The 141,098-nt window shown below is 45.6% G+C and overlaps 8 protein-coding genes across 12 annotated transcripts in view; all 8 read right to left on the minus strand.

Moving 5' to 3' along the window:
- The window catches only part of LOC138846340 (leucine-rich repeat-containing protein 37A3-like), a 3,649-nt gene extending 1,244 nt beyond the window's left edge, over positions 1-2,405 (minus strand). The window contains exon 1 of the mRNA XM_070061767.1: positions 1-2,405. This exon is cut by the window's left edge and continues 1,244 nt beyond it. Coding sequence (XP_069917868.1) covers positions 1-1,459 — 1,459 coding nt within the window. The 5' untranslated portion in view covers positions 1,460-2,405.
- Positions 2,406-9,839: 7,434 nt separating this feature from the next.
- On the minus strand, positions 9,840-16,316 carry LOC138846344 (leucine-rich repeat-containing protein 37A2-like). 2 transcript variants are annotated; one of them, XR_011383830.1, is made up of 3 exons: positions 10,387-11,246; positions 10,170-10,306; positions 9,840-10,080 (listed from the first exon to the last, which is right to left on the minus strand). XR_011383830.1 is itself a non-coding variant. In XM_070061772.1 (3 exons), exon 1 carries the CDS (start codon positions 16,302-16,304, stop codon positions 14,643-14,645), a length of 1,662 nt encoding a protein of 553 aa, XP_069917873.1. In that variant the 5' UTR covers positions 16,305-16,316; the 3' UTR covers positions 9,840-10,080; positions 10,170-10,306; positions 11,699-14,642. The 2 variants fall into 2 exon arrangements, 1 of the variants encoding a protein (XP_069917873.1); XM_070061772.1 differs by lacking the exon at positions 10,387-11,246 and adding an exon at positions 11,699-16,316.
- Positions 16,317-43,791: 27,475 nt separating this feature from the next.
- On the minus strand, positions 43,792-47,304 carry LOC138846341 (leucine-rich repeat-containing protein 37A3-like). Its single transcript, XM_070061768.1, has one exon. The coding sequence runs from the start codon at positions 46,356-46,358 to the stop codon at positions 43,869-43,871; it is 2,490 nt and encodes an 829-aa protein (XP_069917869.1). The 5' UTR covers positions 46,359-47,304; the 3' UTR covers positions 43,792-43,868.
- A 148-nt stretch (positions 47,305-47,452) lies between these two features.
- Positions 47,453-61,215, minus strand: LOC138846343 (leucine-rich repeat-containing protein 37A2-like). Of its 3 annotated transcripts, none has more exons than XR_011383828.1 (3): positions 56,598-61,215; positions 55,069-55,205; positions 54,739-54,979 (listed from the first exon to the last, which is right to left on the minus strand). XR_011383828.1 is itself a non-coding variant. In XM_070061770.1 (2 exons), exons 1-2 carry the CDS (start codon positions 61,201-61,203, stop codon positions 48,736-48,738), a joined length of 1,662 nt encoding a protein of 553 aa, XP_069917871.1. In that variant the 5' UTR covers positions 61,204-61,215; the 3' UTR covers positions 47,453-48,735. The 3 variants fall into 3 exon arrangements, 1 of the variants encoding a protein (XP_069917871.1); XR_011383829.1 differs by lacking the exon at positions 56,598-61,215 and adding an exon at positions 55,286-56,145; XM_070061770.1 differs by lacking the exons at positions 54,739-54,979; positions 55,069-55,205 and adding an exon at positions 47,453-48,951 and having other exon boundaries at positions 59,758-61,215.
- Positions 61,216-88,692: 27,477 nt separating this feature from the next.
- LOC138845943 (leucine-rich repeat-containing protein 37A3-like) lies at positions 88,693-90,633 on the minus strand. The gene has a single exon (XM_070059992.1). The coding sequence runs from the start codon at positions 90,631-90,633 to the stop codon at positions 88,768-88,770; it is 1,866 nt and encodes a 621-aa protein (XP_069916093.1). The 3' UTR covers positions 88,693-88,767.
- On the minus strand, positions 90,469-93,147 carry LOC138846342 (leucine-rich repeat-containing protein 37A3-like). Its single transcript, XM_070061769.1, has one exon. The coding sequence runs from the start codon at positions 92,984-92,986 to the stop codon at positions 91,295-91,297; it is 1,692 nt and encodes a 563-aa protein (XP_069917870.1). The 5' UTR covers positions 92,987-93,147; the 3' UTR covers positions 90,469-91,294.
- A 29,651-nt stretch (positions 93,148-122,798) lies between these two features.
- LOC138845944 (leucine-rich repeat-containing protein 37A-like) lies at positions 122,799-135,254 on the minus strand. Its single transcript, XM_070059993.1, has 7 exons — positions 135,115-135,254; positions 134,256-134,304; positions 134,039-134,175; positions 133,860-133,949; positions 126,834-127,313; positions 126,025-126,401; positions 122,799-125,345 (listed from the first exon to the last, which is right to left on the minus strand). Exons 1-7 carry the CDS (start codon positions 135,252-135,254, stop codon positions 122,851-122,853), a joined length of 3,768 nt encoding a protein of 1,255 aa, XP_069916094.1. The 3' UTR covers positions 122,799-122,850.
- Positions 133,709-141,083, minus strand: LOC138846346 (leucine-rich repeat-containing protein 37A2-like). 2 transcript variants are annotated; one of them, XM_070061775.1, is made up of 3 exons: positions 134,256-141,083; positions 134,039-134,175; positions 133,709-133,949 (listed from the first exon to the last, which is right to left on the minus strand). In XM_070061775.1, exon 1 carries the CDS (start codon positions 140,313-140,315, stop codon positions 138,552-138,554), a length of 1,764 nt encoding a protein of 587 aa, XP_069917876.1. In that variant the 5' UTR covers positions 140,316-141,083; the 3' UTR covers positions 133,709-133,949; positions 134,039-134,175; positions 134,256-138,551. The 2 variants fall into 2 exon arrangements, with proteins under 2 accessions (XP_069917876.1, XP_069917875.1); XM_070061774.1 differs by having other exon boundaries at positions 134,039-141,083.
- Between the last annotated feature and the right edge of the window lie 15 nt (positions 141,084-141,098).

Raw genomic sequence — 141,098 nt, forward strand, 5'->3', positions numbered from 1 at the left:
GAACTGTGATGTGAGGCAATGTTGGATATTGAGCTTGATTATGACCCAGTGTTGGAACTGTCACCTCTTGATGTATTGGAGATTGGGTTACACCCTCCATGGGAGGTTGACTGGAGGTCTCCTGCATGTCTGTAGAGGGTTCAGTCACCATACTGCTGGTTTCTGGAGTTATGGTAAGTCCCAGGTCCAGATGTTGAGTTGTGACTGGAGTCAGGTTTGGAGATGGAGCTGTAGTCTTGCTCAGGTCTGCAGGATGCTCAGCCTCTGTAGTAGGTTCTGTAGTAATGGTAAGTGCCAGGTCTAAAGGTTGATTTGTGACACTGGGTGATAGTGGAGGTTGATTTTGACCCTCATGATGCACTGGTGGCTGAGCTACAGATTCTTTAGGTGGAGTCTCCTGCACATTTGTGGCAAGTTCAGCCTCTGTAATGGGCTGTGGAGTTATTGTAAGTGCCAGATCAAAAGGTTGAAATGTGATGCGGGGTGATTTTGGAAACGGAGCTTGATCCTGAGCTGGTGTTGGAACTGTCACCCCCTGATATCCTGGGGGTTGAGCTATACCTTCCTTAGATGGCCCTGGAAGCTGAACTGGGGCCTCCTGCATGATTGGAGAAAGTCCGCCTTCCATTCCAGGTTGTGTAGTTATGGTGAGTTCCACATCCAAAGGTTGACCTGTGACTTTGGTCAGGTTTGGTTGCTGAGTTTGAAGCTCCTGCTGGGTTACAGATGATTGAGTGTCAGGGAAGTCTTGTGGCTTGGCTGGGGCTACATTTTGCACTGGAGCTTGTTTTGCATTCTTGAGGGGCTCTAGAGGCTCAGCTGGAGAAAGTTCCATCTTTTCAGGCAGTGCTGGAGGCTTGGCAAGAGGAGGCCCAAGCTGGGTTGGAGAAAATTCAACTTGCTTGGTGGGAACTGTAGGCTGGGCAGGTCCTTCCTGCTGACTCCAGTAAGGATAAACTTCTGGAGTGGGCTTTAGGGTTCTGGTAAGGTCAATATCCACATGTTTTGGTTTGGTTTTAGACATCCTTAAATGCTGAGTTCTGAGTATTTCTTCTGGAATATGAGGTGAAAATGTCATATTCATTGGAATAGCATCACTCATCTCTGGGAAGATATCTGAAGGCTGGTTTGTGTTTCCCTGTTGGAGTGGTAATTGGTAAGCACTCACGGGGCGCTCTAGAGGTGGAACGGAAATCCCCTGCTGGCTTGGTGAAGGTTCCTTCAGTTGTTCAGGCTGAGCTGGGACCCCTGGAAGTGGGGAGTGCTCATCCTCTTCTGGGGGCTTTGGCTGCTGAGCTGTGTCTGCCTCCTGGTCTTTCAAAGGCTCATGCTCCGTAGGGAACACTGAGGCGTGAGCTTGGGCTTCCTGATGGATTGGAGAAGGTGCAGCCTCTTCGGGGGCCTGTAAAATTTCAGCTGTTTCCTCCTGCTGGGTCATAGAGGGTTTCTCATCCTGCATAACTTCTGGAGATTGAATTGGCAGTGGTTCAACCTCTTCAAGAGGCGTTGGAGGCAGAGCTGGGACTGAGGCCTGAGTTGTTGTGACCTCGTGGCTGACTGGAAATGTTTCCACTTCTGCAGGGTTTTTTTTTTTTTTTTTTTTTTGACAGGCAGAGTGGACAGTGAGAGAGAGAGACAGAGAGAAAGGTCTTCCTTTGCCGTTGGTTCACCCTCCAATGGCCGCCGCGGCCGGCGCGCTGCGGCCGGCGCACCACACTGATCCGATGGCAGGAGCCAGGAGCCAGGTGCTTTTCCTGGTCTCCCATGGGGTGCAGGGCCCAAGCACCTGGGCCATCCTCCACTGCACTCCCTGGCCACAGCAGAGAGCTGGCCTGGAAGAGGGGCAACCGGGACAGAATCCGGTGCCCCAACCGGGACTAGAACCCGGTGTGCCGGTGCTGCAAGGCGGAGGATTAGCCTAGTGAGCCGCGGTGCCGGCCGTGCTGCAGGTTTTGGTGTTAGGGTCAGCTGCAAGTCTGGAGGTTTAGTAGTCACATTGGGCAAGTCGTACTGCTGAACTTGATGGTGACCTGGAGGTAAAATGGTCACTGTGTGAGGACTTGGAAGCTGGGCTGGGACTTCTGTCTTCTTTCCAGAAGATTCAACCCCCTCAGAAGACTCAGAGGGCCGCATTGGTTGCTCCTGCTCACTGATATAGGGTTCTGTCTCCACAGGAGGGCCCGGAGTCTGAGCAGAGCCCTCCTGCTGCGCTGGAGAAGAGTCCCGCTCCATGGTAGGCTCCGGAGTTATGGTCAGCGCCACATCTGCAGGCTTGATGGTCACGTTGGGCAGGTTATAACGGTGAACTTGATTCTGATCTGGAGACCAGTCCGTCCCCTTCTGAATCTGTGGAGTCTGAGCTATGATAGTCTCTTCAGGAGATTCTAGTGCTTGAGCTCGGGGATCTTGCTGTACTGGAGATTTGACTTCCACAGGGAGTGCCGAAGGCTTCTCCGGGGCTTCCAGTTGGCTTCTAGAAGGTTCGATCTCAGGAGACTCAGAAGGCTGAGCAGGCTGCTCCTGATTGCTGGAGGAATATTCAGTGTTCACAGGCAGGCCTGGAGGCTGAGCTGGGGCCCCCTGCTGGGCTACAGATGGGCTGACTTCCTCAGCATACTCTGAGGGCTGAGCTGTGGCATCGTTTTGGGTAGAGAAAGGTCCAGTCTCCTCAGGGAGATCTGAGGTCTGAGCTAGACCCTCTTGAGTCCAAGATTCCACCCTCCCAGGGAAGTCCGGAGTCTGCACTGGGGCCTCTTGTTGGGCTGAGGGGAGTCCCACTCCCTCAGGATGCCCCAGAGGCTGAGCTGGAGCCTGCTCCGTGCTTGGAGTAGACTGAACTTCCTCACCTGCCCCTGAGGCTTCTGTCAGCTCCGTGTCTGCAGGTTTCAGTGTGACGCTGGGGAAGTTTGCTTGGAGAGCTACAATCTGAGGTGAGGATGGAGTGTTAGGATCATGATACACTGATGCCTGACCTACTACTTCTGCAGTAGCAAATGGATTCTGAGCGGGGGCCTCCTGCTGCAACGGAGATGCTTCTTCCTCGGGCTGCTGCAGGTCTGCACCTGGGCCCTCTTGCTGGGGTGAAGAAAGTTCATCTGGTTCAACGGGCTGTGGAGGCGGAGCTTGTTCTTCTTGCTGTGCAGAGGAGGATTGGATGGGCTCCTGAGTCTCTGGATTTTGAGTCTGGCCTTCCATCAGGAATTGAGATGGTTCAGCCTGCTCAGAGGGCTGTGCAGGTTCTCCTGGGTTCTCCTGGGATTCTGTAGGAAAACCACCAGGATAGACCCCATAGTCAGCCAGCAAAACTTGATTTTGACCCTGAAGCTTGGCCGCTTTGTCTGGAGTTCCAACAACAACCTTAGGAAGCCGTTGACGCCGAGCTAGATCTTTCTTGGGGGTCAGGGGTGAAACAATCAACTTGTTTCCTTGTGAAGACTGTCTAGAGGCGGAACGAGTGCTTCCAATGACTGGTGAGCATTTCCTTCCAGTCGAGGAGGCAGAGCCGGAGGCTGATCCTGATCCCCGTCTAGCACGGGAATCGCCTCTGGTAGCCTCTGTTGTCGAGTCAGCCTATTGAAATACTGCTTTGGAACAGCAAGCTGTTCTGGCTCTGGGGGCAGTTCCAGAAAAAGGAAGCAAACTCACAGTGGACTCTTGAGGCGAGGTCAGCACCCGGGAGGGAGCAGAAGACCCCAGGTCATCAAAGCCGCCAGGGTCTGCCATGGGTGTGAGCGAGTCAGGCGATTCAGGTGGGACATTCAAGGAGTGGGAAGACCAGGGCTCAGAGAGCCAAGGGATCTGGACTGGGAGCCCCTGGTCTTCCCGCGTGGGGTCTCCTAAGTGATGGGAAAGTGCAGGTCTCCTGTCCTCACCTTACTCGACTCCTGCTCTTTCTGTCCACTCGGGGCTTCTGTACTCTCATTGATATAGGTCTCGGTCCTCCACTGCTCTGCGTCCCATTCTTCCTTGGCTATCTTTTCTTCCTGCTGCTCACTGAGGAGCTTCATCAGGATGCCTGTTTTGGAGGTGAGCTTGGCACAGGGCAGTTGCACCTGGGCCTCAGAGCAGTCCATTTTCAGAGTGCGGATGACGTGAGAAATGAGCTTTTTCATGTCCGTGTTGGGGATGAGGGACTGTAGCTGCTGATTCAGCTGAATTTCAAACTGTTGCCCCTGGGACAGCATCACGGGGTAGGTGAAGCCTGCGGGCGTGGTGGGGGCTTCAGTGCCCTCGCTGGGGTATTCCCACTGTGTTTCCTTGGTTTGGTCCACAGTCGGCATTAGGTCGAACTCGGTCCCAGCAGAATCTGTAGCTGAAGGATCTGTGTGCATTTTGTCGCCAGGGAGCGTTTCTTCATGTGCAGTGGTGTTTTCTGGCAAAACGTTTTCTTCAAAAACACGACCTCCGGAATGGTTTTCCTCCCTAGTGTCTTCTATAGAAGGTTCTCTCAGAGGAGGACTCCCCTGAGAATGCAGGCCTCCAGGGGATGAGAAAGCCTCTCCGGAGGGGGAGTTTATGAGACTCCGCAGTGCAGGGAACGGAGGCCTCTTCCCAGCTGTCAGCCTGTTGAGGGAATTTTTCCTTCTGAACTTCCGACTCAGTTTGGCCTTGGGGGTTCGGAGGACCAGGTGAGAGCGAGTTTTGTGAAAGCGGTAATTTTGTCTGGAATGCCAGATTGGTTTCCCTGCCGCCTTATTTTTAGCTCTAGCATTGGCATCTTCTAAGACAAAAATGGTGTAGGTTAAGTCTTTTCCTTTGTTGTTGATCTCAGAGAGAGATTTTGCAGGGGAGGTAGAAGGCCTGCCCAGGATGTGTTTCTTCAGGAAAGAGGAGGCTGCAGCCTCACGTTCCTTTGTGAGCAAGGGCTCCGTGTGCAAGGAGTTTCCGGCCACCTGCCTGGGCCTCTGAGCCACTTGAAGCTCCTTCAGCTCCCTGGAGCCTGCTCTCCCAAGCCTTCTTCCCCCAATGCTCTCCGCAAAGGGCCAGGTGCCCCGTCTCCTCCCGAGGCTCTTCCTCATCTCCTGGAGGTGCCTTTCCCGTAAGCCCTTTGGCCCCTTGATGACTTTTTTCACTCTCTGCAGCCTGTACCCCACACTTGGCATGGTTGCCAGGCTGTTCTCCTGTGACGGGGCAGTTTCTGATTTCTTTTGGAGGATTTGAGGGTTAAATTGAGGACCTAACAGGATAGGCTGCATAAGCATGGCCTTTTCTTCCTTCTTAACCTCATCGATTTTTTCTTGAATTTCTTCATCTAACAAATTCTGTAGAAAATAGAGCTTTCTCAACTTATTTCTGTAAGGATGAGAGGGCCTCCTTATGTGGGTTTTCACGTAGCTCAGGGACTTATCTCTATCTTGCACATTTGAAAAAAGCAGTGTAATGAATGGTAATAATGTTGATTCTACATTTTGTAGAATTTCCTCTGAGAAATAAGGCAATATGTAATTCAGTGCACTAATAATGTCACTTTCATTGTTGAAGTCCCGCTGTTCACTCATATGGCCTGGGAAGTCCACACTGTTTCTCTCTGATACTGGGTTCCCTGGCTCAATAGTCAGCTGCTTGCTGGTGTTGTTCTTCCGGGCTTGCAATATCTTCATGAATGCCCCCTTTGGGTTCCCTATAGATGCTTCTTCAACTGTCAAAAAAAGAAGAGACTGCTTTTTGGTACGGAAGACTGATGGGACAGCTTTATGTCAGTCCACAGCCCTACACTCTGATCAATTAAATTAGGAGTCAAATCCAATATTTGGGGTACCATTGAGACTTTAGAGAGAAAAGTAAAACCAAACTCAAACCTATGAAATGGCAACAATAAAGGAGAAAAAGATATTTTTGAGAGTGGCATTCAGAAGAGTTCGCAGTGTTAAAAAGCAGTAACTATGATCAGTATTATTTCATTGGTTTCCAATGACCAACCACTCCAGGCTTAGAATAAGGCTGGAGGACAAATGGCCCCACCCAGCTGCCCCTTCTGTGGCTCTGCCCCTGCTTCTCAGCCACATCATTCCACAGTCCTGCCTCATGCTGAGGGAGCCCAAGGCTTCCTCCCTCCCTCCCTCCCTCCCTCCCTGTGGCCCTATGTTCTTGCTGCCATCACAGGTGTCCATGGCAAAAGATAGGCATGTAAGGGGAGCGAGGGCAGAGATGGTCAAGCCAAGGGGCCTTGCTCCTCACCTCAGTGTGTTCTTTCCCACCCTTGTAAAGGGAGATTAACAATGCTTGTCCTTCTCACCTCTTGAGACGAAGGGAATAATATAATTGGTAGGAAACTGGTCTGGAAGGTGAGCAACACTGTGTAGATGGGTATACAGTTATCACTGTGCTAATGCCTCAGATCCCTGACTGAGATCCGAATTCAAGCTGTCTAAGGAAGAAAGCGGTCACATTTTGGAAGTCACGACATCAGTGGTAATAACCCTCATCTACAGAAGGATACTTAAAATTACCCGAGTGTTCTGTGGATAGAAAAGCGTGAGACTCAGAGCAGGTTCAGAGTTGGACAGTCTACAAGTGCATGGAGGAGCCTTCCGACTCCATCAGAGGAGCCAGGCAGCCATTTCTGGTTATGGAACCAGAAACTCCCCGGCTCCAAATAAAACAGCATCACTTGTACTCTTTTATACAAGTGCAAAAACAAACAACCGCGGTGAGCAGTGTAGACCTGTTCTATAAGACAGAGGGCCCTTGAGGCCCAACACGTAGAAAACCAGTTTATAGACTGTGTGCAAATGAGTTATCATTGAAAAGCAAAGCACCCAAGAGCACAGAACACCACGTGTGTGGTTCCCAACATTGCTTCCTTCCCCTTCCACCTCTTTTCCATGATCCTTTGTGCATATGTAAATTACATAGCGGTAACTATGTTATTAAATTACATAGCGGTGATTGCGAACCTGACTTTCAGCAAGGGAGCAGTGTAGCAATTTAGGGAGTTTAAATCTGAATGAATGAATAAAAATTCAGCAATTAATTACATTGTTACTTTAAACTTGACCCTAAAATTTTAAAATAAGAAATTTAAAACAAATAAATATTAAAAAAAGATCCTCAGGAAGTTCCGACTCACGGCAATGTGTCGTATTTGGCAGGCATTCATTGTCACAGTGAAGCTTGACGGTGTTGCAGACAACCTCGATAGTATGTTTAAATTGGCAGAGGCAGCAGGCCATATGGCTGGGTAAGATCCTATGAATAGAGACAGAGAATTAAGTTACCTGTAAAGGGGTTCCTTGGGTGGGTCAAACAGGTGAGCCAAGGTGCCAGCAAAGGCGTTCTTGAGGTATGTGTGTGGCCAGGGCATTTGGGTAGGAGCCTGGTGGCCAATTGTTGGTCTTGAATATGAGAATAAAGGAAGGAGGGAGAGGTGGCCCAAGGAGGCATAGGCATGGAAGTGGGTGTGGTGTATCCAAAATAAAGTCAACAGGGTGAGCATTGGGCACCATGGATCTGTCGTTTGACTCAGGGGTGTCTCCTTCCAGTTCACAAGTCTCATTGTGGGTTGGGAGTGCACAGGAGGACTTCCCCCAACCTCTGGAGTACTCTTCTCCATCCCTGTTGGAAGTGTTCACTATTAGAAACTACTCTGGTCCCAGAAAAATGACTGACTGCAGTAATTGTTGGAAAAGATGTGGAGAAAAAGGAACACTTGCTCACTGATGGGTGAGTGAAAGTAATTTGACCAGGCAGGTGTTTAGCCCAGCCATGAAGATGCTGCTTGGGACAAGCACATCCCCTTCTGGAGTGCCTGGCTCCATTTCTGATCCCTGTTTCCTGCCAGGGAGTGCCCTGGGATGTGTCAGGTGGTGCTTCCCTAAATACCCAGAAATGGAAAGGCTGCAACTTATGGTAGGTGTGTGTTTTTAAGAAACTGTCAGTCTATTTTCATTATATTTTTTTTTTCAAATTTATCATTTCGAAAGTTTCTGTGGAAGGAAGAGAGAGAAACACACACAAACACATCTTTTCTTTTTTTTTTTCTTTTTGACAGGCAGAGTGGACAGTGAGAGACAGAAACAGAGAGAAAGGTCTTCCTTTTGCCATTGGTTCACCCTCCAATGGCCGCCGTGGCCGGCGCATCGCGCTGATCCAAAGCCAGAAGCCAGGTGCTTTTCCTGGTCTCCCATGCGGGTGCAGGGCCCAAGGACTTGGGCCATCCTCCACTGCACTCCCGGGCCATACCAGAGAGCTGGCCTGGAAGAGGGGCAACCGGGACAGAATCTGGCGCCCCGACCGGGACTAGAACCCAGTGTGCCAGCGCCGCAAGGTGGAAGATTAGCCTATTGAGCCACGGTGCCGACCACATGTTTTCATTAGGTAGTTTACTCCCCAAATGTCTGCGACATGCAGGGCTGGGCCAGGCCAAAGCCAGGAGCTCAGAAACTAGTTTGGTTTTCCATGTGAGGAGCAAGAACTCAAGTCCTTGGGGCATCACCCACTGCCTTCCAGGGTACATGTTAGCAGGAAGCTAGGGTGGAGCAGAGCCGGGACTTGGATCCAGGCATTCTGATGTGGGATTGGAGTATCCCAGGTAGTGGCTTAACGGCTGCACCAAATACCTGCCATCATAAACAGTTTAATTTTTATTTGTTTTATTTTTTAAAGCTTTTATGTAATGAATGCCAATTTCATAGGTACAACTTTAGGAATATAGTGTTTTTTCCTCCATACCTGCCCTCCCACCCCCACTCCCGTCCTACCTCCTACTCCCTCTCCCATCCCATTCTTCATTAAGATTCACTTTTGATTGACTTTATATACAAAAGAGCAACTCTATACTAAGTAAAGATTTCAACACTTTGCACCAACCCCCCACCCCACAACATAAAAAGTACTGTTTGAGAACAAGTTTTGCAGTTAATTCTCATAGTACAGCTCATTAAGGACAGAGTTCCTACAGGGGGGGTAAGTGCAAACAGCTTCATTTCTAATACCCCCAAATTGGAACAACCTAAGTGTTCACAAATAGGTGAATAGATAAACTATGGTAGGTTACACGTAGTGGGCCAGGCTCTTTCTAACCAATAGAATAACCAATGGTTGAGTTGTTACAGATGACTAATGTTACTTCTTTGGGTCCAGGGAAAGCTTCATATAGAAAGAAAAAAAAAAGAAATTATCAACTCCCAACTTGACTCTCACTGGGATTAAACATGACAATAGGTCTGATCTGATTTCATCATCATTTAAAAAAATCATCTATTATTTTTCACTTTATGTTTCTGTGTGGGAGCAAACTGCTGAAATCCTTACTTAATGTATACTAAGCTACTACTGCTTTCCCAGGCCATAGCAGAGAGCTGGATCAGAAGTGGAGCAGCTGGGACTTGAACCAGCTCCCATATGGGAGGCCGGCACTGCAGGTGCCAGCTTGACCCACTACGCCACAGCGCTGGCCTCTGCTCATTGTTATTAGTACCATTTCATCTTATATTTTAGACTCAGGAATACTGGTAGCTTGCTGAAGTGCTTCTCACTCCCAGTGACAAACTTTGGACAGTGACTTGGGAGGTATTAAGATCCAAATATTCTGACCACCCCAAGGCCCTCCGAGACCGACCAGAGGAAGCGGGTCCTCTGTGAGCTGGAAGTCTAATCCCCCTCTGTTGATTGGTTCTCAGTGATCCAGGGGAAAGAAAGCACCAGAACACCCGGTATTTGATTTAAAAGTCTACACCTTGGGGATGTGTTTTCAGGTTCTTGGAGACTGACTTAATGGAAGAAGAGAGGTGAGAGTTCTTGCTGGTGCTGTGCCCCTGGGGAGGGCTTGACTCCCTCGGAGGCTTCTAGAAGCAGTCCTGCTTTTCTTGCCTGTGGCCCCTGTTACTGCATACAATAAATATTTGACAACATTTTAATTTCTCGCCACCTGGCTAGAATTGCTTACGAATATCACACCCATGAATGTAAGCAATTAAGTATTTTATAAGCACCGCTGAGATGCCAATATCAGAAAACAGGACTTGCAGGTGACAGAGGCGGGACGGTCACTCCGTGTTTTCCTCGGGGGCTTCGCTCTCTTCACCTTCTGCCGAGGACTCTGGAGGGGGCGTTTTCTTGGCGGGGGCCTCGCTGAGCTCCCTGTGGGAAGAGAGCAGAGCAAGGCTTCCACTCCTGCCACTCTCCCCGCCTCCCCAAACTCAGTACGGTGAAGTGGCCCTGTCACGTACCCTGCGTCCTTGTCAGGAAACTCTTCCTTTACGGAAGGCTCCTTGTCTGGGGGCAAGTCCTTGGCTTTCTTGCGTGTGCCACCGAAAGGGCTGAGCAGACGCCTCAGCCAGAGTGGCCACCTCAGCCGGAAGAAGCCCTAGGAAAGACAAAAAGACATGTGAATTGAGCATTTTCCCTGCTGTCTCCAGCCACACGCTGCAGCCTCCTCCCATTTACCTGAGTCTCATCTTCCGAACACTTTCTAGGCACTGATTGGTGAAAGCTCCTTGGGGAAAAACACACACAAGACCATTAGAGACGAGTGCCATTGTTCACTTCTCACAGTGTGCATCTCCGGTCTTCCTGGGACGACACATGCACCTCAGCCATCACTGCAGTGAGTGCTCACTACAAGCCTGGGGTCTCAGATGCAGTACCCAGGGCGCTGGGCTTCCAGGAGCCCTCTGTCCCTACAGACCTGCAGTGTCTCTGGGGAGACTTTTGTCTGTTGTCAGTCCCAGTGCCTTTCTCAGCCAAGTGTGCTTGCGCAGTGGGACACACTGCACCACCACACGGGGCAGAAGTATTTTCTCTCTCCAGAGGCATTTGACACCTGCCCCTTTAGGATTTAGCCTCACAAGCATCATTCACTGGGGTGTAGGGAGAAAATGCTTGTGTTTCCATAGCTGCTCTAGTCCCCTATAAATTGAATCCTATGAAGCAATGTCCGAGTCCAATAGCAACGTTACCCAGCTCAAAGATTTTTCTCACTGCAGGGTGTCTGTCACTGATGGAAGATTGAGTTGTGAAACCAGTTTAAAGGGCAAAACCAGTGTGGAAATACAAGGTACCCTTTTTGAATATGATTAAAACAGAAAAAGAGTGCATTGTTTCAGCAACTGCTTGTGTCTACAGAGCGTGTGGGTATTGATTTGCAATAGAAATTGTAGCACACAGCCCAAGCTCACTATGACCAAGGGAGAAGTCCCTGGCTGGGGAGGAACCTTCCTCTCTGTAATACTCACTGGCAGTGTGACTATGGGACCAGTATTGTCCCTTTCTCCTTGTATCCTTACCATAACAGGGAGAGACAAATGGTCTGAGAAGGTGTGATAAAAGGCATAGGCAGCGGGGGTCTGGAAACCAGTAAGTTTTCCAGCCACCTCATACGTTTTACTCTCCAGCAGCCTTGAGGGCGACTGTCCCCCTTCCCCCAGTGTCATGTGTCTTTCCATAGCCCTTCTCCGAGCCTCTGGAAAGGCCTCTGAACTGGCCAGATGCCACCAGCAGCAGGAACAGCACAAACAAAGCCCCTCCCTAGCTGCTGTGTCTCGGAAGGACCACTGACAGCACATGTGTCCGTGCTGGTGCCGTCTCCCCAGCCATGGCTGGGGACCAGATTTGCTGGAATCAGGCAAAACACTCAGATGGATAGTCTTCTGCCTCTGGCAATGTCCTCATTCTAAAATGAGCAGGTTTAAATAGATGAGTTCTCAGTACTCCTCTACTTCTAAAATTCTAATGTAACAATTGTCAGACTGATACTTACGTTGAAGATTTTTCTATGTCTTCTCTTCCTCTTCCTCTATGAGAGTAAATCTTTTTTGTAAGGAAAAGCAATCATTATTCACCATAATGATTCTATCTCCAAATCATTTACCTTCCCTTTCTTTCTCTAAAAGCCTTGCCTGCCCAATAAGATAACTTTTTTGAGGACAGGAATTCTGTCTTGTTAATAGTTCTCACTCTTCCACAGTCCTTGGTCTTGAATGCCTCTGGGACTTAATACATTCTATTGACAGCCAGTCATCAGTGAGTCCTCTTAAAAGTGGAATGGGAGTGCAGCGTCATGCATTTAATCTATACTAATTTGGGAACATGGAAGTTGTAGTCCTTAAACAAAATTTAAAAAATCTGGAAGAAAAAAAAGTGGAGTAGTAGGAAACACCCTTAACCTGCTGAAAGTATGGACCAGAAACCTAAACAATGGTGTTTTAAAGGCAAGAACAGGAGTAGGATACTTATTAGACTGCTACTAGTCATCATTGTTGAAAAGGCTGAAATTAGTGCAATAAGAAAAATAAATGGGGTATAATTACTGCAAAGGAAGAGACAAAACTGTCATCATTTGCATAGGAGATGGTGGACAACCTAAAAAAAAAAGCCCAAGATAATCAGCTGACATTTTGTTGGACGTAACGTGTGGGTCCGGGGAGGTGACTAGGTGCTGAGTCAGGAGAGTAGTACAGTGAATCTCCTGTTTGTTGTGCACCACCAGTGACTAGAGGGAAAATGGAGTACAGAGCCCTTCTTTAATAGCAATAGAAAGGAATAAACTATCTTGGAATAAACTCAACGAAAGTTGTGTAAGATTTATGTGATTAGGATGCTCTTCTGAAGTCCATAAAATGTCATGTTTCTAGGGTATCATAAAGACGTCAGTTCTCAAATTAATCTACAAATTCAAGGCAACTTAACTCAAACCCCAAGAAAACTTTTTACAAAATCTGACCAGCTGCCATCTTTTAGGAAAAAATAGATGATAAAAACTACTAAATTTATGAAGCAGGAGCTGCCCTACACTGAAACTGTGTAGTGTTAGGGTGGGCACTGCCCATGCTGGTCTCTTTCTCATCTCTATGCTGTGATCACTTACTTCTTGTGGCTAGACATGTCTTTTAAAAAACTTTCATTGAAGATAGACAGATTTCATGTATACAGATTCAGGAACATAGTGATACTTTCCACCTTACCCTCCCTCCTGCCCACACTCCCATCCCTTATTCTTCCCCCCTCTCCTATTTCCATTCTTATTTTTTATGAAGATCTATTTTCAGTTAACATTATACTCATAAGATTAACCCTACACTAAGTAAAATGTTCAACAACTAGTATGAAGAAAAAAATTCACTGTTCTTCAACAGTTCACACAAGGGCTATTTAAAATCATCACATCTCAGGGATTTTTCAAGATGGTGGCATAGGGAGGCAGCTTGCTGCTCTAGTCTGGGGGTGGATAGTTTAAAAAAAGTGGAAGGAGTGCAATCTCAGGGAAGGTTTAGGGAGAAAATGGTAGAGGAAACTCCATGCAAATTGGATGGACGCTGTGGACCTATGTGGAGGGTGTGGACTTGCACAGTTTGAGACCCCAGCAGCTGAGAGCCTCAGCACCAGCTTTGGAATGAGGCAAGACCATACTGCAACAGCTCAAGCCACTGGCAATAAAGCTGTGGGAAAAGCCTGGCATGGGTCTGGCTTGGAGCTCTGTGGGGGATGATGTACCTGCCAACCTAGAGCAAAAAAAAGTGGGGGAGTTCACGTTTCTCTCTGCCCGACCTCAGGCACTGGCATGCTGTAACTAGCCAAGAGAGGGCAGGCACCATTTTGGAGATATGTAACAGCTGCTCCAGCTAGTGACCGTGAACCCAGAAACCAACCTAGAGGAGATGCCAGACTCTGGGAGAATTGACAGGGGGCTGGGTGCTTGTGGCTGTGGGAGCCTTGTGTGGTGGGACTGTGAAAACACTGGGCTGTGTGGGAGGGTGCAGGCAAGCTCCAGGGAGGGAACACATCTTAGAGCAGCTTGATGCAGGAATCAGCTGCAGTGCATCAGCTGAACTCATTTAGACAAAGTCTTAGACATTGGAGCAGTGGGATGCTACGTAGATCTAATGACTCTGTAAGACAATACTTTTGTCTTTCGGCTGCATCCTTTCTCCCAAGGGCAGAGACAGTTCCTCGAGGGTGGAGAGTATATAATCTCATCGTTTCAGCAATGAGGAAAGAAATCAGTGGTAGAAGAGAGTACATCAAATCCCTGACACAATTTTGGAGAACTTCTGCCACTTTACTCTGGCCTTCTTACACTTAACCTCTCCAAATGTCCAGTCCCTTGTTATCTCGGTTCCAGTTGCACAGAGATTTCCCACAAGTGGGGTTCCTTTAAAAATCTGTGGAATGTGCTTTTCAAGGGAAAGAGTAAAGCGCATCTCGGTCTTGGTGACTAAAGAGGAAGGTCAGCTCATGGTACGTGGAAAGTGGCATTGATGTACAGTCTGTGGATTCCGAATCTATTACAAAGGAAGGATGCACTCTGGCAACCTGAATGAGTCGTCCCTACCTCAATGAGACAGAAGATGATAACCAGCATTGTGACCACTGCCGTCACAGATATTGCCACGATGAGCTTGTTGTGATAGCCGTGTTCTTGAGCTCCTTTTGCGAGCTAAGAAAGAGCACAGTTTAAAAAGACAGAATAAAGAGCTGGAAAATATGGATGCTAAATATTCAGAACCCCGTTCTTCAGGTGAGTGGCGTAAAAGATCTTAAAAGACCATACAAAATCTGCTGTATTATATATAATCTTGGTATTACTCATTTTCTCTACAGTGTGTTAGGTCTGCCTCCTAACAAAGTGTCACCGTCTTGGCAAAAGTTACATTACCGAGACAAGATCTGGACTGGGAGCCCCTGGTCTTCCCGCGTGGGGTCTCCTAAGTGATGGGAAAGTGCAGATCTCCTGTCCTCACCTTACTCGACTCCTGCTCTTTCTGTCCACTCGGGGCTTCTGTACTCTCATTGATATAGGTCTCAGTCCTCCACTGCTCTGCGTCCCATTCTTCCTTGGCTATCTTTTCTTCCTGCTGCTCACTGAGGAGCTTCATCAGGATGCCTGTTTTGGAGATGAGCTTGGCACAGGGCAGTTGCACCTGGGCCTCAGAGCAGTCCATTTTCAGAGTGCGGATGACGTGAGAAATGAGCCTTCTCACGTCCGTGTTGGGGATGAGGGACTGTAGCTGCTGGTTCAGCTGAATTTCAAACTGTTGCCCCTGGGACAGCATCACGGGGTAGGTGAAGCCTGCGGGCATGGTGGGGGCTTCAGTGCCCTCGCTGGTGTATTCCCACTGTGTTTCCTTGGTTTGGTCCACAGTCGGCATTAGGTCGAACTCGGTCCCAGCAGAATCTGTAGCTGAAGGATCTGTGTGCATTTTGTCGCCAGGGAGCGTTTCTTCATGTGCAGTGGTGTTTTCTGTCAAAATATTTTCTTCGAAAACACGCCCTCCGGAATGGTTTTCCTCCCTAGTGTCTTCTATAGAAGGTTCTCTCAGAGGAGGACTCCCCTGAGAATGCAGGCCTCCAGGGGATGAGAAAGCCTCTCCGGAGGGGGAGTTTATGAGACTCCGCAGTGCAGGGAACGGAGGCCTCTTCCCAGCCGTCAGCCTGTTGAGGGAATTTTTCCTTCTGAACTTCCGACTCAGTTTGGCCTTGGGGGTTCGGAGGACCAGGTGAGAGCGAGTTTTGTGAAAGCGGTAATTTTGTCTGGAATGCCAGATTGGTTTCCCTGCCGCCTTATTTTTAGCTCTAGCATTGGCATCTTCTAAGACAAAAATGGTGTAGGTTAAGTCTTTTCCTTTGTTGTTGATCTCAGAGAGAGATTTTGCAGGGGAGGTAGAAGGCCTGCCCAGGATGTGTTTCTTCAGGAAAGAGGAGGCTGCAGCCTCACGTTCCTTTGTGAGCAAGGGCTCCATGTGCAAGGAGTTTCCGGCCACCTGCCTGGGCCTCTGAGCCACTTGAAGCTCCTTCAGCTCCCTGGAGCCTGCTCTCCCAAGCCTTCTTCCCCCAATGCTCTCCGCAAAGGGCCAGGTGCCCCGTCTCCTCCCGAGGCTCTTCCTCATCTCCTGGAGGTGCCTTTTCCGTAAGCCCTTTGGCCCCTTGATGACTTTTTTCACTCTCTGCAGCCTGTACCCCACACTTGGCATGGTTGCCAGGCTGTTCTCCTGTGACGGGGCAGTTTCTGATTTCTTTTGGAGGGTTTGAGGGTTAAATTGAGGACCTAACAGGATAGGCTGCATAAGCATGGCCTTTTCTTCCTTCTTAACCTCATCGATTTTTTCTTGAATTTCTTCATCTAACAAATTCTGTAGAAAATAGAGCTTTCTCAACTTATTTCTGTAAGGATGAGAGGGCCTCCTTATGTGGGTTTTCACGTAGCTCAGGGACTTATCTCTATCTTGCACATTTGAAAAAAGCAGTGTAATGAATGGTAATAATGTTGATTCTACATTTTGTAGATTTTCCTCTGAGAAATAAGGCAATATGTAATTCAGTGCACTAATAATGTCACTTTCATTGTTGAAGTCCCGCTGTTCACTCATACGGCCTGGGAAGTCCACACTGTTTCTCTCTGATACTGGGTTCCCTGGCTCAATAGTCAGCTGCTTGCTGGTGTTGTTCTTCCGGGCTTGCAATATCTTCATGAATGCCCCCTTTGGGTTCCCTATAGATGCTTCTTCAACTGTCAAAAAAAGAAGAGACTGCTTTTTGGTACGGAAGACTGATGGGACAGCTTTATGTCAGTCCACAGCCCTACACTCTGATCAATTAAATTAGGAGTCAAATCCAATATTTGGGGTACCATTGAGACTTTAGAGAGAAAAGTAAAACCAAACTCAAACCTATGAAATGGCAACAATAAAGGAGAAAAAGATATTTTTGAGAGTGGCATTCAGAAGAGTTCGCAGTGTTAAAAAGCAGTAACTATGATCAGTATTATTTCATTGGTTTCCAATGACCAACCACTCCAGGCTTAGAATAAGGCTGGAGGACAAATGGCCCCACCCAGCTGCCCCTTCTGTGGCTCTGCCCCTGCTTCTCAGCCACATCATTCCACAGTCCTGCCTCATGCTGAGGGAGCCCAAGGCTTCCTCCCTCCCTCCCTCCCTCCCTCCCTGTGGCCCTATGTTCTTGCTGCCATCACAGGTGTCCATGGCAAAAGATAGGCATGTAAGGGGAGCGAGGGCAGAGATGGTCAAGCCAAGGGGCCTTGCTCCTCACCTCAGTGTGTTCTTTCCCACCCTTGTAAAGGGAGATTAACAATGCTTGTCCTTCTCACCTCTTGAGACGAAGGGAATAATATAATTGGTAGGAAACTGGTCTGGAAGGTGAGCAACACTGTGTAGATGGGTATACAGTTATCACTGTGCTAATGCCTCAGATCCCTGACTGAGATCCGAATTCAAGCTGTCTAAGGAAGAAAGCGGTCACATTTTGGAAGTCACGACATCAGTGGTAATAACCCTCATCTACAGAAGGATACTTAAAATTACCCGAGTGTTCTGTGGATAGAAAAGCGTGAGACTCAGAGCAGGTTCAGAGTTGGACAGTCTACAAGTGCATGGAGGAGCCTTCCGACTCCATCAGAGGAGCCAGGCAGCCATTTCTGGTTATGGAACCAGAAACTCCCCGGCTCCAAATAAAACAGCATCACTTGTACTCTTTTATACAAGTGCAAAAACAAACAACCGCGGTGAGCAGTGTAGACCTGTTCTATAAGACAGAGGGCCCTTGAGGCCCAACACGTAGAAAACCAGTTTATAGACTGTGTGCAAATGAGTTATCATTGAAAAGCAAAGCACCCAAGAGCACAGAACACCACGTGTGTGGTTCCCAACATTGCTTCCTTCCCCTTCCACCTCTTTTCCATGATCCTTTGTGCATATGTAAATTACATAGCGGTAACTATGTTATTAAATTACATAGCGGTGATTGCGAACCTGACTTTCAGCAAGGGAGCAGTGTAGCAATTTAGGGAGTTTAAATCTGAATGAATGAATAAAAATTCAGCAATTAATTACATTGTTACTTTAAACTTGACCCTAAAATTTTAAAATAAGAAATTTAAAACAAATAAATATTAAAAAAAGATCCTCAGGAAGTTCCGACTCACGGCAATGTGTCGTATTTGGCAGGCATTCATTGTCACAGTGAAGCTTGACGGTGTTGCAGACAACCTCGATAGTATGTTTAAATTGGCAGAGGCAGCAGGCCATATGGCTGGGTAAGATCCTATGAATAGAGACAGAGAATTAAGTTACCTGTAAAGGGGTTCCTTGGGTGGGTCAAACAGGTGAGCCAAGGTGCCAGCAAAGGCGTTCTTGAGGTATGTGTGTGGCCAGGGCATTTGGGTAGGAGCCTGGTGGCCAATTGTTGGTCTTGAATATGAGAATAAAGGAAGGAGGGAGAGGTGGCCCAAGGAGGCATAGGCATGGAAGTGGGTGTGGTGTATCCAAAATAAAGTCAACAGGGTGAGCATTGGGCACCATGGATCTGTCGTTTGACTCAGGGGTGTCTCCTTCCAGTTCACAAGTCTCATTGTGGGTTGGGAGTGCACAGGAGGACTTCCCCCAACCTCTGGAGTACTCTTCTCCATCCCTGTTGGAAGTGTTCACTATTAGAAACTACTCTGGTCCCAGAAAAATGACTGACTGCAGTAATTGTTGGAAAAGATGTGGAGAAAAAGGAACACTTGCTCACTGATGGGTGAGTGAAAGTAATTTGACCAGGCAGGTGTTTAGCCCAGCCATGAAGATGCTGCTTGGGACAAGCACATCCCCTTCTGGAGTGCCTGGCTCCATTTCTGATCCCTGTTTCCTGCCAGGGAGTGCCCTGGGATGTGTCAGGTGGTGCTTCCCTAAATACCCAGAAATGGAAAGGCTGCAACTTATGGTAGGTGTGTGTTTTTAAGAAACTGTCAGTCTATTTTCATTATATTTTTTTTTTCAAATTTATCATTTCGAAAGTTTCTGTGGAAGGAAGAGAGAGAAACACACACAAACACATCTTTTCTTTTTTTTTTCTTTTTGACAGGCAGAGTGGACAGTGAGAGACAGAAACAGAGAGAAAGGTCTTCCTTTTGCCATTGGTTCACCCTCCAATGGCCGCCGTGGCCGGCGCATCGCGCTGATCCAAAGCCAGAAGCCAGGTGCTTTTCCTGGTCTCCCATGCGGGTGCAGGGCCCAAGGACTTGGGCCATCCTCCACTGCACTCCCGGGCCATACCAGAGAGCTGGCCTGGAAGAGGGGCAACCGGGACAGAATCTGGCGCCCCGACCGGGACTAGAACCCAGTGTGCCAGCGCCGCAAGGCGGAAGATTAGCCTATTGAGCCACGGTGCCGACCACATGTTTTCATTAGGTAGTTTACTCCCCAAATGTCTGCGACATGCAGGGCTGGGCCAGGCCAAAGCCAGGAGCTCAGAAACTAGTTTGGTTTTCCATGTGAGGAGCAAGAACTCAAGTCCTTGGGGCATCACCCACTGCCTTCCAGGGTACATGTTAGCAGGAAGCTAGGGTGGAGCAGAGCCGGGACTTGGATCCAGGCATTCTGATGTGGGATTGGAGTATCCCAGGTAGTGGCTTAACGGCTGCACCAAATACCTGCCATCATAAACAGTTTAATTTTTATTTGTTTTATTTTTTAAAGCTTTTATGTAATGAATGCCAATTTCATAGGTACAACTTTAGGAATATAGTGTTTTTTCCTCCATACCTGCCCTCCCACCCCCACTCCCGTCCTACCTCCTACTCCCTCTCCCATCCCATTCTTCATTAAGATTCACTTTTGATTGACTTTATATACAAAAGAGCAACTCTATACTAAGTAAAGATTTCAACACTTTGCACCAACCCCCCACCCCACAACATAAAAAGTACTGTTTGAGAACAAGTTTTGCAGTTAATTCTCATAGTACAGCTCATTAAGGACAGAGTTCCTACAGGGGGGGTAAGTGCAAACAGCTTCATTTCTAATACCCCCAAATTGGAACAACCTAAGTGTTCACAAATAGGTGAATAGATAAACTATGGTAGGTTACACGTAGTGGGCCAGGCTCTTTCTAACCAATAGAATAACCAATGGTTGAGTTGTTACAGATGACTAATGTTACTTCTTTGGGTCCAGGGAAAGCTTCATATAGAAAGAAAAAAAAAAGAAATTATCAACTCCCAACTTGACTCTCACTGGGATTAAACATGACAATAGGTCTGATCTGATTTCATCATCATTTAAAAAAATCATCTATTATTTTTCACTTTATGTTTCTGTGTGGGAGCAAACTGCTGAAATCCTTACTTAATGTATACTAAGCTGATCTTCTGTATATTAAGATATTCGAAAATGAATCTTGATGTGAATGGAAGGGGAGAGGGAGTGGGAAAGGGGAGGGTTGTGGGTGGGAGGGACGGTATGGGGGGGAAGCCATTGTAATCCATAAATCGTACTTTGGAAATTTATATTCATTAAATAAAAGTTAAAAACAAAACAAAACAAAACAAAAAAAAAAGAAAGAATGCACTCAGAATGCTAAGCTAGTGTTTTACTAGACTTCAATTCTAACAGGAAATTTTCGTTAAGTCCTTTCTACCCCTAACTTCGTATTTTGAAAATTTTCAAGCCTACAAAAATATCCGAAAGATTGGTGTCATGAGTTTACATGTTCTCTCACTTAGATTCAACTGTTGCTAACATTTTGCCACATTCACTTTCCACGTGTGTGTCTCTATGCACTTCTTGGACAAACCATTTGAGAATGAGCTGTAGATATGATGACCTTTTCTTGCTAAACCTGAAGTCTGCGTCTCCTAAGAACAAAGGCATTCTCCTGCATATCCACAACACTATTATCACCCAGTCAGCTTTAACATTAACATCACCGTCTATTGTGGTCCACATGCAGGTGCTCTCAGTTGTCCCAAACATGTCTTGGCTACTTTTAAATCAGGCATTGCATTTTATTTTCATGGCTCTTTAATTTTCTTCAGTTTAGAACTGTTCCTTTTTTGCAGTGTTTCATGGCATTGGGATTTTTGAGGCATTCAAATCAGTTGTTTTACAGCATGCACCTCAATTTATCCTTCTAAGACCAATACTGAATATAATCACCAGGGAACATTTATTTTTTTGAGTGGCTAAGATTTTTTTTAAAAAGTTTTATTTATTTGAAAGGCAGAGTGATGGTTGGGTGCAGGAGAGAGAGAGAATGAGTGGAGGGAGAGGGAGAGGGAGGGAGAGAGAGAGAAAGAATGAACGTGAATAAATCTTCCAGCCACTGGTTCATGCCCCAAATGGCCACCGCAGCTGGGGTTGGGCTGGGTTGAAGTCAGGAGCCAGGAGCCAGGAGCCAGGAACTATATTCAGGTCTCTCCTGGGTGGCAGGGGGTCAAGCACTTTGGTCATCCTGTGCTGCTTTCCCAGGTTCATTAGCAAGGAGCTGGATGGGAAGTGGAGCAGCTGGGACTTGAACTGGCACTCCCATATGGGATGCCAGCATCACAGACAACTTCACCTTATGCCACAACACCAGCCCCGCTAGGGACCATTTCTGGCAGGAACACTGCATCTTGCATAGAGAATGTTGTAGTTTTGCTGCTTACTAAAATGGATGCACTAGGGATGATGTCAGTGATAAAATATTTATTTTTTAGAAGATTTTTATTTATTTGAGAGGTAGAGTTACAAACACAGAAAGGGAGAGACAGAGACAAAGATCTTCCATCTTAAGCTGGTTCACGTCCCAAATGGCCTCAATGGCCAGAGCTGGGCCAATCTGAAGCCAGGAGCCAGGAGCTTCTTCCGGGTCTCCCATGCAGGTGCAGAAGCTCAAGCACTTAGGTCATCTACTGCTTTCCCAGGCCATAGCAGAGAGATGGATCAGAAAAGGAGAAGCCAGGACTGGATCTGGTGCCCATATGGGATGCTGGCACCGCAGGTGGAGACAGCCCACTATACCACAGCGCTGGGCCCCAAATCATTATTTTCAAAAATATTGGCAAATCTGGGGCCGGCACCATGGTGCAGTAGGTTAATCCTTCACCTGCAGCACCGGCATCTCATATGGGCGCTGGTTCTAGTGCCAGCTGCTCTGCTTTTGATCCAGCTCTCTGCTATGGCCTGGGAAAGCAGTGGAAGATGGCCCAAGTCCTTGGGCCCTGCACCCGCATGGGAGACTGGAAAGAAGCACCTGGCTCCTGGCTTCGATCAGTGCAGCTCCAGCCATTTGGGGAGTGAACCATCGGAAGGCTTTTTTCTCTGTGTCTCTCTCTCACTGTCTATAACTCTTATCTGTCAAATAAATAAATAAAATTTTAAAAAATATTGGAAAATCTTTTGAAATTGCTAATGACCTGAGGTATAACTTATTCTTACTAGATAATATTTAAGTATTAAAGACCATTGCACATTAATATGCAATAAAGGGGCCAGCGCTGTGCTGTAGCAGGTTAAGCCTTCACCTGCAGTGTCAGCATCCCTTATAGGCACTGGTTCAAGTCCCAGCTGCTCCGCTTCTGGTCCAGCTCCCTGCTAATGCACTTGGGAAAGCAGCAGAGGATGGTCCAAGTGCTTGGGCTCCTGCTCCCACATGATTCAGAATAAGCTCCGACTCCTGACTTTGGCCTGGCCAAGCCCTGGCTGTTGTGGTCTTTTGAGCTAGGAACCAGCAGATGGAAGATCTTTCTCTCTCTCTGTATTTCTGCATTTCTTTTTTCTTCTTTTTTTTAACTTTTATTTAATGAATATAAATTTCCAAAGTACAGCTTATGGATTACAATGGCTCCCCCCCCCATAACTTCCCTCCCACCCGCAACCCTCCCCTTTCCCTCTCCCTCCCCCTTCCATTCACATCAAGATTCATTTTCAATTCTCTTTATATACAGAAGATCAGTTTAGCATATATTAAGTAAAGATTTCAACAGTTTGCACCCACATAGAAACATACCAGGGGATTCTAATTCAATCCCATCAAGGTGGCATGTACCAATGCCATCTCACTAGTTCCGGTGATCAATTTCTGTTCAAATTGATCATAATGATAGGACTAAGAGCCAAAGGGAGCACATAAACAAGACTAGTGTCTGCAAATACTAGCTGATAGAATAAAAAAGGGAGAGAACGATCCAGCATGGGAAGTGAGATACACAGCAGACCCATAGAATGGCAGATGTCCTAAACAGCACTCTGGCCTCAGAATCAGCCCTTAAGGCACACGGATCTAGCTGAAAAGCCCATGAGAGTATTACAGGCATGGAAAGCCAAAACACTCTGGCAAAAAAAAAAAAAAAAACCCTACATGTATTTCTGCCTTTCGAATAAATAAGTAAGTCTTTAAGAATGCATTAAGGACCATCGCTTATGAGTCACGACACAAGTGAGCTGGCCTGCTTTGTCTAAACTCCTGAGGACTTCCAATAATGAACTCCAGTGTAACAATTGCTTTCAGGTTTTTATAGCCTTGGTTGCACATGGCTCCAGAAAATGCTAGCACTTTTCCTGTCCACTGATGGTCAAGTATGAAAAAAAGCAGCTAGAACACCACAGCCTTGGCTAACTGAGAAAGCTTGTTGATGATGAGAGCTTTGACTCTTTGGAGAGGAAGGCCTCTCACTGACCTGGGAGGATCCACTGTGGCAGATGCTGCCCAAGGTTGAGGAAGAGGAGGCTAGAGCAGAAACCAGTGGACTTGATGATGTGGGAACGTTAGTCAAGGAGGTGATCTGACAGAAGTGATTAGGGCAGGGTATGCTGTGAGAGGCCTTTCCCCATTCTTATCTTGTGGAGTCCGCTCAACTAGCCTTATCATAGTTTCTGTTTAGCTTGTCCAATTGGCAGGGGGGAGGTCACAATGGAAGTTGCAGTGAGTTTATGGTAAAATGTCAGAATAGGGCTCTAAGGAAATCCTTTTTAAAACTTCAAAACTTGAGATACTTCAAACTCTGCATGAAAATTAACTAGAAAGGATCATGGACCTAAATGTAACTCTACAGTTTCTACAAGAAAACAGGAGAAAATCTCTGTAACTTTAGATTAGACAATGGGTTATTTGAAAGATTTTTTTCAGGAAAGGCACAATAAAAGGACAAACCATACAAGATAAAAGTTGCTATAGGCTCATCAACATTAAAAAAAATTAACTTCTACTCTTCAGAAGGTACACTTAGTAGAGTGAAATGATAACTCACAACCAGAGAGAAGATATTTACTAAACATACATCTGAGAGAAAGTACTCATACCCAGAGCATATAAAACACTCTTAAAACTCCCTAAGATTACCATCAAATTACTACATGGGAACAGATTTGAATAGACACTTGGTAAAGATATTTGCACAACAGTATCGTCAGTTATTAGAGAAGTCTAAGTTTAAACTGCAGTGAGTGTACCCAAGGTGCCAGCGTTAGGATGACTGAGTCCCGCATTTGAGCACTTGCATTTGATTCTTCTCTCTGGTTCCTGATTCCAGCTTCCTGCTAATATAGTTCTTCTGCCTTTCTTTGGTTGAGTAACTGGGGTTCCTGCCACCTACATGGGAGATCTGGGTTGAATTCCCAGCTGTCAATTCCAGCTTCAGCCCAATGCTGGTCTTGGTGGCATTTGGTGAGAGAACTGATTGACTCTCTAGTAACTATTTTTAAATACTAAAAAAACATATAGAGATTCCACTATTTATCTACTGGCAGAAGAGCTACATTAAAAAAAGTTTTATTTTTTAACTTATTTGAAAGAACGAGAGAGAGAGAGAGAGAGAGAGAGAGAAAGAAAGAGATTGATTGATTGACCTTCCATCTGCTGGTTCACTTCCCCAAATGCTGATAACAGCCAGGGTTGGGCCAGGACTATGCCAAGGACATAGGTCTCAATGTGTGGGTCTCCTACATGGGTGGCAGAGACCAGAATACTTGAGTTACCATCGGCTACCTCCCAGGGTGCACATTAGCTGGAAGCAGAGTAGCTGGGACTCAAACTTGGCACTCTGATACGGGATGTAGGCATCCCAAGTGGTATCTTATTTATTTATTTATTTATTTATTTATTTATTTATTTGACATGTAGAGTTAGACAGTGAGAGGGAGAGACATAGAGAAAGGTCTTCCTTCCATTGGTTCACCTCCCAATCACCCCCCAAATGGCCGCTACCGCCGGAGCTGCGCCGAACTGAAGCCAGGAGCCAGGTGCTTCCTCCTGGTCTCCCATGCGGGTGCAGGGTCCAAGCACTTGGGCCATCCTCCACTGCCTTCCCGGGCCACAGCAGAGAGCTAGATTGGAAGAGCAGCAGCTGGGACTAGAACCTGGTGCCCATATGGGATGCCGGTGCCACAGGTGGAGGATTAGCCAAGTAAGCCATGGTGCTGGCCCCCCAAGTGGTATCTTAATGCTGTGCCACAATGTCCAGTTTCTAAATGTTTGTTAAAAAAGTTGAAATCTGAGGACTGGGACAACACATGTTGCAAGTGCCACTCTCGAACATTGTTGGTGAGAGTGCAGACTGCAGCAGCTACTTGGCAAACAGTTTAGCTGTGTGTTAAACAGTTCAATATACACTTAGTAGGTAATGAACTGTCCTACCCCTAGATCTTTACACCAAAGAAATGAAGACACATATCCACTCACAGACCTCCATGTGAGTGCTGTTAGTGGCTTTATTTATAATTGCAAAAAGTTGGAAAACACAGTTCTATAAGCTGATGAAATGGATAAACTGGTGTAACTACACAATTGGAATATTACTTAGCAATAGGTAGAGGCAGCAACATGAATAGTAGTTTAATCTCTAAAGGATTATGCTGAGTAAAGGAGCCAGACACAAGAGGCTACACTTACTACATGATTTTGCTTATAAGACACTGTGGAAGGAAAAACTACAAGAATAGAAACAGGATGAGTGGTTTGCAGGGCCTGGGTCTGGGGATGGGAGGAGACGATTGATTGGAAAGGACCATGAGGGACATTTTTGGGTTGATAGAAATGTTCTACATCAGGAATTTGGTGGTGGTTACATAACCACGTGTTTGCCAAAACTCAGCAAACTTTACAGTGTGAATTGAAATACATAAAAATTATACCTCCATAAGCCTGACTTAAGAAAACAAGTCTACAGACTTACATGGAAATAAACCTAAGAAAAAGATAACTTACAGGTTTTCCAATTGAAGAGTCATCATGAGGATGTTCTCAACTGTGGTAAGTGGTACTTGTGTTGTTCCCAAGTCTCTGAAGGAGAAAGCCCAAACATTCATGGTATGGACCTCAATAAAAAGATCTGTCTTTAAAAAGGTTGTTTCAGGAAGATGTGGTTACATCAGTTTTGGCTTCTCTATAAAGCAAGACAGCTCAAGAGTTTGTCATGGAGACAGTTCCAGAAAGCCCTGGTTGAAATGACTTTACTATTTGCATCATCAGATTAATGACCTTGGCATTGAAGAGTGGAACCTACACCTTTTTCTGCCATTGTCTTATTTTTCATTTTATACTACATTGACCTCTTTTAATTCTTATTTTTTTCTTTAAAAAATTTACATCTATACCTCTTTGCTTGGGATAGATGGTATTCCTAACATGTATTTGCATGTAACACTGTCTCCCTCTGCCAGCTGTCTTTCCCATGATAAATTCTTTCTCAGTTCTTGCCTCAGTCAATAACTTTTTTTCAGTAACCTATTTTTTTTTTCAGTAACCTAATTTAAAATCATGACTTTTTAGCCTCAATCTCAAATATTTAATGTTTGATGAAAATAAAAAAGGATTAGTTTAATACTTACAGATATTTTAATGCTGGCAGTTTAAAAAGATACGAATCTTCAACGTTTTTCAGAGGATTACGATTGAGATTTCTGAAAAATGCAATGGAATTAAAGTTATTGGCCTTTCAATAAGCACAAGATTGTATGAGAAATTATATTCTTTTTTGTGTAGACATTTTAGGCTTAAAATTACTTTCTGTGTACTTATAAATCACCCTTAGAATTCAAAAAACACTTGTTCTTTGGGAACTACCTATGTCTCTTAGAGGATGAATGGAGAAGAGAAAGAGAAAAGATACAAAAAAATGCATAATAAACAAAAAGTATGCAAAAGAACTTTTTAGGTGAAAAGCCCTAATTAGAAGTGGAGCCAGTGTTTTGCCTAGCAATTAACACCCAGATTGGGATACCTACGTCTCAAATCAGATGCCTGGGTTTGATTCCCAGTTCCAGCTTCTAATTGCAACTTCCTGTTAATGCAGACCCTGGGAGGCAGTGGTGATGGCTCAATTGGTTGATTCTTTGCTGCCTACTTGGAGACGTGGACTGGTTTCTGGTTTCCAGCTTCAGCCTGGGCCTGGCCTAGCCTCGCCCGAGCCATTGCAGGTATTTGGGAAGTGAACTAGTGGACGGGAGCTGTCTGTGTCTTAAAAAAGAAAGATGTATAGAAGTGACCACACTGATAGGGAAGCCCTTTTTTGTGTAGGAAACACTAATCCTGTGTTCTCCATAATTCAAGGTGCTTGCCTTTCATCTTTAGAAATTTTAAACAAGCCATGACTTAATTCATTTAGTTGATGGAAAAAGAACCCACGTCAAAGCCATACTCTTGTCACGTTCTTCCACTGGTGTTCTCATTTCGCATCACACATCATCACATCACATCACATCACACCACATCATCACGTCACATCACATCACATCACATCACATCACATCACATCACATCATCACGTCACATCACATCACACTGATCATCACATCACATCACGTCACATTGCATCACATCACATCACAGTCTTTGTTACGTTGCTTGTTGGCCTGTCAGTCTCCTGGCCTGTTAGCCCCTTGAGGGCAGGGAACATATGTTATTGTCTTTGTTATGCCTGTGTGTGGCATAGTGCCTGAAATTTACTGCATGGTTAATAAATATTTGTTGAGTAAAGAAATCACATTTTGTTTCCATACCAATACAATGAATAAATTCGTGTTGTGGGAAATTTCATTCCTAAATGCTGTAATAGATTTTTAAAGTTTTTAAAGCAAGCAAACAAAAACAAAAACAGGTAAAAAAAACTGCCTTTAGTTTAACTCTACTCAAAAACGTACTGTACTGTTACAGACTGTGAAAATAATAATTCTTACAGATGATATTGATTGGGCTGCCAAGCATCTGTGTTCAGCATTCAACACTGGATGTTCCCAGTAACCTCTGTGATAGGTATTGTACCCCAGTAGCCTATTGTGATATATATTGTGCTGAGTCACAGAGGCTGTGTAACTTGTTGTAGGTCACTGCACTTGTAAGAAGCAAAGCTGGAGCTGGAGCTCAGTCCTGCCCCAGACTGTGTCTAATATGTGTGCAGAAAAGGGTCCAAATATTTGTCACTTTAATCTGAAGCTTGAGATGACTAAATATAGAAGTACTTTGAAAATTTCATCAACCTTCTCAGGATAGCGCTCATGAAAATTAGTTTCTCTTTTTATTCCTTTTCCCTAATCTTATCCCACGATTAGATATTTAGCTCAGAGTCATTGAGACTAGAGATTTAAAAGCATGTTGTAGGTGACATCAGTGGAAACCTATGTAAACAGTGGAGTGAGAACATTTGAAAATTTATCCCTTCATAAAGGGAACAACAAAATGGTAAAAGTGGTCAGAATCAAGTTTTTGATAATTCTGGAAATTTAACCAAAGGCTTGCAGCCACCTGTGGGGCATTTACTCAAGAAAATTGGCTGACTTTCTCTAAGAATAGTGAGATTTGTGTGGGTTTTGTGTATTTAACTTGCCCTAGACAGTTCCTCCCTGGCAAGCTCAGTGGTAGCCTTAAAAATAGGCTTGGCAGCTTATGACAAGAGCCTCGGGTGATAACTGACGTCATAAATAAGAGTGTCAATTGTTAAATCAACAACAGGAGTCACTGTGCACTTACTCCCCATGTAGGATCTCTGTCCTTAATGTGTGGTACTATGTGAATTAATGGTATAACTAGTACTCAAACAATACTTTATACTTTGTGTTTCTGTGTGGGTGCGAACTGCTGAAATCTTTACTTAGTATATACTAAGTTGATCTTCTGTATATAAAGAGAATTGAGAATGAATCTTGATGAAGAATGGGATGAGAAAGGGAATGGGAGATGGGATGACTGCAGGTGGGAGGGAGGTTATGGGGGGAAAAAGCCACTATAATCCAGAAGTTGTACATTGGAAATGTATATTTATTAAATAAAAGTTAAAAAAAAGAAACATCTGCTTTAGGAATAGACTGATGTCTTAGCAATATTTGGGTTTAGGTTTTTGGATTGTGGATTAATTTTATTTTTGATTTGTTGCTTCTCAAAATTTTTTAAAATTATGAGATGTATTACTTGCATACTCAAAGTCATATGTAACCATGTGAATGTTGGATAATGTTTGAACTTTGTCTAAGTTATTTTGTCTACATTTGAACCAAATCAGGAATTATAATAAGAAAAGAGAAGTATGTGTAAAATGAGCAACAACAACAAAAAAACCTCAAACTCTCCAAAAAAAAATAGCCTGTATGCCCAGTATCAGAGAGAGTGAGGGAGAGGGATAGAGGGATAGAGGGACAGAGGGACAGAGGGAGGGAAGGAGGGAGGGAGGGGGAGAGAGAGAGAGAGAGAGAGAGAGAGAGAGAGAGAGAATGAAAATGAATGGAGATGAGGGCCGGCGCCGTGGCTCACTAGGCTAATCCTCCGCCTAGCGGCGCCGGCACACCGGGTTCTAGTCCCGGTCAGGGCGCCAGATTCTGTCCAGGTTGCCCCTCTTCCAGGCCAGCTCTCTGCTGTGGCCAGGGAGTGCAGTGGAGGATGGCCCAGGTGCTTGGGCCCTGCACCCCATGAGAGACCAGGAAAAGCACCTGGCTCCTGGCTCCTGCCACCGGATCAGCGCGGTGCGCCGGCCGCAGTGCGCTGGCCGCGGCGGCCATTGGAGGGTGAACCAATGGCAAAGGAAGACCTTTCTCTCTGTCTCTCTCTCTCACTGTCCACTCTGCCTGTAAAAAAAAAAAAAGAAAGAAAAAAAAAGAAAATGAATGGAGATGAGCATGCAGAATGAAGCTGAGCCTCTCCAAAGTGCATCCCAGTGAGCTGTCAGAATCTTGGGCCATCTTCCACTGCTTTCCCAGGCCATAGCAGAGAGCTGGATTGGAAGTGGAGCATCCAGGTCTCAAACCGGCACCTATATGGGATGCTGGCGCTTCAGGCCAGGGCTTTAATCTGCTGTGCCACAGCACCAGCCGTGTCTCTGACTTTCAAATAAATGAATAAATCTTAAAGAAAAAAGTAAAAGAACAAAAAAACCCTAAAGCCAATGAAGAGAATACTTTAAGAGAAGCATACGGTGCAGAGGAAGAATTACCTTAAGAGAAAAGAAGACCTCTTGCCACACAGATGAGAATATGGTGCAGATGAAAAGATTATGAGAAGAAAAGTGTAATAGTTGCAGGAAGTGACAATGTGAAAACTTGTGAACCCTTACAAAACACCCCCAAAGGGCAGACCTGAGTTGTTCTCTTCATCTGTAAGGTTTATGCCTCTCTCTGAGTTTGGGGAGATGCTGTTTGGATTCCAGGACACACCACAGAGGGAGGACTGTGCCAGCAGTGTGCAAATGCAGGTGTATCCACAGCTTGCCTGAAGGAGGCTATGCCCATGGCTGACCTTCAGTGTACGACCACACCCAGCTCACCTACAGTGTCAACAGTGGGGCGAATATCTGAGGAGGGAGAAAGCCTGGACTCTCCTCCTAGTCACCCACAGTGCTTGTGAGTAACAGACGAGTGAGCATGTGGATGTGCTCTGTCTGGATAAGGGAGCCCCTCTCTACACTCTAGAGTCCTTCCACTACTAAACTATGAAACTTGTTTTGTGAGGACCAATGAAGTGACTAAAACAATTTTTAGAAAGAAGCCAATGAGTTAAGACTTAATGTACATGTGTGGGGAGCAACTCGGACTAGACTAAGTTACTGGAATTAAGACTTATTCTATGCATCTGCTCTCCCACAATATGGCGCTGGGAGAGGAGCAAACAGCTTCTACCCAGCTGCCTTTCACCAACTTGACAAGCTGCAGGAGCTGCTCCTGATTGGAGGAGAGCAGCGTACTCGGCGTGTGGGTAGCAGAGTTGGGATTGGTGGAAGAGGACTATAAAGGAGGAGAGAGACAACATGCACCAGGAACATCTATCTGAAGGAACACCTGTGCAGCCCCCGAGAGAGCCGGCCGGCGGTGTGCCGCTCCCCCGCAGAAGTGGGGAAAGCGGCAGGGGGAACCGCCCTTCCACGGAGGTGGAAGGGACGGTAGCCAACCCGGGAAGAACCAGCAGCAAACCTGGGGAGGGCCGAGCAGACGAAAGAACAATGCAGGGTCCTGTGTCGTTCCTCCACGAAGAGGGGGAGCGACATAATGGTGCCGTGACTCGGATAGGAAACCTAGGAGGGAAGAAGAGGGAAGAAACGGGAAGAAGTGGGAAAATACCGGAGAGAGAGACTAGCAAAGAACCTAGGGAAAAGCCGGATGGAAAAGGTGCCGGAAGAAGCTATTGAAAGCCTAGGCATAGACTCGGATACGGACTGTGGGAAAGAAGTTAGGATTTAAAGTGAAAGCAAGAAGAAACTTAGACTCAGATACGGACTGCAGGTTGAAAGCGAAAGTGAAACCTAGAAGAAACTTAGACTCGGATACGGACTGTGGGGAAAAGCCAGGAGAAATGAGAGGGGATTGTTGTTGGAAGAAAAGTTAGGAAACATACCGGGTAGAGAAAAATGTTAGGGAGGATGAAGCCGCGGGGGGGCAGGCTGAAGCGGAGACGTAAGCTAGCTTGGAATTCTTCAAGTCAGCCCGGGGAGCAAAAGGCGAAAATCTGGAACCAGAGGCAGAGACGTGGGCCGCCAGGTTGGAATCCGTCAGATTAGCCCGGGGAGCAAAAGACGGGAAGCCAAACTGGGGGGCGCAGACGTGAGCTAGGTTGAATTCACCAGGTTAGCCCGGGGAACTTGGACTGAATGCCGGTGGCGGAAACGTGAGCTGGGCTGTGTGACTCGCGGAAGCCGCCACGCGCAGAGAGAGCGCGCGGGGCACAAACGGGGAGAGCGCACGGGGTGCGAATAGAAGCCGGTAAGCTGCGCAGAGCCGGGAAGCCACCGCAGGGCGGGCCCCGGGAAGCCGCGCAGAGCCGGGAAGCCGCCGCGGGGGAGGCGCCGAGAAGCAGCCTCGGGGCGGGTGCCGGGAAACCGCGGGGATAAGAGAAACAAGTTTAGAAGTAAAATGAGAGAAATAGGAATGCTGGCAGATAGAAGTAAAATAGGAGAAATAGGAATGCCCGGAGGTAGAGAAATAGAGAAAAATAAGGCCTCCCCACAACACGGCAATGAGAGAGCTTGGATTCGGTCTGCCTGATTAGTAAGACGATAAGCACCTGCAGGCAGCTAGCAGCTTATGCGCTGCAGGTCACCGAAGACAGGCACGAATTAACATCAATAAGTCTCCCCACAATACAGCAATGAGAAGGCTTGGATTCGGTTTGCCTGATTGGTAGGGCTTGTAAGCACCTGCAGGCAGTTCTAGCAGAGCAGAGCATGCGCTGCAGGGCACCGAACACAGGCACGCATCAGCGCCTAAAAACCTCCTCACAACATGGCGAAGAGAGGACCCGGATTCAGTTTGCCTGATTGGTAGGGCTTGTAAGCACCTGTGGGCAACTCTAGCAAGCAGAGCAGTGTGTGTGCTGCGGGGCACCAAAGACAGGCGCGTATCAACGCCAAAAATAAAAAGAAAGGGGGATCTGTGGGGAGCAACTGGGAGCAACTCGGACTAGACTAAGTTACTGGAATTAAGACTTATTCTATGCATCTGCTCTCCCACAATATGGCGCTGGGAGAGGAGCAAACAGCTTCTACTCAGCTGCCTTTCACCAACTTGACAAGCTGCAGGAGCTGCTCCTGATTGGAGGAGAGCAGCGTACTCGGCGTGTGGGTAGCAGAGTTGGGATTGGTGGAAGAGGACTATAAAGGAGGAGAGAGACAACATGCACCAGGAACATCTATCTGAAGGAACACCTGTGCAGCCCCCGAGAGAGCCAGCCGGCGGTGTGCCGCTCCCCCGCAGAAGTGGGGAAAGCGGCAGGGGGAACCGCCCTTCCACGGAGGTGGAAGGGACGGTAGCCAACCTGGGAAGAACCAGCAGCAAACCTGGGGAGGGCCGAGCAGACGAAAGAACAACGCAGGGTCCTGTGTCGTTCCTCCACGAAGAGGGGGAGCGACATAAATGAATGAAGCAGAAGAAATAAAGTATACTTAATGTTTAGAATTATCAATTACTGCTGATTTTCCATAATGTATTTCATTTCTGATTTCACTGAAAGATTTGATGAGTATTACTATTCAAAGAATGTTATGTCACTGGTAAGCTCTTGGCATGTCTTTGAGGTAGATTTCATATTCACAATAGATTGATCCTACCACACTGCTGTTTTACACAGAGACTTCATTCAGAAGAATGTTTACTGGGCTGCATGTAGTACATGCAAAGTAAGGGTGAATGCAGATTTTGCTGAGCATGAGCCTAACCTAATTTGGGGAATCCCTTATAATGAAACATGCAGAATTATGAATATAAAAATTGCTCCAGCCCCTCCCAGGACCTTGGAAGGGGCACGTGCAAGCGTAAAGCCTTGAAGCTTAGGCTCCAGTTCATGATGAATCCAGCTCAGCTGGCACTCTTTTCTGGACTCTGTAATGCAGTGAACAGCATTGTTTTCACTTTAAAAACCCTCATCTTTGGTCATAAGATCACTGGTGTCTTCCTGGGGCAACGGGGATAGCAAAAGTTTCCTTGAAGCAGATTTGTCTAATAAAAGAATATGTCCCCAAATAAAGGAGACCCGCTCCCAACACACACTTGGTGTATTACAGCCATTGTGCCAATTTTTGAAGCAACCATGAGTTAGATATGTTCAGATCGCATGATAAGAGGATTAGTTTCCAATACCAGCTAGCTCTGGTTTTTGCATCACCATGAAGCAAATGCTTTTTTTCTTTGGCTTAAGATGGACACAGAAACTTGAGATAAATGAACTGGTGCCTCATGCACTGTACGCCATCCCTAGCTCTGCTCCTACTTTTTCAGCTCAACTCTCTGGCCTTGCTGCACAGATGCTAGCATGGCTGTCACTCATTTTCCCATCAATGTCCAACTTCCCCCTGCTGGCATGAAAGTCTCTGGAGACAAAGCTTCTGTCCTGTTCCAGTTTGTACCCCCAGCACTTAATACAGCACCTGGCACTCGGTGGGCCTGGCACTCAGTGAATGTTCTTAAATGAATTCATTACTTTTCATCCACTGTGATTCCACAGATTTTCTCCCTGTGTTGTCTACAGAAAGCTGTACTGGAACTCGGCCCCTTAGGAGGGAATCTAATGGAATGATATATGTTGAGGCCATTTTTACTGATGCTACCAAAACCACTTGGTGTTGGGGCTCCAGGAACCAGCTCCCGGTGTGTGGGTGAAGTAAAAACAGACTCTCAGTGTTCTTCCTCAAGATCTGCAGGCACTGTTGGTCCATCCCCAACACATCCTAAAACCTTCCCTCATAACCAGAATGAATTGTGTTTGGCTGGGATTCTGAACCACAGAACAGGTGGATAGTCTTTCAACATCAGGTTTAGTGGAGAATCTGTATCTTGAATCTAATATTCCCTTGGGCCATTGAACATCACAGAATTGTTGAGTTGAAAGTGAATAAAACTCACTTTCTGTTGCAGTTTAGTCAGGACAAAATATGTGGGATTAGGCTAGAGCAGTGTATTTTCTTATTTTTTTAACACTACAGTTTAACATATATGCCACTTCTTCCTATTTCAAAAGTTATTAGTATCCACAGATAATTTATAAATTGAGAGCTAAATACATTTTGGAAAAAGCTTATGATCTGGGTGGGTGATGGGGAGAGATGTGCCCTTTGGCTGGGTCCCAGGAATTATTTTTGCATTAGGATTTAAAAGCAGGTAACCCTGAGAAAGCACCAGAACCTTTTTCTCCCAGAGTACTTTGTGTTAGATTTTTGGAAAAAAAAATGGAAATGAAGACCTTCTTTGCAGAGTTTATATACAGGGCTTAATACCCAGATAAGCATAACTATATACCATTTTTATACACAAATGGTTTTTAAATATGTATTCATCATCTATTGCACTTACACATTGTGCAAAAACTGCATTCCATGCCACGCCTGAAATGTCCCAAAGCTCAGTTCTGTCAGTAAATTGCAACCAAGATTTCTACAAAAAAAGACACGAGTGAAAGAGAATGAAGAAGAAAAAAAGAAATATTTTCAGAATACTCTTCTTTCAGGAGTGATTCTAATTTTTATAGATGAAACAATACTTCCACATTTTATCTACACACTAAAGAATTTACTGGTACTGGAAGATTTGGTTTCTGAATTATACTTGCACATTTACATTAAATTTCATCATATTATTTTCATATTACATGACATACTTGTACTGTGTGATCTTTACTTCTCTGGAACAGAGTTTCACAACTTGAATGCTATTGACATTTTGGACTCGATAATGCTTTTCTTGTGGAGGTTTGTCCTGTACATAGTAAGTGGCTTAACAGCAGGCTGGGCTTAGCTCACGCAGTGTCAGCAGCACGTGCAGGGCTGCAAGCTGTTACCTGAATGCAAAATCATGTTGGCTGAGAAGCCCTGCTCTGTGGGATTCACTCTGACTTTTGTACCTGATAGTATTTTTGCTAGAGAGGAAAAGGACCTGTTACAGAATTTTAGCAACCTTCTACTACAAATGTAAAGTAGAATCTTAACCCTATTTCAAGGTGAACAGTGAAGATTTATTAAAATTCCAAATGTGATGAAATTGTAACTTACATAGACTGCAAAAAAGGGAGTGACTCAAATGCACGTCTTTCGATAAACTCTATTTTATTGCAGGATAAATCTCTAGGAAAAGGAAAACATTGCCTTGGTTAGCTATTACCTATATAGTCAGTGGGGATAATAAAATTTGCATTTGATAATGTTGGATATGCAGTTTTTACCTAAACTGTAAAGCTTTGGACTTGTATTTGACCCTCTGGAGATACTACCCCTTCTTACAACCTCTCCTAATAGTCTCACTGTTAGAACCTTCATCAATGACATACACAACTATAGATCTTGATAGATTGTGGTGGTAAACTTTCCTGAGTGCAGAATTGATTAGATGAACTTTCATAGTCTTCATCCATTTGAAACAAGGAGCAAAGCTGTCATCTCCATTTTTAATGTCTAATATTCCAAAGAATTCTCACATTTTCACATCTTTCCTGGTTTAGTCCTAGTTTTCTAACTTCATTCAATACCAGAAAAAAAGATGCCCTTTTGAATCATTTGAAATGAAATTGGTTCTCTAATTAATTCATTATTTTGAACTGATTCAGAATTACACTTTCTGTCATACTAAAGGAAATTTATTTGTTGCTTGTTGCTTGATAGTCCATGAAAGCCATGATAGAACCGTCAGAAAACAGCATGACACTGGATTCCCACTTGAAAACACTCTTGGTGGTAGAGGACTCTTACTTCCACTGATTACAATTTGACCCTCACTTTTCACCTGCAACTCATCTGTTGGTGGCTCCATCTCTAGAATCTCCTTCTCTCACCTGTCCCACGCGCAGTCACCAGTGGGACTTGCCCTAAGTGACTCTCCGAGGCCAATATCACTAGCTGCTTACAGAAGAGGCAGATTCTCAGCCCTGTTCTAGACCGACTCAGGCAGTTACTGTGGGGGTAGGGTTCAGAGCCCCAGGTAACTGTGGTGCAAGCTCAAGTCTGTTTTAGAGCACTGCTGTGACAGCATGGTTCCCCGTGGTGACTCTTGCTCAGCATTCAAAGGCCTGGAAGACCTGGCTTCACCCTCCAGCTTTCCCTGCATCTCTGTGCCTCAGAAGCTTCCATGTTTTCCCTTTCTCCCACGATATTCTCTCCAAGACGTCTGATGATGCCCACTGCCCCCTTGGAAGTCCTGTTCAACTGGCATTGCTCCCTGGTTCCATCATCCCTGACCCAGCCCAAAGTCTTCTCCCTCGTCTGGACTCTATATCCATTTCTTTTGATATCGTTACTTGTGCCTTCCATTTCCCCAGAGCATAAACTTCTTGAAAGCATGGATTCGGCCTTGCTCATCTACATTGCCCACTATGTTTAAAACTGACTCATGGAAATAGACTCAGGTGTTTATTAAATGAAGGAATGGTTGAGTAGGTAGAAGAAGGAAAAGTGAATTTTTAAAAAGCAGTGTGGTTTTATTATTCCCTGGTCCCTCTGCAGCACTCTGTCAGCTACATAGTGCTTATTGGGTATTGGTTTGAGCTTGTGTATTTGTTTCCCCTGCAAGATTGTGAGCTCTTGGGAAGGTGGGATCCTGTCTTACTCATTTATGTGTCTCCAGTACTAGGCAAAGTGTTTGGCTTTCTCTTTCAGCTTTAGACAATTGATTGGCATTTTGAAAATGAAGTGAATACATATGCTAGCATAAACTAATTAGGCTACAAAGGATTTTCCAGCAGAAACAATGAAGGGCCTATTCTACCAGCAGTAGTCTCATTTGTTTTTCTCCAAACCATGTTTGCAAGGTTCCGGAGCCCAGATGGGAAAGGTGCTCAAGAGGAACCATGCAGATGTGGTTGTCCCCGTATGGCCTAGAAGTTCTGATCATCATTCAAAGGAGTGTTGTGAGTATCACATGCTATGTTCCTTAAGCCTTGTACTTTTGAGACAAGAATCTATTTGCTGAAGAGGCCCAGTAATTAGCCTAATAAGGATTAATGATGTACACTTCCCAATACTATGTAGCTATTGTTTTAATTATCTATTTCCAACATGGGTATAATAGTTCCTTAATGGAAATCATTAATGCCAAATCTGTTCTCTTGGTAGCTTAGTATTCTTGATAATATTGTTTATATAATTTACCTGTTTAGCAAGTCACTTAATGGCTAAAGGTTAACTTATTCAAGATTAGATCATCTAACAACTTTCAGTTGATGGCATTCAAATTAATGTTGTTGGTTTATGTTTTCTTCCCTTTGTTGTATTAAACCAACTTGTTCAAACCTTGTTTGTAAAGGCCAGATGATAAATGTTTGAGACTTGGTCGGCCACATATTGTCTCTGTTGTATTTTCTTGTTTCTTTGTTTCTCTTTACAGTCCTTTATAAATATAAAACTCATTCTTAACTTAGGACCTGTATGAAGACAGACCTTGGATCCAATTTCATCCATTGCTTGTAAATTAAATACAAATATAATCCGCGGCTCACTAGGCTAATCCTCCGCCTTGCGGCGCCGGCACACCGGGTTCTAGTCCTGGCCTGGGCGCCGGATTCTGTCCTGGTTGCCCCTCCTCCAGGCCATCTCTGCTGTGGCCAGGGAGTGCAGTGGAGGATGGCCCAGCTACTTGAGCCCTGCACCCCATGGGAGACCAGGAGAAGCACCTGGCTCCTGCCATCGGATCAGCGCGGTGCTCCGGCCGCAGCGCACTGGCCGCGGCGGCCATTGGAGGGTGAACCAATGGCAAAGGAAGACCTTGCTCTCTGTCTCTCTCTCTCTCTCTCACTGTCCACTCTGCCTGTCAAAAAAAAAAAAAAAACCACAAAGCACATAGTAGGTATTCCATGTTAGAGATATGAGACCCTACAGTGTAGACTTCCAGAAGAAACCTTGGAGATTATCCAGCTGGGACCCATATTTGTTTTCTAGATAATGTAACTAAAATCTCATAAATAAGTATGATTAACTGACTTACAAGTGTTGGAGGGACAGCAGGCCTTCAAATGAGTCCTTATGTAATTCAGTCAAGTCATTTTCACTGAGGATTCTGGAAAATGAAAGAGGTACTTCTGAATCAAAATGACAACTGCAGCTGTTTGCTTCATAGGACTAACTCTGTATGTAGAGGAAACTTTGGTAATGGTGCTGTTTAAATACCCAGATTCTAATTTACTTCTAGGGTGGCAATGTCTGTTGTATTTTAATTTAAACCATTTTTCCCACTCTCCCTTTTTTGTCCATCTCTATACACCTATCCGTCCTTCCCACCAAATCATAAATGTAATGTCTGCTCTGTAGGTCACAATGTCCCTGTTAGAACCTAACACTGGGAGGCACCAAGATTGGCAGAACTGCCATTTCCTTCTGTTTTTTCCCCAAGCCCTACTACCGAAGCCCCATGTTTGAGGTATGCCGGGGCTACAAGTTAAGGTTGACCAGGGAGGCAGTAATGATGGCTGAGTATTTAAATCCCTGCCATCTATGTAGGAGAACAAGACTGAGTTTGAGGTTCCTGAGTTTGACTGACCCAGTCTCACCACTACAGGCATCTGGGGAGTGAACAGTGTATGATAGCATGCTGCCTTTGCCTCTCAAATAAGAAAAATTAAATTTTCTTCCCCTTCCCTTTATCCCTTAGCCTTTCCAACTCCCGTCTTCACTCTTCAGAGGAAACTAGTGTTATTTACTTTTGTGTCAGATGACTCTGATTTTTCCTTTTTCCAAAGATTTATTTATTTATTTGAAAGTCAGAGTTACACACAGAGAGAAGGAGAGGGGAGAAGGGAGAGGGGAGAGGGGAGAGGAAGGTCTTCCATCCGCTGGTTCACTCCCCAATTGGCCACAAAGGCTGGAGCTGTGCTAATGAGGAGCCAGGAGCTTCCTCCAGGTCTTCCCATGTGGGTGCAGGGGCCCAAGGACTTGGGCCATCTTCCACTGCTTTCCCAGGCCATAGCAAAGAGCTGGATCGGAAGTGGAGCAGCTGAGACTCGAACCGGCACCCATATGGGATGCTGGCACTGTGGGTGGTGGCTTTACCTGCTATGCCACAGTGCCAGCCCTGACTTTGATTTTTCTTACAAGTTTGGGACATCTTTAAATGAAGCATAACCAAAATATATACAAACTGTGTGTATTGCATTTAAGAAACATCATAAATTAAAAGTCACAACTGCCTGATTCTAGCATTTTCCCATCAGAAATGAGATAGTAGGCTAAGGGGAAACTTTTATCTTTTTTAAAAAAGATTTTATTTATTTGTTTCAGAGTTATAATTACAGATGGAGAGAAGGAGAGACAGAAAGGTCTTCTCTCCACTGGTTCACTCCCCAAATGGCTGCAATGGCTGTAGCTGGGCCAATTGGAAGCCAGGAGCCAGGATCCATGAGCCTCTTTGGGGTCTCCTACATGGGTGCACAGACCTAAGTGCTTGGGCCATCCTCTACTGCATTCTCAGGCCATAGCAGAGAGTTGGATTTAAAGTGGAGCAGCTGGGACTAGAACTGGTGCCCGTACAGGATACCAGCGCCGCAAGTAGCAGCTTAGCCCACTGCACTACTGCAGCACTGCACAGGCCCTGGGAAAATTTATCTTAAAGTGATCATAACCCTTCTCCTTTGTCTGTTATATGTCTTGTTTGTATTCAGAAATAATTTATGATGTCTGTACAAGTTGTCCCAGTGATATAACACGCAAACTGTCGTGAAAAATGTCAATTAATTCCTTTTTTTTATTATGTTACACTCAGCACTTCAAAATTTCTAGTTCACTGGCCTAGGTGACATGATAGATTTTTATTTTTAGTTAATTACTTTGAATGTTAAGTATTTTCCCCCAAAATTGGGAGTCTAAACTGATTCCTTTCAAAAATCAGTAAGGAAAAGATAATTCAACAAATGGACAGTGGACAAAACCTCAACGAAACATAGATGTTCAATAAGTATATAAAGACATTTAAATTTATGAGTAATCAGAGAAATCCAGATTCAGCTGGGAACCCTTTTATTTGCCAGTCACATTAGCAAAAAGACAAAGAGCATCCCGAGGTGAAAAGGTGAAGGGAAGAGTCAGTGTTGGGGCATAGCAGGCTAAGCCGTCACTTGAGAAGCGTAAATTCCATATTGGAGAGCCTGGTTAAAGTCTTGGGCCCTCTGCTTCTGAGCCAGATGCCTGCTAGTGCACCTAGGAGGCAGCAGATGATGGCCCAAGTGCTTGATTCCTCGTCATCCCTGTGGGAGACCCAGAATCAAGTATTAGATCTTAGCTTTGGCCTGGCCCAGCCATGGCTGTTTTGGGCATTTGGGGAATAAAGCAGTGGATGGAAGATTCTCTCTTTCTCTCACTCTCTCATTTGCTCTCGCTCCATCTCCCCCTCCCCCCACTCCCATAGTTCAAGTAAACAAATACATCTTTTTAAAAAGGATGAAGGGAAATGAATGTTCTTATATTCTGTTAGCTGGAGTGTAAGTAAGTGTGCACAGCTTTTCTGAGGGCAATTAAAATTTCCTATTTCCGTAGTCTTCATCCATTTTCATTCTTTTTTTTTTTTTGAGATTTATTTATTTATTTGAAAGTCAAGTTACACACAGAGAGAAGGAGAGGCAGAGAGAGAGAGAGAGAGGCAGAGAGAGAGAGAGAGGTCTTCAATCCACTGGCTCACTCCCCAGTTGGCCACAATGGCCAGAGCTGTGCTGATCCGAAGCCAGGAGCCAGGAGCCAGGAGCTTCTTCAAGGTCTCCCACATGGGTGCGGGGTCCCAAGCACTTGGGCCATCTTCCACTGCTTTCCCAGGCCATATCAGAGATCTGGATCAGAAGTGGAGCAGCCAGGACTCAAACCAGCGCCCATATGGGATGCTGGCATGGCTGGTGGAGGCTTTTCCCACTATGCCACAATGCTAGCTGCCCCATTTTCTTTCTAGACTTCTATTTTGCAAAATGCTTGTCCATGTTCACAAGTGTGCACAAGGATTTTCCTTGCAGCAATACATGAGAAGTGGACATAATCGAAAATCCATCAATAGAGGGATTATTAAGTAAACTGTGAAATGGCCATCCATACTATAGAATATCATGCAGGAGTTAAATGAATAGGGTAACTGACTGAGTACTAGGAGGGAAAGAAATCCAGAAGAAACCATGAAGTGAAAGAACCAAGTTGCAGGATGTTACTATTTAGGTTAAAAAAAGAAAGAAACCACACAACACAACTATTATGCTCTATGTAAATATGTTTGTAGGTAATTTTTTGGAAGGATATATGCCAAACTCAGAGCAGTAATTATTACCTCATAGGTAGGGAGTTAGGACACAATGAAGGTCTTCACTATCCCTATCACTTTTTATCTACTAAGAATGTAATGGTATTACTGATAAAATGCAAATAAATAGAAGTAGTTTCTTATTTCAAATTCTGTGCCTTGTTAAAACAACCATAGAATTATAATCAACAGATGTTGATTGTGACATGGAGAGGGAATACTTTTTCTGACATACTGACCTCAAAATAGTAGAACAAGAAAGCTCTTACAATGCAGTTAGTTTTGTGTATTCATGTTTGGGAGCGTGTACTCACAGTGTCTCAGCCCAGCGGTATGCTTTCCATACATTTTCATCAATGAAAGAAATCGAGTTTCCTTGGAAATTTCTGTAAAGGAACACAGTTCACATCCTTGAATGGGTTGGAAAAGAATGAACAGAATGAGGAAAAAAATCATGGCACCCTCATGGGGGAGTATTGAAATACAGAAATATTATCAGCTTTCTAATAAATACCAGTGCTTTTATGTTCCGTAGCTCTCTGCTTCCCAGTTTGCTCACTCAATAAATAATGAGGGGCCACTGACATAAACAATGAAGCATCCTCTCAGAAGCTTAACTTCGTCTCTGTCCAGTCTCTTTGACAGTAAAGACAGTCAATCACTTTGAATATTAAGTATTTTCACCAAAATAACTCAGGTGTCTACACTGACTTCTATAAATCAGTGAGAAAAGGATAAATTATTCAAGAAAAAATGGGCAAAATGTATTGTCACCAATAAGAATAATGAAAACCTATGCAGGTATACTAGTGCTTTGGCCAAGCGCCCTCTGCTGAAATCTTTCCAAGTACTGAATGGATACAGACAATTTAAAATCAGAGGGACTAATGTGCTGATGTGGAAAGCCTTTTGGAATACAGCATAGGGTAAAAGTGCCGATCACTGAGCCAGGAGCCAAGCATTACCTCCATAGGAAAAAAAAAAAGAGAGGAGGTTGGAAGGAAAGACGCACACCTGGGTTACAGGTAATAGAGTGAGGACCAGGGGATGATGAGGGTGTGTGGGGGTTCATACTTTCACATTTTATCCTACATTCTGTGCACTTTTTAAAAAGTGGAAAGGTGCTCATAATCGATACTTGTTTACAAGAAGCTGTTAAATGACTTATATTTAGCTTCAACTTTGAATTGCTGTGAGTGCTTAGCTTTAACTCTGTCCTCACTCCTCAGCAACAATGAACCTATTTGTTTTAGGTACACATTTTCCTGGAAGCAGGAGCAGCAATAAAACAGATACCTGTATGCTCACCTGCCTGGTGGATATGTCCTCTCGGGTTACTTTATGCTCATCAATAAAAAGTGCCTAACACTGAACACATCTCCCACTAACGGGCTCTTCTTTCTGACTGCTGTGCTTCTGCCTTATAGACCACCATCATTCTCGCTGTCATCCAGGGAAAGACTGTGGAGTCACGCATTTTTATTTTCTGTTACAATCCATCACACAATTCTTTAAGCCAGCTTTACAGATGAGGATATTGAATCCAAGCTAAATAACTTGTCCAAAGTCACAAAGCTAATCACTGGGAGACCTGTGTTCAAAGCCAGGCAACCTGGCTCCAGAATCTATCCTTAAATCTGTTGTATCATCTCTAATAAGTCGGGATGAGGGCTGTGTTGAAGAGTGGGATTAAAGCAATGAGGTAATAACATGGTGAATGTCAATAAATAATGAATCAGGAAAAGCAGTAAGGGCAATCACATGAGACTGTAGAAGAGACAGAAGAGAATAAGAGAAGGAGGATCAGGAAAGCTCACAAGCAAAGTGGCCACTTGGGGGTGAACCAACGGAAAAAGGAAGACCTTTCTCTCTGTCTCTCACTGTCCTACTCTGTCTGCCAAAACACACACATACACACACACACAGTCAACATAAGGTGGGGACTTGAGGAGGGCTCAGAAGATCTTGGGTAAAAGCTGCTGAGACAGGCAGGCTGTAGGGAACCATGAGGAAGGGAGATTCTTACAATATGCTGAAGGTGCCATTGTAGCTGTTGGGCTCTGGTACAGGAACTCTGTGAAGCTTCTGCACTGGGCTGAGGCCAGTGCACGAAAGTGTCTCATCTTTGCAGGTGCAGAGCTCACAGACATTTATGGTGGCAGCCGCATTCAGGGGTTGATCTGTGACTTCAGTTAGGGTTGAGTGCTGAGTCTGAACCTGGCCTGGATGTAGATCTGTAGTCTTCTTCAGGGATGGAGAATGGCCAGCTTTTGCAGTGGGTACCAGAGTTATGGTTAGCTCCATCTTGGAAGGCTGAGCTATGACACTGGGTGATGTTGGGTGCTGAGCTTGATGCTGACCTGCTGTTGGAACTGTCATCTCATTGTCCCCTGGGGACTGAGTTATGAGCTCCTTTAGTGGCTCTGTAGACTGAGTTAGGGTCATTTGCATGGTAGTAGAAGGTGTAGCCTCTGTAGTACGTTGTGGAGTTTGGGTAATTTCCAGGTCCAGAGGCTTGACTGTGACTTGAGGCAGGTTTGTATACTGAGTCTGAATCTGGACTGGAGGTGAAAATGTCACCTCAGGGTACATTGGATAAGGAGGAGGAGATATAGACTTGAAGGCTGTAGAATGTTCATCCTGTGTAGTGGGTACCTGAGTTATGGTTGACTCTAACTTCGAAGGTTCAGCTGTGCCACTGGGTGACATTGGATGCGGAGTTTGATCTTGACTTGGTTTTGGAACTACCATCTCATAATAAACTGGAGGCTGATAGACCACTTCATTATGTGGCCCTGGAGGCTGCCCTGAAGTCTCCTGCATGGTTGGGAGTGGTTCACCCTCCACAATGGATTCTGGAGTTAGGGTAAGTTCTACATCAAAAGGTTGAACTGTGACTTCTGTCAGGGTTGGATGCTGAGCCTGAACCTGGTCTGGTTGTGAAAGTACCTCCTCATGGAGCACGGGAGGTACTTTAGTCTTCTTCAGGGCTGTAGAATGTTCAGCCTTCCTGGTACGCTTTGCATTTATGGTAAGCACTGTGTCCAAAGGCTGAACTGTGATGTGAGGCAATGTTGGATATTGAGCTTGATTATGACCCAGTGTTGGAACTGTCACCTCTTGATGTATTGGAGATTGGGTTACACCCTCCATGGGAGGTTGACTGGAGGTCTCCTGCATGTCTGTAGAGGGTTCAGTCACCATACTGCTGGTTTCTGGAGTTATGGTAAGTCCCAGGTCCAGATGTTGAGTTGTGACTGGAGTCAGGTTTGGAGATGGAGCTGTAGTCTTGCTCAGGTCTGCAGGATGCTCAGCCTCTGTAGTAGGTTCTGTAGTAATGGTAAGTGCCAGGTCTAAAGGTTGATTTGTGACACTGGGTGATAGTGGAGGTTGATTTTGACCCTCATGATGCACTGGTGGCTGAGCTACAGATTCTTTAGGTGGAGTCTCCTGCACATTTGTGGCAAGTTCAGCCTCTGTAATGGGCTGTGGAGTTATTGTAAGTGCCAGATCAAAAGGTTGAAATGTGATGCGGGGTGATTTTGGAAACGGAGCTTGATCCTGAGCTGGTGTTGGAACTGTCACCCCCTGATATCCTGGGGGTTGAGCTATACCTTCCTTAGATGGCCCTGGAAGCTGAACTGGGGCCTCCTGCATGATTGGAGAAAGTCCGCCTTCCATTCCAGGTTGTGTAGTTATGGTGAGTTCCACATCCAAAGGTTGACCTGTGACTTTGGTCAGGTTTGGTTGCTGAGTTTGAAGCTCCTGCTGGGTTACAGATGATTGAGTGTCAGGGAAGTCTTGTGGCTTGGCTGGGGCTACATTTTGCACTGGAGCTTGTTTTGCATTCTTGAGGGGCTCTAGAGGCTCAGCTGGAGAAAGTTCCATCTTTTCAGGCAGTGCTGGAGGCTTGGCAAGAGGAGGCCCAAGCTGGGTTGGAGAAAATTCAACTTGCTTGGTGGGAACTGTAGGCTGGGCAGGTCCTTCCTGCTGACTCCAGTAAGGATAAACTTCTGGAGTGGGCTTTAGGGTTCTGGTAAGGTCAATATCCACATGTTTTGGTTTGGTTTTAGACATCCTTAAATGCTGAGTTCTGAGTATTTCTTCTGGAATATGAGGTGAAAATGTCATATTCATTGGAATAGCATCACTCATCTCTGGGAAGATATCTGAAGGCTGGTTTGTGTTTCCCTGTTGGAGTGGTAATTGGTAAGCACTCACGGGGCGCTCTAGAGGTGGAACGGAAATCCCCTGCTGGCTTGGTGAAGGTTCCTTCAGTTGTTCAGGCTGAGCTGGGACCCCTGGAAGTGGGGAGTGCTCATCCTCTTCTGGGGGCTTTGGCTGCTGAGCTGTGTCTGCCTCCTGGTCTTTCAAAGGCTCATGCTCCGTAGGGAACACTGAGGCGTGAGCTTGGGCTTCCTGATGGATTGGAGAAGGTGCAGCCTCTTCGGGGGCCTGTAAAATTTCAGCTGTTTCCTCCTGCTGGGTCATAGAGGGTTTCTCATCCTGCATAACTTCTGGAGATTGAATTGGCAGTGGTTCAACCTCTTCAAGAGGCGTTGGAGGCAGAGCTGGGACTGAGGCCTGAGTTGTTGTGACCTCGTGGCTGACTGGAAATGTTTCCACTTCTGCAGGGTTTTTTTTTTTTTTTTTTTTTTGACAGGCAGAGTGGACAGTGAGAGAGAGAGACAGAGAGAAAGGTCTTCCTTTGCCGTTGGTTCACCCTCCAATGGCCGCCGCGGCCGGCGCGCTGCGGCCGGCGCACCACACTGATCCGATGGCAGGAGCCAGGAGCCAGGTGCTTTTCCTGGTCTCCCATGGGGTGCAGGGCCCAAGCACCTGGGCCATCCTCCACTGCACTCCCTGGCCACAGCAGAGAGCTGGCCTGGAAGAGGGGCAACCGGGACAGAATCCGGTGCCCCAACCGGGACTAGAACCCGGTGTGCCGGTGCTGCAAGGCGGAGGATTAGCCTAGTGAGCCGCGGTGCCGGCCGTGCTGCAGGTTTTGGTGTTAGGGTCAGCTGCAAGTCTGGAGGTTTAGTAGTCACATTGGGCAAGTCGTACTGCTGAACTTGATGGTGACCTGGAGGTAAAATGGTCACTGTGTGAGGACTTGGAAGCTGGGCTGGGACTTCTGTCTTCTTTCCAGAAGATTCAACCCCCTCAGAAGACTCAGAGGGCCGCATTGGTTGCTCCTGCTCACTGATATAGGGTTCTGTCTCCACAGGAGGGCCCGGAGTCTGAGCAGAGCCCTCCTGCTGCGCTGGAGAAGAGTCCCGCTCCATGGTAGGCTCCGGAGTTATGGTCAGCGCCACATCTGCAGGCTTGATGGTCACGTTGGGCAGGTTATAACGGTGAACTTGATTCTGATCTGGAGACCAGTCCGTCCCCTTCTGAATCTGTGGAGTCTGAGCTATGATAGTCTCTTCAGGAGATTCTAGTGCTTGAGCTCGGGGATCTTGCTGTACTGGAGATTTGACTTCCACAGGGAGTGCCGAAGGCTTCTCCGGGGCTTCCAGTTGGCTTCTAGAAGGTTCGATCTCAGGAGACTCAGAAGGCTGAGCAGGCTGCTCCTGATTGCTGGAGGAATATTCAGTGTTCACAGGCAGGCCTGGAGGCTGAGCTGGGGCCCCCTGCTGGGCTACAGATGGGCTGACTTCCTCAGCATACTCTGAGGGCTGAGCTGTGGCATCGTTTTGGGTAGAGAAAGGTCCAGTCTCCTCAGGGAGATCTGAGGTCTGAGCTAGACCCTCTTGAGTCCAAGATTCCACCCTCCCAGGGAAGTCCGGAGTCTGCACTGGGGCCTCTTGTTGGGCTGAGGGGAGTCCCACTCCCTCAGGATGCCCCAGAGGCTGAGCTGGAGCCTGCTCCGTGCTTGGAGTAGACTGAACTTCCTCACCTGCCCCTGAGGCTTCTGTCAGCTCCGTGTCTGCAGGTTTCAGTGTGACGCTGGGGAAGTTTGCTTGGAGAGCTACAATCTGAGGTGAGGATGGAGTGTTAGGATCATGATACACTGATGCCTGACCTACTACTTCTGCAGTAGCAAATGGATTCTGAGCGGGGGCCTCCTGCTGCAACGGAGATGCTTCTTCCTCGGGCTGCTGCAGGTCTGCACCTGGGCCCTCTTGCTGGGGTGAAGAAAGTTCATCTGGTTCAACGGGCTGTGGAGGCGGAGCTTGTTCTTCTTGCTGTGCAGAGGAGGATTGGATGGGCTCCTGAGTCTCTGGATTTTGAGTCTGGCCTTCCATCAGGAATTGAGATGGTTCAGCCTGCTCAGAGGGCTGTGCAGGTTCTCCTGGGTTCTCCTGGGATTCTGTAGGAAAACCACCAGGATAGACCCCATAGTCAGCCAGCAAAACTTGATTTTGACCCTGAAGCTTGGCCGCTTTGTCTGGAGTTCCAACAACAACCTTAGGAAGCCGTTGACGCCGAGCTAGATCTTTCTTGGGGGTCAGGGGTGAAACAATCAACTTGTTTCCTTGTGAAGACTGTCTAGAGGCGGAACGAGTGCTTCCAATGACTGGTGAGCATTTCCTTCCAGTCGAGGAGGCAGAGCCGGAGGCTGATCCTGATCCCCGTCTAGCACGGGAATCGCCTCTGGTAGCCTCTGTTGTCGAGTCAGCCTATTGAAATACTGCTTTGGAACAGCAAGCTGTTCTGGCTCTGGGGGCAGTTCCAGAAAAAGGAAGCAAACTCACAGTGGACTCTTGAGGCGAGGTCAGCACCCGGGAGGGAGCAGAAGACCCCAGGTCATCAAAGCCGCCAGGGTCTGCCATGGGTGTGAGCGAGTCAGGCGATTCAGGTGGGACATTCAAGGAGTGGGAAGACCAGGGCTCAGAGAGCCAAGGGATCTGGACTGGGAGCCCCTGGTCTTCCCGCGTGGGGTCTCCTAAGTGATGGGAAAGTGCAGGTCTCCTGTCCTCACCTTACTCGACTCCTGCTCTTTCTGTCCACTCGGGGCTTCTGTACTCTCATTGATATAGGTCTCGGTCCTCCACTGCTCTGCGTCCCATTCTTCCTTGGCTATCTTTTCTTCCTGCTGCTCACTGAGGAGCTTCATCAGGATGCCTGTTTTGGAGGTGAGCTTGGCACAGGGCAGTTGCACCTGGGCCTCAGAGCAGTCCATTTTCAGAGTGCGGATGACGTGAGAAATGAGCTTTTTCATGTCCGTGTTGGGGATGAGGGACTGTAGCTGCTGATTCAGCTGAATTTCAAACTGTTGCCCCTGGGACAGCATCACGGGGTAGGTGAAGCCTGCGGGCGTGGTGGGGGCTTCAGTGCCCTCGCTGGGGTATTCCCACTGTGTTTCCTTGGTTTGGTCCACAGTCGGCATTAGGTCGAACTCGGTCCCAGCAGAATCTGTAGCTGAAGGATCTGTGTGCATTTTGTCGCCAGGGAGCGTTTCTTCATGTGCAGTGGTGTTTTCTGGCAAAACGTTTTCTTCAAAAACACGACCTCCGGAATGGTTTTCCTCCCTAGTGTCTTCTATAGAAGGTTCTCTCAGAGGAGGACTCCCCTGAGAATGCAGGCCTCCAGGGGATGAGAAAGCCTCTCCGGAGGGGGAGTTTATGAGACTCCGCAGTGCAGGGAACGGAGGCCTCTTCCCAGCTGTCAGCCTGTTGAGGGAATTTTTCCTTCTGAACTTCCGACTCAGTTTGGCCTTGGGGGTTCGGAGGACCAGGTGAGAGCGAGTTTTGTGAAAGCGGTAATTTTGTCTGGAATGCCAGATTGGTTTCCCTGCCGCCTTATTTTTAGCTCTAGCATTGGCATCTTCTAAGACAAAAATGGTGTAGGTTAAGTCTTTTCCTTTGTTGTTGATCTCAGAGAGAGATTTTGCAGGGGAGGTAGAAGGCCTGCCCAGGATGTGTTTCTTCAGGAAAGAGGAGGCTGCAGCCTCACGTTCCTTTGTGAGCAAGGGCTCCGTGTGCAAGGAGTTTCCGGCCACCTGCCTGGGCCTCTGAGCCACTTGAAGCTCCTTCAGCTCCCTGGAGCCTGCTCTCCCAAGCCTTCTTCCCCCAATGCTCTCCGCAAAGGGCCAGGTGCCCCGTCTCCTCCCGAGGCTCTTCCTCATCTCCTGGAGGTGCCTTTCCCGTAAGCCCTTTGGCCCCTTGATGACTTTTTTCACTCTCTGCAGCCTGTACCCCACACTTGGCATGGTTGCCAGGCTGTTCTCCTGTGACGGGGCAGTTTCTGATTTCTTTTGGAGGATTTGAGGGTTAAATTGAGGACCTAACAGGATAGGCTGCATAAGCATGGCCTTTTCTTCCTTCTTAACCTCATCGATTTTTTCTTGAATTTCTTCATCTAACAAATTCTGTAGAAAATAGAGCTTTCTCAACTTATTTCTGTAAGGATGAGAGGGCCTCCTTATGTGGGTTTTCACGTAGCTCAGGGACTTATCTCTATCTTGCACATTTGAAAAAAGCAGTGTAATGAATGGTAATAATGTTGATTCTACATTTTGTAGAATTTCCTCTGAGAAATAAGGCAATATGTAATTCAGTGCACTAATAATGTCACTTTCATTGTTGAAGTCCCGCTGTTCACTCATATGGCCTGGGAAGTCCACACTGTTTCTCTCTGATACTGGGTTCCCTGGCTCAATAGTCAGCTGCTTGCTGGTGTTGTTCTTCCGGGCTTGCAATATCTTCATGAATGCCCCCTTTGGGTTCCCTATAGATGCTTCTTCAACTGTCAAAAAAAGAAGAGACTGCTTTTTGGTACGGAAGACTGATGGGACAGCTTTATGTCAGTCCACAGCCCTACACTCTGATCAATTAAATTAGGAGTCAAATCCAATATTTGGGGTACCATTGAGACTTTAGAGAGAAAAGTAAAACCAAACTCAAACCTATGAAATGGCAACAATAAAGGAGAAAAAGATATTTTTGAGAGTGGCATTCAGAAGAGTTCGCAGTGTTAAAAAGCAGTAACTATGATCAGTATTATTTCATTGGTTTCCAATGACCAACCACTCCAGGCTTAGAATAAGGCTGGAGGACAAATGGCCCCACCCAGCTGCCCCTTCTGTGGCTCTGCCCCTGCTTCTCAGCCACATCATTCCACAGTCCTGCCTCATGCTGAGGGAGCCCAAGGCTTCCTCCCTCCCTCCCTCCCTCCCTCCCTGTGGCCCTATGTTCTTGCTGCCATCACAGGTGTCCATGGCAAAAGATAGGCATGTAAGGGGAGCGAGGGCAGAGATGGTCAAGCCAAGGGGCCTTGCTCCTCACCTCAGTGTGTTCTTTCCCACCCTTGTAAAGGGAGATTAACAATGCTTGTCCTTCTCACCTCTTGAGACGAAGGGAATAATATAATTGGTAGGAAACTGGTCTGGAAGGTGAGCAACACTGTGTAGATGGGTATACAGTTATCACTGTGCTAATGCCTCAGATCCCTGACTGAGATCCGAATTCAAGCTGTCTAAGGAAGAAAGCGGTCACATTTTGGAAGTCACGACATCAGTGGTAATAACCCTCATCTACAGAAGGATACTTAAAATTACCCGAGTGTTCTGTGGATAGAAAAGCGTGAGACTCAGAGCAGGTTCAGAGTTGGACAGTCTACAAGTGCATGGAGGAGCCTTCCGACTCCATCAGAGGAGCCAGGCAGCCATTTCTGGTTATGGAACCAGAAACTCCCCGGCTCCAAATAAAACAGCATCACTTGTACTCTTTTATACAAGTGCAAAAACAAACAACCGCGGTGAGCAGTGTAGACCTGTTCTATAAGACAGAGGGCCCTTGAGGCCCAACACGTAGAAAACCAGTTTATAGACTGTGTGCAAATGAGTTATCATTGAAAAGCAAAGCACCCAAGAGCACAGAACACCACGTGTGTGGTTCCCAACATTGCTTCCTTCCCCTTCCACCTCTTTTCCATGATCCTTTGTGCATATGTAAATTACATAGCGGTAACTATGTTATTAAATTACATAGCGGTGATTGCGAACCTGACTTTCAGCAAGGGAGCAGTGTAGCAATTTAGGGAGTTTAAATCTGAATGAATGAATAAAAATTCAGCAATTAATTACATTGTTACTTTAAACTTGACCCTAAAATTTTAAAATAAGAAATTTAAAACAAATAAATATTAAAAAAAGATCCTCAGGAAGTTCCGACTCACGGCAATGTGTCGTATTTGGCAGGCATTCATTGTCACAGTGAAGCTTGACGGTGTTGCAGACAACCTCGATAGTATGTTTAAATTGGCAGAGGCAGCAGGCCATATGGCTGGGTAAGATCCTATGAATAGAGACAGAGAATTAAGTTACCTGTAAAGGGGTTCCTTGGGTGGGTCAAACAGGTGAGCCAAGGTGCCAGCAAAGGCGTTCTTGAGGTATGTGTGTGGCCAGGGCATTTGGGTAGGAGCCTGGTGGCCAATTGTTGGTCTTGAATATGAGAATAAAGGAAGGAGGGAGAGGTGGCCCAAGGAGGCATAGGCATGGAAGTGGGTGTGGTGTATCCAAAATAAAGTCAACAGGGTGAGCATTGGGCACCATGGATCTGTCGTTTGACTCAGGGGTGTCTCCTTCCAGTTCACAAGTCTCATTGTGGGTTGGGAGTGCACAGGAGGACTTCCCCCAACCTCTGGAGTACTCTTCTCCATCCCTGTTGGAAGTGTTCACTATTAGAAACTACTCTGGTCCCAGAAAAATGACTGACTGCAGTAATTGTTGGAAAAGATGTGGAGAAAAAGGAACACTTGCTCACTGATGGGTGAGTGAAAGTAATTTGACCAGGCAGGTGTTTAGCCCAGCCATGAAGATGCTGCTTGGGACAAGCACATCCCCTTCTGGAGTGCCTGGCTCCATTTCTGATCCCTGTTTCCTGCCAGGGAGTGCCCTGGGATGTGTCAGGTGGTGCTTCCCTAAATACCCAGAAATGGAAAGGCTGCAACTTATGGTAGGTGTGTGTTTTTAAGAAACTGTCAGTCTATTTTCATTATATTTTTTTTTTCAAATTTATCATTTCGAAAGTTTCTGTGGAAGGAAGAGAGAGAAACACACACAAACACATCTTTTCTTTTTTTTTTTCTTTTTGACAGGCAGAGTGGACAGTGAGAGACAGAAACAGAGAGAAAGGTCTTCCTTTTGCCATTGGTTCACCCTCCAATGGCCGCCGTGGCCGGCGCATCGCGCTGATCCAAAGCCAGAAGCCAGGTGCTTTTCCTGGTCTCCCATGCGGGTGCAGGGCCCAAGGACTTGGGCCATCCTCCACTGCACTCCCGGGCCATACCAGAGAGCTGGCCTGGAAGAGGGGCAACCGGGACAGAATCTGGCGCCCCGACCGGGACTAGAACCCAGTGTGCCAGCGCCGCAAGGTGGAAGATTAGCCTATTGAGCCACGGTGCCGACCACATGTTTTCATTAGGTAGTTTACTCCCCAAATGTCTGCGACATGCAGGGCTGGGCCAGGCCAAAGCCAGGAGCTCAGAAACTAGTTTGGTTTTCCATGTGAGGAGCAAGAACTCAAGTCCTTGGGGCATCACCCACTGCCTTCCAGGGTACATGTTAGCAGGAAGCTAGGGTGGAGCAGAGCCGGGACTTGGATCCAGGCATTCTGATGTGGGATTGGAGTATCCCAGGTAGTGGCTTAACGGCTGCACCAAATACCTGCCATCATAAACAGTTTAATTTTTATTTGTTTTATTTTTTAAAGCTTTTATGTAATGAATGCCAATTTCATAGGTACAACTTTAGGAATATAGTGTTTTTTCCTCCATACCTGCCCTCCCACCCCCACTCCCGTCCTACCTCCTACTCCCTCTCCCATCCCATTCTTCATTAAGATTCACTTTTGATTGACTTTATATACAAAAGAGCAACTCTATACTAAGTAAAGATTTCAACACTTTGCACCAACCCCCCACCCCACAACATAAAAAGTACTGTTTGAGAACAAGTTTTGCAGTTAATTCTCATAGTACAGCTCATTAAGGACAGAGTTCCTACAGGGGGGGTAAGTGCAAACAGCTTCATTTCTAATACCCCCAAATTGGAACAACCTAAGTGTTCACAAATAGGTGAATAGATAAACTATGGTAGGTTACACGTAGTGGGCCAGGCTCTTTCTAACCAATAGAATAACCAATGGTTGAGTTGTTACAGATGACTAATGTTACTTCTTTGGGTCCAGGGAAAGCTTCATATAGAAAGAAAAAAAAAAGAAATTATCAACTCCCAACTTGACTCTCACTGGGATTAAACATGACAATAGGTCTGATCTGATTTCATCATCATTTAAAAAAATCATCTATTATTTTTCACTTTATGTTTCTGTGTGGGAGCAAACTGCTGAAATCCTTACTTAATGTATACTAAGCTACTACTGCTTTCCCAGGCCATAGCAGAGAGCTGGATCAGAAGTGGAGCAGCTGGGACTTGAACCAGCTCCCATATGGGAGGCCGGCACTGCAGGTGCCAGCTTGACCCACTACGCCACAGCGCTGGCCTCTGCTCATTGTTATTAGTACCATTTCATCTTATATTTTAGACTCAGGAATACTGGTAGCTTGCTGAAGTGCTTCTCACTCCCAGTGACAAACTTTGGACAGTGACTTGGGAGGTATTAAGATCCAAATATTCTGACCACCCCAAGGCCCTCCGAGACCGACCAGAGGAAGCGGGTCCTCTGTGAGCTGGAAGTCTAATCCCCCTCTGTTGATTGGTTCTCAGTGATCCAGGGGAAAGAAAGCACCAGAACACCCGGTATTTGATTTAAAAGTCTACACCTTGGGGATGTGTTTTCAGGTTCTTGGAGACTGACTTAATGGAAGAAGAGAGGTGAGAGTTCTTGCTGGTGCTGTGCCCCTGGGGAGGGCTTGACTCCCTCGGAGGCTTCTAGAAGCAGTCCTGCTTTTCTTGCCTGTGGCCCCTGTTACTGCATACAATAAATATTTGACAACATTTTAATTTCTCGCCACCTGGCTAGAATTGCTTACGAATATCACACCCATGAATGTAAGCAATTAAGTATTTTATAAGCACCGCTGAGATGCCAATATCAGAAAACAGGACTTGCAGGTGACAGAGGCGGGACGGTCACTCCGTGTTTTCCTCGGGGGCTTCGCTCTCTTCACCTTCTGCCGAGGACTCTGGAGGGGGCGTTTTCTTGGCGGGGGCCTCGCTGAGCTCCCTGTGGGAAGAGAGCAGAGCAAGGCTTCCACTCCTGCCACTCTCCCCGCCTCCCCAAACTCAGTACGGTGAAGTGGCCCTGTCACGTACCCTGCGTCCTTGTCAGGAAACTCTTCCTTTACGGAAGGCTCCTTGTCTGGGGGCAAGTCCTTGGCTTTCTTGCGTGTGCCACCGAAAGGGCTGAGCAGACGCCTCAGCCAGAGTGGCCACCTCAGCCGGAAGAAGCCCTAGGAAAGACAAAAAGACATGTGAATTGAGCATTTTCCCTGCTGTCTCCAGCCACACGCTGCAGCCTCCTCCCATTTACCTGAGTCTCATCTTCCGAACACTTTCTAGGCACTGATTGGTGAAAGCTCCTTGGGGAAAAACACACACAAGACCATTAGAGACGAGTGCCATTGTTCACTTCTCACAGTGTGCATCTCCGGTCTTCCTGGGACGACACATGCACCTCAGCCATCACTGCAGTGAGTGCTCACTACAAGCCTGGGGTCTCAGATGCAGTACCCAGGGCGCTGGGCTTCCAGGAGCCCTCTGTCCCTACAGACCTGCAGTGTCTCTGGGGAGACTTTTGTCTGTTGTCAGTCCCAGTGCCTTTCTCAGCCAAGTGTGCTTGCGCAGTGGGACACACTGCACCACCACACGGGGCAGAAGTATTTTCTCTCTCCAGAGGCATTTGACACCTGCCCCTTTAGGATTTAGCCTCACAAGCATCATTCACTGGGGTGTAGGGAGAAAATGCTTGTGTTTCCATAGCTGCTCTAGTCCCCTATAAATTGAATCCTATGAAGCAATGTCCGAGTCCAATAGCAACGTTACCCAGCTCAAAGATTTTTCTCACTGCAGGGTGTCTGTCACTGATGGAAGATTGAGTTGTGAAACCAGTTTAAAGGGCAAAACCAGTGTGGAAATACAAGGTACCCTTTTTGAATATGATTAAAACAGAAAAAGAGTGCATTGTTTCAGCAACTGCTTGTGTCTACAGAGCGTGTGGGTATTGATTTGCAATAGAAATTGTAGCACACAGCCCAAGCTCACTATGACCAAGGGAGAAGTCCCTGGCTGGGGAGGAACCTTCCTCTCTGTAATACTCACTGGCAGTGTGACTATGGGACCAGTATTGTCCCTTTCTCCTTGTATCCTTACCATAACAGGGAGAGACAAATGGTCTGAGAAGGTGTGATAAAAGGCATAGGCAGCGGGGGTCTGGAAACCAGTAAGTTTTCCAGCCACCTCATACGTTTTACTCTCCAGCAGCCTTGAGGGCGACTGTCCCCCTTCCCCCAGTGTCATGTGTCTTTCCATAGCCCTTCTCCGAGCCTCTGGAAAGGCCTCTGAACTGGCCAGATGCCACCAGCAGCAGGAACAGCACAAACAAAGCCCCTCCCTAGCTGCTGTGTCTCGGAAGGACCACTGACAGCACATGTGTCCGTGCTGGTGCCGTCTCCCCAGCCATGGCTGGGGACCAGATTTGCTGGAATCAGGCAAAACACTCAGATGGATAGTCTTCTGCCTCTGGCAATGTCCTCATTCTAAAATGAGCAGGTTTAAATAGATGAGTTCTCAGTACTCCTCTACTTCTAAAATTCTAATGTAACAATTGTCAGACTGATACTTACGTTGAAGATTTTTCTATGTCTTCTCTTCCTCTTCCTCTATGAGAGTAAATCTTTTTTGTAAGGAAAAGCAATCATTATTCACCATAATGATTCTATCTCCAAATCATTTACCTTCCCTTTCTTTCTCTAAAAGCCTTGCCTGCCCAATAAGATAACTTTTTTGAGGACAGGAATTCTGTCTTGTTAATAGTTCTCACTCTTCCACAGTCCTTGGTCTTGAATGCCTCTGGGACTTAATACATTCTATTGACAGCCAGTCATCAGTGAGTCCTCTTAAAAGTGGAATGGGAGTGCAGCGTCATGCATTTAATCTATACTAATTTGGGAACATGGAAGTTGTAGTCCTTAAACAAAATTTAAAAAATCTGGAAGAAAAAAAAGTGGAGTAGTAGGAAACACCCTTAACCTGCTGAAAGTATGGACCAGAAACCTAAACAATGGTGTTTTAAAGGCAAGAACAGGAGTAGGATACTTATTAGACTGCTACTAGTCATCATTGTTGAAAAGGCTGAAATTAGTGCAATAAGAAAAATAAATGGGGTATAATTACTGCAAAGGAAGAGACAAAACTGTCATCATTTGCATAGGAGATGGTGGACAACCTAAAAAAAAAAGCCCAAGATAATCAGCTGACATTTTGTTGGACGTAACGTGTGGGTCCGGGGAGGTGACTAGGTGCTGAGTCAGGAGAGTAGTACAGTGAATCTCCTGTTTGTTGTGCACCACCAGTGACTAGAGGGAAAATGGAGTACAGAGCCCTTCTTTAATAGCAATAGAAAGGAATAAACTATCTTGGAATAAACTCAACGAAAGTTGTGTAAGATTTATGTGATTAGGATGCTCTTCTGAAGTCCATAAAATGTCATGTTTCTAGGGTATCATAAAGACGTCAGTTCTCAAATTAATCTACAAATTCAAGGCAACTTAACTCAAACCCCAAGAAAACTTTTTACAAAATCTGACCAGCTGCCATCTTTTAGGAAAAAATAGATGATAAAAACTACTAAATTTATGAAGCAGGAGCTGCCCTACACTGAAACTGTGTAGTGTTAGGGTGGGCACTGCCCATGCTGGTCTCTTTCTCATCTCTATGCTGTGATCACTTACTTCTTGTGGCTAGACATGTCTTTTAAAAAACTTTCATTGAAGATAGACAGATTTCATGTATACAGATTCAGGAACATAGTGATACTTTCCACCTTACCCTCCCTCCTGCCCACACTCCCATCCCTTATTCTTCCCCCCTCTCCTATTTCCATTCTTATTTTTTATGAAGATCTATTTTCAGTTAACATTATACTCATAAGATTAACCCTACACTAAGTAAAATGTTCAACAACTAGTATGAAGAAAAAAATTCACTGTTCTTCAACAGTTCACACAAGGGCTATTTAAAATCATCACATCTCAGGGATTTTTCAAGATGGTGGCATAGGGAGGCAGCTTGCTGCTCTAGTCTGGGGGTGGATAGTTTAAAAAAAGTGGAAGGAGTGCAATCTCAGGGAAGGTTTAGGGAGAAAATGGTAGAGGAAACTCCATGCAAATTGGATGGACGCTGTGGACCTATGTGGAGGGTGTGGACTTGCACAGTTTGAGACCCCAGCAGCTGAGAGCCTCAGCACCAGCTTTGGAATGAGGCAAGACCATACTGCAACAGCTCAAGCCACTGGCAATAAAGCTGTGGGAAAAGCCTGGCATGGGTCTGGCTTGGAGCTCTGTGGGGGATGATGTACCTGCCAACCTAGAGCAAAAAAAAGTGGGGGAGTTCACGTTTCTCTCTGCCCGACCTCAGGCACTGGCATGCTGTAACTAGCCAAGAGAGGGCAGGCACCATTTTGGAGATATGTAACAGCTGCTCCAGCTAGTGACCGTGAACCCAGAAACCAACCTAGAGGAGATGCCAGACTCTGGGAGAATTGACAGGGGGCTGGGTGCTTGTGGCTGTGGGAGCCTTGTGTGGTGGGACTGTGAAAACACTGGGCTGTGTGGGAGGGTGCAGGCAAGCTCCAGGGAGGGAACACATCTTAGAGCAGCTTGATGCAGGAATCAGCTGCAGTGCATCAGCTGAACTCATTTAGACAAAGTCTTAGACATTGGAGCAGTGGGATGCTACGTAGATCTAATGACTCTGTAAGACAATACTTTTGTCTTTCGGCTGCATCCTTTCTCCCAAGGGCAGAGACAGTTCCTCGAGGGTGGAGAGTATATAATCTCATCGTTTCAGCAATGAGGAAAGAAATCAGTGGTAGAAGAGAGTACATCAAATCCCTGACACAATTTTGGAGAACTTCTGCCACTTTACTCTGGCCTTCTTACACTTAACCTCTCCAAATGTCCAGTCCCTTGTTATCTCGGTTCCAGTTGCACAGAGATTTCCCACAAGTGGGGTTCCTTTAAAAATCTGTGGAATGTGCTTTTCAAGGGAAAGAGTAAAGCGCATCTCGGTCTTGGTGACTAAAGAGGAAGGTCAGCTCATGGTACGTGGAAAGTGGCATTGATGTACAGTCTGTGGATTCCGAATCTATTACAAAGGAAGGATGCACTCTGGCAACCTGAATGAGTCGTCCCTACCTCAATGAGACAGAAGATGATAACCAGCATTGTGACCACTGCCGTCACAGATATTGCCACGATGAGCTTGTTGTGATAGCCGTGTTCTTGAGCTCCTTTTGCGAGCTAAGAAAGAGCACAGTTTAAAAAGACAGAATAAAGAGCTGGAAAATATGGATGCTAAATATTCAGAACCCCGTTCTTCAGGTGAGTGGCGTAAAAGATCTTAAAAGACCATACAAAATCTGCTGTATTATATATAATCTTGGTATTACTCATTTTCTCTACAGTGTGTTAGGTCTGCCTCCTAACAAAGTGTCACCGTCTTGGCAAAAGTTACATTACCGAGACAAGATCTGGACTGGGAGCCCCTGGTCTTCCCGCGTGGGGTCTCCTAAGTGATGGGAAAGTGCAGATCTCCTGTCCTCACCTTACTCGACTCCTGCTCTTTCTGTCCACTCGGGGCTTCTGTACTCTCATTGATATAGGTCTCAGTCCTCCACTGCTCTGCGTCCCATTCTTCCTTGGCTATCTTTTCTTCCTGCTGCTCACTGAGGAGCTTCATCAGGATGCCTGTTTTGGAGATGAGCTTGGCACAGGGCAGTTGCACCTGGGCCTCAGAGCAGTCCATTTTCAGAGTGCGGATGACGTGAGAAATGAGCCTTCTCACGTCCGTGTTGGGGATGAGGGACTGTAGCTGCTGGTTCAGCTGAATTTCAAACTGTTGCCCCTGGGACAGCATCACGGGGTAGGTGAAGCCTGCGGGCATGGTGGGGGCTTCAGTGCCCTCGCTGGTGTATTCCCACTGTGTTTCCTTGGTTTGGTCCACAGTCGGCATTAGGTCGAACTCGGTCCCAGCAGAATCTGTAGCTGAAGGATCTGTGTGCATTTTGTCGCCAGGGAGCGTTTCTTCATGTGCAGTGGTGTTTTCTGTCAAAATATTTTCTTCGAAAACACGCCCTCCGGAATGGTTTTCCTCCCTAGTGTCTTCTATAGAAGGTTCTCTCAGAGGAGGACTCCCCTGAGAATGCAGGCCTCCAGGGGATGAGAAAGCCTCTCCGGAGGGGGAGTTTATGAGACTCCGCAGTGCAGGGAACGGAGGCCTCTTCCCAGCCGTCAGCCTGTTGAGGGAATTTTTCCTTCTGAACTTCCGACTCAGTTTGGCCTTGGGGGTTCGGAGGACCAGGTGAGAGCGAGTTTTGTGAAAGCGGTAATTTTGTCTGGAATGCCAGATTGGTTTCCCTGCCGCCTTATTTTTAGCTCTAGCATTGGCATCTTCTAAGACAAAAATGGTGTAGGTTAAGTCTTTTCCTTTGTTGTTGATCTCAGAGAGAGATTTTGCAGGGGAGGTAGAAGGCCTGCCCAGGATGTGTTTCTTCAGGAAAGAGGAGGCTGCAGCCTCACGTTCCTTTGTGAGCAAGGGCTCCATGTGCAAGGAGTTTCCGGCCACCTGCCTGGGCCTCTGAGCCACTTGAAGCTCCTTCAGCTCCCTGGAGCCTGCTCTCCCAAGCCTTCTTCCCCCAATGCTCTCCGCAAAGGGCCAGGTGCCCCGTCTCCTCCCGAGGCTCTTCCTCATCTCCTGGAGGTGCCTTTTCCGTAAGCCCTTTGGCCCCTTGATGACTTTTTTCACTCTCTGCAGCCTGTACCCCACACTTGGCATGGTTGCCAGGCTGTTCTCCTGTGACGGGGCAGTTTCTGATTTCTTTTGGAGGGTTTGAGGGTTAAATTGAGGACCTAACAGGATAGGCTGCATAAGCATGGCCTTTTCTTCCTTCTTAACCTCATCGATTTTTTCTTGAATTTCTTCATCTAACAAATTCTGTAGAAAATAGAGCTTTCTCAACTTATTTCTGTAAGGATGAGAGGGCCTCCTTATGTGGGTTTTCACGTAGCTCAGGGACTTATCTCTATCTTGCACATTTGAAAAAAGCAGTGTAATGAATGGTAATAATGTTGATTCTACATTTTGTAGATTTTCCTCTGAGAAATAAGGCAATATGTAATTCAGTGCACTAATAATGTCACTTTCATTGTTGAAGTCCCGCTGTTCACTCATACGGCCTGGGAAGTCCACACTGTTTCTCTCTGATACTGGGTTCCCTGGCTCAATAGTCAGCTGCTTGCTGGTGTTGTTCTTCCGGGCTTGCAATATCTTCATGAATGCCCCCTTTGGGTTCCCTATAGATGCTTCTTCAACTGTCAAAAAAAGAAGAGACTGCTTTTTGGTACGGAAGACTGATGGGACAGCTTTATGTCAGTCCACAGCCCTACACTCTGATCAATTAAATTAGGAGTCAAATCCAATATTTGGGGTACCATTGAGACTTTAGAGAGAAAAGTAAAACCAAACTCAAACCTATGAAATGGCAACAATAAAGGAGAAAAAGATATTTTTGAGAGTGGCATTCAGAAGAGTTCGCAGTGTTAAAAAGCAGTAACTATGATCAGTATTATTTCATTGGTTTCCAATGACCAACCACTCCAGGCTTAGAATAAGGCTGGAGGACAAATGGCCCCACCCAGCTGCCCCTTCTGTGGCTCTGCCCCTGCTTCTCAGCCACATCATTCCACAGTCCTGCCTCATGCTGAGGGAGCCCAAGGCTTCCTCCCTCCCTCCCTCCCTCCCTCCCTGTGGCCCTATGTTCTTGCTGCCATCACAGGTGTCCATGGCAAAAGATAGGCATGTAAGGGGAGCGAGGGCAGAGATGGTCAAGCCAAGGGGCCTTGCTCCTCACCTCAGTGTGTTCTTTCCCACCCTTGTAAAGGGAGATTAACAATGCTTGTCCTTCTCACCTCTTGAGACGAAGGGAATAATATAATTGGTAGGAAACTGGTCTGGAAGGTGAGCAACACTGTGTAGATGGGTATACAGTTATCACTGTGCTAATGCCTCAGATCCCTGACTGAGATCCGAATTCAAGCTGTCTAAGGAAGAAAGCGGTCACATTTTGGAAGTCACGACATCAGTGGTAATAACCCTCATCTACAGAAGGATACTTAAAATTACCCGAGTGTTCTGTGGATAGAAAAGCGTGAGACTCAGAGCAGGTTCAGAGTTGGACAGTCTACAAGTGCATGGAGGAGCCTTCCGACTCCATCAGAGGAGCCAGGCAGCCATTTCTGGTTATGGAACCAGAAACTCCCCGGCTCCAAATAAAACAGCATCACTTGTACTCTTTTATACAAGTGCAAAAACAAACAACCGCGGTGAGCAGTGTAGACCTGTTCTATAAGACAGAGGGCCCTTGAGGCCCAACACGTAGAAAACCAGTTTATAGACTGTGTGCAAATGAGTTATCATTGAAAAGCAAAGCACCCAAGAGCACAGAACACCACGTGTGTGGTTCCCAACATTGCTTCCTTCCCCTTCCACCTCTTTTCCATGATCCTTTGTGCATATGTAAATTACATAGCGGTAACTATGTTATTAAATTACATAGCGGTGATTGCGAACCTGACTTTCAGCAAGGGAGCAGTGTAGCAATTTAGGGAGTTTAAATCTGAATGAATGAATAAAAATTCAGCAATTAATTACATTGTTACTTTAAACTTGACCCTAAAATTTTAAAATAAGAAATTTAAAACAAATAAATATTAAAAAAAGATCCTCAGGAAGTTCCGACTCACGGCAATGTGTCGTATTTGGCAGGCATTCATTGTCACAGTGAAGCTTGACGGTGTTGCAGACAACCTCGATAGTATGTTTAAATTGGCAGAGGCAGCAGGCCATATGGCTGGGTAAGATCCTATGAATAGAGACAGAGAATTAAGTTACCTGTAAAGGGGTTCCTTGGGTGGGTCAAACAGGTGAGCCAAGGTGCCAGCAAAGGCGTTCTTGAGGTATGTGTGTGGCCAGGGCATTTGGGTAGGAGCCTGGTGGCCAATTGTTGGTCTTGAATATGAGAATAAAGGAAGGAGGGAGAGGTGGCCCAAGGAGGCATAGGCATGGAAGTGGGTGTGGTGTATCCAAAATAAAGTCAACAGGGTGAGCATTGGGCACCATGGATCTGTCGTTTGACTCAGGGGTGTCTCCTTCCAGTTCACAAGTCTCATTGTGGGTTGGGAGTGCACAGGAGGACTTCCCCCAACCTCTGGAGTACTCTTCTCCATCCCTGTTGGAAGTGTTCACTATTAGAAACTACTCTGGTCCCAGAAAAATGACTGACTGCAGTAATTGTTGGAAAAGATGTGGAGAAAAAGGAACACTTGCTCACTGATGGGTGAGTGAAAGTAATTTGACCAGGCAGGTGTTTAGCCCAGCCATGAAGATGCTGCTTGGGACAAGCACATCCCCTTCTGGAGTGCCTGGCTCCATTTCTGATCCCTGTTTCCTGCCAGGGAGTGCCCTGGGATGTGTCAGGTGGTGCTTCCCTAAATACCCAGAAATGGAAAGGCTGCAACTTATGGTAGGTGTGTGTTTTTAAGAAACTGTCAGTCTATTTTCATTATATTTTTTTTTTCAAATTTATCATTTCGAAAGTTTCTGTGGAAGGAAGAGAGAGAAACACACACAAACACATCTTTTCTTTTTTTTTTCTTTTTGACAGGCAGAGTGGACAGTGAGAGACAGAAACAGAGAGAAAGGTCTTCCTTTTGCCATTGGTTCACCCTCCAATGGCCGCCGTGGCCGGCGCATCGCGCTGATCCAAAGCCAGAAGCCAGGTGCTTTTCCTGGTCTCCCATGCGGGTGCAGGGCCCAAGGACTTGGGCCATCCTCCACTGCACTCCCGGGCCATACCAGAGAGCTGGCCTGGAAGAGGGGCAACCGGGACAGAATCTGGCGCCCCGACCGGGACTAGAACCCAGTGTGCCAGCGCCGCAAGGCGGAAGATTAGCCTATTGAGCCACGGTGCCGACCACATGTTTTCATTAGGTAGTTTACTCCCCAAATGTCTGCGACATGCAGGGCTGGGCCAGGCCAAAGCCAGGAGCTCAGAAACTAGTTTGGTTTTCCATGTGAGGAGCAAGAACTCAAGTCCTTGGGGCATCACCCACTGCCTTCCAGGGTACATGTTAGCAGGAAGCTAGGGTGGAGCAGAGCCGGGACTTGGATCCAGGCATTCTGATGTGGGATTGGAGTATCCCAGGTAGTGGCTTAACGGCTGCACCAAATACCTGCCATCATAAACAGTTTAATTTTTATTTGTTTTATTTTTTAAAGCTTTTATGTAATGAATGCCAATTTCATAGGTACAACTTTAGGAATATAGTGTTTTTTCCTCCATACCTGCCCTCCCACCCCCACTCCCGTCCTACCTCCTACTCCCTCTCCCATCCCATTCTTCATTAAGATTCACTTTTGATTGACTTTATATACAAAAGAGCAACTCTATACTAAGTAAAGATTTCAACACTTTGCACCAACCCCCCACCCCACAACATAAAAAGTACTGTTTGAGAACAAGTTTTGCAGTTAATTCTCATAGTACAGCTCATTAAGGACAGAGTTCCTACAGGGGGGGTAAGTGCAAACAGCTTCATTTCTAATACCCCCAAATTGGAACAACCTAAGTGTTCACAAATAGGTGAATAGATAAACTATGGTAGGTTACACGTAGTGGGCCAGGCTCTTTCTAACCAATAGAATAACCAATGGTTGAGTTGTTACAGATGACTAATGTTACTTCTTTGGGTCCAGGGAAAGCTTCATATAGAAAGAAAAAAAAAAGAAATTATCAACTCCCAACTTGACTCTCACTGGGATTAAACATGACAATAGGTCTGATCTGATTTCATCATCATTTAAAAAAATCATCTATTATTTTTCACTTTATGTTTCTGTGTGGGAGCAAACTGCTGAAATCCTTACTTAATGTATACTAAGCTGATCTTCTGTATATTAAGATATTCGAAAATGAATCTTGATGTGAATGGAAGGGGAGAGGGAGTGGGAAAGGGGAGGGTTGTGGGTGGGAGGGACGGTATGGGGGGGAAGCCATTGTAATCCATAAATCGTACTTTGGAAATTTATATTCATTAAATAAAAGTTAAAAACAAAACAAAACAAAACAAAAAAAAAAGAAAGAATGCACTCAGAATGCTAAGCTAGTGTTTTACTAGACTTCAATTCTAACAGGAAATTTTCGTTAAGTCCTTTCTACCCCTAACTTCGTATTTTGAAAATTTTCAAGCCTACAAAAATATCCGAAAGATTGGTGTCATGAGTTTACATGTTCTCTCACTTAGATTCAACTGTTGCTAACATTTTGCCACATTCACTTTCCACGTGTGTGTCTCTATGCACTTCTTGGACAAACCATTTGAGAATGAGCTGTAGATATGATGACCTTTTCTTGCTAAACCTGAAGTCTGCGTCTCCTAAGAACAAAGGCATTCTCCTGCATATCCACAACACTATTATCACCCAGTCAGCTTTAACATTAACATCACCGTCTATTGTGGTCCACATGCAGGTGCTCTCAGTTGTCCCAAACATGTCTTGGCTACTTTTAAATCAGGCATTGCATTTTATTTTCATGGCTCTTTAATTTTCTTCAGTTTAGAACTGTTCCTTTTTTGCAGTGTTTCATGGCATTGGGATTTTTGAGGCATTCAAATCAGTTGTTTTACAGCATGCACCTCAATTTATCCTTCTAAGACCAATACTGAATATAATCACCAGGGAACATTTATTTTTTTGAGTGGCTAAGATTTTTTTTAAAAAGTTTTATTTATTTGAAAGGCAGAGTGATGGTTGGGTGCAGGAGAGAGAGAGAATGAGTGGAGGGAGAGGGAGAGGGAGGGAGAGAGAGAGAAAGAATGAACGTGAATAAATCTTCCAGCCACTGGTTCATGCCCCAAATGGCCACCGCAGCTGGGGTTGGGCTGGGTTGAAGTCAGGAGCCAGGAGCCAGGAGCCAGGAACTATATTCAGGTCTCTCCTGGGTGGCAGGGGGTCAAGCACTTTGGTCATCCTGTGCTGCTTTCCCAGGTTCATTAGCAAGGAGCTGGATGGGAAGTGGAGCAGCTGGGACTTGAACTGGCACTCCCATATGGGATGCCAGCATCACAGACAACTTCACCTTATGCCACAACACCAGCCCCGCTAGGGACCATTTCTGGCAGGAACACTGCATCTTGCATAGAGAATGTTGTAGTTTTGCTGCTTACTAAAATGGATGCACTAGGGATGATGTCAGTGATAAAATATTTATTTTTTAGAAGATTTTTATTTATTTGAGAGGTAGAGTTACAAACACAGAAAGGGAGAGACAGAGACAAAGATCTTCCATCTTAAGCTGGTTCACGTCCCAAATGGCCTCAATGGCCAGAGCTGGGCCAATCTGAAGCCAGGAGCCAGGAGCTTCTTCCGGGTCTCCCATGCAGGTGCAGAAGCTCAAGCACTTAGGTCATCTACTGCTTTCCCAGGCCATAGCAGAGAGATGGATCAGAAAAGGAGAAGCCAGGACTGGATCTGGTGCCCATATGGGATGCTGGCACCGCAGGTGGAGACAGCCCACTATACCACAGCGCTGGGCCCCAAATCATTATTTTCAAAAATATTGGCAAATCTGGGGCCGGCACCATGGTGCAGTAGGTTAATCCTTCACCTGCAGCACCGGCATCTCATATGGGCGCTGGTTCTAGTGCCAGCTGCTCTGCTTTTGATCCAGCTCTCTGCTATGGCCTGGGAAAGCAGTGGAAGATGGCCCAAGTCCTTGGGCCCTGCACCCGCATGGGAGACTGGAAAGAAGCACCTGGCTCCTGGCTTCGATCAGTGCAGCTCCAGCCATTTGGGGAGTGAACCATCGGAAGGCTTTTTTCTCTGTGTCTCTCTCTCACTGTCTATAACTCTTATCTGTCAAATAAATAAATAAAATTTTAAAAAATATTGGAAAATCTTTTGAAATTGCTAATGACCTGAGGTATAACTTATTCTTACTAGATAATATTTAAGTATTAAAGACCATTGCACATTAATATGCAATAAAGGGGCCAGCGCTGTGCTGTAGCAGGTTAAGCCTTCACCTGCAGTGTCAGCATCCCTTATAGGCACTGGTTCAAGTCCCAGCTGCTCCGCTTCTGGTCCAGCTCCCTGCTAATGCACTTGGGAAAGCAGCAGAGGATGGTCCAAGTGCTTGGGCTCCTGCTCCCACATGATTCAGAATAAGCTCCGACTCCTGACTTTGGCCTGGCCAAGCCCTGGCTGTTGTGGTCTTTTGAGCTAGGAACCAGCAGATGGAAGATCTTTCTCTCTCTCTGTATTTCTGCATTTCTTTTTTCTTCTTTTTTTTAACTTTTATTTAATGAATATAAATTTCCAAAGTACAGCTTATGGATTACAATGGCTCCCCCCCCCATAACTTCCCTCCCACCCGCAACCCTCCCCTTTCCCTCTCCCTCCCCCTTCCATTCACATCAAGATTCATTTTCAATTCTCTTTATATACAGAAGATCAGTTTAGCATATATTAAGTAAAGATTTCAACAGTTTGCACCCACATAGAAACATACCAGGGGATTCTAATTCAATCCCATCAAGGTGGCATGTACCAATGCCATCTCACTAGTTCCGGTGATCAATTTCTGTTCAAATTGATCATAATGATAGGACTAAGAGCCAAAGGGAGCACATAAACAAGACTAGTGTCTGCAAATACTAGCTGATAGAATAAAAAAGGGAGAGAACGATCCAGCATGGGAAGTGAGATACACAGCAGACCCATAGAATGGCAGATGTCCTAAACAGCACTCTGGCCTCAGAATCAGCCCTTAAGGCACACGGATCTAGCTGAAAAGCCCATGAGAGTATTACAGGCATGGAAAGCCAAAACACTCTGGCAAAAAAAAAAAAAAAAACCCTACATGTATTTCTGCCTTTCGAATAAATAAGTAAGTCTTTAAGAATGCATTAAGGACCATCGCTTATGAGTCACGACACAAGTGAGCTGGCCTGCTTTGTCTAAACTCCTGAGGACTTCCAATAATGAACTCCAGTGTAACAATTGCTTTCAGGTTTTTATAGCCTTGGTTGCACATGGCTCCAGAAAATGCTAGCACTTTTCCTGTCCACTGATGGTCAAGTATGAAAAAAAGCAGCTAGAACACCACAGCCTTGGCTAACTGAGAAAGCTTGTTGATGATGAGAGCTTTGACTCTTTGGAGAGGAAGGCCTCTCACTGACCTGGGAGGATCCACTGTGGCAGATGCTGCCCAAGGTTGAGGAAGAGGAGGCTAGAGCAGAAACCAGTGGACTTGATGATGTGGGAACGTTAGTCAAGGAGGTGATCTGACAGAAGTGATTAGGGCAGGGTATGCTGTGAGAGGCCTTTCCCCATTCTTATCTTGTGGAGTCCGCTCAACTAGCCTTATCATAGTTTCTGTTTAGCTTGTCCAATTGGCAGGGGGGAGGTCACAATGGAAGTTGCAGTGAGTTTATGGTAAAATGTCAGAATAGGGCTCTAAGGAAATCCTTTTTAAAACTTCAAAACTTGAGATACTTCAAACTCTGCATGAAAATTAACTAGAAAGGATCATGGACCTAAATGTAACTCTACAGTTTCTACAAGAAAACAGGAGAAAATCTCTGTAACTTTAGATTAGACAATGGGTTATTTGAAAGATTTTTTTCAGGAAAGGCACAATAAAAGGACAAACCATACAAGATAAAAGTTGCTATAGGCTCATCAACATTAAAAAAAATTAACTTCTACTCTTCAGAAGGTACACTTAGTAGAGTGAAATGATAACTCACAACCAGAGAGAAGATATTTACTAAACATACATCTGAGAGAAAGTACTCATACCCAGAGCATATAAAACACTCTTAAAACTCCCTAAGATTACCATCAAATTACTACATGGGAACAGATTTGAATAGACACTTGGTAAAGATATTTGCACAACAGTATCGTCAGTTATTAGAGAAGTCTAAGTTTAAACTGCAGTGAGTGTACCCAAGGTGCCAGCGTTAGGATGACTGAGTCCCGCATTTGAGCACTTGCATTTGATTCTTCTCTCTGGTTCCTGATTCCAGCTTCCTGCTAATATAGTTCTTCTGCCTTTCTTTGGTTGAGTAACTGGGGTTCCTGCCACCTACATGGGAGATCTGGGTTGAATTCCCAGCTGTCAATTCCAGCTTCAGCCCAATGCTGGTCTTGGTGGCATTTGGTGAGAGAACTGATTGACTCTCTAGTAACTATTTTTAAATACTAAAAAAACATATAGAGATTCCACTATTTATCTACTGGCAGAAGAGCTACATTAAAAAAAGTTTTATTTTTTAACTTATTTGAAAGAACGAGAGAGAGAGAGAGAGAGAGAGAGAGAAAGAAAGAGATTGATTGATTGACCTTCCATCTGCTGGTTCACTTCCCCAAATGCTGATAACAGCCAGGGTTGGGCCAGGACTATGCCAAGGACATAGGTCTCAATGTGTGGGTCTCCTACATGGGTGGCAGAGACCAGAATACTTGAGTTACCATCGGCTACCTCCCAGGGTGCACATTAGCTGGAAGCAGAGTAGCTGGGACTCAAACTTGGCACTCTGATACGGGATGTAGGCATCCCAAGTGGTATCTTATTTATTTATTTATTTATTTATTTATTTATTTATTTGACATGTAGAGTTAGACAGTGAGAGGGAGAGACATAGAGAAAGGTCTTCCTTCCATTGGTTCACCTCCCAATCACCCCCCAAATGGCCGCTACCGCCGGAGCTGCGCCGAACTGAAGCCAGGAGCCAGGTGCTTCCTCCTGGTCTCCCATGCGGGTGCAGGGTCCAAGCACTTGGGCCATCCTCCACTGCCTTCCCGGGCCACAGCAGAGAGCTAGATTGGAAGAGCAGCAGCTGGGACTAGAACCTGGTGCCCATATGGGATGCCGGTGCCACAGGTGGAGGATTAGCCAAGTAAGCCATGGTGCTGGCCCCCCAAGTGGTATCTTAATGCTGTGCCACAATGTCCAGTTTCTAAATGTTTGTTAAAAAAGTTGAAATCTGAGGACTGGGACAACACATGTTGCAAGTGCCACTCTCGAACATTGTTGGTGAGAGTGCAGACTGCAGCAGCTACTTGGCAAACAGTTTAGCTGTGTGTTAAACAGTTCAATATACACTTAGTAGGTAATGAACTGTCCTACCCCTAGATCTTTACACCAAAGAAATGAAGACACATATCCACTCACAGACCTCCATGTGAGTGCTGTTAGTGGCTTTATTTATAATTGCAAAAAGTTGGAAAACACAGTTCTATAAGCTGATGAAATGGATAAACTGGTGTAACTACACAATTGGAATATTACTTAGCAATAGGTAGAGGCAGCAACATGAATAGTAGTTTAATCTCTAAAGGATTATGCTGAGTAAAGGAGCCAGACACAAGAGGCTACACTTACTACATGATTTTGCTTATAAGACACTGTGGAAGGAAAAACTACAAGAATAGAAACAGGATGAGTGGTTTGCAGGGCCTGGGTCTGGGGATGGGAGGAGACGATTGATTGGAAAGGACCATGAGGGACATTTTTGGGTTGATAGAAATGTTCTACATCAGGAATTTGGTGGTGGTTACATAACCACGTGTTTGCCAAAACTCAGCAAACTTTACAGTGTGAATTGAAATACATAAAAATTATACCTCCATAAGCCTGACTTAAGAAAACAAGTCTACAGACTTACATGGAAATAAACCTAAGAAAAAGATAACTTACAGGTTTTCCAATTGAAGAGTCATCATGAGGATGTTCTCAACTGTGGTAAGTGGTACTTGTGTTGTTCCCAAGTCTCTGAAGGAGAAAGCCCAAACATTCATGGTATGGACCTCAATAAAAAGATCTGTCTTTAAAAAGGTTGTTTCAGGAAGATGTGGTTACATCAGTTTTGGCTTCTCTATAAAGCAAGACAGCTCAAGAGTTTGTCATGGAGACAGTTCCAGAAAGCCCTGGTTGAAATGACTTTACTATTTGCATCATCAGATTAATGACCTTGGCATTGAAGAGTGGAACCTACACCTTTTTCTGCCATTGTCTTATTTTTCATTTTATACTACATTGACCTCTTTTAATTCTTATTTTTTTCTTTAAAAAATTTACATCTATACCTCTTTGCTTGGGATAGATGGTATTCCTAACATGTATTTGCATGTAACACTGTCTCCCTCTGCCAGCTGTCTTTCCCATGATAAATTCTTTCTCAGTTCTTGCCTCAGTCAATAACTTTTTTTCAGTAACCTATTTTTTTTTTCAGTAACCTAATTTAAAATCATGACTTTTTAGCCTCAATCTCAAATATTTAATGTTTGATGAAAATAAAAAAGGATTAGTTTAATACTTACAGATATTTTAATGCTGGCAGTTTAAAAAGATACGAATCTTCAACGTTTTTCAGAGGATTACGATTGAGATTTCTGAAAAATGCAATGGAATTAAAGTTATTGGCCTTTCAATAAGCACAAGATTGTATGAGAAATTATATTCTTTTTTGTGTAGACATTTTAGGCTTAAAATTACTTTCTGTGTACTTATAAATCACCCTTAGAATTCAAAAAACACTTGTTCTTTGGGAACTACCTATGTCTCTTAGAGGATGAATGGAGAAGAGAAAGAGAAAAGATACAAAAAAATGCATAATAAACAAAAAGTATGCAAAAGAACTTTTTAGGTGAAAAGCCCTAATTAGAAGTGGAGCCAGTGTTTTGCCTAGCAATTAACACCCAGATTGGGATACCTACGTCTCAAATCAGATGCCTGGGTTTGATTCCCAGTTCCAGCTTCTAATTGCAACTTCCTGTTAATGCAGACCCTGGGAGGCAGTGGTGATGGCTCAATTGGTTGATTCTTTGCTGCCTACTTGGAGACGTGGACTGGTTTCTGGTTTCCAGCTTCAGCCTGGGCCTGGCCTAGCCTCGCCCGAGCCATTGCAGGTATTTGGGAAGTGAACTAGTGGACGGGAGCTGTCTGTGTCTTAAAAAAGAAAGATGTATAGAAGTGACCACACTGATAGGGAAGCCCTTTTTTGTGTAGGAAACACTAATCCTGTGTTCTCCATAATTCAAGGTGCTTGCCTTTCATCTTTAGAAATTTTAAACAAGCCATGACTTAATTCATTTAGTTGATGGAAAAAGAACCCACGTCAAAGCCATACTCTTGTCACGTTCTTCCACTGGTGTTCTCATTTCGCATCACACATCATCACATCACATCACATCACACCACATCATCACGTCACATCACATCACATCACATCACATCACATCACATCACATCATCACGTCACATCACATCACACTGATCATCACATCACATCACGTCACATTGCATCACATCACATCACAGTCTTTGTTACGTTGCTTGTTGGCCTGTCAGTCTCCTGGCCTGTTAGCCCCTTGAGGGCAGGGAACATATGTTATTGTCTTTGTTATGCCTGTGTGTGGCATAGTGCCTGAAATTTACTGCATGGTTAATAAATATTTGTTGAGTAAAGAAATCACATTTTGTTTCCATACCAATACAATGAATAAATTCGTGTTGTGGGAAATTTCATTCCTAAATGCTGTAATAGATTTTTAAAGTTTTTAAAGCAAGCAAACAAAAACAAAAACAGGTAAAAAAAACTGCCTTTAGTTTAACTCTACTCAAAAACGTACTGTACTGTTACAGACTGTGAAAATAATAATTCTTACAGATGATATTGATTGGGCTGCCAAGCATCTGTGTTCAGCATTCAACACTGGATGTTCCCAGTAACCTCTGTGATAGGTATTGTACCCCAGTAGCCTATTGTGATATATATTGTGCTGAGTCACAGAGGCTGTGTAACTTGTTGTAGGTCACTGCACTTGTAAGAAGCAAAGCTGGAGCTGGAGCTCAGTCCTGCCCCAGACTGTGTCTAATATGTGTGCAGAAAAGGGTCCAAATATTTGTCACTTTAATCTGAAGCTTGAGATGACTAAATATAGAAGTACTTTGAAAATTTCATCAACCTTCTCAGGATAGCGCTCATGAAAATTAGTTTCTCTTTTTATTCCTTTTCCCTAATCTTATCCCACGATTAGATATTTAGCTCAGAGTCATTGAGACTAGAGATTTAAAAGCATGTTGTAGGTGACATCAGTGGAAACCTATGTAAACAGTGGAGTGAGAACATTTGAAAATTTATCCCTTCATAAAGGGAACAACAAAATGGTAAAAGTGGTCAGAATCAAGTTTTTGATAATTCTGGAAATTTAACCAAAGGCTTGCAGCCACCTGTGGGGCATTTACTCAAGAAAATTGGCTGACTTTCTCTAAGAATAGTGAGATTTGTGTGGGTTTTGTGTATTTAACTTGCCCTAGACAGTTCCTCCCTGGCAAGCTCAGTGGTAGCCTTAAAAATAGGCTTGGCAGCTTATGACAAGAGCCTCGGGTGATAACTGACGTCATAAATAAGAGTGTCAATTGTTAAATCAACAACAGGAGTCACTGTGCACTTACTCCCCATGTAGGATCTCTGTCCTTAATGTGTGGTACTATGTGAATTAATGGTATAACTAGTACTCAAACAATACTTTATACTTTGTGTTTCTGTGTGGGTGCGAACTGCTGAAATCTTTACTTAGTATATACTAAGTTGATCTTCTGTATATAAAGAGAATTGAGAATGAATCTTGATGAAGAATGGGATGAGAAAGGGAATGGGAGATGGGATGACTGCAGGTGGGAGGGAGGTTATGGGGGGAAAAAGCCACTATAATCCAGAAGTTGTACATTGGAAATGTATATTTATTAAATAAAAGTTAAAAAAAAGAAACATCTGCTTTAGGAATAGACTGATGTCTTAGCAATATTTGGGTTTAGGTTTTTGGATTGTGGATTAATTTTATTTTTGATTTGTTGCTTCTCAAAATTTTTTAAAATTATGAGATGTATTACTTGCATACTCAAAGTCATATGTAACCATGTGAATGTTGGATAATGTTTGAACTTTGTCTAAGTTATTTTGTCTACATTTGAACCAAATCAGGAATTATAATAAGAAAAGAGAAGTATGTGTAAAATGAGCAACAACAACAAAAAAACCTCAAACTCTCCAAAAAAAAATAGCCTGTATGCCCAGTATCAGAGAGAGTGAGGGAGAGGGATAGAGGGATAGAGGGACAGAGGGACAGAGGGAGGGAAGGAGGGAGGGAGGGGGAGAGAGAGAGAGAGAGAGAGAGAGAGAGAGAGAGAGAATGAAAATGAATGGAGATGAGGGCCGGCGCCGTGGCTCACTAGGCTAATCCTCCGCCTAGCGGCGCCGGCACACCGGGTTCTAGTCCCGGTCAGGGCGCCAGATTCTGTCCAGGTTGCCCCTCTTCCAGGCCAGCTCTCTGCTGTGGCCAGGGAGTGCAGTGGAGGATGGCCCAGGTGCTTGGGCCCTGCACCCCATGAGAGACCAGGAAAAGCACCTGGCTCCTGGCTCCTGCCACCGGATCAGCGCGGTGCGCCGGCCGCAGTGCGCTGGCCGCGGCGGCCATTGGAGGGTGAACCAATGGCAAAGGAAGACCTTTCTCTCTGTCTCTCTCTCTCACTGTCCACTCTGCCTGTAAAAAAAAAAAAAGAAAGAAAAAAAAAGAAAATGAATGGAGATGAGCATGCAGAATGAAGCTGAGCCTCTCCAAAGTGCATCCCAGTGAGCTGTCAGAATCTTGGGCCATCTTCCACTGCTTTCCCAGGCCATAGCAGAGAGCTGGATTGGAAGTGGAGCATCCAGGTCTCAAACCGGCACCTATATGGGATGCTGGCGCTTCAGGCCAGGGCTTTAATCTGCTGTGCCACAGCACCAGCCGTGTCTCTGACTTTCAAATAAATGAATAAATCTTAAAGAAAAAAGTAAAAGAACAAAAAAACCCTAAAGCCAATGAAGAGAATACTTTAAGAGAAGCATACGGTGCAGAGGAAGAATTACCTTAAGAGAAAAGAAGACCTCTTGCCACACAGATGAGAATATGGTGCAGATGAAAAGATTATGAGAAGAAAAGTGTAATAGTTGCAGGAAGTGACAATGTGAAAACTTGTGAACCCTTACAAAACACCCCCAAAGGGCAGACCTGAGTTGTTCTCTTCATCTGTAAGGTTTATGCCTCTCTCTGAGTTTGGGGAGATGCTGTTTGGATTCCAGGACACACCACAGAGGGAGGACTGTGCCAGCAGTGTGCAAATGCAGGTGTATCCACAGCTTGCCTGAAGGAGGCTATGCCCATGGCTGACCTTCAGTGTACGACCACACCCAGCTCACCTACAGTGTCAACAGTGGGGCGAATATCTGAGGAGGGAGAAAGCCTGGACTCTCCTCCTAGTCACCCACAGTGCTTGTGAGTAACAGACGAGTGAGCATGTGGATGTGCTCTGTCTGGATAAGGGAGCCCCTCTCTACACTCTAGAGTCCTTCCACTACTAAACTATGAAACTTGTTTTGTGAGGACCAATGAAGTGACTAAAACAATTTTTAGAAAGAAGCCAATGAGTTAAGACTTAATGTACATGTGTGGGGAGCAACTCGGACTAGACTAAGTTACTGGAATTAAGACTTATTCTATGCATCTGCTCTCCCACAATATGGCGCTGGGAGAGGAGCAAACAGCTTCTACCCAGCTGCCTTTCACCAACTTGACAAGCTGCAGGAGCTGCTCCTGATTGGAGGAGAGCAGCGTACTCGGCGTGTGGGTAGCAGAGTTGGGATTGGTGGAAGAGGACTATAAAGGAGGAGAGAGACAACATGCACCAGGAACATCTATCTGAAGGAACACCTGTGCAGCCCCCGAGAGAGCCGGCCGGCGGTGTGCCGCTCCCCCGCAGAAGTGGGGAAAGCGGCAGGGGGAACCGCCCTTCCACGGAGGTGGAAGGGACGGTAGCCAACCCGGGAAGAACCAGCAGCAAACCTGGGGAGGGCCGAGCAGACGAAAGAACAATGCAGGGTCCTGTGTCGTTCCTCCACGAAGAGGGGGAGCGACATAATGGTGCCGTGACTCGGATAGGAAACCTAGGAGGGAAGAAGAGGGAAGAAACGGGAAGAAGTGGGAAAATACCGGAGAGAGAGACTAGCAAAGAACCTAGGGAAAAGCCGGATGGAAAAGGTGCCGGAAGAAGCTATTGAAAGCCTAGGCATAGACTCGGATACGGACTGTGGGAAAGAAGTTAGGATTTAAAGTGAAAGCAAGAAGAAACTTAGACTCAGATACGGACTGCAGGTTGAAAGCGAAAGTGAAACCTAGAAGAAACTTAGACTCGGATACGGACTGTGGGGAAAAGCCAGGAGAAATGAGAGGGGATTGTTGTTGGAAGAAAAGTTAGGAAACATACCGGGTAGAGAAAAATGTTAGGGAGGATGAAGCCGCGGGGGGGCAGGCTGAAGCGGAGACGTAAGCTAGCTTGGAATTCTTCAAGTCAGCCCGGGGAGCAAAAGGCGAAAATCTGGAACCAGAGGCAGAGACGTGGGCCGCCAGGTTGGAATCCGTCAGATTAGCCCGGGGAGCAAAAGACGGGAAGCCAAACTGGGGGGCGCAGACGTGAGCTAGGTTGAATTCACCAGGTTAGCCCGGGGAACTTGGACTGAATGCCGGTGGCGGAAACGTGAGCTGGGCTGTGTGACTCGCGGAAGCCGCCACGCGCAGAGAGAGCGCGCGGGGCACAAACGGGGAGAGCGCACGGGGTGCGAATAGAAGCCGGTAAGCTGCGCAGAGCCGGGAAGCCACCGCAGGGCGGGCCCCGGGAAGCCGCGCAGAGCCGGGAAGCCGCCGCGGGGGAGGCGCCGAGAAGCAGCCTCGGGGCGGGTGCCGGGAAACCGCGGGGATAAGAGAAACAAGTTTAGAAGTAAAATGAGAGAAATAGGAATGCTGGCAGATAGAAGTAAAATAGGAGAAATAGGAATGCCCGGAGGTAGAGAAATAGAGAAAAATAAGGCCTCCCCACAACACGGCAATGAGAGAGCTTGGATTCGGTCTGCCTGATTAGTAAGACGATAAGCACCTGCAGGCAGCTAGCAGCTTATGCGCTGCAGGTCACCGAAGACAGGCACGAATTAACATCAATAAGTCTCCCCACAATACAGCAATGAGAAGGCTTGGATTCGGTTTGCCTGATTGGTAGGGCTTGTAAGCACCTGCAGGCAGTTCTAGCAGAGCAGAGCATGCGCTGCAGGGCACCGAACACAGGCACGCATCAGCGCCTAAAAACCTCCTCACAACATGGCGAAGAGAGGACCCGGATTCAGTTTGCCTGATTGGTAGGGCTTGTAAGCACCTGTGGGCAACTCTAGCAAGCAGAGCAGTGTGTGTGCTGCGGGGCACCAAAGACAGGCGCGTATCAACGCCAAAAATAAAAAGAAAGGGGGATCTGTGGGGAGCAACTGGGAGCAACTCGGACTAGACTAAGTTACTGGAATTAAGACTTATTCTATGCATCTGCTCTCCCACAATATGGCGCTGGGAGAGGAGCAAACAGCTTCTACTCAGCTGCCTTTCACCAACTTGACAAGCTGCAGGAGCTGCTCCTGATTGGAGGAGAGCAGCGTACTCGGCGTGTGGGTAGCAGAGTTGGGATTGGTGGAAGAGGACTATAAAGGAGGAGAGAGACAACATGCACCAGGAACATCTATCTGAAGGAACACCTGTGCAGCCCCCGAGAGAGCCAGCCGGCGGTGTGCCGCTCCCCCGCAGAAGTGGGGAAAGCGGCAGGGGGAACCGCCCTTCCACGGAGGTGGAAGGGACGGTAGCCAACCTGGGAAGAACCAGCAGCAAACCTGGGGAGGGCCGAGCAGACGAAAGAACAACGCAGGGTCCTGTGTCGTTCCTCCACGAAGAGGGGGAGCGACATAAATGAATGAAGCAGAAGAAATAAAGTATACTTAATGTTTAGAATTATCAATTACTGCTGATTTTCCATAATGTATTTCATTTCTGATTTCACTGAAAGATTTGATGAGTATTACTATTCAAAGAATGTTATGTCACTGGTAAGCTCTTGGCATGTCTTTGAGGTAGATTTCATATTCACAATAGATTGATCCTACCACACTGCTGTTTTACACAGAGACTTCATTCAGAAGAATGTTTACTGGGCTGCATGTAGTACATGCAAAGTAAGGGTGAATGCAGATTTTGCTGAGCATGAGCCTAACCTAATTTGGGGAATCCCTTATAATGAAACATGCAGAATTATGAATATAAAAATTGCTCCAGCCCCTCCCAGGACCTTGGAAGGGGCACGTGCAAGCGTAAAGCCTTGAAGCTTAGGCTCCAGTTCATGATGAATCCAGCTCAGCTGGCACTCTTTTCTGGACTCTGTAATGCAGTGAACAGCATTGTTTTCACTTTAAAAACCCTCATCTTTGGTCATAAGATCACTGGTGTCTTCCTGGGGCAACGGGGATAGCAAAAGTTTCCTTGAAGCAGATTTGTCTAATAAAAGAATATGTCCCCAAATAAAGGAGACCCGCTCCCAACACACACTTGGTGTATTACAGCCATTGTGCCAATTTTTGAAGCAACCATGAGTTAGATATGTTCAGATCGCATGATAAGAGGATTAGTTTCCAATACCAGCTAGCTCTGGTTTTTGCATCACCATGAAGCAAATGCTTTTTTTCTTTGGCTTAAGATGGACACAGAAACTTGAGATAAATGAACTGGTGCCTCATGCACTGTACGCCATCCCTAGCTCTGCTCCTACTTTTTCAGCTCAACTCTCTGGCCTTGCTGCACAGATGCTAGCATGGCTGTCACTCATTTTCCCATCAATGTCCAACTTCCCCCTGCTGGCATGAAAGTCTCTGGAGACAAAGCTTCTGTCCTGTTCCAGTTTGTACCCCCAGCACTTAATACAGCACCTGGCACTCGGTGGGCCTGGCACTCAGTGAATGTTCTTAAATGAATTCATTACTTTTCATCCACTGTGATTCCACAGATTTTCTCCCTGTGTTGTCTACAGAAAGCTGTACTGGAACTCGGCCCCTTAGGAGGGAATCTAATGGAATGATATATGTTGAGGCCATTTTTACTGATGCTACCAAAACCACTTGGTGTTGGGGCTCCAGGAACCAGCTCCCGGTGTGTGGGTGAAGTAAAAACAGACTCTCAGTGTTCTTCCTCAAGATCTGCAGGCACTGTTGGTCCATCCCCAACACATCCTAAAACCTTCCCTCATAACCAGAATGAATTGTGTTTGGCTGGGATTCTGAACCACAGAACAGGTGGATAGTCTTTCAACATCAGGTTTAGTGGAGAATCTGTATCTTGAATCTAATATTCCCTTGGGCCATTGAACATCACAGAATTGTTGAGTTGAAAGTGAATAAAACTCACTTTCTGTTGCAGTTTAGTCAGGACAAAATATGTGGGATTAGGCTAGAGCAGTGTATTTTCTTATTTTTTTAACACTACAGTTTAACATATATGCCACTTCTTCCTATTTCAAAAGTTATTAGTATCCACAGATAATTTATAAATTGAGAGCTAAATACATTTTGGAAAAAGCTTATGATCTGGGTGGGTGATGGGGAGAGATGTGCCCTTTGGCTGGGTCCCAGGAATTATTTTTGCATTAGGATTTAAAAGCAGGTAACCCTGAGAAAGCACCAGAACCTTTTTCTCCCAGAGTACTTTGTGTTAGATTTTTGGAAAAAAAAATGGAAATGAAGACCTTCTTTGCAGAGTTTATATACAGGGCTTAATACCCAGATAAGCATAACTATATACCATTTTTATACACAAATGGTTTTTAAATATGTATTCATCATCTATTGCACTTACACATTGTGCAAAAACTGCATTCCATGCCACGCCTGAAATGTCCCAAAGCTCAGTTCTGTCAGTAAATTGCAACCAAGATTTCTACAAAAAAAGACACGAGTGAAAGAGAATGAAGAAGAAAAAAAGAAATATTTTCAGAATACTCTTCTTTCAGGAGTGATTCTAATTTTTATAGATGAAACAATACTTCCACATTTTATCTACACACTAAAGAATTTACTGGTACTGGAAGATTTGGTTTCTGAATTATACTTGCACATTTACATTAAATTTCATCATATTATTTTCATATTACATGACATACTTGTACTGTGTGATCTTTACTTCTCTGGAACAGAGTTTCACAACTTGAATGCTATTGACATTTTGGACTCGATAATGCTTTTCTTGTGGAGGTTTGTCCTGTACATAGTAAGTGGCTTAACAGCAGGCTGGGCTTAGCTCACGCAGTGTCAGCAGCACGTGCAGGGCTGCAAGCTGTTACCTGAATGCAAAATCATGTTGGCTGAGAAGCCCTGCTCTGTGGGATTCACTCTGACTTTTGTACCTGATAGTATTTTTGCTAGAGAGGAAAAGGACCTGTTACAGAATTTTAGCAACCTTCTACTACAAATGTAAAGTAGAATCTTAACCCTATTTCAAGGTGAACAGTGAAGATTTATTAAAATTCCAAATGTGATGAAATTGTAACTTACATAGACTGCAAAAAAGGGAGTGACTCAAATGCACGTCTTTCGATAAACTCTATTTTATTGCAGGATAAATCTCTAGGAAAAGGAAAACATTGCCTTGGTTAGCTATTACCTATATAGTCAGTGGGGATAATAAAATTTGCATTTGATAATGTTGGATATGCAGTTTTTACCTAAACTGTAAAGCTTTGGACTTGTATTTGACCCTCTGGAGATACTACCCCTTCTTACAACCTCTCCTAATAGTCTCACTGTTAGAACCTTCATCAATGACATACACAACTATAGATCTTGATAGATTGTGGTGGTAAACTTTCCTGAGTGCAGAATTGATTAGATGAACTTTCATAGTCTTCATCCATTTGAAACAAGGAGCAAAGCTGTCATCTCCATTTTTAATGTCTAATATTCCAAAGAATTCTCACATTTTCACATCTTTCCTGGTTTAGTCCTAGTTTTCTAACTTCATTCAATACCAGAAAAAAAGATGCCCTTTTGAATCATTTGAAATGAAATTGGTTCTCTAATTAATTCATTATTTTGAACTGATTCAGAATTACACTTTCTGTCATACTAAAGGAAATTTATTTGTTGCTTGTTGCTTGATAGTCCATGAAAGCCATGATAGAACCGTCAGAAAACAGCATGACACTGGATTCCCACTTGAAAACACTCTTGGTGGTAGAGGACTCTTACTTCCACTGATTACAATTTGACCCTCACTTTTCACCTGCAACTCATCTGTTGGTGGCTCCATCTCTAGAATCTCCTTCTCTCACCTGTCCCACGCGCAGTCACCAGTGGGACTTGCCCTAAGTGACTCTCCGAGGCCAATATCACTAGCTGCTTACAGAAGAGGCAGATTCTCAGCCCTGTTCTAGACCGACTCAGGCAGTTACTGTGGGGGTAGGGTTCAGAGCCCCAGGTAACTGTGGTGCAAGCTCAAGTCTGTTTTAGAGCACTGCTGTGACAGCATGGTTCCCCGTGGTGACTCTTGCTCAGCATTCAAAGGCCTGGAAGACCTGGCTTCACCCTCCAGCTTTCCCTGCATCTCTGTGCCTCAGAAGCTTCCATGTTTTCCCTTTCTCCCACGATATTCTCTCCAAGACGTCTGATGATGCCCACTGCCCCCTTGGAAGTCCTGTTCAACTGGCATTGCTCCCTGGTTCCATCATCCCTGACCCAGCCCAAAGTCTTCTCCCTCGTCTGGACTCTATATCCATTTCTTTTGATATCGTTACTTGTGCCTTCCATTTCCCCAGAGCATAAACTTCTTGAAAGCATGGATTCGGCCTTGCTCATCTACATTGCCCACTATGTTTAAAACTGACTCATGGAAATAGACTCAGGTGTTTATTAAATGAAGGAATGGTTGAGTAGGTAGAAGAAGGAAAAGTGAATTTTTAAAAAGCAGTGTGGTTTTATTATTCCCTGGTCCCTCTGCAGCACTCTGTCAGCTACATAGTGCTTATTGGGTATTGGTTTGAGCTTGTGTATTTGTTTCCCCTGCAAGATTGTGAGCTCTTGGGAAGGTGGGATCCTGTCTTACTCATTTATGTGTCTCCAGTACTAGGCAAAGTGTTTGGCTTTCTCTTTCAGCTTTAGACAATTGATTGGCATTTTGAAAATGAAGTGAATACATATGCTAGCATAAACTAATTAGGCTACAAAGGATTTTCCAGCAGAAACAATGAAGGGCCTATTCTACCAGCAGTAGTCTCATTTGTTTTTCTCCAAACCATGTTTGCAAGGTTCCGGAGCCCAGATGGGAAAGGTGCTCAAGAGGAACCATGCAGATGTGGTTGTCCCCGTATGGCCTAGAAGTTCTGATCATCATTCAAAGGAGTGTTGTGAGTATCACATGCTATGTTCCTTAAGCCTTGTACTTTTGAGACAAGAATCTATTTGCTGAAGAGGCCCAGTAATTAGCCTAATAAGGATTAATGATGTACACTTCCCAATACTATGTAGCTATTGTTTTAATTATCTATTTCCAACATGGGTATAATAGTTCCTTAATGGAAATCATTAATGCCAAATCTGTTCTCTTGGTAGCTTAGTATTCTTGATAATATTGTTTATATAATTTACCTGTTTAGCAAGTCACTTAATGGCTAAAGGTTAACTTATTCAAGATTAGATCATCTAACAACTTTCAGTTGATGGCATTCAAATTAATGTTGTTGGTTTATGTTTTCTTCCCTTTGTTGTATTAAACCAACTTGTTCAAACCTTGTTTGTAAAGGCCAGATGATAAATGTTTGAGACTTGGTCGGCCACATATTGTCTCTGTTGTATTTTCTTGTTTCTTTGTTTCTCTTTACAGTCCTTTATAAATATAAAACTCATTCTTAACTTAGGACCTGTATGAAGACAGACCTTGGATCCAATTTCATCCATTGCTTGTAAATTAAATACAAATATAATCCGCGGCTCACTAGGCTAATCCTCCGCCTTGCGGCGCCGGCACACCGGGTTCTAGTCCTGGCCTGGGCGCCGGATTCTGTCCTGGTTGCCCCTCCTCCAGGCCATCTCTGCTGTGGCCAGGGAGTGCAGTGGAGGATGGCCCAGCTACTTGAGCCCTGCACCCCATGGGAGACCAGGAGAAGCACCTGGCTCCTGCCATCGGATCAGCGCGGTGCTCCGGCCGCAGCGCACTGGCCGCGGCGGCCATTGGAGGGTGAACCAATGGCAAAGGAAGACCTTGCTCTCTGTCTCTCTCTCTCTCTCTCACTGTCCACTCTGCCTGTCAAAAAAAAAAAAAAAACCACAAAGCACATAGTAGGTATTCCATGTTAGAGATATGAGACCCTACAGTGTAGACTTCCAGAAGAAACCTTGGAGATTATCCAGCTGGGACCCATATTTGTTTTCTAGATAATGTAACTAAAATCTCATAAATAAGTATGATTAACTGACTTACAAGTGTTGGAGGGACAGCAGGCCTTCAAATGAGTCCTTATGTAATTCAGTCAAGTCATTTTCACTGAGGATTCTGGAAAATGAAAGAGGTACTTCTGAATCAAAATGACAACTGCAGCTGTTTGCTTCATAGGACTAACTCTGTATGTAGAGGAAACTTTGGTAATGGTGCTGTTTAAATACCCAGATTCTAATTTACTTCTAGGGTGGCAATGTCTGTTGTATTTTAATTTAAACCATTTTTCCCACTCTCCCTTTTTTGTCCATCTCTATACACCTATCCGTCCTTCCCACCAAATCATAAATGTAATGTCTGCTCTGTAGGTCACAATGTCCCTGTTAGAACCTAACACTGGGAGGCACCAAGATTGGCAGAACTGCCATTTCCTTCTGTTTTTTCCCCAAGCCCTACTACCGAAGCCCCATGTTTGAGGTATGCCGGGGCTACAAGTTAAGGTTGACCAGGGAGGCAGTAATGATGGCTGAGTATTTAAATCCCTGCCATCTATGTAGGAGAACAAGACTGAGTTTGAGGTTCCTGAGTTTGACTGACCCAGTCTCACCACTACAGGCATCTGGGGAGTGAACAGTGTATGATAGCATGCTGCCTTTGCCTCTCAAATAAGAAAAATTAAATTTTCTTCCCCTTCCCTTTATCCCTTAGCCTTTCCAACTCCCGTCTTCACTCTTCAGAGGAAACTAGTGTTATTTACTTTTGTGTCAGATGACTCTGATTTTTCCTTTTTCCAAAGATTTATTTATTTATTTGAAAGTCAGAGTTACACACAGAGAGAAGGAGAGGGGAGAAGGGAGAGGGGAGAGGGGAGAGGAAGGTCTTCCATCCGCTGGTTCACTCCCCAATTGGCCACAAAGGCTGGAGCTGTGCTAATGAGGAGCCAGGAGCTTCCTCCAGGTCTTCCCATGTGGGTGCAGGGGCCCAAGGACTTGGGCCATCTTCCACTGCTTTCCCAGGCCATAGCAAAGAGCTGGATCGGAAGTGGAGCAGCTGAGACTCGAACCGGCACCCATATGGGATGCTGGCACTGTGGGTGGTGGCTTTACCTGCTATGCCACAGTGCCAGCCCTGACTTTGATTTTTCTTACAAGTTTGGGACATCTTTAAATGAAGCATAACCAAAATATATACAAACTGTGTGTATTGCATTTAAGAAACATCATAAATTAAAAGTCACAACTGCCTGATTCTAGCATTTTCCCATCAGAAATGAGATAGTAGGCTAAGGGGAAACTTTTATCTTTTTTAAAAAAGATTTTATTTATTTGTTTCAGAGTTATAATTACAGATGGAGAGAAGGAGAGACAGAAAGGTCTTCTCTCCACTGGTTCACTCCCCAAATGGCTGCAATGGCTGTAGCTGGGCCAATTGGAAGCCAGGAGCCAGGATCCATGAGCCTCTTTGGGGTCTCCTACATGGGTGCACAGACCTAAGTGCTTGGGCCATCCTCTACTGCATTCTCAGGCCATAGCAGAGAGTTGGATTTAAAGTGGAGCAGCTGGGACTAGAACTGGTGCCCGTACAGGATACCAGCGCCGCAAGTAGCAGCTTAGCCCACTGCACTACTGCAGCACTGCACAGGCCCTGGGAAAATTTATCTTAAAGTGATCATAACCCTTCTCCTTTGTCTGTTATATGTCTTGTTTGTATTCAGAAATAATTTATGATGTCTGTACAAGTTGTCCCAGTGATATAACACGCAAACTGTCGTGAAAAATGTCAATTAATTCCTTTTTTTTATTATGTTACACTCAGCACTTCAAAATTTCTAGTTCACTGGCCTAGGTGACATGATAGATTTTTATTTTTAGTTAATTACTTTGAATGTTAAGTATTTTCCCCCAAAATTGGGAGTCTAAACTGATTCCTTTCAAAAATCAGTAAGGAAAAGATAATTCAACAAATGGACAGTGGACAAAACCTCAACGAAACATAGATGTTCAATAAGTATATAAAGACATTTAAATTTATGAGTAATCAGAGAAATCCAGATTCAGCTGGGAACCCTTTTATTTGCCAGTCACATTAGCAAAAAGACAAAGAGCATCCCGAGGTGAAAAGGTGAAGGGAAGAGTCAGTGTTGGGGCATAGCAGGCTAAGCCGTCACTTGAGAAGCGTAAATTCCATATTGGAGAGCCTGGTTAAAGTCTTGGGCCCTCTGCTTCTGAGCCAGATGCCTGCTAGTGCACCTAGGAGGCAGCAGATGATGGCCCAAGTGCTTGATTCCTCGTCATCCCTGTGGGAGACCCAGAATCAAGTATTAGATCTTAGCTTTGGCCTGGCCCAGCCATGGCTGTTTTGGGCATTTGGGGAATAAAGCAGTGGATGGAAGATTCTCTCTTTCTCTCACTCTCTCATTTGCTCTCGCTCCATCTCCCCCTCCCCCCACTCCCATAGTTCAAGTAAACAAATACATCTTTTTAAAAAGGATGAAGGGAAATGAATGTTCTTATATTCTGTTAGCTGGAGTGTAAGTAAGTGTGCACAGCTTTTCTGAGGGCAATTAAAATTTCCTATTTCCGTAGTCTTCATCCATTTTCATTCTTTTTTTTTTTTTGAGATTTATTTATTTATTTGAAAGTCAAGTTACACACAGAGAGAAGGAGAGGCAGAGAGAGAGAGAGAGAGGCAGAGAGAGAGAGAGAGGTCTTCAATCCACTGGCTCACTCCCCAGTTGGCCACAATGGCCAGAGCTGTGCTGATCCGAAGCCAGGAGCCAGGAGCCAGGAGCTTCTTCAAGGTCTCCCACATGGGTGCGGGGTCCCAAGCACTTGGGCCATCTTCCACTGCTTTCCCAGGCCATATCAGAGATCTGGATCAGAAGTGGAGCAGCCAGGACTCAAACCAGCGCCCATATGGGATGCTGGCATGGCTGGTGGAGGCTTTTCCCACTATGCCACAATGCTAGCTGCCCCATTTTCTTTCTAGACTTCTATTTTGCAAAATGCTTGTCCATGTTCACAAGTGTGCACAAGGATTTTCCTTGCAGCAATACATGAGAAGTGGACATAATCGAAAATCCATCAATAGAGGGATTATTAAGTAAACTGTGAAATGGCCATCCATACTATAGAATATCATGCAGGAGTTAAATGAATAGGGTAACTGACTGAGTACTAGGAGGGAAAGAAATCCAGAAGAAACCATGAAGTGAAAGAACCAAGTTGCAGGATGTTACTATTTAGGTTAAAAAAAGAAAGAAACCACACAACACAACTATTATGCTCTATGTAAATATGTTTGTAGGTAATTTTTTGGAAGGATATATGCCAAACTCAGAGCAGTAATTATTACCTCATAGGTAGGGAGTTAGGACACAATGAAGGTCTTCACTATCCCTATCACTTTTTATCTACTAAGAATGTAATGGTATTACTGATAAAATGCAAATAAATAGAAGTAGTTTCTTATTTCAAATTCTGTGCCTTGTTAAAACAACCATAGAATTATAATCAACAGATGTTGATTGTGACATGGAGAGGGAATACTTTTTCTGACATACTGACCTCAAAATAGTAGAACAAGAAAGCTCTTACAATGCAGTTAGTTTTGTGTATTCATGTTTGGGAGCGTGTACTCACAGTGTCTCAGCCCAGCGGTATGCTTTCCATACATTTTCATCAATGAAAGAAATCGAGTTTCCTTGGAAATTTCTGTAAAGGAACACAGTTCACATCCTTGAATGGGTTGGAAAAGAATGAACAGAATGAGGAAAAAAATCATGGCACCCTCATGGGGGAGTATTGAAATACAGAAATATTATCAGCTTTCTAATAAATACCAGTGCTTTTATGTTCCGTAGCTCTCTGCTTCCCAGTTTGCTCACTCAATAAATAATGAGGGGCCACTGACATAAACAATGAAGCATCCTCTCAGAAGCTTAACTTCGTCTCTGTCCAGTCTCTTTGACAGTAAAGACAGTCAATCACTTTGAATATTAAGTATTTTCACCAAAATAACTCAGGTGTCTACACTGACTTCTATAAATCAGTGAGAAAAGGATAAATTATTCAAGAAAAAATGGGCAAAATGTATTGTCACCAATAAGAATAATGAAAACCTATGCAGGTATACTAGTGCTTTGGCCAAGCGCCCTCTGCTGAAATCTTTCCAAGTACTGAATGGATACAGACAATTTAAAATCAGAGGGACTAATGTGCTGATGTGGAAAGCCTTTTGGAATACAGCATAGGGTAAAAGTGCCGATCACTGAGCCAGGAGCCAAGCATTACCTCCATAGGAAAAAAAAAAAGAGAGGAGGTTGGAAGGAAAGACGCACACCTGGGTTACAGGTAATAGAGTGAGGACCAGGGGATGATGAGGGTGTGTGGGGGTTCATACTTTCACATTTTATCCTACATTCTGTGCACTTTTTAAAAAGTGGAAAGGTGCTCATAATCGATACTTGTTTACAAGAAGCTGTTAAATGACTTATATTTAGCTTCAACTTTGAATTGCTGTGAGTGCTTAGCTTTAACTCTGTCCTCACTCCTCAGCAACAATGAACCTATTTGTTTTAGGTACACATTTTCCTGGAAGCAGGAGCAGCAATAAAACAGATACCTGTATGCTCACCTGCCTGGTGGATATGTCCTCTCGGGTTACTTTATGCTCATCAATAAAAAGTGCCTAACACTGAACACATCTCCCACTAACGGGCTCTTCTTTCTGACTGCTGTGCTTCTGCCTTATAGACCACCATCATTCTCGCTGTCATCCAGGGAAAGACTGTGGAGTCACGCATTTTTATTTTCTGTTACAATCCATCACACAATTCTTTAAGCCAGCTTTACAGATGAGGATATTGAATCCAAGCTAAATAACTTGTCCAAAGTCACAAAGCTAATCACTGGGAGACCTGTGTTCAAAGCCAGGCAACCTGGCTCCAGAATCTATCCTTAAATCTGTTGTATCATCTCTAATAAGTCGGGATGAGGGCTGTGTTGAAGAGTGGGATTAAAGCAATGAGGTAATAACATGGTGAATGTCAATAAATAATGAATCAGGAAAAGCAGTAAGGGCAATCACATGAGACTGTAGAAGAGACAGAAGAGAATAAGAGAAGGAGGATCAGGAAAGCTCACAAGCAAAGTGGCCACTTGGGGGTGAACCAACGGAAAAAGGAAGACCTTTCTCTCTGTCTCTCACTGTCCTACTCTGTCTGCCAAAACACACACATACACACACACACAGTCAACATAAGGTGGGGACTTGAGGAGGGCTCAGAAGATCTTGGGTAAAAGCTGCTGAGACAGGCAGGCTGTAGGGAACCATGAGGAAGGGAGATTCTTACAATATGCTGAAGGTGCCATTGTAGCTGTTGGGCTCTGGTACAGGAACTCTGTGAAGCTTCTGCACTGGGCTGAGGCCAGTGCACGAAAGTGTCTCATCTTTGCAGGTGCAGAGCTCACAGACATTTATGGTGGCAGCCGCATTCAGGGGTTGATCTGTGACTTCAGTTAGGGTTGAGTGCTGAGTCTGAACCTGGCCTGGATGTAGATCTGTAGTCTTCTTCAGGGATGGAGAATGGCCAGCTTTTGCAGTGGGTACCAGAGTTATGGTTAGCTCCATCTTGGAAGGCTGAGCTATGACACTGGGTGATGTTGGGTGCTGAGCTTGATGCTGACCTGCTGTTGGAACTGTCATCTCATTGTCCCCTGGGGACTGAGTTATGAGCTCCTTTAGTGGCTCTGTAGACTGAGTTAGGGTCATTTGCATGGTAGTAGAAGGTGTAGCCTCTGTAGTACGTTGTGGAGTTTGGGTAATTTCCAGGTCCAGAGGCTTGACTGTGACTTGAGGCAGGTTTGTATACTGAGTCTGAATCTGGACTGGAGGTGAAAATGTCACCTCAGGGTACATTGGATAAGGAGGAGGAGATATAGACTTGAAGGCTGTAGAATGTTCATCCTGTGTAGTGGGTACCTGAGTTATGGTTGACTCTAACTTCGAAGGTTCAGCTGTGCCACTGGGTGACATTGGATGCGGAGTTTGATCTTGACTTGGTTTTGGAACTACCATCTCATAATAAACTGGAGGCTGATAGACCACTTCATTATGTGGCCCTGGAGGCTGCCCTGAAGTCTCCTGCATGGTTGGGAGTGGTTCACCCTCCACAATGGATTCTGGAGTTAGGGTAAGTTCTACATCAAAAGGTTGAACTGTGACTTCTGTCAGGGTTGGATGCTGAGCCTGAACCTGGTCTGGTTGTGAAAGTACCTCCTCATGGAGCACGGGAGGTACTTTAGTCTTCTTCAGGGCTGTAGAATGTTCAGCCTTCCTGGTACGCTTTGCATTTATGGTAAGCACTGTGTCCAAAGGCTGAACTGTGATGTGAGGCAATGTTGGATATTGAGCTTGATTATGACCCAGTGTTGGAACTGTCACCTCTTGATGTATTGGAGATTGGGTTACACCCTCCATGGGAGGTTGACTGGAGGTCTCCTGCATGTCTGTAGAGGGTTCAGTCACCATACTGCTGGTTTCTGGAGTTATGGTAAGTCCCAGGTCCAGATGTTGAGTTGTGACTGGAGTCAGGTTTGGAGATGGAGCTGTAGTCTTGCTCAGGTCTGCAGGATGCTCAGCCTCTGTAGTAGGTTCTGTAGTAATGGTAAGTGCCAGGTCTAAAGGTTGATTTGTGACACTGGGTGATAGTGGAGGTTGATTTTGACCCTCATGATGCACTGGTGGCTGAGCTACAGATTCTTTAGGTGGAGTCTCCTGCACATTTGTGGCAAGTTCAGCCTCTGTAATGGGCTGTGGAGTTATTGTAAGTGCCAGATCAAAAGGTTGAAATGTGATGCGGGGTGATTTTGGAAACGGAGCTTGATCCTGAGCTGGTGTTGGAACTGTCACCCCCTGATATCCTGGGGGTTGAGCTATACCTTCCTTAGATGGCCCTGGAAGCTGAACTGGGGCCTCCTGCATGATTGGAGAAAGTCCGCCTTCCATTCCAGGTTGTGTAGTTATGGTGAGTTTCACATCCAAAGGTTGACCTGTGACTTTGGTCAGGTTTGGTTGCTGAGTTTGAAGCTCCTGCTGGGTTACAGATGATTGAGTGTCAGGGAAGTCTTGTGGCTTGGCTGGGGCTACATTTTGCACTGGAGCTTGTTCTGCATTCTTGAGGGGCTCTAGAGGCTCAGCTGGAGAAAGTTCCATCTTTTCAGGCAGTGCTGGAGGCTTGGCAAGAGGAGGCCCAAGCTGGGTTGGAGAAAATTCAACTTGCTTGGTGGGAACTGTAGGCTGGGCAGGTCCTTCCTGCTGACTCCAGTAAGGATAAACTTCTGGAGTGGGCTTTAGGGTTCTGGTAAGGTCAATATCCACATGTTTTGGTTTGGTTTTAGACATCCTTAAATGCTGAGTTCTGAGTATTTCTTCTGGAATATGAGGTGAAAATGTCATATTCATTGGAATAGCATCACTCATCTCTGGGAAGATATCTGAAGGCTGGTTTGTGTTTCCCTGTTGGAGTGGTAATTGGTAAGCACTCACGGGGCGCTCTAGAGGTGGAACGGAAATCCCCTGCTGGCTTGGTGAAGGTTCCTTCAGTTGTTCAGGCTGAGCTGGGACCCCTGGAAGTGGGGAGTGCTCATCCTCTTCTGGGGGCTTTGGCTGCTGAGCTGTGTCTGCCTCCTGGTCTTTCAAAGGCTCATGCTCCGTAGGGAACACTGAGGCGTGAGCTTGGGCTTCCTGATGGATTGGAGAAGGTGCAGCCTCTTCGGGGGCCTGTAAAATTTCAGCTGTTTCCTCCTGCTGGGTCATAGAGGGTTTCTCATCCTGCATAACTTCTGGAGATTGAATTGGCAGTGGTTCAACCTCTTCAAGAGGCGTTGGAGGCAGAGCTGGGACTGAGGCCTGAGTTGTTGTGACCTCGTGGCTGACTGGAAATGTTTCCACTTCTGCAGGGTTTTTTTTTTTTTTTGACAGGCAGAGTGGACAGTGAGAGAGAGAGACAGAGAGAAAGGTCTTCCTTTGCCGTTGGTTCACCCTCCAATGGCCGCCGTGGCCGGCGCGCTGCGGCCGGCACACCACACTGATCCGATGGCAGGAGCCAGGAGCCAGGTGCTTTTCCTGGTCTCCCATGGGGTGCAGGGCCCAAGCACCTGGGCCATCCTCCACTGCACTCCCTGGCCACAGCAGAGAGCTGGCCTGGAAGAGGGGCAACCGGGACAGAATCCGGTGCCCCAACCGGGACTAGAACCCGGTGTGCCGGTGCTGCAAGGCGGAGGATTAGCCTAGTGAGCCGCGGTGCCGGCCGTGCTGCAGGTTTTGGTGTTAGGGTCAGCTGCAGGTCTGGAGGTTTAGTAGTCACATTGGGCAAGTCGTACTGCTGAACTTGATGGTGACCTGGAGGTAAAATGGTCACTGTGTGAGGACTTGGAAGCTGGGCTGGGACTTCTGTCTTCTTTCCAGAAGATTCAACCCCCTCAGAAGACTCAGAGGGCCGCATTGGTTGCTCCTGCTCACTGATATAGGGTTCTGTCTCCACAGGAGGGCCCGGAGTCTGAGCAGAGCCCTCCTGCTGCGCTGGAGAAGAGTCCCGCTCCATGGTAGGCTCCGGAGTTATGGTCAGCGCCACATCTGCAGGCTTGATGGTCACGTTGGGCAGGTTATAACGGTGAACTTGATTCTGATCTGGAGACCAGTCCGTCCCCTTCTGAATCTGTGGAGTCTGAGCTATGATAGTCTCTTCAGGAGATTCTAGCGCTTGAGCTCGGGGATCTTGCTGTACTGGAGATTTGACTTCCACAGGGAGTGCCGAAGGCTTCTCCGGGGCTTCCAGTTGGCTTCTAGAAGGTTCGATCTCTGGAGACTCAGAAGGCTGAGCAGGCTGCTCCTGATTGCTGGAGGAATATTCAGTGTTCACAGGCAGGCCTGGAGGCTGAGCTGGGGCCCCCTGCTGGGCTACAGATGGGCTGACTTCCTCAGCATACTCTGAGGGCTGAGCTGTGGCATCGTTTTGGGTAGAGAAAGGTCCAGTCTCCTCAGGGAGATCTGAGGTCTGAGCTAGACCCTCTTGAGTCCAAGATTCCACCCTCCCAGGGAAGTCCGGAGTCTGCACTGGGGCCTCTTGTTGGGCTGAGGGGAGTCCCGCTCCCTCAGGATGCCCCAGAGGCTGAGCTGGAGCCTGCTCCGTGCTTGGAGTAGACTGAACTTCCTCACCTGCCCCTGAGGCTTCTGTCAGCTCCGTGTCTGCAGGTTTCAGTGTGACGCTGGGGAAGTTTGCTTGGAGAGCTACAATCTGAGGTGAGGATGGAGTGTTAGGATCATGATACACTGATGCCTGACCTACTACTTCTGCAGTAGCAAATGGATTCTGAGCGGGGGCCTCCTGCTGCAACGGAGATGCTTCTTCCTCGGGCTGCTGCAGGTCTGCACCTGGGCCCTCTTGCTGGGGTGAAGAAAGTTCATCTGGTTCAACGGGCTGTGGAGGCGGAGCTTGTTCTTCTTGCTGTGCAGAGGAGGATTGGATGGGCTCCTGAGTCTCTGGATTTTGAGTCTGGCCTTCCATCAGGAATTGAGATGGTTCAGCCTGCTCAGAGGGCTGTGCAGGTTCTCCTGGGTTCTCCTGGGATTCTGTAGGAAAACCACCAGGATAGACCCCATAGTCAGCCAGCAAAACTTGATTTTGACCCTGAAGCTTGGCCGCTTTGTCTGGAGTTCCAACAACAACCTTAGGAAGCCGTGGACGCCGAGCTAGATCTTTCTTGGGGGTCAGGGGTGAAACAATCAACTTGTTTCCTTGTGAAGACTGTCTAGAGGCGGAACGAGTGCTTCCAATGACTGGTGAGCATTTCCTTCCAGTCGAGGAGGCAGAGCCGGAGGCTGATCCTGATCCCCGTCTAGCACGGGAATCGCCTCTGGTAGCCTCTGTTGTCGAGTCAGCCTATTGAAATACTGCTTTGGAACAGCAAGCTGTTCTGGCTCTGGGGGCAGTTCCAGAAAAAGGAAGCAAACTCACAGTGGACTCTTGAGGCGAGGTCAGCACCCGGGAGGGAGCAGAAGACCCCAGGTCATCAAAGCCGCCAGGGTCTGCCATGGGTGTGAGCGAGTCAGGCGATTCAGGTGGGACATTCAAGGAGTGGGAAGACCAGGGCTCAGAGAGCCAAGGGATCTGGACTGGGAGCCCCTGGTCTTCCCGCGTGGGGTCTCCTAAGTGATGGGAAAGTGCAGGTCTCCTGTCCTCACCTTACTCGACTCCTGCTCTTTCTGTCCACTCGGGGCTTCTGTACTCTCATTGATATAGGTCTCGGTCCTCCACTGCTCTGCGTCCCATTCTTCCTTGGCTATCTTTTCTTCCTGCTGCTCACTGAGGAGCTTCATCAGGATGCCTGTTTTGGAGGTGAGCTTGGCACAGGGCAGTTGCACCTGGGCCTCAGAGCAGTCCATTTTCAGAGTGCGGATGACGTGAGAAATGAGCTTTTTCATGTCCGTGTTGGGGATGAGGGACTGTAGCTGCTGATTCAGCTGAATTTCAAACTGTTGCCCCTGGGACAGCATCACGGGGTAGGTGAAGCCTGCGGGCGTGGTGGGGGCTTCAGTGCCCTCGCTGGGGTATTCCCACTGTGTTTCCTTGGTTTGGTCCACAGTCGGCATTAGGTCGAACTCGGTCCCAGCAGAATCTGTAGCTGAAGGATCTGTGTGCATTTTGTCGCCAGGGAGCGTTTCTTCATGTGCAGTGGTGTTTTCTGGCAAAACGTTTTCTTCAAAAACACGACCTCCGGAATGGTTTTCCTCCCTAGTGTCTTCTATAGAAGGTTCTCTCAGAGGAGGACTCCCCTGAGAATGCAGGCCTCCAGGGGATGAGAAAGCCTCTCCGGAGGGGGAGTTTATGAGACTCCGCAGTGCAGGGAACGGAGGCCTCTTCCCAGCCGTCAGCCTGTTGAGGGAATTTTTCCTTCTGAACTTCCGACTCAGTTTGGCCTTGGGGGTTCGGAGGACCAGGTGAGAGCGAGTTTTGTGAAAGTGGTAATTTTGTCTGGAATGCCAGATTGGTTTCCCTGCCGCCTTATTTTTAGCTTTAGCATTGGCATCTTCTAAGACAAAAATGGTGTAGGTTAAGTCTTTTCCTTTGTTGTTGATCTCAGAGAGAGATTTTGCAGGGGAGGTAGAAGGCCTGCCCAGGATGTGTTTCTTCAGGAAAGAGGAGGCTGCAGCCTCACGTTCCTTTGTGAGCAAGGGCTCCGTGTGCAAGGAGTTTCCGGCCACCTGCCTGGGCCTCTGAGCCACTTGAAGCTCCTTCAGCTCCCTGGAGCCTGCTCTCCCAAGCCTTCTTCCCCCAATGCTCTCCGCAAAGGGCCAGGTGCCCCGTCTCCTCCCGAGGCTCTTCCTCATCTCCTGGAGGTGCCTTTCCCGTAAGCCCTTTGGCCCCTTGATGACTTTTTTCACTCTCTGCAGCCTGTACCCCACACTTGGCATGGTTGCCAGGCTGTTCTCCTGTGACGGGGCAGTTTCTGATTTCTTTTGGAGGATTTGAGGGTTAAATTGAGGACCTAACAGGATAGGCTGCATAAGCATGGCCTTTTCTTCCTTCTTAACCTCATCGATTTTTTCTTGAATTTCTTCATCTAACAAATTCTGTAGAAAATAGAGCTTTCTCAACTTATTTCTGTAAGGATGAGAGGGCCTCCTTATGTGGGTTTTCACGTAGCTCAGGGACTTATCTCTATCTTGCACATTTGAAAAAAGCAGTGTAATGAATGGTAATAATGTTGATTCTACATTTTGTAGATTTTCCTCTGAGAAATAAGGCAATATGTAATTCAGTGCACTAATAATGTCACTTTCATTGTTGAAATCCCGCTGTTCACTCATATGGCCTGGGAAGTCCACACTGTTTCTCTCTGATACTGGGTTCCCTGGCTCAATAGTCAGCTGCTTGCTGGTGTTGTTCTTCCGGGCTTGCAATATCTTCATGAATGCCCCCTTTGGGTTCCCTATAGATGCTTCTTCAACTGTCAAAAAAAGAAGAGACTGCTTTTTGGTACGGAAGACTGATGGGACAGCTTTATGTCAGTCCACAGCCCTACACTCTGATCAATTAAATTAGGAGTCAAATCCAATATTTGGGGTACCATTGAGACTTTAGAGAGAAAAGTAAAACCAAACTCAAACCTATGAAATGGCAACAATAAAGGAGAAAAAGATATTTTTGAGAGTGGCATTCAGAAGAGTTCGCAGTGTTAAAAAGCAGTAACTATGATCAGTATTATTTCATTGGTTTCCAATGACCAACCACTCCAGGCTTAGAATAAGGCTGGAGGACAAATGGCCCCACCCAGCTGCCCCTTCTGTGGCTCTGCCCCTGCTTCTCAGCCACATCATTCCACAGTCCTGCCTCATGCTGAGGGAGCCCAAGGCTTCCTCCCTCCCTCCCTCCCTCCCTGTGGCCCTATGTTCTTGCTGCCATCACAGGTGTCCATGGCAAAAGATAGGCATGTAAGGGGAGCGAGGGCAGAGATGGTCAAGCCAAGGGGCCTTGCTCCTCACCTCAGTGTGTTCTTTCCCACCCTTGTAAAGGGAGATTAACAATGCTTGTCCTTCTCACCTCTTGAGATGAAGGGAATAATATAATTGGTAGGAAACTGGTCTGGAAGGTGAGCAACACTGTGTAGATGGGTATACAGTTATCACTGTGCTAATGCCTCAGATCCCTGACTGAGATCCGAATTCAAGCTGTCTAAGGAAGAAAGCGGTCACATTTTGGAAGTCACGACATCAGTGGTAATAACCCTCATCTACAGAAGGATACTTAAAATTACCCGAGTGTTCTGTGGATAGAAAAGCGTGAGACTCAGAGCAGGTTCAGAGTTGGACAGTCTACAAGTGCATGGAGGAGCCTTCCGACTCCATCAGAGGAGCCAGGCAGCCATTTCTGGTTATGGAACCAGAAACTCCCCGGCTCCAAATAAAACAGCATCACTTGTACTCTTTTATACAAGTGCAAAAACAAACAACCGCGGTGAGCAGTGTAGACCTGTTCTATAAGACAGAGGGCCCTTGAGGCCCAACACGTAGAAAACCAGTTTATAGACTGTGTGCAAATGAGTTATCATTGAAAAGCAAAGCACCCAAGAGCACAGAACACCACGTGTGTGGTTCCCAACATTGCTTCCTTCCCCTTCCACCTCTTTTCCATGATCCTTTGTGCATATGTAAATTACATAGCGGTAACTATGTTATTAAATTACATAGCGGTGATTGCGAACCTGACTTTCAGCAAGGGAGCAGTGTAGCAATTTAGGGAGTTTAAATCTGAATGAATGAATAAAAATTCAGCAATTAATTACATTGTTACTTTAAACTTGACCCTAAAATTTTAAAATAAGAAATTTAAAACAAATAAATATTAAAAAAAGATCCTCAGGAAGTTCCGACTCACGGCAATGTGTCGTATTTGGCAGGCATTCATTGTCACAGTGAAGCTTGACGGTGTTGCAGACAACCTCGATAGTATGTTTAAATTGGCAGAGGCAGCAGGCCATATGGCTGGGTAAGATCCTATGAATAGAGACAGAGAATTAAGTTACCTGTAAAGGGGTTCCTTGGGTGGGTCAAACAGGTGAGCCAAGGTGCCAGCAAAGGCGTTCTTGAGGTATGTGTGTGGCCAGGGCATTTGGGTAGGAGCCTGGTGGCCAATTGTTGGTCTTGAATATGAGAATAAAGGAAGGAGGGAGAGGTGGCCCAAGGAGGCATAGGCATGGAAGTGGGTGTGGTGTATCCAAAATAAAGTCAACAGGGTGAGCATTGGGCACCATGGATCTGTCGTTTGACTCAGGGGTGTCTCCTTCCAGTTCACAAGTCTCATTGTGGGTTGGGAGTGCACAGGAGGACTTCCCCCAACCTCTGGAGTACTCTTCTCCATCCCTGTTGGAAGTGTTCACTATTAGAAACTACTCTGGTCCCAGAAAAATGACTGACTGCAGTAATTGTTGGAAAAGATGTGGAGAAAAAGGAACACTTGCTCACTGATGGGTGAGTGAAAGTAATTTGACCAGGCAGGTGTTTAGCCCAGCCATGAAGATGCTGCTTGGGACAAGCACATCCCCTTCTGGAGTGCCTGGCTCCATTTCTGATCCCTGTTTCCTGCCAGGGAGTGCCCTGGGATGTGTCAGGTGGTGCTTCCCTAAATACCCAGAAATGGAAAGGCTGCAACTTATGGTAGGTGTGTGTTTTTAAGAAACTGTCAGTCTATTTTCATTATATTTTTTTTTTCAAATTTATCATTTCGAAAGTTTCTGTGGAAGGAAGAGAGAGAAACACACACAAACACATCTTTTCTTTTTTTTTTCTTTTTGACAGGCAGAGTGGACAGTGAGAGGCAGAAACAGAGAGAAAGGTCTTCCTTTTGCCATTGGTTCACCCTCCAATGGCCGCCGTGGCCGGCGCATCGCGCTGATCCAAAGCCAGAAGCCAGGTGCTTTTCCTGGTCTCCCATGCGGGTGCAGGGCCCAAGGACTTGGGCCATCCTCCACTGCACTCCCGGGCCATACCAGAGAGCTGGCCTGGAAGAGGGGCAACCGGGACAGAATCTGGCGCCCCGACCGGGACTAGAACCCAGTGTGCCAGCGCCGCAAGGCGGAAGATTAGCCTATTGAGCCACGGTGCCGACCACATGTTTTCATTAGGTAGTTTACTCCCCAAATGTCTGCGACATGCAGGGCTGGGCCAGGCCAAAGCCAGGAGCTCAGAAACTAGTTTGGTTTTCCATGTGAGGAGCAAGAACTCAAGTCCTTGGGGCATCACCCACTGCCTTCCAGGGTACATGTTAGCAGGAAGCTAGGGTGGAGCAGAGCCGGGACTTGGATCCAGGCATTCTGATGTGGGATTGGAGTATCCCAGGTAGTGGCTTAACGGCTGCACCAAATGCCTGCCATCGTAAACAGTTTAATTTTTATTTGTTTTATTTTTTAAAGCTTTTATGTAATGAATGCCAATTTCATAGGTACAACTTTAGGAATATAGTGTTTTTTCCTCCATACCTGCCCTCCCACCCCCACTCCCGTCCTACCTCCTACTCCCTCTCCCATCCCATTCTTCATTAAGATTCACTTTTGATTGACTTTATATACAAAAGAGCAACTCTATACTAAGTAAAGATTTCAACACTTTGCACCAACCCCCCACCCCACAACATAAAAAGTACTGTTTGAGAACAAGTTTTGCAGTTAATTCTCATAGTACAGCTCATTAAGGACAGAGTTCCTACAGGGGGGGTAAGTGCAAACAGCTTCATTTCTAATACCCCCAAATTGGAACAACCTAAGTGTTCACAAATAGGTGAATAGATAAACTATGGTAGGTTACACGTAGTGGGCCAGGCTCTTTCTAACCAATAGAATAACCAATGGTTGAGTTGTTACAGATGACTAATGTTACTTCTTTGGGTCCAGGGAAAGCTTCATATAGAAAGAAAAAAAAAAGAAATTATCAACTCCCAACTTGACTCTCACTGGGATTAAACATGACAATAGGTCTGATCTGATTTCATCATCATTTAAAAAAATCATCTATTATTTTTCACTTTATGTTTCTGTGTGGGAGCAAACTGCTGAAATCCTTACTTAATGTATACTAAGCTGATCTTCTGTATATTAAGATATTCGAAAATGAATCTTGATGTGAATGGAAGGGGAGAGGGAGTGGGAAAGGGGAGGGTTGTGGGTGGGAGGGACGGTATGGGGGGGAAGCCATTGTAATCCATAAATCGTACTTTGGAAATTTATATTCATTAAATAAAAGTTAAAAACAAAACAAAACAAAAAAAAAGAAAGAATGCACTCAGAATGCTAAGCTAGTGTTTTACTAGACTTCAATTCTAACAGGAAATTTTCGTTAAGTCCTTTCTACCCCTAACTTCGTATTTTGAAAATTTTCAAGCCTACAAAAATATCCGAAAGATTGGTGTCATGAGTTTACATGTTCTCTCACTTAGATTCAACTGTTGCTAACATTTTGCCACATTCACTTTCCACGTGTGTGTCTCTATGCACTTCTTGGACAAACCATTTGAGAATGAGCTGTAGATATGATGACCTTTTCTTGCTAAACCTGAAGTCTGCGTCTCCTAAGAACAAAGGCATTCTCCTGCATATCCACAACACTGTTATCACCCAGTCAGCTTTAACATTAACATCACCGTCTATTGTGGTCCACATGCAGGTGCTCTCAGTTGTCCCAAACATGTCTTGGCTACTTTTAAATCAGGCATTGCATTTTATTTTCATGGCTCTTTAATTTTCTTCAGTTTAGAACTGTTCCTTTTTTGCAGTGTTTCATGGCATTGGGATTTTTGAGGCATTCAAATCAGTTGTTTTACAGCATGCACCTCAATTTATCCTTCTAAGACCAATACTGAATATAATCACCAGGGAACATTTATTTTTTTGAGTGGCTAAGATTTTTTTTAAAAAGTTTTATTTATTTGAAAGGCAGAGTGATGGTTGGGTGCAGGAGAGAGAGAGAATGAGTGGAGGGAGAGGGAGAGGGAGGGAGAGAGAGAGAAAGAATGAACGTGAATAAATCTTCCAGCCACTGGTTCATGCCCCAAATGGCCACCGCAGCTGGGGTTGGGCTGGGTTGAAGTCAGGAGCCAGGAGCCAGGAGCCAGGAACTATATTCAGGTCTCTCCTGGGTGGCAGGGGGTCAAGCACTTTGGTCATCCTGTGCTGCTTTCCCAGGTTCATTAGCAAGGAGCTGGATGGGAAGTGGAGCAGCTGGGACTTGAACTGGCACTCCCATATGGGATGCCAGCATCACAGACAACTTCACCTTATGCCACAACACCAGCCCCACTAGGGACCATTTCTGGCAGGAACACTGCATCTTGCATAGAGAATGTTGTAGTTTTGCTGCTTACTAAAATGGATGCACTAGGGATGATGTCAGTGATAAAATATTTATTTTTTAGAAGATTTTTATTTATTTGAGAGGTAGAGTTACAAACACAGAAAGGGAGAGACAGAGACAAAGATCTTCCATCTTAAGCTGGTTCACGTCCCAAATGGCCTCAATGGCCAGAGCTGGGCCAATCTGAAGCCAGGAGCCAGGAGCTTCTTCCGGGTCTCCCATGCAGGTGCAGAAGCTCAAGCACTTAGGTCATCTACTGCTTTCCCAGGCCATAGCAGAGAGATGGATCAGAAAAGGAGAAGCCAGGACTGGATCTGGTGCCCATATGGGATGCTGGCACCGCAGGTGGAGACAGCCCACTATACCACAGCGCTGGGCCCCAAATCATTATTTTCAAAAATATTGGCAAATCTGGGGCCGGCACCATGGTGCAGTAGGTTAATCCTTCACCTGCAGCACTGGCATCTCATATGGGCGCTGGTTCTAGTGCCAGCTGCTCTGCTTTTGATCCAGCTCTCTGCTATGGCCTGGGAAAGCAGTGGAAGATGGCCCAAGTCCTTGGGCCCTGCACCCGCATGGGAGACTGGAAAGAAGCACCTGGCTCCTGGCTTCGATCAGTGCAGCTCCAGCCATTGTGGCCATTTGGGGAGTGAACCATCGGAAGGCTTTTTTCTCTGTGTCTCTCTCTCACTGTCTATAACTCTTATCTGTCAAATAAATAAATAAAATTTTAAAAAATATTGGAAAATCTTTTGAAATTGCTAATGACCTGAGGTATAACTTATTCTTACTAGATAATATTTAAGTATTAAAGACCATTGCACATTAATATGCAATAAAGGGGCCAGCGCTGTGCTGTAGCAGGTTAAGCCTTCACCTGCAGTGTCAGCATCCCTTATAGGCACTGGTTCAAGTCCCAGCTGCTCCGCTTCTGGTCCAGCTCCCTGCTAATGCACTTGGGAAAGCAGCAGAGGATGGTCCAAGTGCTTGGGCTCCTGCTCCCACATGATTCAGAATAAGCTCCGACTCCTGACTTTGGCCTGGCCAAGCCCTGGCTGTTGTGGTCTTTTGAGCTAGGAACCAGCAGATGGAAGATCTTTCTCTCTCTCTGTATTTCTGCATTTCTTTTTTCTTCTTTTTTTTTAACTTTTATTTAATGAATATAAATTTCCAAAGTACAGCTTATGGATTACAATGGCTCCCCCCCCCCCATAACTTCCCTCCCACCCGCAACCCTCCCCTTTCCCTCTCCCTCCCCCTTCCATTCACATCAAGATTCATTTTCAATTCTCTTTATATACAGAAGATCAGTTTAGCATATATTAAGTAAAGATTTCAACAGTTTGCACCCACATAGAAACATACCAGGGGATTCCAATTCAATCCCATCAAGGTGGCATGTACCAATGCCATCTCACTAGTTCCGGTGATCAATTTCTGTTCAAATTGATCATAATGATAGGACTAAGAGCCAAAGGGAGCACATAAACAAGACTAGTGTCTGCAAATACTAGCTGATAGAATAAAAAAGGGAGAGAACGATCCAGCATGGGAAGTGAGATACACAGCAGACCCATAGAATGGCAGATGTCCTAAACAGCACTCTGGCCTCAGAATCAGCCCTTAAGGCACACGGATCTAGCTGAAAAGCCCATGAGAGTATTACAGGCATGGAAAGCCAAAACACTCTGGCAAAAAAAAAAAAAAACCCTACATGTATTTCTGCCTTTCGAATAAATAAGTAAGTCTTTAAGAATGCATTAAGGACCATCGCTTATGAGTCACGACACAAGTGAGCTGGCCTGCTTTGTCTAAACTCCTGAGGACTTCCAATAATGAACTCCAGTGTAACAATTGCTTTCAGGTTTTTATAGCCTTGGTTGCACATGGCTCCAGAAAATGCTAGCACTTTTCCTGTCCACTGATGGTCAGGTATGAAAAAAAGCAGCTAGAACACCACAGCCTTGGCTAACTGAGAAAGCTTGTTGATGATGAGAGCTTTGACTCTTTGGAGAGGAAGGCCTCTCACTGACCTGGGAGGATCCACTGTGGCAGATGCTGCCCAAGGTTGAGGAAGAGGAGGCTAGAGCAGAAACCAGTGGACTTGATGATGTGGGAACGTTAGTCAAGGAGGTGATCTGACAGAAGTGATTAGGGCAGGGTATGCTGTGAGAGGCCTTTCCCCATTCTTATCTTGTGGAGTCCGCTCAACTAGCCTTATCATAGTTTCTGTTTAGCTTGTCCAATTGGCAGGGGGGAGGTCACAATGGAAGTTGCAGTGAGTTTATGGTAAAATGTCAGAATAGGGCTCTAAGGAAATCCTTTTTAAAACTTCAAAACTTGAGATACTTCAAACTCTGCATGAAAATTAACTAGAAAGGATCATGGACCTAAATGTAACTCTACAGTTTCTACAAGAAAACAGGAGAAAATCTCTGTAACTTTAGATTAGACAATGGGTTATTTGAAAGATTTTTTTCAGGAAAGGCACAATAAAAGGACAAACCATACAAGATAAAAGTTGCTATAGGCTCATCAACATTAAAAAAAAATTAACTTCTACTCTTCAGAAGGTACACTTAGTAGAGTGAAATGATAACTCACAACCAGAGAGAAGATATTTACTAAACATACATCTGAGAGAAAGTACTCATACCCAGAGCATATAAAACACTCTTAAAACTCCCTAAGATTACCATCAAATTACTACATGGGAACAGATTTGAATAGACACTTGGTAAAGATATTTGCACAACAGTATCGTCAGTTATTAGAGAAGTCTAAGTTTAAACTGCAGTGAGTGTACCCAAGGTGCCAGCGTTAGGATGACTGAGTCCCGCATTTGAGCACTTGCATTTGATTCTTCTCTCTGGTTCCTGATTCCAGCTTCCTGCTAATATAGTTCTTCTGCCTTTCTTTGGTTGAGTAACTGGGGTTCCTGCCACCTACATGGGAGATCTGGGTTGAATTCCCAGCTGTCAATTCCAGCTTCAGCCCAATGCTGGTCTTGGTGGCATTTGGTGAGAGAACTGATTGACTCTCTAGTAACTATTTTTAAATACTAAAAAAACATATAGAGATTCCACTATTTATCTACTGGCAGAAGAGCTACATTAAAAAAAGTTTTATTTTTTAACTTATTTGAAAGAACGAGAGAGAGAGAGAGAGAGAGAGAGAGAGAGAAAGAAAGAGATTGATTGATTGACCTTCCATCTGCTGGTTCACTTCCCCAAATGCTGATAACAGCCAGGGTTGGGCCAGGACTATGCCAAGGACATAGGTCTCAATGTGTGGGTCTCCTACATGGGTGGCAGAGACCAGAATACTTGAGTTACCATCGGCTACCTCCCAGGGTGCACATTAGCTGGAAGCAGAGTAGCTGGGACTCAAACTTGGCACTCTGATACGGGATGTAGGCATCCCAAGTGGTATCTTATTTATTTATTTATTTATTTATTTATTTATTTATTTGACATGTAGAGTTAGACAGTGAGAGGGAGAGACATAGAGAAAGGTCTTCCTTCCATTGGTTCACCTCCCAATCACCCCCCAAATGGCCGCTACCGCCGGAGCTGCGCCGAACTGAAGCCAGGAGCCAGGTGCTTCCTCCTGGTCTCCCATGCGGGTGCAGGGTCCAAGCACTTGGGCCATCCTCCACTGCCTTCCCGGGCCACAGCAGAGAGCTAGATTGGAAGAGCAGCAGCTGGGACTAGAACCTGGTGCCCATATGGGATGCCGGTGCCACAGGTGGAGGATTAGCCAAGTAAGCCATGGTGCTGGCCCCCCAAGTGGTATCTTAATGCTGTGCCACAATGTCCAGTTTCTAAATGTTTGTTAAAAAAGTTGAAATCTGAGGACTGGGACAACACATGTTGCAACTGCCACTCTCGAACATTGTTGGTGAGAGTGCAGACTGCAGCAGCTACTTGGCAAACAGTTTAGCTGTGTGTTAAACAGTTCAATATACACTTAGTAGGTAATGAACTGTCCTACCCCTAGATCTTTACACCAAAGAAATGAAGACACATATCCACTCACAGACCTCCATGTGAGTGCTGTTAGTGGCTTTATTTATAATTGCAAAAAGTTGGAAAACACAGTTCTATAAGCTGATGAAATGGATAAACTGGTGTAACTACACAATTGGAATATTACTTAGCAATAGGTAGAGGCAGCAACATGAATAGTAGTTTAATCTCTAAAGGATTATGCTGAGTAAAGGAGCCAGACACAAGAGGCTACACTTACTACATGATTTTGCTTATAAGACACTGTGGAAGGAAAAACTACAAGAATAGAAACAGGATGAGTGGTTTGCAGGGCCTGGGTCTGGGGATGGGAGGAGACGATTGATTGGAAAGGACCATGAGGGACCTTTTTGGGTTGATAGAAATGTTCTACATCAGGAATTTGGTGGTGGTTACATAACCACGTGTTTGCCAAAACTCAGCAAACTTTACAGTGTGAATTGAAATACATAAAAATTATACCTCCATAAGCCTGACTTAAGAAAACAAGTCTACAGACTTACATGGAAATAAACCTAAGAAAAAGATAACTTACAGGTTTTCCAATTGAAGAGTCATCATGAGGATGTTCTCAACTGTGGTAAGTGGTACTTGTGTTGTTCCCAAGTCTCTGAAGGAGAAAGCCCAAACATTCATGGTATGGACCTCAATAAAAAGATCTGTCTTTAAAAAGGTTGTTTCAGGAAGATGTGGTTACATCAGTTTTGGCTTCTCTATAAAGCAAGACAGCTCAAGAGTTTGTCATGGAGACAGTTCCAGAAAGCCCTGGTTGAAATGACTTTACTATTTGCATCATCAGATTAATGACCTTGGCATTGAAGAGTGGAACCTACACCTTTTTCTGCCATTGTCTTATTTTTCATTTTATACTACATTGACCTCTTTTAATTCTTATTTTTTTCTTTAAAAAATTTACATCTATACCTCTTTGCTTGGGATAGATGGTATTCCTAACATGTATTTGCATGTAACACTGTCTCCCTCTGCCAGCTGTCTTTCCCATGATAAATTCTTTCTCAGTTCTTGCCTCAGTCAATAACTTTTTTTCAGTAACCTATTTTTTTTTCAGTAACCTAATTTAAAATCATGACTTTTTAGCCTCAATCTCAAATATTTAATGTTTGATGAAAATAAAAAAGGATTAGTTTAATACTTACAGATATTTTAATGCTGGCAGTTTAAAAAGATACGAATCTTCAACGTTTTTCAGAGGATTACGATTGAGATTTCTGAAAAATGCAATGGAATTAAAGTTATTGGCCTTTCAATAAGCACAAGATTGTATGAGAAATTATATTCTTTTTTGTGTAGACATTTTAGGCTTAAAATTACTTTCTGTGTACTTATAAATCACCCTTAGAATTCAAAAAGCACTTGTTCTTTGGGAACTACCTATGTCTCTTAGAGGATGAATGGAGAAGAGAAAGAGAAAAGATACAAAAAAATGCATAATAAACAAAAAGTATGCAAAAGAACTTTTTAGGTGAAAAGCCCTAATTAGAAGTGGAGCCAGTGTTTTGCCTAGCAATTAACACCCAGATTGGGATACCTACGTCTCAAATCAGATGCCTGGGTTTGATTCCCAGTTCCAGCTTCTAATTGCAACTTCCTGTTAATGCAGACCCTGGGAGGCAGTGGTGATGGCTCAATTGGTTGATTCTTTGCTGCCTACTTGGAGACGTGGACTGGTTTCTGGTTTCCAGCTTCAGCCTGGGCCTGGCCTAGCCTCGCCCGAGCCATTGCAGGTATTTGGGAAGTGAACTAGTGGACGGGAGCTGTCTGTGTCTTAAAAAAGAAAGATGTATAGAAGTGACCACACTGATAGGGAAGCCCTTTTTTGTGTAGGAAACACTAATCCTGTGTTCTCCATAATTCAAGGTGCTTGCCTTTCATCTTTAGAAATTTTAAACAAGCCATGACTTAATTCATTTAGTTGATGGAAAAAGAACCCACGTCAAAGCCATACTCTTGTCACGTTCTTCCACTGGTGTTCTCATTTCGCATCACACATCATCACATCACATCACATCACATCACACCACATCATCACGTCACATCACATCACATCACATCACATCACATCACATCATCACGTCACATCACATCACACTGATCATCACATCACATCACGTCACATTGCATCACATCACATCACAGTCTTTGTGACATTGCGTGTTGGCCTGTCAGTCTCCTGGCCTGTTAGCCCCTTGAGGGCAGGGAACATATGTTATTGTCTTTGTTATGCCTGTGTGTGGCATAGTGCCTGAAATTTACTGCATGGTTAATAAATATTTGTTGAGTAAAGAAATCACATTTTGTTTCCCTACCAATACAATGAATAAATTCGTGTTGTGGGAAATTTCATTCCTAAATGCTGTAATAGATTTTTAAAGTTTTTAAAGCAAGCAAACAAAAACAAAAACAGGTAAAAAAAACTGCCTTTAGTTTAACTCTACTCAAAAACGTACTGTACTGTTACAGACTGTGAAAATAATAATTCTTACAGATGATATTGATTGGGCTGCCAAGCATCTGTGTTCAGCATTCAACACTGGATGTTCCCAGTAACCTCTGTGATAGGTATTGTACCCCAGTAGCCTATTGTGATATATATTGTGCTGAGTCACAGAGGCTGTGTAACTTGTTGTAGGTCACTGCACTTGTAAGAAGCAAAGCTGGAGCTGGAGCTCAGTCCTGCCCCAGACTGTGTCTAATATGTGTGCAGAAAAGGGTCCAAATATTTGTCACTTTAATCTGAAGCTTGAGATGACTAAATATAGAAGTACTTTGAAAATTTCATCAACCTTCTCAGGATAGCGCTCATGAAAATTAGTTTCTCTTTTTATTCCTTTTCCCTAATCTTATCCCACGATTAGATATTTAGCTCAGAGTCATTGAGACTAGAGATTTAAAAGCATGTTGTAGGTGACATCAGTGGAAACCTATGTAAACAGTGGAGTGAGAACATTTGAAAATTTATCCCTTCATAAAGGGAACAACAAAATGGTAAAAGTGGTCAGAATCAAGTTTTTGATAATTCTGGAAATTTAACCAAAGGCTTGCAGCCACCTGTGGGGCATTTACTCAAGAAAATTGGCTGACTTTCTCTAAGAATAGTGAGATTTGTGTGGGTTTTGTGTATTTAACTTGCCCTAGACAGTTCCTCCCTGGCAAGCTCAGTGGTAGCCTTAAAAATAGGCTTGGCAGCTTATGACAAGAGCCTCGGGTGATAACTGACGTCATAAATAAGAGTGTCAATTGTTAAATCAACAACAGGAGTCACTGTGCACTTACTCCCCATGTAGGATCTCTGTCCTTAATGTGTGGTACTATGTGAATTAATGGTATAACTAGTACTCAAACAATACTTTATACTTTGTGTTTCTGTGTGGGTGCGAACTGCTGAAATCTTTACTTAGTATATACTAAGTTGATCTTCTGTATATAAAGAGAATTGAGAATGAATCTTGATGAAGAATGGGATGAGAAAGGGAATGGGAGATGGGATGACTGCAGGTGGGAGGGAGGTTATGGGGGGAAAAAGCCACTATAATCCAGAAGTTGTACATTGGAAATGTATATTTATTAAATAAAAGTTAAAAAAAAGAAACATCTGCTTTAGGAATAGACTGATGTCTTAGCAACATTTGGGTTTAGGTTTTTGGATTGTGGATTAATTTTATTTTTGATTTGTTGCTTCTCAAAATTTTTTAAAATTATGAGATGTATTACTTGCATACTCAAAGTCATATGTAACCATGTGAATGTTGGATAATGTTTGAACTTTGTCTAAGTTATTTTGTCTACATTTGAACCAAATCAGGAATTATAATAAGAAAAGAGAAGTATGTGTAAAATGAGCAACAACAACAAAAAAACCTCAAACTCTCCAAAAAAAAATAGCCTGTATGCCCAGTATCAGAGAGAGTGAGGGAGAGGGATAGAGGGATAGAGGGACAGAGGGACAGAGGGAGGGAAGGAGGGAGGGAGGGGGAGAGAGAGAGAGAGAGAGAGAGAGAGAGAGAATGAAAATGAATGGAGATGAGGGCCGGCGCCGTGGCTCACTAGGCTAATCCTCCGCCTAGCGGCGCCGGCACACCGGGTTCTAGTCCCGGTCGGGGCGCCAGATTCTGTCCAGGTTGCCCCTCTTCCAGGCCAGCTCTCTGCTGTGGCCAGGGAGTGCAGTGGAGGATGGCCCAGGTGCTTGGGCCCTGCACCCCATGAGAGACCAGGAAAAGCACCTGGCTCCTGGCTCCTGCCACCGGATCAGCGCGGTGCGCCGGCCGCAGTGCGCTGGCCGCGGCGGCCATTGGAGGGTGAACCAACGGCAAAGGAAGACCTTTCTCTCTGTCTCTCTCTCTCACTGTCACTCTGCCTGTAAAAAAAAAAAGAAAGAAAAAAAAAGAAAATGAATGGAGATGAGCATGCAGAATGAAGCTGAGCCTCTCCAAAGTGCATCCCAGTGAGCTGTCAGAATCTTGGGCCATCTTCCACTGCTTTCCCAGGCCATAGCAGAGAGCTGGATTGGAAGTGGAGCATCCAGGTCTCAAACCGGCACCTATATGGGATGCTGGCGCTTCAGGCCAGGGCTTTAATCTGCTGTGCCACAGCACCAGCCGTGTCTCTGACTTTCAAATAAATGAATAAATCTTAAAGAAAAAAGTAAAAGAACAAAAAAACCCTAAAGCCAATGAAGAGAATACTTTAAGAGAAGCATACGGTGCAGAGGAAGAATTACCTTAAGAGAAAAGAAGACCTCTTGCCACACAGATGAGAATATGGTGCAGATGAAAAGATTATGAGAAGAAAAGTGTAATAGTTGCAGGAAGTGACAATGTGAAAACTTGTGAACCCTTACAAAACACCCCCAAAGGGCAGACCTGAGTTGTTCTCTTCATCTGTAAGGTTTATGCCTCTCTCTGAGTTTGGGGAGATGCTGTTTGGATTCCAGGACACACCACAGAGGGAGGACTGTGCCAGCAGTGTGCAAATGCAGGTGTATCCACAGCTTGCCTGAAGGAGGCTATGCCCATGGCTGACCTTCAGTGTACGACCACACCCAGCTCACCTACAGTGTCAACAGTGGGGCGAATATCTGAGGAGGGAGAAAGCCTGGACTCTCCTCCTAGTCACCCACAGTGCTTGTGAGTAACAGACGAGTGAGCATGTGGATGTGCTCTGTCTGGATAAGGGAGCCCCTCTCTACACTCTAGAGTCCTTCCACTACTAAACTATGAAACTTGTTTTGTGAGGACCAATGAAGTGACTAAAACAATTTTTAGAAAGAAGCCAATGAGTTAAGACTTAATGTACATGTGTGGGGAGCAACTCGGACTAGACTAAGTTACTGGAATTAAGACTTATTCTATGCATCTGCTCTCCCACAATATGGCGCTGGGAGAGGAGCAAACAGCTTCTACCCAGCTGCCTTTCACCAACTTGACAAGCTGCAGGAGCTGCTCCTGATTGGAGGAGAGCAGCGTACTCGGCGTGTGGGTAGCAGAGTTGGGATTGGTGGAAGAGGACTATAAAGGAGGAGAGAGACAACATGCACCAGGAACATCTATCTGAAGGAACACCTGTGCAGCCCCCGAGAGAGCCGGCCGGCGGTGTGCCGCTCCCCCGCAGAAGTGGGGAAAGCGGCAGGGGGAACCGCCCTTCCACGGAGGTGGAAGGGACGGTAGCCAACCCGGGAAGAACCAGCAGCAAACCTGGGGAGGGCCGAGCAGACGAAAGAACAATGCAGGGTCCTGTGTCGTTCCTCCACGAAGAGGGGGAGCGACATAATGGTGCCGTGACTCGGATAGGAAACCTAGGAGGGAAGAAGAGGGAAGAAACGGGAAGAAGTGGGAAAATACCGGAGAGAGAGACTAGCAAAGAACCTAGGGAAAAGCCGGATGGAAAAGGTGCCGGAAGAAGCTATTGAAAGCCTAGGCATAGACTCGGATACGGACTGTGGGAAAGAAGTTAGGATTTAAAGTGAAAGCAAGAAGAAACTTAGACTCAGATACGGACTGCAGGTTGAAAGCGAAAGTGAAACCTAGAAGAAACTTAGACTCGGATACGGACTGTGGGGAAAAGCCAGGAGAAATGAGAGGGGATTGTTGTTGGAAGAAAAGTTAGGAAACATACCGGGTAGAGAAAAATGTTAGGGAGGATGAAGCCGCGGGGGGGCAGGCTGAAGCGGAGACGTAAGCTAGCTTGGAATTCTTCAAGTCAGCCCGGGGAGCAAAAGGCGAAAATCTGGAACCAGAGGCAGAGACGTGGGCCGCCAGGTTGGAATCCGTCAGATTAGCCCGGGGAGCAAAAGACGGGAAGCCAAACTGGGGGGCGCAGACGTGAGCTAGGTTGAATTCACCAGGTTAGCCCGGGGAACTTGGACTGAATGCCGGTGGCGGAAACGTGAGCTGGGCTGTGTGACTCGCGGAAGCCGCCACGCGCAGAGAGAGCGCGCGGGGCACAAACGGGGAGAGCGCACGGGGTGCGAATAGAAGCCGGTAAGCTGCGCAGAGCCGGGAAGCCACCGCAGGGCGGGCCCCGGGAAGCCGCGCAGAGCCGGGAAGCCACCGCGGGGGAGGCGCCGAGAAGCAGCCTCGGGGCGGGCGCCGGGAAACCGCGGGGATAAGAGAAACAAGTTTAGAAGTAAAATGAGAGAAATAGGAATGCTGGCAGATAGAAGTAAAATAGGAGAAATAGGAATGCCCGGAGGTAGAGAAATAGAGAAAAATAAGGCCTCCCCACAACACGGCAATGAGAGAGCTTGGATTCGGTCTGCCTGATTAGTAAGACGATAAGCACCTGCAGGCAGCTAGCAGCTTATGCGCTGCAGGTCACCGAAGACAGGCACGAATTAACATCAATAAGTCTCCCCACAATACGGCAATGAGAAGGCTTGGATTCGGTTTGCCTGATTGGTAGGGCTTGTAAGCACCTGCAGGCAGTTCTAGCAGAGCAGAGCATGCGCTGCAGGGCACTGAACACAGGCACGCATCAGCGCCTAAAAACCTCCTCACAACATGGTGAAGAGAGGACCCGGATTCAGTTTGCCTGATTGGTAGGGCTTGTAAGCACCTGTGGGCAACTCTAGCAAGCAGAGCAGTGTGTGTGCTGTGGGGCACCAAAGACAGGCGCGTATCAACGCCAAAAATAAAAAGAAAGGGGGATCTGTGGGGAGCAACTGGGAGCAACTCGGACTAGACTAAGTTACTGGAATTAAGACTTATTCTATGCATCTGCTCTCCCACAATATGGCGCTGGGAGAGGAGCAAACAGCTTCTACCCAGCTGCCTTTCACCAACTTGACAAGCTGCAGGAGCTGCTCCTGATTGGAGGAGAGCAGCGTACTCGGCGTGTGGGTAGCAGAGTTGGGATTGGTGGAAGAGGACTATAAAGGAGGAGAGAGACAACATGCACCAGGAACATCTATCTGAAGGAACACCTGTGCAGCCCCCGAGAGAGCCAGCCGGTGGTGTGCCGCTCCCCCGCAGAAGTGGGGAAAGCGGCAGGGGGAACCGCCCTTCCACGGAGGTGGAAGGGACGGTAGCCAACCTGGGAAGAACCAGCAGCAAACCTGGGGAGGGCCGAGCAGACGAAAGAACAACGCAGGGTCCTGTGTCGTTCCTCCACGAAGAGGGGGAGCGACATAAATGAATGAAGCAGAAGAAATAAAGTATACTTAATGTTTAGAATTATCAATTACTGCTGATTTTCCATAATGTATTTCATTTCTGATTTCACTGAAAGATTTGATGAGTATTACTATTCAAAGAATGTTATGTCACTGGTAAGCTCTTGGCATGTCTTTGAGGTAGATTTCATATTCACAATAGATTGATCCTACCACACTGCTGTTTTACACAGAGACTTCATTCAGAAGAATGTTTACTGGGCTGCATGTAGTACATGCAAAGTAAGGGTGAATGCAGATTTTGCTGAGCATGAGCCTAACCTAATTTGGGGAATCCCTTATAATGAAACATGCAGAATTATGAATATAAAAATTGCTCCAGCCCCTCCCAGGACCTTGGAAGGGGCACGTGCAAGCGTAAAGCCTTGAAGCTTAGGCTCCAGTTCATGATGAATCCAGCTCAGCTGGCACTCTTTTCTGGACTCTGTAATGCAGTGAACAGCATTGTTTTCACTTTAAAAACCCTCATCTTTGGTCATAAGATCACTGGTGTCTTCCTGGGGCAACGGGGATAGCAAAAGTTTCCTTGAAGCAGATTTGTCTAATAAAAGAATATGTCCCCAAATAAAGGAGACCCGCTCCCAACACACACTTGGTGTATTACAGCCATTGTGCCAATTTTTGAAGCAACCATGAGTTAGATATGTTCAGATCGCATGATAAGAGGATTAGTTTCCAATACCAGCTAGCTCTGGTTTTTGCATCACCATGAAGCAAATGCTTTTTTTCTTTGGCTTAAGATGGACACAGAAACTTGAGATAAATGAACTGGTGCCTCATGCACTGTACGCCATCCCTAGCTCTGCTCCTACTTTTTCAGCTCAACTCTCTGGCCTTGCTGCACAGATGCTAGCATGGCTGTCACTCATTTTCCCATCAATGTCCAACTTCCCCCTGCTGGCATGAAAGTCTCTGGAGACAAAGCTTCTGTCCTGTTCCAGTTTGTACCCCCAGCACTTAATACAGCACCTGGCACTCGGTGGGCCTGGCACTCAGTGAATGTTCTTAAATGAATTCATTACTTTTCATCCACTGTGATTCCACAGATTTTCTCCCTGTGTTGTCTACAGAAAGCTGTACTGGAACTCGGCCCCTTAGGAGGGAATCTAATGGAATGATATATGTTGAGGCCATTTTTACTGATGCTACCAAAACCACTTGGTGTTGGGGCTCCAGGAACCAGCTCCCGGTGTGTGGGTGAAGTAAAAACAGACTCTCAGTGTTCTTCCTCAAGATCTGCAGGCACTGTTGGTCCATCCCCAACACATCCTAAAACCTTCCCTCATAACCAGAATGAATTGTGTTTGGCTGGGATTCTGAACCACAGAACAGGTGGATAGTCTTTCAACATCAGGTTTAGTGGAGAATCTGTATCTTGAATCTAATATTCCCTTGGGCCATTGAACATCACAGAATTGTTGAGTTGAAAGTGAATAAAACTCACTTTCTGTTGCAGTTTAGTCAGGACAAAATATGTGGGATTAGGCTAGAGCAGTGTATTTTCTTATTTTTTTAACACTACAGTTTAACATATATGCCACTTCTTCCTATTTCAAAAGTTATTAGTATCCACAGATAATTTATAAATTGAGAGCTAAATACATTTTGGAAAAAGCTTATGATCTGGGTGGGTGATGGGGAGAGATGTGCCCTTTGGCTGGGTCCCAGGAATTATTTTTGCATTAGGATTTAAAAGCAGGTAACCCTGAGAAAGCACCAGAACCTTTTTCTCCCAGAGTACTTTGTGTTAGATTTTTGGAAAAAAAAAATGGAAATGAAGACCTTCTTTGCAGAGTTTATATACAGGGCTTAATACCCAGATAAGCATAACTATATACCATTTTTATACACAAATGGTTTTTAAATATGTATTCATCATCTATTGCACTTACACATTGTGCAAAAACTGCATTCCATGCCACGCCTGAAATGTCCCAAAGCTCAGTTCTGTCAGTAAATTGCAACCAAGATTTCTACAAAAAAAGACACGAGTGAAAGAGAATGAAGAAGAAAAAAAGAAATATTTTCAGAATACTCTTCTTTCAGGAGTGATTCTAATTTTTATAGATGAAACAATACTTCCACATTTTATCTACACACTAAAGAATTTACTGGTACTGGAAGATTTGGTTTCTGAATTATACTTGCACATTTACATTAAATTTCATCATATTATTTTCATATTACATGACATACTTGTACTGTGTGATCTTTACTTCTCTGGAACAGAGTTTCACAACTTGAATGCTATTGACATTTTGGACTCGATAATGCTTTTCTTGTGGAGGTTTGTCCTGTACATAGTAAGTGGCTTAACAGCAGGCTGGGCTTAGCTCACGCAGTGTCAGCAGCACGTGCAGGGCTGCAAGCTGTTACCTGAATGCAAAATCATGTTGGCTGAGAAGCCCTGCTCTGTGGGATTCACTCTGACTTTTGTACCTGATAGTATTTTTGCTAGAGAGGAAAAGGACCTGTTACAGAATTTTAGCAACCTTCTACTACAAATGTAAAGTAGAATCTTAACCCTATTTCAAGGTGAACAGTGAAGATTTATTAAAATTCCAAATGTGATGAAATTGTAACTTACATAGACTGCAAAAAAGGGAGTGACTCAAATGCACGTCTTTCGATAAACTCTATTTTATTGCAGGATAAATCTCTAGGAAAAGGAAAACATTGCCTTGGTTAGCTATTACCTATATAGTCAGTGGGGATAATAAAATTTGCATTTGATAATGTTGGATATGCAGTTTTTACCTAAACTGTAAAGCTTTGGACTTGTATTTGACCCTCTGGAGATACTACCCCTTCTTACAACCTCTCCTAATAGTCTCACTGTTAGAACCTTCATCAATGACATACACAACTATAGATCTTGATAGATTGTGGTGGTAAACTTTCCTGAGTGCAGAATTGATTAGATGAACTTTCATAGTCTTCATCCATTTGAAACAAGGAGCAAAGCTGTCATCTCCATTTTTAATGTCTAATATTCCAAAGAATTCTCACATTTTCACATCTTTCCTGGTTTAGTCCTAGTTTTCTAACTTCATTCAATACCAGAAAAAAAGATGCCCTTTTGAATCATTTGAAATGAAATTGGTTCTCTAATTAATTCATTATTTTGAACTGATTCAGAATTACACTTTCTGTCATACTAAAGGAAATTTATTTGTTGCTTGTTGCTTGATAGTCCATGAAAGCCATGATAGAACCGTCAGAAAACAGCATGACACTGGATTCCCACTTGAAAACACTCTTGGTGGTAGAGGACTCTTACTTCCACTGATTACAATTTGACCCTCACTTTTCACCTGCAACTCATCTGTTGGTGGCTCCATCTCTAGAATCTCCTTCTCTCACCTGTCCCACGCGCAGTCACCAGTGGGACTTGCCCTAAGTGACTCTCCGAGGCCAATATCACTAGCTGCTTACAGAAGAGGCAGATTCTCAGCCCTGTTCTAGACCGACTCAGGCAGTTACTGTGGGGGTAGGGTTCAGAGCCCCAGGTAACTGTGGTGCAAGCTCAAGTCTGTTTTAGAGCACTGCTGTGACAGCATGGTTCCCCGTGGTGACTCTTGCTCAGCATTCAAAGGCCTGGAAGACCTGGCTTCACCCTCCAGCTTTCCCTGCATCTCTGTGCCTCAGAAGCTTCCATGTTTTCCCTTTCTCCCACGATATTCTCTCCAAGACGTCTGATGATGCCCACTGCCCCCTTGGAAGTCCTGTTCAACTGGCATTGCTCCCTGGTTCCATCGTCCCTGACCCAGCCCAAAGTCTTCTCCCTCGTCTGGACTCTATATCCATTTCTTTTGATATCGTTACTTGTGCCTTCCATTTCCCCAGAGCATAAACTTCTTGAAAGCATGGATTCGGCCTTGCTCATCTACATTGCCCACTATGTTTAAAACTGACTCATGGAAATAGACTCAGGTGTTTATTAAATGAAGGAATGGTTGAGTAGGTAGAAGAAGGAAAAGTGAATTTTTAAAAAGCAGTGTGGTTTTATTATTCCCTGGTCCCTCTGCAGCACTCTGTCAGCTACATAGTGCTTATTGGGTATTGGTTTGAGCTTGTGTATTTGTTTCCCCTGCAAGATTGTGAGCTCTTGGGAAGGTGGGATCCTGTCTTACTCATTTATGTGTCTCCAGTACTAGGCAAAGTGTTTGGCTTTCTCTTTCAGCTTTAGACAATTGATTGGCATTTTGAAAATGAAGTGAATACATATGCTAGCATAAACTAATTAGGCTACAAAGGATTTTCCAGCAGAAACAATGAAGGGCCTATTCTACCAGCAGTAGTCTCATTTGTTTTTCTCCAAACCATGTTTGCAAGGTTCCGGAGCCCAGATGGGAAAGGTGCTCAAGAGGAACCATGCAGATGTGGTTGTCCCCGTATGGCCTAGAAGTTCTGATCATCATTCAAAGGAGTGTTGTGAGTATCACATGCTATGTTCCTTAAGCCTTGTACTTTTGAGACAAGAATCTATTTGCTGAAGAGGCCCAGTAATTAGCCTAATAAGGATTAATGATGTACACTTCCCAATACTATGTAGCTATTGTTTTAATTATCTATTTCCAACATGGGTATAATAGTTCCTTAATGGAAATCATTAATGCCAAATCTGTTCTCTTGGTAGCTTAGTATTCTTGATAATATTGTTTATATAATTTACCTGTTTAGCAAGTCACTTAATGGCTAAAGGTTAACTTATTCAAGATTAGATCATCTAACAACTTTCAGTTGATGGCATTCAAATTAATGTTGTTGGTTTATGTTTTCTTCCCTTTGTTGTATTAAACCAACTTGTTCAAACCTTGTTTGTAAAGGCCAGATGATAAATGTTTGAGACTTGGTCGGCCACATATTGTCTCTGTTGTATTTTCTTGTTTCTTTGTTTCTCTTTACAGTCCTTTATAAATATAAAACTCATTCTTAACTTAGGACCTGTATGAAGACAGACCTTGGATCCAATTTCATCCATTGCTTGTAAATTAAATACAAATATAATCCGCGGCTCACTAGGCTAACCCTCCGCCTTGCGGCGCCGGCACACCAGGTTCTAGTCCTGGCCTGGGCGCCGGATTCTGTCCTGGTTGCCCCTCCTCCAGGCCATCTCTGCTGTGGCCAGGGAGTGCAGTGGAGGATGGCCCAGGTACTTGAGCCCTGCACCCCATGGGAGACCAGGAGAAGCACCTGGCTCCTGCCATCGGATCAGCGCGGTGCTCCGGCCGCAGCGCACTGGCCGCGGTGGCCATTGGAGGGTGAACCAATGGCAAAGGAAGACCTTGCTCTCTGTCTCTCTCTCTCTCTCTCACTGTCCACTCTGCCTGTCAAAAAAAAAAAAAAACCACAAAGCACATAGTAGGTATTCCATGTTAGAGATATGAGACCCTACAGTGTAGACTTCCAGAAGAAACCTTGGAGATTATCCAGCTGGGACCCATATTTGTTTTCTAGATAATGTAACTAAAATCTCATAAATAAGTATGATTAACTGACTTACAAGTGTTGGAGGGACAGCAGGCCTTCAAATGAGTCCTTATGTAATTCAGTCAAGTCATTTTCACTGAGGATTCTGGAAAATGAAAGAGGTACTTCTGAATCAAAATGACAACTGCAGCTGTTTGCTTCATAGGACTAACTCTGTATGTAGAGGAAACTTTGGTAATGGTGCTGTTTAAATACCCAGATTCTAATTTACTTCTAGGGTGGCAATGTCTGTTGTATTTTAATTTAAACCATTTTTCCCACTCTCCCTTTTTTGTCCATCTCTATACACCTATCCGTCCTTCCCACCAAATCATAAATGTAATGTCTGCTCTGTAGGTCACAATGTCCCTGTTAGAACCTAACACTGGGAGGCACCAAGATTGGCAGAACTGCCATTTCCTTCTGTTTTTTCCCCAAGCCCTACTACCGAAGCCCCATGTTTGATGTATGCCGGGGCTACAAGTTAAGGTTGACCAGGGAGGCAGTAATGATGGCTGAGTATTTAAATCCCTGCCATCTATGTAGGAGAACAAGACTGAGTTTGAGGTTCCTGAGTTTGACTGACCCAGTCTCACCACTACAGGCATCTGGGGAGTGAACAGTGTATGATAGCATGCTGCCTTTGCCTCTCAAATAAGAAAAATTAAATTTTCTTCCCCTTCCCTTTATCCCTTAGCCTTTCCAACTCCCGTCTTCACTCTTCAGAGGAAACTAGTGTTATTTACTTTTGTGTCAGATGACTCTGATTTTTCCTTTTTCCAAAGATTTATTTATTTATTTGAAAGTCAGAGTTACACACAGAGAGAAGGAGAGGGGAGAAGGGAGAGGGGAGAGGGGAGAGGAAGGTCTTCCATCCGCTGGTTCACTCCCCAATTGGCCACAAAGGCTGGAGCTGTGCTAATGAGGAGCCAGGAGCTTCCTCCAGGTCTTCCCATGTGGGTGCAGGGGCCCAAGGACTTGGGCCATCTTCCACTGCTTTCCCAGGCCATAGCAAAGAGCTGGATCGGAAGTGGAGCAGCTGAGACTCGAACCGGCACCCATATGGGATGCTGGCACTGTGGGTGGTGGCTTTACCTGCTATGCCACAGTGCCAGCCCTGACTTTGATTTTTCTTACAAGTTTGGGACATCTTTAAATGAAGCATAACCAAAATATATACAAACTGTGTGTATTGCATTTAAGAAACATCATAAATTAAAAGTCACAACTGCCTGATTCTAGCATTTTCCCATCAGAAATGAGATAGTAGGCTAAGGGGAAACTTTTATCTTTTTTAAAAAAGATTTTATTTATTTGTTTCAGAGTTATAATTACAGATGGAGAGAAGGAGAGACAGAAAGGTCTTCTCTCCACTGGTTCACTCCCCAAATGGCTGCAATGGCTGTAGCTGGGCCAATTGGAAGCCAGGAGCCAGGATCCATGAGCCTCTTTGGGGTCTCCTACATGGGTGCACAGACCTAAGTGCTTGGGCCATCCTCTACTGCATTCTCAGGCCATAGCAGAGAGTTGGATTTAAAGTGGAGCAGCTGGGACTAGAACTGGTGCCCGTACAGGATACCAGCGCCGCAAGTAGCAGCTTAGCCCACTGCACTACTGCAGCACTGCACAGGCCCTGGGAAAATTTATCTTAAAGTGATCATAACCCTTCTCCTTTGTCTGTTATATGTCTTGTTTGTATTCAGAAATAATTTATGATGTCTGTACAAGTTGTCCCAGTGATATAACACGCAAACTGTCGTGAAAAATGTCAATTAATTCCTTTTTTTTATTATGTTACACTCAGCACTTCAAAATTTCTAGTTCACTGGCCTAGGTGACATGATAGATTTTTATTTTTAGTTAATTACTTTGAATGTTAAGTATTCTCCCCCAAAATTGGGAGTCTAAACTGATTCCTTTCAAAAATCAGTAAGGAAAAGATAATTCAACAAATGGACAGTGGACAAAACCTCAACGAAACATAGATGTTCAATAAGTATATAAAGACATTTAAATTTATGAGTAATCAGAGAAATCCAGATTCAGCTGGGAACCCTTTTATTTGCCAGTCACATTAGCAAAAAGACAAAGAGCATCCCAAGGTGAAAAGGTGAAGGGAAGAGTCAGTGTTGGGGCATAGCAGGCTAAGCCGTCACTTGAGAAGCGTAAATTCCATATTGGAGAGCCTGGTTAAAGTCTTGGGCCCTCTGCTTCTGAGCCAGATGCCTGCTAGTGCACCTAGGAGGCAGCAGATGATGGCCCAAGTGCTTGATTCCTCGTCATCCCTGTGGGAGACCCAGAATCAAGTATTAGATCTTAGCTTTGGCCTGGCCCAGCCATGGCTGTTTTGGGCATTTGGGGAATAAAGCAGTGGGTGGAAGATTCTCTCTTTCTCTCACTCTCTCATTTGCTCTCGCTCCATCTCCCCCTCCCCCCACTCCCATAGTTCAAGTAAACAAATACATCTTTTTAAAAAGGATGAAGGGAAATGAATGTTCTTATATTCTGTTAGCTGGAGTGTAAGTAAGTGTGCACAGCTTTTCTGAGGGCAATTAAAATTTCCTATTTCCGTAGTCTTCATCCATTTTCATTCTTTTTTTTTTTTGAGATTTATTTATTTATTTGAAAGTCAAGTTACACACAGAGAGAAGGAGAGGCAGAGAGAGAGAGAGAGAGGCAGAGAGAGAGAGAGAGGTCTTCAATCCACTGGCTCACTCCCCAGTTGGCCACAATGGCCAGAGCTGTGCTGATCCGAAGCCAGGAGCCAGGAGCCAGGAGCTTCTTCAAGGTCTCCCACATGGGTGCGGGGTCCCAAGCACTTGGGCCATCTTCCACTGCTTTCCCAGGCCATATCAGAGATCTGGATCAGAAGTGGAGCAGCCAGGACTCAAACCAGCGCCCATATGGGATGCTGGCATGGCTGGTGGAGGCTTTTCCCACTATGCCACAATGCTAGCTGCCCCATTTTCTTTCTAGACTTCTATTTTGCAAAATGCTTGTCCATGTTCACAAGTGTGCACAAGGATTTTCCTTGCAGCAATACATGAGAAGTGGACATAATCGAAAATCCATCAATAGAGGGATTATTAAGTAAACTGTGAAATGGCCATCCATACTATAGAATATCATGCAGGAGTTAAATGAATAGGGTAACTGACTGAGTACTAGGAGGGAAAGAAATCCAGAAGAAACCATGAAGTGAAAGAACCAAGTTGCAGGATGTTACTATTTAGGTTAAAAAAAGAAAGAAACCACACAACACAACTATTATGCTCTATGTAAATATGTTTGTAGGTAATTTTTTGGAAGGATATATGCCAAACTCAGAGCAGTAATTATTACCTCATAGGTAGGGAGTTAGGACACAATGAAGGTCTTCACTATCCCTATCACTTTTTATCTACTAAGAATGTAATGGTATTACTGATAAAATGCAAATAAATAGAAGTAGTTTCTTATTTCAAATTCTGTGCCTTGTTAAAACAACCATAGAATTATAATCAACAGATGTTGATTGTGACATGGAGAGGGAATACTTTTTCTGACATACTGACCTCAAAATAGTAGAACAAGAAAGCTCTTACAATGCAGTTAGTTTTGTGTATTCATGTTTGGGAGCGTGTACTCACAGTGTCTCAGCCCAGCGGTATGCTTTCCATACATTTTCATCAATGAAAGAAATCGAGTTTCCTTGGAAATTTCTGTAAAGGAACACAGTTCACATCCTTGAATGGGTTGGAAAAGAATGAACAGAATGAGGAAAAAAATCATGGCACCCTCATGGGGGAGTATTGAAATACAGAAATATTATCAGCTTTCTAATAAATACCAGTGCTTTTATGTTCCGTAGCTCTCTGCTTCCCAGTTTGCTCACTCAATAAATAATGAGGGGCCACTGACATAAACAATGAAGCATCCTCTCAGAAGCTTAACTTCGTCTCTGTCCAGTCTCTTTGACAGTAAAGACAGTCAATCACTTTGAATATTAAGTATTTTCACCAAAATAACTCAGGTGTCTACACTGACTTCTATAAATCAGTGAGAAAAGGATAAATTATTCAAGAAAAAATGGGCAAAATGTATTGTCACCAATAAGAATAATGAAAACCTATGCAGGTATACTAGTGCTTTGGCCAAGCGCCCTCTGCTGAAATCTTTCCAAGTACTGAATGGATACAGACAATTTAAAATCAGAGGGACTAATGTGCTGATGTGGAAAGCCTTTTGGAATACAGCATAGGGTAAAAGTGCCGATCACTGAGCCAGGAGCCAAGCATTACCTCCATAGGAAAAAAAAAAAAAGAGAGGAGGTTGGAAGGAAAGACGCACACCTGGGTTACAGGTAATAGAGTGAGGACCAGGGGATGATGAGGGTGTGTGGGGGTTCATACTTTCACATTTTATCCTACATTCTGTGCACTTTTTAAAAAGTGGAAAGGTGCTCATAATCGATACTTGTTTACAAGAAGCTGTTAAATGACTTATATTTAGCTTCAACTTTGAATTGCTGTGAGTGCTTAGCTTTAACTCTGTCCTCACTCCTCAGCAACAATGAACCTATTTGTTTTAGGTACACATTTTCCTGGAAGCAGGAGCAGCAATAAAACAGATACCTGTATGCTCACCTGCCTGGTGGATATGTCCTCTCGGGTTACTTTATGCTCATCAATAAAAAGTGCCTAACACTGAACACATCTCCCACTAACGGGCTCTTCTTTCTGACTGCTGTGCTTCTGCCTTATAGACCACCATCATTCTCGCTGTCATCCAGGGAAAGACTGTGGAGTCACGCATTTTTATTTTCTGTTACAATCCATCACACAATTCTTTAAGCCAGCTTTACAGATGAGGATATTGAATCCAAGCTAAATAACTTGTCCAAAGTCACAAAGCTAATCACTGGGAGACCTGTGTTCAAAGCCAGGCAACCTGGCTCCAGAATCTATCCTTAAATCTGTTGTATCATCTCTAATAAGTCGGGATGAGGGCTGTGTTGAAGAGTGGGATTAAAGCAATGAGGTAATAACATGGTGAATGTCAATAAATAATGAATCAGGAAAAGCAGTAAGGGCAATCACATGAGACTGTAGAAGAGACAGAAGAGAATAAGAGAAGGAGGATCAGGAAAGCTCACAAGCAAAGTGGCCACTTGGGGGTGAACCAACGGAAAAAAGGAAGACCTTTCTCTCTGTCTCTCACTGTCCTACTCTGTCTGCCAAAACACACACATACACACACACACAGTCAACATAAGGTGGGGACTTGAGGAGGGCTCAGAAGATCTTGGGTAAAAGCTGCTGAGACAGGCAGGCTGTAGGGAACCATGAGGAAGGGAGATTCTTACAATATGCTGAAGGTGCCATTGTAGCTGTTGGGCTCTGGTACAGGAACTCTGTGAAGCTTCTGCACTGGGCTGAGGCCAGTGCACGAAAGTGTCTCATCTTTGCAGGTGCAGAGCTCACAGACATTTATGGTGGCAGCCGCATTCAGGGGTTGATCTGTGACTTCAGTTAGGGTTGAGTGCTGAGTCTGAACCTGGCCTGGATGTAGATCTGTAGTCTTCTTCAGGGATGGAGAATGGCCAGCTTTTGCAGTGGGTACCAGAGTTATGGTTAGCTCCATCTTGGAAGGCTGAGCTATGACACTGGGTGATGTTGGGTGCTGAGCTTGATGCTGACCTGCTGTTGGAACTGTCATCTCATTGTCCCCTGGGGACTGAGTTATGAGCTCCTTTAGTGGCTCTGTAGACTGAGTTAGGGTCATTTGCATGGTAGTAGAAGGTGTAGCCTCTGTAGTACGTTGTGGAGTTTGGGTAATTTCCAGGTCCAGAGGCTTGACTGTGACTTGAGGCAGGTTTGTATACTGAGTCTGAATCTGGACTGGAGGTGAAAATGTCACCTCAGGGTACATTGGATAAGGAGGAGGAGATATAGACTTGAAGGCTGTAGAATGTTCATCCTGTGTAGTGGGTACCTGAGTTATGGTTGACTCTAACTTCGAAGGTTCAGCTGTGCCACTGGGTGACATTGGATGCGGAGTTTGATCTTGACTTGGTTTTGGAACTACCATCTCATAATAAACTGGAGGCTGATAGACCACTTCATTATGTGGCCCTGGAGGCTGCCCTGAAGTCTCCTGCATGGTTGGGAGTGGTTCACCCTCCACAATGGATTCTGGAGTTAGGGTAAGTTCTACATCAAAAGGTTGAACTGTGACTTCTGTCAGGGTTGGATGCTGAGCCTGAACCTGGTCTGGTTGTGAAAGTACCTCCTCATGGAGCACGGGAGGTACTTTAGTCTTCTTCAGGGCTGTAGAATGTTCAGCCTTCCTGGTACGCTTTGCATTTATGGTAAGCACTGTGTCCAAAGGCTGAACTGTGATGTGAGGCAATGTTGGATATTGAGCTTGATTATGACCCAGTGTTGGAACTGTCACCTCTTGATGTATTGGAGATTGGGTTACACCCTCCATGGGAGGTTGACTGGAGGTCTCCTGCATGTCTGTAGAGGGTTCAGTCACCATACTGCTGGTTTCTGGAGTTATGGTAAGTCCCAGGTCCAGATGTTGAGTTGTGACTGGAGTCAGGTTTGGAGATGGAGCTGTAGTCTTGCTCAGGTCTGCAGGATGCTCAGCCTCTGTAGTAGGTTCTGTAGTAATGGTAAGTGCCAGGTCTAAAGGTTGATTTGTGACACTGGGTGATAGTGGAGGTTGATTTTGACCCTCATGATGCACTGGTGGCTGAGCTACAGATTCTTTAGGTGGAGTCTCCTGCACATTTGTGGCAAGTTCAGCCTCTGTAATGGGCTGTGGAGTTATTGTAAGTGCCAGATCAAAAGGTTGAAATGTGATGCGGGGTGATTTTGGAAACGGAGCTTGATCCTGAGCTGGTGTTGGAACTGTCACCCCCTGATATCCTGGGGGTTGAGCTATACCTTCCTTAGATGGCCCTGGAAGCTGAACTGGGGCCTCCTGCATGATTGGAGAAAGTCCGCCTTCCATTCCAGGTTGTGTAGTTATGGTGAGTTCCACATCCAAAGGTTGACCTGTGACTTTGGTCAGGTTTGGTTGCTGAGTTTGAAGCTCCTGCTGGGTTACAGATGATTGAGTGTCAGGGAAGTCTTGTGGCTTGGCTGGGGCTACATTTTGCACTGGAGCTTGTTTTGCATTCTTGAGGGGCTCTAGAGGCTCAGCTGGAGAAAGTTCCATCTTTTCAGGCAGTGCTGGAGGCTTGGCAAGAGGAGGCCCAAGCTGGGTTGGAGAAAATTCAACTTGCTTGGTGGGAACTGTAGGCTGGGCAGGTCCTTCCTGCTGACTCCAGTAAGGATAAACTTCTGGAGTGGGCTTTAGGGTTCTGGTAAGGTCAATATCCACATGTTTTGGTTTGGTTTTAGACATCCTTAAATGCTGAGTTCTGAGTATTTCTTCTGGAATATGAGGTGAAAATGTCATATTCATTGGAATAGCATCACTCATCTCTGGGAAGATATCTGAAGGCTGGTTTGTGTTTCCCTGTTGGAGTGGTAATTGGTAAGCACTCACGGGGCGCTCTAGAGGTGGAACGGAAATCCCCTGCTGGCTTGGTGAAGGTTCCTTCAGTTGTTCAGGCTGAGCTGGGACCCCTGGAAGTGGGGAGTGCTCATCCTCTTCTGGGGGCTTTGGCTGCTGAGCTGTGTCTGCCTCCTGGTCTTTCAAAGGCTCATGCTCCGTAGGGAGCACTGAGGCGTGAGCTTGGGCTTCCTGATGGATTGGAGAAGGTGCAGCCTCTTCGGGGGCCTGTAAAATTTCAGCTGTTTCCTCCTGCTGGGTCATAGAGGGTTTCTCATCCTGCATAACTTCTGGAGATTGAATTGGCAGTGGTTCAACCTCTTCAAGAGGCGTTGGAGGCAGAGCTGGGACTGAGGCCTGAGTTGTTGTGACCTCGTGGCTGACTGGAAATGTTTCCACTTCTGCAGGGTTTTTTTTTTTTTTTGACAGGCAGAGTGGACAGTGAGAGAGAGAGACAGAGAGAAAGGTCTTCCTTTGCCGTTGGTTCACCCTCCAATGGCCGCCGCGGCCGGCGCGCTGCGGCCGGCGCACCACACTGATCCGATGGCAGGAGCCAGGAGCCAGGTGCTTTTCCTGGTCTCCCATGGGGTGCAGGGCCCAAGCACCTGGGCCATCCTCCACTGCACTCCCTGGCCACAGCAGAGAGCTGGCCTGGAAGAGGGGCAACCGGGACAGAATCCGGTGCCCCAACCGGGACTAGAACCCGGTGTGCCGGTGCTGCAAGGCGGAGGATTAGCCTAGTGAGCCGCGGTGCCGGCCGTGCTGCAGGTTTTGGTGTTAGGGTCAGCTGCAGGTCTGGAGGTTTAGTAGTCACATTGGGCAAGTCGTACTGCTGAACTTGATGGTGACCTGGAGGTAAAATGGTCACTGTGTGAGGACTTGGAAGCTGGGCTGGGACTTCTGTCTTCTTTCCAGAAGATTCAACCCCCTCAGAAGACTCAGAGGGCCGCATTGGTTGCTCCTGCTCACTGATATAGGGTTCTGTCTCCACAGGAGGGCCCGGAGTCTGAGCAGAGCCCTCCTGCTGCGCTGGAGAAGAGTCCCGCTCCATGATAGGCTCCGGAGTTATGGTCAGCGCCACATCTGCAGGCTTGATGGTCACGTTGGGCAGGTTATAACGGTGAACTTGATTCTGATCTGGAGACCAGTCCGTCCCCTTCTGAATCTGTGGAGTCTGAGCTATGATAGTCTCTTCAGGAGATTCTAGCGCTTGAGCTCGGGGATCTTGCTGTACTGGAGATTTGACTTCCACAGGGAGTGCCGAAGGCTTCTCCGGGGCTTCCAGTTGGCTTCTAGAAGGTTCGATCTCAGGAGACTCAGAAGGCTGAGCAGGCTGCTCCTGATTGCTGGAGGAATATTCAGTGTTCACAGGCAGGCCTGGAGGCTGAGCTGGGGCCCCCTGCTGGGCTACAGATGGGCTGACTTCCTCAGCATACTCTGAGGGCTGAGCTGTGGCATCGTTTTGGGTAGAGAAAGGTCCAGTCTCCTCAGGGAGATCTGAGGTCTGAGCTAGACCCTCTTGAGTCCAAGATTCCACCCTCCCAGGGAAGTCCGGAGTCTGCACTGGGGCCTCTTGTTGGGCTGAGGGGAGTCCCACTCCCTCAGGATGCCCCAGAGGCTGAGCTGGAGCCTGCTCCGTGCTTGGAGTAGACTGAACTTCCTCACCTGCCCCTGAGGCTTCTGTCAGCTCCGTGTCTGCAGGTTTCAGTGTGACGCTGGGGAAGTTTGCTTGGAGAGCTACAATCTGAGGTGAGGATGGAGTGTTAGGATCATGATACACTGATGCCTGACCTACTACTTCTGCAGTAGCAAATGGATTCTGAGCGGGGGCCTCCTGCTGCAACGGAGATGCTTCTTCCTCGGGCTGCTGCAGGTCTGCACCTGGGCCCTCTTGCTGGGGTGAAGAAAGTTCATCTGGTTCAACGGGCTGTGGAGGCGGAGCTTGTTCTTCTTGCTGTGCAGAGGAGGATTGGATGGGCTCCTGAGTCTCTGGATTTTGAGTCTGGCCTTCCATCAGGAATTGAGATGGTTCAGCCTGCTCAGAGGGCTGTGCAGGTTCTCCTGGGTTCTCCTGGGATTCTGTAGGAAAACCACCAGGATAGACCCCATAGTCAGCCAGCAAAACTTGATTTTGACCCTGAAGCTTGGCCGCTTTGTCTGGAGTTCCAACAACAACCTTAGGAAGCCGTGGACGCCGAGCTAGATCTTTCTTGGGGGTCAGGGGTGAAACAATCAACTTGTTTCCTTGTGAAGACTGTCTAGAGGCGGAACGAGTGCTTCCAATGACTGGTGAGCATTTCCTTCCAGTCGAGGAGGCAGAGCCGGAGGCTGATCCTGATCCCCGTCTAGCACGGGAATCGCCTCTGGTAGCCTCTGTTGTCGAGTCAGCCTATTGAAATACTGCTTTGGAACAGCAAGCTGTTCTGGCTCTGGGGGCAGTTCCAGAAAAAGGAAGCAAACTCACAGTGGACTCTTGAGGCGAGGTCAGCACCCGGGAGGGAGCAGAAGACCCCAGGTCATCAAAGCCGCCAGGGTCTGCCATGGGTGTGAGCGAGTCAGGCGATTCAGGTGGGACATTCAAGGAGTGGGAAGACCAGGGCTCAGAGAGCCAAGGGATCTGGACTGGGAGCCCCTGGTCTTCCCGCGTGGGGTCTCCTAAGTGATGGGAAAGTGCAGGTCTCCTGTCCTCACCTTACTCGACTCCTGCTCTTTCTGTCCACTCGGGGCTTCTGTACTCTCATTGATATAGGTCTCGGTCCTCCACTGCTCTGCGTCCCATTCTTCCTTGGCTATCTTTTCTTCCTGCTGCTCACTGAGGAGCTTCATCAGGATGCCTGTTTTGGAGGTGAGCTTGGCACAGGGCAGTTGCACCTGGGCCTCAGAGCAGTCCATTTTCAGAGTGCGGATGACGTGAGAAATGAGCTTTTTCATGTCCGTGTTGGGGATGAGGGACTGTAGCTGCTGATTCAGCTGAATTTCAAACTGTTGCCCCTGGGACAGCATCACGGGGTAGGTGAAGCCTGCGGGCGTGGTGGGGGCTTCAGTGCCCTCGCTGGGGTATTCCCACTGTGTTTCCTTGGTTTGGTCCACAGTCGGCATTAGGTCGAACTCGGTCCCAGCAGAATCTGTAGCTGAAGGATCTGTGTGCATTTTGTCGCCAGGGAGCGTTTCTTCATGTGCAGTGGTGTTTTCTGGCAAAACGTTTTCTTCAAAAACACGACCTCCGGAATGGTTTTCCTCCCTAGTGTCTTCTATAGAAGGTTCTCTCAGAGGAGGACTCCCCTGAGAATGCAGGCCTCCAGGGGATGAGAAAGCCTCTCCGGAGGGGGAGTTTATGAGACTCCGCAGTGCAGGGAACGGAGGCCTCTTCCCAGCCGTCAGCCTGTTGAGGGAATTTTTCCTTCTGAACTTCCGACTCAGTTTGGCCTTGGGGGTTCGGAGGACCAGGTGAGAGCGAGTTTTGTGAAAGTGGTAATTTTGTCTGGAATGCCAGATTGGTTTCCCTGCCGCCTTATTTTTAGCTTTAGCATTGGCATCTTCTAAGACAAAAATGGTGTAGGTTAAGTCTTTTCCTTTGTTGTTGATCTCAGAGAGAGATTTTGCAGGGGAGGTAGAAGGCCTGCCCAGGATGTGTTTCTTCAGGAAAGAGGAGGCTGCAGCCTCACGTTCCTTTGTGAGCAAGGGCTCCGTGTGCAAGGAGTTTCCGGCCACCTGCCTGGGCCTCTGAGCCACTTGAAGCTCCTTCAGCTCCCTGGAGCCTGCTCTCCCAAGCCTTCTTCCCCCAATGCTCTCCGCAAAGGGCCAGGTGCCCCGTCTCCTCCCGAGGCTCTTCCTCATCTCCTGGAGGTGCCTTTCCCGTAAGCCCTTTGGCCCCTTGATGACTTTTTTCACTCTCTGCAGCCTGTACCCCACACTTGGCATGGTTGCCAGGCTGTTCTCCTGTGACGGGGCAGTTTCTGATTTCTTTTGGAGGATTTGAGGGTTAAATTGAGGACCTAACAGGATAGGCTGCATAAGCATGGCCTTTTCTTCCTTCTTAACCTCATCGATTTTTTCTTGAATTTCTTCATCTAACAAATTCTGTAGAAAATAGAGCTTTCTCAACTTATTTCTGTAAGGATGAGAGGGCCTCCTTATGTGGGTTTTCACGTAGCTCAGGGACTTATCTCTATCTTGCACATTTGAAAAAAGCAGTGTAATGAATGGTAATAATGTTGATTCTACATTTTGTAGAATTTCCTCTGAGAAATAAGGCAATATGTAATTCAGTGCACTAATAATGTCACTTTCATTGTTGAAGTCCCGCTGTTCACTCATATGGCCTGGGAAGTCCACACTGTTTCTCTCTGATACTGGGTTCCCTGGCTCAATAGTCAGCTGCTTGCTGGTGTTGTTCTTCCGGGCTTGCAATATCTTCATGAATGCCCCCTTTGGGTTCCCTATAGATGCTTCTTCAACTGTCAAAAAAAGAAGAGACTGCTTTTTGGTACGGAAGACTGATGGGACAGCTTTATGTCAGTCCACAGCCCTACACTCTGATCAATTAAATTAGGAGTCAAATCCAATATTTGGGGTACCATTGAGACTTTAGAGAGAAAAGTAAAACCAAACTCAAACCTATGAAATGGCAACAATAAAGGAGAAAAAGATATTTTTGAGAGTGGCATTCAGAAGAGTTCGCAGTGTTAAAAAGCAGTAACTATGATCAGTATTATTTCATTGGTTTCCAATGACCAACCACTCCAGGCTTAGAATAAGGCTGGAGGACAAATGGCCCCACCCAGCTGCCCCTTCTGTGGCTCTGCCCCTGCTTCTCAGCCACATCATTCCACAGTCCTGCCTCATGCTGAGGGAGCCCAAGGCTTCCTCCCTCCCTCCCTCCCTCCCTGTGGCCCTATGTTCTTGCTGCCATCACAGGTGTCCATGGCAAAAGATAGGCATGTAAGGGGAGCGAGGGCAGAGATGGTCAAGCCAAGGGGCCTTGCTCCTCACCTCAGTGTGTTCTTTCCCACCCTTGTAAAGGGAGATTAACAATGCTTGTCCTTCTCACCTCTTGAGACAAAGGGAATAATATAATTGGTAGGAAACTGGTCTGGAAGGTGAGCAACACTGTGTAGATGGGTATACAGTTATCACTGTGCTAATGCCTCAGATCCCTGACTGAGATCCGAATTCAAGCTGTCTAAGGAAGAAAGCGGTCACATTTTGGAAGTCACGACATCAGTGGTAATAACCCTCATCTACAGAAGGATACTTAAAATTACCCGAGTGTTCTGTGGATAGAAAAGCGTGAGACTCAGAGCAGGTTCAGAGTTGGACAGTCTACAAGTGCATGGAGGAGCCTTCCGACTCCATCAGAGGAGCCAGGCAGCCATTTCTGGTTATGGAACCAGAAACTCCCCGGCTCCAAATAAAACAGCATCACTTGTACTCTTTTATACAAGTGCAAAAACAAACAACCGCGGTGAGCAGTGTAGACCTGTTCTATAAGACAGAGGGCCCTTGAGGCCCAACACGTAGAAAACCAGTTTATAGACTGTGTGCAAATGAGTTATCATTGAAAAGCAAAGCACCCAAGAGCACAGAACACCACGTGTGTGGTTCCCAACATTGCTTCCTTCCCCTTCCACCTCTTTTCCATGATCCTTTGTGCATATGTAAATTACATAGCGGTAACTATGTTATTAAATTACATAGCGGTGATTGCGAACCTGACTTTCAGCAAGGGAGCAGTGTAGCAATTTAGGGAGTTTAAATCTGAATGAATGAATAAAAATTCAGCAATTAATTACATTGTTACTTTAAACTTGACCCTAAAATTTTAAAATAAGAAATTTAAAACAAATAAATATTAAAAAAAGATCCTCAGGAAGTTCCGACTCACGGCAATGTGTCGTATTTGGCAGGCATTCATTGTCACAGTGAAGCTTGACGGTGTTGCAGACAACCTCGATAGTATGTTTAAATTGGCAGAGGCAGCAGGCCATATGGCTGGGTAAGATCCTATGAATAGAGACAGAGAATTAAGTTACCTGTAAAGGGGTTCCTTGGGTGGGTCAAACAGGTGAGCCAAGGTGCCAGCAAAGGCGTTCTTGAGGTATGTGTGTGGCCAGGGCATTTGGGTAGGAGCCTGGTGGCCAATTGTTGGTCTTGAATATGAGAATAAAGGAAGGAGGGAGAGGTGGCCCAAGGAGGCATAGGCATGGAAGTGGGTGTGGTGTATCCAAAATAAAGTCAACAGGGTGAGCATTGGGCACCATGGATCTGTCGTTTGACTCAGGGGTGTCTCCTTCCAGTTCACAAGTCTCATTGTGGGTTGGGAGTGCACAGGAGGACTTCCCCCAACCTCTGGAGTACTCTTCTCCATCCCTGTTGGAAGTGTTCACTATTAGAAACTACTCTGGTCCCAGAAAAATGACTGACTGCAGTAATTGTTGGAAAAGATGTGGAGAAAAAGGAACACTTGCTCACTGATGGGTGAGTGAAAGTAATTTGACCAGGCAGGTGTTTAGCCCAGCCATGAAGATGCTGCTTGGGACAAGCACATCCCCTTCTGGAGTGCCTGGCTCCATTTCTGATCCCTGTTTCCTGCCAGGGAGTGCCCTGGGATGTGTCAGGTGGTGCTTCCCTAAATACCCAGAAATGGAAAGGCTGCAACTTATGGTAGGTGTGTGTTTTTAAGAAACTGTCAGTCTATTTTCATTATATTTTTTTTTTCAAATTTATCATTTCGAAAGTTTCTGTGGAAGGAAGAGAGAGAAACACACACAAACACATCTTTTCTTTTTTTTTTCTTTTTGACAGGCAGAGTGGACAGTGAGAGACAGAAACAGAGAGAAAGGTCTTCCTTTTGCCATTGGTTCACCCTCCAATGGCCGCCGTGGCCGGCGCATCGCGCTGATCCAAAGCCAGAAGCCAGGTGCTTTTCCTGGTCTCCCATGCGGGTGCAGGGCCCAAGGACTTGGGCCATCCTCCACTGCACTCCCGGGCCATACCAGAGAGCTGGCCTGGAAGAGGGGCAACCGGGACAGAATCTGGCGCCCCGACCGGGACTAGAACCCAGTGTGCCAGCGCCGCAAGGCGGAAGATTAGCCTATTGAGCCACGGTGCCGACCACATGTTTTCATTAGGTAGTTTACTCCCCAAATGTCTGCGACATGCAGGGCTGGGCCAGGCCAAAGCCAGGAGCTCAGAAACTAGTTTGGTTTTCCATGTGAGGAGCAAGAACTCAAGTCCTTGGGGCATCACCCACTGCCTTCCAGGGTACATGTTAGCAGGAAGCTAGGGTGGAGCAGAGCCGGGACTTGGATCCAGGCATTCTGATGTGGGATTGGAGTATCCCAGGTAGTGGCTTAACGGCTGCACCAAATACCTGCCATCATAAACAGTTTAATTTTTATTTGTTTTATTTTTTAAAGCTTTTATGTAATGAATGCCAATTTCATAGGTACAACTTTAGGAATATAGTGTTTTTTCCTCCATACCTGCCCTCCCACCCCCACTCCCGTCCTACCTCCTACTCCCTCTCCCATCCCATTCTTCATTAAGATTCACTTTTGATTGACTTTATATACAAAAGAGCAACTCTATACTAAGTAAAGATTTCAACACTTTGCACCAACCCCCCACCCCACAACATAAAAAGTACTGTTTGAGAACAAGTTTTGCAGTTAATTCTCATAGTACAGCTCATTAAGGACAGAGTTCCTACAGGGGGGGTAAGTGCAAACAGCTTCATTTCTAATACCCCCAAATTGGAACAACCTAAGTGTTCACAAATAGGTGAATAGATAAACTATGGTAGGTTACACGTAGTGGGCCAGGCTCTTTCTAACCAATAGAATAACCAATGGTTGAGTTGTTACAGATGACTAATGTTACTTCTTTGGGTCCAGGGAAAGCTTCATATAGAAAGAAAAAAAAAAGAAATTATCAACTCCCAACTTGACTCTCACTGGGATTAAACATGACAATAGGTCTGATCTGATTTCATCATCATTTAAAAAAATCATCTATTATTTTTCACTTTATGTTTCTGTGTGGGAGCAAACTGCTGAAATCCTTACTTAATGTATACTAAGCTACTACTGCTTTCCCAGGCCATAGCAGAGAGCTGGATCAGAAGTGGAGCAGCTGGGACTTGAACCAGCTCCCATATGGGAGGCCGGCACTGCAGGTGCCAGCTTGACCCACTACGCCACAGCGCTGGCCTCTGCTCATTGTTATTAGTACCATTTCATCTTATATTTTAGACTCAGGAATACTGGTAGCTTGCTGAAGTGCTTCTCACTCCCAGTGACAAACTTTGGACAGTGACTTGGGAGGTATTAAGATCCAAATATTCTGACCACCCCAAGGCCCTCCGAGACCGACCAGAGGAAGCGGGTCCTCTGTGAGCTGGAAGTCTAATCCCCCTCTGTTGATTGGTTCTCAGTGATCCAGGGGAAAGAAAGCACCAGAACACCCGGTATTTGATTTAAAAGTCTACACCTTGGGGATGTGTTTTCGGGTTCTTGGAGACTGACTTAATGGAAGAAGAGAGGTGAGAGTTCTTGCTGGTGCTGTGCCCCTGGGGAGGGCTTGACTCCCTCGGAGGCTTCTAGAAGCAGTCCTGCTTTTCTTGCCTGTGGCCCCTGTTACTGCATACAATAAATATTTGACAACATTTTAATTTCTCGCCACCTGGCTAGAATTGCTTACGAATATCACACCCATGAATGTAAGCAATTAAGTATTTTATAAGCACCGCTGAGATGCCAATATCAGAAAACAGGACTTGCAGGTGACAGAGGCGGGACGGTCACTCCGTGTTTTCCTCGGGGGCTTCGCTCTCTTCACCTTCTGCCGAGGACTCTGGAGGGGGCGTTTTCTTGGCGGGGGCCTCGCTGAGCTCCCTGTGGGAAGAGAGCAGAGCAAGGCTTCCACTCCTGCCACTCTCCCCGCCTCCCCAAACTCAGTACGGTGAAGTGGCCCTGTCACGGACCCTGCGTCCTTGTCAGGAAACTCTTCCTTTACGGAAGGCTCCTTGTCTGGGGGCAAGTCCTTGGCTTTCTTGCGTGTGCCACCGAAAGGGCTGAGCAGACGCCTCAGCCAGAGTGGCCACCTCAGCCGGAAGAAGCCCTAGGAAAGACAAAAAGACATGTGAATTGAGCATTTTCCCTGCTGTCTCCAGCCACACGCTGCAGCCTCCTCCCATTTACCTGAGTCTCATCTTCCGAACACTTTCTAGGCACTGATTGGTGAAAGCTCCTTGGGGAAAAACACACACAAGACCATTAGAGACGAGTGCCATTGTTCACTTCTCACAGTGTGCATCTCCGGTCTTCCTGGGACGACACATGCACCTCAGCCATCACTGCAGTGAGTGCTCACTACAAGCCTGGGGTCTCAGATGCAGTACCCAGGGCGCTGGGCTTCCAGGAGCCCTCTGTCCCTACAGACCTGCAGTGTCTCTGGGGAGACTTTTGTCTGTTGTCAGTCCCAGTGCCTTTCTCAGCCAAGTGTGCTTGCGCAGTGGGACACACTGCACCACCACACGGGGCAGAAGTATTTTCTCTCTCCAGAGGCATTTGACACCTGCCCCTTTAGGATTTAGCCTCACAAGCATCATTCACTGGGGTGTAGGGAGAAAATGCTTGTGTTTCCATAGCTGCTCTAGTCCCCTATAAATTGAATCCTATGAAGCAATGTCCGAGTCCAATAGCAACGTTACCCAGCTCAAAGATTTTTCTCACTGCAGGGTGTCTGTCACTGATGGAAGATTGAGTTGTGAAACCAGTTTAAAGGGCAAAACCAGTGTGGAAATACAAGGTACCCTTTTTGAATATGATTAAAACAGAAAAAGAGTGCATTGTTTCAGCAACTGCTTGTGTCTACAGAGCGTGTGGGTATTGATTTGCAATAGAAATTGTAGCACACAGCCCAAGCTCACTATGACCAAGGGAGAAGTCCCTGGCTGGGGAGGAACCTTCCTCTCTGTAATACTCACTGGCAGTGTGACTATGGGACCAGTATTGTCCCTTTCTCCTTGTATCCTTACCATAACAGGGAGAGACAAACGGTCTGAGAAGGTGTGAATAAAAGGCATAGGCAGCGGGGGTCTGGAAACCAGTAAGTTTTCCAGCCACCTCATACGTTTTACTCTCCAGCAGCCTTGAGGGCGACTGTCCCCCTTCCCCCAGTGTCATGTGTCTTTCCATAGCCCTTCTCCGAGCCTCTGGAAAGGCCTCTGAACTGGCCAGATGCCACCAGCAGCAGGAACAGCACAAACAAAGCCCCTCCCTAGCTGCTGTGTCTCGGAAGGACCACTGACAGCACATGTGTCCGTGCTGGTGCCGTCTCCCCAGCCATGGCTGGGGACCAGATTTGCTGGAATCAGGCAAAACACTCAGATGGATAGTCTTCTGCCTCTGGCAATGTCCTCATTCTAAAATGAGCAGGTTTAAATAGATGAGTTCTCAGTACTCCTCTACTTCTAAAATTCTAATGTAACAATTGTCAGACTGATACTTACGTTGAAGATTTTTCTAACAATTGTCAGACTGATACTTACGTTGAAGATTTTTCTATGTCTTCTCTTCCTCTTCCTCTATGAGAGTAAATCTTTTTTGTAAGGAAAAGCAATCATTATTCACCATAATGATTCTATCTCCAAATCATTTACCTTCCCTTTCTTTCTCTAAAAGCCTTGCCTGCCCAATAAGATAACTTTTTTGAGGACAGGAATTCTGTCTTGTTAATAGTTCTCACTCTTCCACAGTCCTTGGTCTTGAATGCCTCTGGGACTTAATACATTCTATTGACAGCCAGTCATCAGTGAGTCCTCTTAAAAGTGGAATGGGAGTGCAGCGTCATGCATTTAATCTATACTAATTTGGGAACATGGAAGTTGTAGTCCTTAAACAAAATTTAAAAAATCTGGAAGAAAAAAAAGTGGAGTAGTAGGAAACACCCTTAACCTGCTGAAAGTATGGACCAGAAACCTAAACAATGGTGTTTTAAAGGCAAGAACAGGAGTAGGATACTTATTAGACTGCTACTAGTCATCATTGTTGAAAAGGCTGAAATTAGTGCAATAAGAAAAATAAATGGGGTATAATTACTGCAAAGGAAGAGACAAAACTGTCATCATTTGCATAGGAGATGGTGGACAACCTAAAAAAAAAAGCCCAAGATAATCAGCTGACATTTTGTTGGACGTAACGTGTGGGTCCGGGGAGGTGACTAGGTGCTGAGTCAGGAGAGTAGTACAGTGAATCTCCTGTTTGTTGTGCACCACCAGTGACTAGAGGGAAAATGGAGTACAGAGCCCTTCTTTAATAGCAATAGAAAGGAATAAACTATCTTGGAATAAACTCAACGAAAGTTGTGTAAGATTTATGTGATTAGGATGCTCTTCTGAAGTCCATAAAATGTCATGTTTCTAGGGTATCATAAAGACGTCAGTTCTCAAATTAATCTACAAATTCAAGGCAACTTAACTCAAACCCCAAGAAAACTTTTTACAAAATCTGACCAGCTGCCATCTTTTAGGAAAAAATAGATGATAAAAACTACTAAATTTATGAAGCAGGAGCTGCCCTACACTGAAACTGTGTAGTGTTAGGGTGGGCACTGCCCATGCTGGTCTCTTTCTCATCTCTACGCTGTGATCACTTACTTCTTGTGGCTAGACATGTCTTTTAAAAAACTTTCATTGAAGATAGACAGATTTCATGTATACAGATTCAGGAACATAGTGATACTTTCCACCTTACCCTCCCTCCTGCCCACACTCCCATCCCTTATTCTTCCCCCCTCTCCTATTTCCATTCTTATTTTTTATGAAGATCTATTTTCAGTTAACATTATACTCATAAGATTAACCCTACACTAAGTAAAATGTTCAACAACTAGTATGAAGAAAAAAATTCACTGTTCTTCAACAGTTCACACAAGGGCTATTTAAAATCATCACATCTCAGGGATTTTTCAAGATGGTGGCATAGGGAGGCAGCTTGCTGCTCTAGTCTGGGGGTGGATAGTTTAAAAAAAGTGGAAGGAGTGCAATCTCAGGGAAGGTTTAGGGAGAAAATGGTAGAGGAAACTCCATGCAAATTGGATGGACGCTGTGGACCTATGTGGAGGGTGTGGACTTGCACAGTTTGAGACCCCAGCAGCTGAGAGCCTCAGCACCAGCTTTGGAATGAGGCAAGACCATACTGCAACAGCTCAAGCCACTGGCAATAAAGCTGTGGGAAAAGCCTGGCATGGGTCTGGCTTGGAGCTCTGTGGGGGATGATGTACCTGCCAACCTAGAGCAAAAAAAAGTGGGGGAGTTCACGTTTCTCTCTGCCCGACCTCAGGCACTGGCATGCTGTAACTAGCCAAGAGAGGGCAGGCACCATTTTGGAGATATGTAACAGCTGCTCCAGCTAGTGACCGTGAACCCAGAAACCAACCTAGAGGAGATGCCAGACTCTGGGAGAATTGACAGGGGGCTGGGTGCTTGTGGCTGTGGGAGCCTTGTGTGGTGGGACTGTGAAAACACTGGGCTGTGTGGGAGGGTGCAGGCAAGCTCCAGGGAGGGAACACATCTTAGAGCAGCTTGATGCAGGAATCAGCTGCAGTGCATCAGCTGAACTCATTTAGACAAAGTCTTAGACATTGGAGCAGTGGGATGCTACGTAGATCTAATGACTCTGTAAGACAATACTTTTGTCTTTCGGCTGCATCCTTTCTCCCAAGGGCAGAGACAGTTCCTCGAGGGTGGAGAGTATATAATCTCATCGTTTCAGCAATGAGGAAAGAAATCAGTGGTAGAAGAGAGTACATCAAATCCCTGACACAATTTTGGAGAACTTCTGCCACTTTACTCTGGCCTTCTTACACTTAACCTCTCCAAATGTCCAGTCCCTTGTTATCTCGGTTCCAGTTGCACAGAGATTTCCCACAAGTGGGGTTCCTTTAAAAATCTGTGGAATGTGCTTTTCAAGGGAAAGAGTAAAGCGCATCTCGGTCTTGGTGACTAAAGAGGAAGGTCAGCTCATGGTACGTGGAAAGTGGCATTGATGTACAGTCTGTGGATTCCGAATCTATTACAAAGGAAGGATGCACTCTGGCAACCTGAATGAGTCGTCCCTACCTCAATGAGACAGAAGATGATAACCAGCATTGTGACCACTGCCGTCACAGATATTGCCACGATGAGCTTGTTGTGATAGCCGTGTTCTTGAGCTCCTTTTGCGAGCTAAGAAAGAGCACAGTTTAAAAAGACAGAATAAAGAGCTGGAAAATATGGATGCTAAATATTCAGAACCCCGTTCTTCAGGTGAGTGGCGTAAAAGATCTTAAAAGACCATACAAAATCTGCTGTATTATATATAATCTTGGTATTACTCATTTTCTATACAGTGTGTTAGGTCTGCCTCCTAACAAAGTGTCACCGTCTTGGCAAAAGTTACATTACCGAGACAAGATCTGGACTGGGAGCCCCTGGTCTTCCCGCGTGGGGTCTCCTAAGTGATGGGAAAGTGCAGATCTCCTGTCCTCACCTTACTCGACTCCTGCTCTTTCTGTCCACTCGGGGCTTCTGTACTCTCATTGATATAGGTCTCAGTCCTCCACTGCTCTGCGTCCCATTCTTCCTTGGCTATCTTTTCTTCCTGCTGCTCACTGAGGAGCTTCATCAGGATGCCTGTTTTGGAGATGAGCTTGGCACAGGGCAGTTGCACCTGGGCCTCAGAGCAGTCCATTTTCAGAGTGCGGATGACGTGAGAAATGAGCCTTCTCACGTCCGTGTTGGGGATGAGGGACTGTAGCTGCTGGTTCAGCTGAATTTCAAACTGTTGCCCCTGGGACAGCATCACGGGGTAGGTGAAGCCTGCGGGCATGGTGGGGGCTTCAGTGCCCTCGCTGGTGTATTCCCACTGTGTTTCCTTGGTTTGGTCCACAGTCGGCATTAGGTCGAACTCGGTCCCAGCAGAATCTGTAGCTGAAGGATCTGTGTGCATTTTGTCGCCAGGGAGCGTTTCTTCATGTGCAGTGGTGTTTTCTGTCAAAATATTTTCTTCGAAAACACGCCCTCCGGAATGGTTTTCCTCCCTAGTGTCTTCTATAGAAGGTTCTCTCAGAGGAGGACTCCCCTGAGAATGCAGGCCTCCAGGGGATGAGAAAGCCTCTCCGGAGGGGGAGTTTATGAGACTCCGCAGTGCAGGGAACGGAGGCCTCTTCCCAGCCGTCAGCCTGTTGAGGGAATTTTTCCTTCTGAACTTCCGACTCAGTTTGGCCTTGGGGGTTCGGAGGACCAGGTGAGAGCGAGTTTTGTGAAAGCGGTAATTTTGTCTGGAATGCCAGATTGGTTTCCCTGCCGCCTTATTTTTAGCTCTAGCATTGGCATCTTCTAAGACAAAAATGGTGTAGGTTAAGTCTTTTCCTTTGTTGTTGATCTCAGAGAGAGATTTTGCAGGGGAGGTAGAAGGCCTGCCCAGGATGTGTTTCTTCAGGAAAGAGGAGGCTGCAGCCTCACGTTCCTTTGTGAGCAAGGGCTCCATGTGCAAGGAGTTTCCGGCCACCTGCCTGGGCCTCTGAGCCACTTGAAGCTCCTTCAGCTCCCTGGAGCCTGCTCTCCCAAGCCTTCTTCCCCCAATGCTCTCCGCAAAGGGCCAGGTGCCCCGTCTCCTCCCGAGGCTCTTCCTCATCTCCTGGAGGTGCCTTTTCCGTAAGCCCTTTGGCCCCTTGATGACTTTTTTCACTCTCTGCAGCCTGTACCCCACACTTGGCATGGTTGCCAGGCTGTTCTCCTGTGACGGGGCAGTTTCTGATTTCTTTTGGAGGATTTGAGGGTTAAATTGAGGACCTAACAGGATAGGCTGCATAAGCATGGCCTTTTCTTCCTTCTTAACCTCATCGATTTTTTCTTGAATTTCTTCATCTAACAAATTCTGTAGAAAATAGAGCTTTCTCAACTTATTTCTGTAAGGATGAGAGGGCCTCCTTATGTGGGTTTTCACGTAGCTCAGGGACTTATCTCTATCTTGCACATTTGAAAAAAGCAGTGTAATGAATGGTAATAATGTTGATTCTACATTTTGTAGATTTTCCTCTGAGAAATAAGGCAATATGTAATTCAGTGCACTAATAATGTCACTTTCATTGTTGAAGTCCCGCTGTTCACTCATACGGCCTGGGAAGTCCACGCTGTTTCTCTCTGATACTGGGTTCCCTGGCTCAATAGTCAGCTGCTTGCTGGTGTTGTTCTTCCGGGCTTGCAATATCTTCATGAATGCCCCCTTTGGGTTCCCTATAGATGCTTCTTCAACTGTCAAAAAAAGAAGAGACTGCTTTTTGGTACGGAAGACTGATGGGACAGCTTTATGTCAGTCCACAGCCCTACACTCTGATCAATTAAATTAGGAGTCAAATCCAATATTTGGGGTACCATTGAGACTTTAGAGAGAAAAGTAAAACCAAACTCAAACCTATGAAATGGCAACAATAAAGGAGAAAAAGATATTTTTGAGAGTGGCATTCAGAAGAGTTCGCAGTGTTAAAAAGCAGTAACTATGATCAGTATTATTTCATTGGTTTCCAATGACCAACCACTCCAGGCTTAGAATAAGGCTGGAGGACAAATGGCCCCACCCAGCTGCCCCTTCTGTGGCTCTGCCCCTGCTTCTCAGCCACATCATTCCACAGTCCTGCCTCATGCTGAGGGAGCCCAAGGCTTCCTCCCTCCCTCCCTCCCTCCCTGTGGCCCTATGTTCTTGCTGCCATCACAGGTGTCCATGGCAAAAGATAGGCATGTAAGGGGAGCGAGGGCAGAGATGGTCAAGCCAAGGGGCCTTGCTCCTCACCTCAGTGTGTTCTTTCCCACCCTTGTAAAGGGAGATTAACAATGCTTGTCCTTCTCACCTCTTGAGATGAAGGGAATAATATAATTGGTAGGAAACTGGTCTGGAAGGTGAGCAACACTGTGTAGATGGGTATACAGTTATCACTGTGCTAATGCCTCAGATCCCTGACTGAGATCCGAATTCAAGCTGTCTAAGGAAGAAAGCGGTCAC

The sequence above is a fragment of the Oryctolagus cuniculus genome, chromosome 17 (genome assembly GCF_964237555.1).
Source record: "Oryctolagus cuniculus chromosome 17, mOryCun1.1, whole genome shotgun sequence".
Lineage (NCBI taxonomy): Eukaryota > Metazoa > Chordata > Mammalia > Lagomorpha > Leporidae > Oryctolagus > Oryctolagus cuniculus.

What these genes read in the sequence shown, in the direction of transcription:
- LOC138846341 (XM_070061768.1), bottom strand. Translation starts at nt 46,358, where the DNA reads ATGCAGGATGAGAAACCCTCTATGACCCAGCAGGAGGAAACAGCTGAA.
- LOC138845944 (XM_070059993.1), bottom strand. Translation starts at nt 135,254, where the DNA reads ATGGAAAGACACATGACACTGGGGGAAGGGGGACAGTCGCCCTCAAGG. An exon ending in TATTCACACCTTCTCAGACC is followed by an intron (nt 134,305 to 135,114) that starts GTTTGTCTCTCC and finishes TTTTTCCCCAAG; the next exon opens with GAGCTTTCACCAATCAGTGC. An exon ending in GTAGTAGGTCAGGCATCAGT is followed by an intron (nt 126,402 to 126,833) that starts GTATCATGATCC and finishes ATATTCCTCCAG; the next exon opens with CAATCAGGAGCAGCCTGCTC.
- LOC138846344 (XM_070061772.1), bottom strand. Translation starts at nt 16,304, where the DNA reads ATGAGTGAACAGCGGGACTTCAACAATGAAAGTGACATTATTAGTGCA.
- LOC138846342 (XM_070061769.1), bottom strand. Translation starts at nt 92,986, where the DNA reads ATGGAAGGCCAGACTCAAAATCCAGAGACTCAGGAGCCCATCCAATCC.
- LOC138846346 (XM_070061775.1), bottom strand. Translation starts at nt 140,315, where the DNA reads ATGAAGATATTGCAAGCCCGGAAGAACAACACCAGCAAGCAGCTGACT.
- LOC138846343 (XM_070061770.1), bottom strand. Translation starts at nt 61,203, where the DNA reads ATGAGTGAACAGCGGGACTTCAACAATGAAAGTGACATTATTAGTGCA. An exon ending in TGGACTGCTCTGAGGCCCAG is followed by an intron (nt 48,952 to 59,757) that starts GTGCAACTGCCC and finishes TCTGAGGCCCAG; the next exon opens with GTGCAACTGCCCTGTGCCAA.
- LOC138845943 (XM_070059992.1), bottom strand. Translation starts at nt 90,633, where the DNA reads ATGGAACTTTCTCCAGCTGAGCCTCTAGAGCCCCTCAAGAATGCAGAA.